The sequence below is a fragment of the Oryctolagus cuniculus genome, chromosome 4 (assembly GCF_051225735.1).
Source record: "Oryctolagus cuniculus isolate XC-2025 breed Fujian yellow rabbit chromosome 4, ASM5122573v1, whole genome shotgun sequence".
Taxonomy (NCBI): domain Eukaryota; kingdom Metazoa; phylum Chordata; class Mammalia; order Lagomorpha; family Leporidae; genus Oryctolagus; species Oryctolagus cuniculus.
The window spans coordinates 114634326-114778504 of NC_142870.1; the positions used below are offsets into that span (position 1 = coordinate 114634326).

At 37.0% G+C, this 144179-nt stretch overlaps 1 protein-coding gene across 1 annotated transcript; it reads left to right on the top strand.

The window, feature by feature from the left end:
- Positions 1-15879: 15879 nt before the first annotated feature.
- BCHE (butyrylcholinesterase) lies at positions 15880-98213 on the top strand. The gene is made up of 4 exons (XM_002716368.6): positions 15880-16185; positions 22679-24200; positions 89699-89865; positions 96703-98213. Exons 2-4 carry the CDS (start codon positions 22687-22689, stop codon positions 96825-96827), a joined length of 1806 nt encoding a protein of 601 aa, XP_002716414.1. The 5' UTR covers positions 15880-16185; positions 22679-22686; the 3' UTR covers positions 96828-98213.
- Positions 98214-144179: the final 45966 nt, after the last annotated feature.

Consider the following 144179-nt stretch of genomic DNA (forward strand, 5'->3'; position numbering starts at 1 on the left):
TCACATCAAGGGGGAAGGAGAGGAAAGAATAGAATAATAGAGTCCATTGTCTGGGATGCTCCAGTCACCACGGAGGCAGATCTCAAGTTAATTGTGGTTGTGGTCTCTCTGAATTGGCTTGCACAATCACTTGGGAAGAGTGCTTTGAGGCAAACACCAGTTGTTAAAGGTGGGTACTGTACTGCTGCAGGGCCCTGGTACACAGAGCCAAAGTACTTGCTCTTCTTTTAGAGGCCATTTTGGGTGAAATTGTCTCCTTATTTTTAAATCAATGAGTCTTTGTGTTATGTGATATGTCTCTTAGGTCACTCTTGGCTCTGTGTCCTGGCTCTGTGTCTGCTCAATTGATAAGTCCATCGGTGATGTTATTTGTCTTAACAAGAGCTATTCAATTTCATATTTCAAGATGGAGTCACTTTGGTCAACCTGGTTTATGCTCCATACACTCTGCTACCTCTTCCTCAACTGCTGACAAAAGTGAAACTGATTTGTGAAGAGGCTGGGAAAGTGAGTTCAGAAGCAAGCCTTGGAGCCCCAAGCCAGACCTACCTGAGCCACAGCCAGTACCTGAAAAAGCCCAAAGGCTTCTACCCTTCCTACAAGTTCTCACAGACTGAGTGTCTAGACGTGTCTGGCATCTGCAATCTGGCAAGGCAGATTCATTTTTGGCTTTTGTCTCTGCTGGCCTTGGGTGCATTAGCATATACTCCAAGACTTTGCAGGAACCCAAGATGGTGAAACCTAGGTCTGAGCAACATGGGGCCAGACTAGGAGGCTGGAGGTCTGCTTTTATTACCGTTCTCTTAAGTTTAAACAGGTAACAAGTGGTCACAGGACCATTTCTTGGGACTCAGTGCGGTGCTGGTAAGCTCAATACTGAGCACATTCTAATTATTTCTGCCCTTAGCTCAGGGAGTTTGACAGAATTTCTAGACTTTCATTTTGCAGGCTGGTTGTGCAAACTCAGGACTGCACAGGACCTGGTGACGTAAGACACAGGTGTGACCTACCTAAGTAACTGAGAACTACCTATATCACCCATTTTACAATCTTTAACAGACAACAGGGAGTCACAGAATGTTTTGTGATTCACTGTCAGGCTGATAAAACCCAGCATCCAGCACATCCAAATAGCTCCTTTCCCCAGGCCAGTGCAGAGCCATTAACATTCTTCACTGGCCTGACAGAGTTCTTTAGTCCTGGTGGAATAGTCTTGTACCCCCTATAACATCACCAGTAACTGACGGGCACATCAGAGAGTGCCGCAATCAGTAGTAGTCTGTATAGCAGAGTGAGCTGTCGTTCTATCCCCCCCTCCCCCCAACCCAGGCTGCACAGGTCCTGGTGAGCTGTGGATTCTGGATGTGATCTAGCATTACAGCATTTGTGATCACATGGCAAGAAGTCTAAGTTTATGACAGGCTCAATAAGAGGCTCGTGAGGTCAGACTACAGCTTTTTACGCAATTCTCAATTTCATACTGGACAGCATATCAACTACAGATTTTATTGAATGAATCAGCAAAAATATATCAACAATAAAACTAGGGCAAACATTGACATTGTAAGCTACCAATTTCTGAAATAACAAAAGCATGCATAGAAACAGATAAACAGACTGCTTAGGAATCAACCAAGCTACTCATAAAGCAATGACTGAATAAAGAAAATGTAGTATGTATACACTATGGTATACTCATCAGCCATGAAAAATAGTGAAATCCTTTATTTTGCAATAAAATGAATTCAACTTATAATCATTATACTTAGTGAAATAAGCCAATCCCCCCCCCAAAAAAAAAACAAATATCATGATTTCCCTCATCTATGGTAACTCATAGAGTACAAAAGCTCTAATGTATATGAGCAAAATTGACATTTTGAGATTTGATTATTGTTTACAGCCCTTGTCTCTACTGTTGAGGAACAGGGTTTTCTGTTTGTTTTGTTAAATTCTCTACTTAGTGGAGGGTTAAGTTTATGATTATAAAATAAAATGAAAGTATGTCAATGTAAAAACTAAAATAAAGAATAAGAAAAATAGGGGACTGGTGCTGTGGTGTAGCAGGTAAAGCCGCTGCCTGCAGTGCCAGCATCCCATATGGGCGCCAGTTTGCATCCAGGCTGCTCCACTTGCAATCCAGCTCTTTGTTATGGCCTGGGAAATCAGTGGAAGTTGGCCCAAGTCCCAGGGCCCCTGCACTCATGTAGGAAACTCGGAAGAAGCTCCTGGCCCCTGGCTTCAGATCATCTCAGCTCTGGCTGTTGTGGCCATCTGGGGAGTGAACTTTGGATGGAAGATCTCTCTCTCTCTCTCTCTCTCTCTCTTTCTCTCTCTCTGACTCTCTTTCTCTCTCTGTGTAACAGTGACTTTCAAATAAATAAATAAATCTTTTAAAAACAAGGAATAAGAAAAATAGAGTGGAGTGGATGGGAGAATCAACAGAAGGGAGGGTAGGGTGGTGAGTATCACTGTGTTCCTAAATTTGTATATATGAAATATGTGAAATTTGTTCACCTTATACAAAAAAAAATTTTTCAAAGAATATTTAAGGCGGTCACAAATGAAGCCAGATTACCTAAAGTAATCTTTCAATGCACAAATGATTGTATACATTAACAAGCATCAAGAACATCTAGGAGCCCTGATCTCACCTAAATAACAAACTAAAGTACCAGAAACCAACCATTAAGGAATTGAAACTTCCTGGATGAAGATTTCAAGATGGCTACTTTAAGAAAATGTAACAAAATTCAAAAGAACATAGAGAAATGATTAAATATTCTAACAGTAAGATTTTATAGTGATAAATGTTATTAAACAAAGCAAAAATTATTCAATTGAGAAGTTCACTAGTTCAAATCTAAAAGATGCTGGAAGTCATCAATAGCAGAATAGGTTAAACAGAAGAAAGAAACATTGAGATCAAAGTCTATCTGAAAATACACAAATAGGAGGTGGTATTGTGGCACAGCAGATTAAGTCACTACTCAGAAAGTTCTCATGCAGTATCAGGGTGCCTGCTCCTGTCTTGGCTACACTGTTTCTGATCCAGCTTACTGCTAAAGTATCCTGGGATGCAACAAATGATGGCTCAGATATTTGGGCCTTTGCCATCCAAGTAGGAGACCTGGATGGAGTTCTAGGCTCCTGGCCTCAGCCTGGAGAAGCCCTCACAATTGTGGACATTTCAGATGGGAACTAGTGATAAAAGAGGTCTCTCTCTCTCTCTTCCTCTCCTTCTTCCATTCCCTCTCCCTCTCCCTCCCCCTTTCCTTCTCTGTCACTTTATCTTTTAAGTAGATGAAAGTAAACAGTTAAAGAAAAAATGAAGTAAATAATTAGAGGATAAAAAGACTAAGGAGGAATGAAGAAAGCTTATAGGAAAAATGAGATAGCCCAAAAGAGCACATATTTTAATTTCTAGGATTCAAGATAGACCTGAGAATTTCAAAGGGGTAGAAAGCATATTCAGAAATAATGACAGAAACCTTTCAAATTCTACAGAAAGATAAAACAGTCCAGGCATAGGAATGGCCAAAGTTTGCAGTCAGCTTCAACTCAACCAAGGTTACCCCCAGGTATATTATAGTTGAATTCTCTAAGGTTAAAGATAAAGAGAATTCTCAAAACTACACAAGAAAAGAATCAAATAACACATAATGGTATCTCAATTTGCCTAACTGCACAAATACTCAGCAGAATCCTTACAGGCCAGGAGGTAGTGGGATGAGACTTTCACAGTACTAAAGAAAAAATAAATTACCAGTCAAGAATACTGCATCTGCAAAGGCTATTCTGCAGATATCATAGAGCGATAAAACATTCCCAAACAAAAGATGAAAGATTCTATCATCACCAGACCTGTGTTAAAAGGAATGCTAAAGGAGTTCTTCAAACTTAAATAAAAGGCACTAAGAAAATATAAAGAAATAAAGGGCGTACAAACTAAAAAGGAAGTAGTCATATTATCACTGTTTGTACCTGACAGGAATCTTATATGTAGAAAACTCCAAAGACATCACAAAAGGATTCTAGAGCTAATAAGCAAATTCAGCAAGTTGTAGGATTTAAAGTCAATGTATAAAAATCAGCAGTGTTGTTAGAGACCACTCATGAATAAACTGAAAAAAGAAATCAAGAGGCCGGCCTCGGCTCATTAGGCCAATCCTCCGCCTGTAGCACCGGCACCCCAGGTTCTAGTCTCCTCTTCCAGTCCAGCTCTCTGCTGTGGCTCTGGAAGGCAGTGGAGGATGGCCCAAGTGCTTGGGCCCTGCACCCTCATGGGAGACCAGGAGTAAAAACTTGGCTCCTGGCTTCAGATCAGAGCAGTGCGCTGGCCACAGCACATGGGCCGTAGCGGCCATGTTGGGGTGGGTGAACCAATGGAAAAGGAAGACCTTTCTCTCTGTCTCTGTCTCTCTCTCTCACTATCTAACTCTGCCTGTCAAAAAAAAAAAAAAAAAAGAAAGAAAGAAATCAAGAAAGCAACACAATTTCTAATAGCTACCTGGCTGTCACTGTGGCTCAGCAGGTTAATCCTGCTGGGCTGGCATCACCTCCCCACACCCCTCCATGGGTGCTGGTTCTAGTCCTGGCTGCATCTTCCAATCCAGCTGTCTGCTATGGCCTGGGAAACAGTGAAAGATGGCCCAGATGCATGGGCCCCCGCATCTGGAAGACCTGGAATTAGCTCCTGACTTCAGAACTGCTGCTATGGGGGTTGCAGCCATTTGGAGAGTGAACTAGCAGATGGAAGACCTTTCTCTCTGTCTCCCTCTCATTGTCTGTAACTCTTATCTCTCAAATAAGTAAAGAAAATCTTAAAAAAAAAGTTCCAATACCTACCAAAAACAAATAAAAAAACAAAACACAACAAGAACTAGAAGAAAATACCCTGATAATAAATTTAACCAAAGAGGTGAAACTTGTCTAAAATGATAAACAAAAGTCAATGATAAATGCAATGGAAGAGGACATAAAGAAATGCCAAGATAAACATGCTGATGGTTTGGAAGAATCAATTTTGTTCAAATGTGTGTGCAAACCAAAATGATTTATTGATTCAATCCAACAACCCATATTAAAATACCAATAACATTTTTATATGACTAAATGAATCACTACTATAATTTGTGTGAAACCATGGAAGATCTCAAATGACCAAAATGATATTGAGTAAAGAAAACAAAATCTCACTGAAAGATTAAATTAAAAAATAAGATAATTGTGGTGAAATAATTTTTTGAATTCTTGTATGGATTTTCACAAACTTTTTGAAGATCCTTTGTATGCAACTAAAGCACTGTAAAATATGACAAAATTATAATTTCCAATGAGCATTTCCATCATTACTTCATATGATTTTTTCCCAAAACGTGATGAAATGGGCAAGTCTGAATTTTATATATTCTCTTAGATGCCTGTATTACTCAGCATTTGCCAGAAAAACAGAGCTAATAGCATATAATAAATAAGAGGAAATTTATTGTAGGTATTGGTTTACAGAGTTATGGAGGCTAAGAAGTCCTGTAATATACCAACTGCTGTCTGAGGAACCAGGGAAACCTGTTGTATAATTCAATGAGTGAAGGCCTGTGATGGAGGATCTCATTGGCACTGTAATTCTCAGTCTAAGGTCAAAGGTTTGAGAACTGGGCAGAGAATGATGCAATCCCAGAATCGAAAATCAGGATCTTCAGTCTCCAAAGGCAGAAGATGAATGTCCCTGCTCAAGAAGAGACAAATGTGCTCTTCCTCTGCCCTCTTCCTCTCTATGCAGAGTGGGGTGGAGTTTCTGGAGGAATGAGATGCTGCCTCCCTATGCTGGTTGGGTCAGGCCTTCTTTAATTAGTCTAATTCAAGCACTGGTCTCTTCTGGAAATATCTTCACAGACTCACCCAGAAACAATGCTTTTCCAGCTGTTGGCACATCACTTAAATCAGTCAAATTCACAAATAAAATTAACCACCATATTACAGATCTCTTAGAATGTTTTCTGTGTCCACTAATGTAGATTTACAATGCTCATACTACTCCGGTTCTGATAATTTCTATAAAAAATTAGTTATGTACATCTATTTGTAGAAGAATATTTTGTATGGCCTATGGAAAGGTTGCCTTTTCAAGAACTGTTTCTTGGAGTTTGTAATAGTGAATGGTATGTTTTGCATCATGTTGATAATTAAACAGAGCCAAAAGTATAGCTTTACTCAGGAGAGTGATGATGGAGACAAAGTTATAAAGTATCCTATGATGGGCTGAAGGAGGATATCAGATGTGAAATCATTGCTTGGAGTCAGGCTGATATCATGATGTTTTCTCATGGCTGGCAAAGTTAAGGTCTTTGTATTTAAGAATACCTTCCGAAAAAAACCTCCCTTGCATGATCAAATCATGCTGTGATTATAATCACCAAATATGAACAGACTGAAAAACATTGTTAAGATACAGATTGTACTAAGACAGAAAGATTAATTATTATTGGACTGATTATATTTAGTAACTGCTGTAACACACCAGCAATCCAATGCTTAGCTAAATGTCAGGCTATTTGGCAGTGCTTTGCTAATCGAGCTCCAAAACAGAGGTGAATTTCAACAGTTCACGATTTTTGCACTGTGGATCTTGACTCTATGTCTCTACTCCCCCCACAACATAGATTGAAATTTTGGCATTTGAAAAATCATTCTGAAGTGGATAAAATAACAGTTCTTAGGCACAGCAGATAGACAAATATTTGAAATTATTGCAAAGCAGATAAAGAAACAAGATATAGAAGGTAAATATTGGTTAGAGGCCAAAAGTCTCTGAAGAAAGAGGCAGATTGTAGAGATCTTCAAGGTGAGAACCTACCATGCAAAGTATTCTTTACTCGTAGTTTGGAAGCCATTGCGTAACTCCAAATGGTGCTCTTATGATGATCAAGCTTATTTTAGGAGAAACTTATTTTTACTTACACATTTTTTGTGTAAATAAGGAAATTTTTCAAATTATAGTGATGGAGAAAGAATGCCAAGGGCCCCAATGTCCTACCTCACTAACAGCACAACCGCTTTATTCAATATAAATAAAACTGACCTGTTCCCCCTTCCTTAAGCCCTGCTCTGCATATTTGTGCAGCCTGTGTCTCTCCAAAACATGCCCCTCACACACACATGCACTCACACACTTGCACACACACACACACACACACATAGAAGGGAGAGGAAAAAAAAAAAAACAAACAGAAACACATGACTACTCCAGAATCATTGAAAAACGTTTGCATCTACTAACAGATTTAAGGATTCTCAGGAGAGCGTTACACCTCACCACAAATATCTTTCTAGAAGTCTTTATTTTGGGTCTGTCTCTTCAGCACTCGTGGTCTGTATGGTGTATCCTAAAAGCACTGTCTTTTCTTTAATTTGTATTTGATTTTCACTTTTTTGCCTTGCCGCATCTTAGAATGTTTGAGCTCCAGATTCTTCCTTCTTTTCATTGTCCTCAAGTTATTTTTCCTGTGAAGGTTATATCATCTCTGTAATGTGTAATGTGCGTTGAGCAAATTTGTCTCTTCCTGATTCTTTAAATCATTAAAGAAAAAGCTGCCTCACAATTTTGGGTAAAAAATCTCCTGCTAGATATTTTTATTTATTTAATAGGGAGAGAAGAAGGAAGGGGAGAAAGAGAGAGAGAGAGAGACTATAAGCTCCCATCCACTGATTCAAAGGAGTTGGGATGGGCTAAAGCATTCACATGGGGTCTGCCATGTGAATGTCAGAAACTCAATTAATTGAGCCATTCCTTCTGCTTCGAAGATCTGAATTGGTAGGAATGTCGCTCCCCCTCTTCATGGAGGAACGACACTAAACCCTGCCTAGGCTTCATATCCGAGTCACGGCACCATTATGTCGCTCCCCCTCTTCGTGGAGGAACGACACAGGACCCTGCGCTGTTCTTTCGTCTGCTCGGCCTTCCCCGGGTTTGCTGCTGGTTCTTCCCGGGTTGGCTACTATCCCTTCCACCTCCGTGGAAGGGCAGTTCCCCCTGGCCACATTCCCCACTTCCGCAGGGGAGCGGCACACCGCCGGCCGGCTCTCTGGGGGGCTGCACAGGTGTTCCTTCAGATGTTCCCCTTAGATGTTCCTGGTGCATGCCGTCTCTCTCCTCCTTTATAGTCCTCCTCCGCCAATCCTAACTCGGCTGCCCACACGCCGAGTACGCTGCTCTCCAATCAGGAGCAAGTCCTACAGTTTATTGGTTGAACTGGAGGCAGCTGGGTAGAAGCTGTTTTCTCCTCTCCCAGCGCCATATTGTAGGAGAGCAGATGCATAGAATAAGTCTTAATTCCAGTAACAGTCTAGTCCGAGCTGCTCCCCACAGAGGAGAGCAGATGCATAGAATAAGTCTTAATTCCAGTAACTTAGTCTAGTCCGAGCTGCTCCCCACAAGGAAACTAGAGTTGAGAGCCTGTGGCAGGCTACCCAAAACACTCATACTTGTGAGGTCATTTTGAGCATGAATTGCTGAATGAAATGTTTTACTATCCTTCATTGAAATGCAACTTTCTATTCATATGCATAATAATTTCAGGAACAGTGCATTTGCATTACAAAAATTTGAAAACAAATATTTTGAAGACATTTGATATGCTCACTTAATGCATAGGCTTCCAATTGTGTATGTGTGGGGGGGTGTGGGTGTATGTATGTACCACAAGGAGATCATATTTATCCTAACATTCTGCAACTTGCTACTTTTACTCTAGAATTTTCACCTCAGGACAGGCATGTAATGTAGTGATTATGATGCATTTGAGATGTCCGTATTGCATATCACAGGACCTTGGTTTTGGGGTCGTGATTTGAGTACCATTTCCACTTCCAATTCTGGCTTCTTGCAAATGTGCACCTTGAGAGGTAGCAGGTGATGGCTTAAGTACTGAAGTCCCTGCCCCTTCATGGGATGTCGTGACTGAGTTCTGAGCTCCTGATTTCAGTCTGGCCCAGCTATGGATTTTGCAGGCAGCAGGGAGTAAACCAGTGGGTGGAGGATCTACATCTAATTGCCTGTCCCTGACTCTCATGATGTCTGTCTTTCAAATAAATAAAAACAAATACATAAAAATACAGGGAAAAAAGGAATGCTCACAACACCATAATTGACTCTTGGTTTGAGTTTTGAAAATTTGAATGTAAACTGCATGGTTTAGCAGCAACCTTAAATATCCAGGTCCATATCAAGCACACACCACATCTAATACCTTTAATATTGATTGTCAATTCTTGCTTGAATCAATATTTCATCAAAGTCTGCAAAATATTTGTTTCCTGCATCATGTTCCTTTACATTTATGTGTTGTCATCTTGATGTTAAATATTTCCTTCAGTAACAGAGCTGTTTAATTTTATATGATTACCATACTACTGGTTAAATTGATTCACTGTATTTACAAGTGGATAGCAGGTAGATTTCCACAGATATTAATGGAGGGTTTAGGGATAGAACATGATAGTACAAATAACACTGAAATATTCAGACAAATAATTTCCAAGTGCATATAAAGATATACAACAATTCCACATGAAGATACATATGTATGGAGATAAATATAAATATAGATCTAGATATATAAAAATAGTTATCCCTCCATATCTGCAGGTTCTGCATCTGCTGATTTGACCAACCACAGTTCAAAAAATAAAATAACTGCATCTGTACTGCATGGGTACAGACATTTTTCCCTGTCGGCATAATACAATGCAGTATGAAGGCTATCTACGTAACATTCACATTACATTATGTATTATAAGTAATCTAAACATGGCCTAAAGTATGAGGGAGAATGTTCATATGTCCACTTATTTATTTAAGAGATTTTTATAATATCTGCAGGTTTTGGTATTCTTAAGGGTCCTGAAACCAAACCAATCTCTTGTGAAAAATAGCAATAATTGTGTGTATATGAGTGTGTATGTATGTGTGTGTATAAAGATGATAAAGAAAAACAGGGTCCAAATATTAACATGTCATAAATCAAGGTAAGAGTTTTTGTTCTTGCCATTAACTTGAAGGTTAATATAAACTTGAAATTACATCATAAAACAATTTATATTTTAGAAAATTAACACAATGGTTCATCACAATGATAAGCAAATGAATTAAACACAAGTATAGTCATAATTTTAAATGAAGTGGGAAAAAATGAAAAAAATACAAGATAATACTCTATTTTGAGAGGAAAGGATGCTCTTATTTTCCTAGATTGTTGGTGAGAATGTAAATTGCTAATATGTTGTACAGATAGTTGGGGATACATTTTTTATTTAAAGATTAATTTATTTGAAAGACAGAGTTACAGAGAGACAGAGGAAGATAGAGAGAGAGGACTTCCATCTGCTGGTTCATTCCTCAAATGGCCACCATGGCCGGAGCTGCTCTTATCTGAAGCCAGGAGCCAGGAGCTTCCTCCAGGTCTTTCACACCAGTGCAGGGGCCCAAGGACTTGGACCATATTCTGCTTTCCCAAGCCATAGCCGAGAGCTGGATCAGAGATGGAGCAGCTGGGACCTGGACAGGACCCATATAGTATTCTGGCACCGCAGGTGGTGGCTTTACACTTTAGGCCACAGTGCTGGCCCCAGCTGATACACTTCTAATCAAAAATCTCTATATACCTTTGGACAACTCTTTTTTTTTATGTAATTTCCTAATGAAAAGTAAGAAATATTCAAAAAATGTTACAATTATAATGCCCATTTATATAGTTATTTATTGGAAAAATTGGCTTTCCAAAACAGGAGATTAGATAAATTATAATACATCCATATAAAAGATAAGTGTGCTTGCCCGGCGCTGTGGCACAGCGGGTTAACGCCCTGGCCTGAAGCACCAGCATCCCACGTGGGAGCCAGTTGGAGACTGGCTGCTCCACTTCCAATCCAGCTCTCTGCTGTGGCCTGGGAAAGCATAGAAAATAGTCCAAGTCCTTGGGCCCCTACACCCGTGTAGGTCTCTATGTGGGAGACACAGAAGAAGCTCCTGGCTCCTGGCTTCAGATCAGCACAGCTCCGGCCGTTGCAGCAAATTGGGGAGTGAATCAGCGGATGGAAGACCTCTCTCTCTCTCTCTCTCTCTCTGCCTCTCCCCTCTCTGTGTAACTTTGACTTTCAAATAAATAAATAAATCTTTAAAAAAAGATAAATGTGCTGTTAACAAAAATAACTTGAAGAAGTATATTTGATACCACTATTTGTATTTTTTTTTAAATTCTTATTTCACGGAATTGGAATTTTGGTATAGCGAGTTAGTCTGCCTCTTGCAATACTGACATCCCACTTGGGTACTGGTTCATGACCTAGCTACTCCACTTCTGATCCAGTTCCCTTCTAACAGTCTTGGAAAAGCAACAAAAGGCCCAAGTACTGGGCCACTGCTACCCACGTTGGAGACTGGGCTGAATCTCCTGGCTCCTGGCTTCCATCTGACCCAACCCTGCCTGTTGTAGCCATCTGGGGAGTGCACCATCAGAGGTAAGGTCTCTCTCCCTCCTTCTCTTTCTCTCCCTCTTTCCCTTTCAAATAGCACTCACTTTCAAATAAATAGATTTTTTAAAAATTCTTATTTCAGAATAGTTTTAATTCTACAAAACAAAAAATTGTGAAGTAGTACAAAGAATTCCTATATACCCTATAACCAATGTTCTCTATTTTAATTTCTTATGTTAGTATAATATATTTGTCAAAATTAATGAACCATACCCAACTTCACCTATGGAAAAACAAAAACTTAAAATGGGCTAAATGAAAGAAGCTTCAAGGATCCATATGCCTCATTTCTAAATTAGCTTAAAATGTAATTATACAGGAGTAAAAGAAAGAAAACAGATAAAACGTACACACAGTGGGACAACCATTTCCTCAGGAGCAAGGCTTCAGGAATTCGTCTCTTTGCTGTGGTGTCTAAACTTATCCCAATCAGGTTCATAGATGAGGCCAAATTAAAAATCTACCCCCAAGATCTGCTGTGGTCCAAGCCAAGGATTGTGGTCTTGGAATCTGGATTTTTAAAACAGCACTCCGACTGACATGTTAATGCACAATTTTTCCAAAAGCATAATTCATGGTCATTGAAGTACTTGGCAAGAGTATGTTTAAGTCACTTTAACAAATTAGATTATAATAAAAGAGCTTGCAGCTTTTCCCTCTCTTTTTTCTTGCGTTAAAAAAAAAAAAGTGATTTCTCTTTTAAAACTCTTTGTGATCCAGTTTCAGAGTTTGCTTCCATATTCTGATTTTTCTGACTCCACCACTTCTATGAAAATCTGGTTGGTATATTGTTCCGTAAGAACAATGACATGTTGTTGATTTCTACTTACATTTTATTTTATTTATTTTTATTTTTTAAAGATTTATTTATTTTACTTGAGAGTCAGAGGTACACAGAGAGAGGAGAGATTGAGAGACAAAGACGGGATGGGGGGTAGGGTCTTCCATCTGATGGTTCACTTCCCAATTGGTCACAACAGGCAGAACTGCACCAATCCGAAGCCAGGAGCCAGGAGCTTCTTCTGGGTCTCCCACGCTGGTGCAGTTGGGCCATCTTCTGCTGCTATCCCAGGCCATAGCAGAGCGCTGGATCAGAAGAAAAGCAGCAGGGACTAGAACCAGCGCCCATAGCACTGACCCCTCTATTTACATTTTAGGAGCTAGTGTTCTAGGTTGATGCCCATAAATCTCTTTCCACAACTCCTTCACTTGAACTACATATATATCTACATATACAAACCAGCAGCTCCCATTACTTCCTGTCCCTTAACTTCAGAAGACCTATGTGCTGTTCCTTATTGATGACACTGCCTGAGTCACTTTCCTCATAGCTGCCCCCAGATCCTCACAGAATTTTATAACTGGCACATCTGGGCCTGCTTCCAATGTCTGCTGAGAAATACACCTTCAAACACGTAACATGTAATTGAGGATGATTGTCTAGTCCTTTGCTTCAGGGATTGTTTAGATTCATTCTGATTAACATGTGTACCATTTATGCCAGAACTGTTGGAAACATTTCTATTCAATAGCCTGTAAAGGATTTCAGAAGGTTGAAAATCAACTTCGCACATACCAAGGAAAAGAAATTAATCAAACAAACAAAATATGCATATCCATAGTAAAATATGCATTGTAGTTGGTGTTAACATGAATATTGGAAAATATTAAAAGTATTATGATGGAAGGAAAATTACTTAGCCCCTTTGTAACTAAATTTCTTCAACTGTGAAACTGGAGTAAGATAGCACTTACATTAAAGTGATAATTACTTTTAAGTGAATTATTGTATTTACAGAGCTTCAAAAAGTGTTTTCAAATAATTTTTATAGCTTAATATTATTACCATTATAAAAGCAACAAAAAGTGCAATAAGTTTACACCATACCTATATAATAGTTTGTCAGTCATTAAAATAATAATGGAAAATTAGTATCATTAAAGAAAAACAAGAAAGGCTATTAAAAGCCATTTAATTGCTAATAAACTGTGTAAGTATAGGTACATAGATTTTTTAAAACAATAAACAGAACACAGAATGATCTTTTCCATATTGATGATATGTAAAATATTGAAATAATCTTCCTTATCACTCCTAGTTTTTCAGAGAATATATTGTTCTTGTATAAAACGAATGTATTAATAAAAGAAAATATCAAGACACTTGTGTGGCATCGATAAGCCTAAGGAAGATTAACTCTAAATAAGATTAATGCAGTGCATTGACTCAACTATCCTTTAGTGCAGCTATTGAGAAAACAGCCAGCTGGGTGGGAACTGAGTTATAATGAAACCTTAAAAGCAAAAAGCCACCAACACTGGCTAACTGAAAGAGATCCCAGAGCCAAGACTGTAATGGCTGCCCTGCCCAAACTTGAGCATATATGGTTGCAAAATCCGTGCAGTGTTAATGTGGTGTCAAGTGGCTTGTGATTCATCAGTGTCGCTTATAAGGCCTACTCAACGTTGAGCAGCAGGATCATTAACCATCAAGGCTGTGAGGCAATGAAGTAGCGCTTGCCTACTGACCCCAAACCAAGCTCACTGTAGGTGACCTACATCCTCTCGCTGGATGTGTGTGAGAAAATGATGACACCTCAGAAGCAAAGCAGCTGCTGTTTGTTGAGCCTCAAAGGAAGAGACTCTGAAGAAAGACAGGAAGAAGAAATGCTTTAAGGGCACACAGAAATAAAGCAATAAACTATGTGGCATAGCTGAGGAAGCGTGAGTGAAAAGGAATTAAAGGGACAGTAGCTGAAGGTGGTTTACTGAAATCAAACACTGAGCAGAAGTAGAATTGCCAGGTTGTGTATTGGTTGATGTTGCTAGTGAGCCAGTTTAAACAGGAGTTAAAAATAAAACTATGCTTGTGAATTTATTATTTGGTTATGCTTCATTTTTAAAGATGAAAACAAAACATGGGCATATTTGGAATCGTTTACATAGTAGTAAAGGGGTATTAGGAGCATGAAGGGAGCTCTACTGAGTTCATTAACATCAAAACACATCACTCAACAGTTGCAAGGCTTTATAACAAGGTCCTCATGCAAGCACAGAAAGCAATGCAGTGGATGTGCCTTGGAGAGAATCATTTCGATGTCTGCATGCAAAAAAACCACCTATACTGAATCATGAATTTTCATGTGGGCCACCAGAATCACTACATTTTAAACCAAAGTGCCATCACTTTATAAACCACTGCATAATTGTCACCATAGGCCCTTTAAAATTCATTTTCCTAATTTGAGATAGAGTGATGCATTCTGTAATGTTTGTGTAACTAAGTTATATATAAAATATATTCTAAGTACACCATAAATCATTTTGATTCTGAATTATAATATCTCATCAATAATTCCTAGGTAGCAACTTTCACAGAAAAGATAATTTTAAAAAGACCGAAATTGTTAGTATCTTGAATCAGACAATGTATAATGACATCAGACAAATGTAGGTTAAAATTCTGACTCAATAGCTACTACTAGTAGGATATACAAGTTTCTGACTTTTATATAGTTTTCTCATTTGAAACTGTGGATAATAACATTTAATTCATATATTTATTGTACCAATAACAAACTTTTCCATGTAAAGTGTCAAGGTAGAACCCCACAAATGTCAGTTTTCACAGGCTTGTTTTAAATTTGAATATGGCTAAAAACAAAAAAGCAGAATTACCTACAAATGCATACCTTCTGATTACTCCATAGTGAGCCCATTAGTGATTTAAATGAAAAGTTATGGCTTATAAGATATTAAAAATGTAACTCCACTGAAAATTCAAACATTAAAAAGTTTGTTCATGTTTTTTTCTTAATTTTTCTAAGAAGACATAAATATATCCTCTAGAGCACATTGACTGCTGGCTCACAAGTGCTTCAGAGTTCCATGGAAATCATACAATGCGTTTTTATTCTCTTGAGCAGAAAGTTAAGGCTTTTCTCACATGTTCTCCTGCAGGGTCCCCTAAATAAGAAATACCAACACAAATTTGTATAAGTTAAAGCAAGTGTAGGGGTGTAGGAGTTGAAAGGTGATACAAGTCAGTGACATACATTTAGTAAATACACCACTCTTGATTTGCATACTTTATACTACATTGTATTTATCTTATTTCATATTTTCTTCCCTATTAATCTTTACAACTGCACAGCTGACACACATTGCACCTGCAAAGGACTTCAATGACAGCATTTTTTTTTTTTTTTTTGGAAAAAAAATGGACATCTTTAAATTTTCAGTACGGGGGAAAAAGATACATTCTACTAAAATTTTAAAAAGTTCTGATAATGTTAAAAAATGCATCTTCTCCTTATGTTTAAAAAAAAAAAGAAAAATCCCGTACACTTTTTTTTTTTTTTTCTCTTAACTCTTAGAAGGGTATCGGCAATTGTAAAACATGAATCTGGCAATATTTTTGTAAATGAATCATTCATACCATTAGCCTCTGAACAGATGTCAGAAAGTAAAGATTGGCTGCCTCTCGATCAAGTTGCTGCTGCCAACTCTCGCGAGCTTTGTCAGTAACAGTTGATTGTAATGTCAGTGCAGTCCAATTTACAGGCTGGAGCAGCAGCTGCATCCTGCATTTCCCTGAAGTGTTTACATGATTTCCAGTCCTTAGAAACTTTATCATCTTTGCTGCAGAGTCGGGTAAGTTGCTCTGATTTTACACCTTCCTAGAGGGATGCAAGTTACTGAGAAACTCATTCCGTGCGAGAAGTGCGATCTCTTCACGTGTTTGCTCTGTCTCTTTAGTGCTCTGTGGAGAGCAGTTTAGTAAAGCCTGTAAATGGGACAGATGAAGCGGGCAGGCACATGCATCGAATCTATTATTCAGGGAACACAGACACAGTCCATTTAACTGCTGAAGAAATAATGAATTTGGTCAACACTGTATAAAGGACTTGTGGAATCGCTGTCATGGATGTTTCTAGTGGGCTCCCTAAGGAATTATATTTTATGCAGTTTTACCTTAAATGCATTCTGTATTCAATCTGTTCTTAAAAGACCAACAAAAGTAGTCTTTGCCTTATTTTCCTCCTTTTTAAAAAATGGCATTAAATTAATAGTTCTCATATTGTCTTGTTTAACAGAGTAGTTTTCTGAATCAACATTTTGGCATCAGAAACTTTAACACTGTCAATTGACAAATCAAAGATCTAAGTATCATTTATGTAAAGAGAAGACTAATTTTTTAATTTGATTCACAAACACACCCCCTTTGCTGTCTGTTCTCTTTTTATATGTGTATTTAAATTGTAACAAAATATCTGACAGTTGCTATTATTTTTATCTTTAAAGAAATTTAAGCAAATTAAAACTTTCTATTTGTGCTATAATCTCATAAACTATTCCTATAATTTATCCCTAACATTTTGATGTCTTCAGTTCCAGTATATCCAGGGGATTAAGCATTCAAAGTATAAAATGTATAAGTGATTAAAACTAAATTGAATTATAAAAGTAATTTCATTGTTTATGATTTCTATTAGTTGCGTGTATATTTTATTTTATTCTATGTCATATATTTATATGAATGTCTCATGATAAACTCAATTACACTATCCCTAGTCTGTGTAATGTCTTAATATAGAGCATCTCATAATTATGATAAATGCAATTATTATTTACTTTAATAACTACTTTTATGGGTATAATTATGAGATTTTAAAACATAGTTTTATAACTGAAAAATATCTTTAGACTTCTCAATGTTATACAATAATATGAATTTTCTGGTAGGATTTTCAAAGTTTGGTTTGGTTATTGCTGTTTGATATGTCCTCCTCCTATTATTAAAAAAAAAAAAAAACTTGAAATCTACTCTATTTTTCATTTATACAAAATTTAAGCTAATAATATCTTAAAAATCATGTCATGAAAATTTTGTTTGTTTTGATTGGTTTCTTGATATCAATTAGTAACACATATTTAAATTATGTTGAGTCTTTGTTTTGATGGTTTCATGACAAAGTCTGCTTCCTAGTAAAAACAATGGATTGTCTCAGATGTTAGAAATTTTATTTGAGTACATACAACCTAAGAGCGGATCCACTTTCAAAGACACAATAAATGTTGTAATTAAATATACATATTATCCATACAATGAAATGTTTGTGAGTGGTCTTTCTGATTGAGGACAAGAAGTTCCTAGTACTTCTACGTAATACAGTGTCTTTTATCAAAGATAGTGGTATACTCTATTTATAAACAGACTTCCTCAATTTTCCACTTCACTTAGTCTGCAACAAAACAAGCCTGTTAGGTTTGATATAAAGACTTAGTTGTTTTAATTTGACCAAATACTTTTTAGTGGTGCTTGTTCTAAAATATATTAATATATCTAGGTGGATATTTTCCCACCAATTAAACAAGTTTTATTTTCAAACAGAAATACATATTTGTCCATACATAACTTTTTAAAAGAAAAATTACTCTAAACTTTGGAAAATTACTGTGAATATCTGATCATTCTTTAATAAGTTTCTGGTTGGGCCATAACTTTGGAAAGTTGATGACTATCCAATTACGACAAATAGATGATAAACACAGAGCTCTTTTTATCAATCATTTTATCATATCCGTATGTTATGGAGCAGCATTCTGAATTCTTCTACTAGTAGGATATACAATTCTTCTTGAATTTGGCATGAGAATTCTGCAACTTCTTTCAAACTTGAATTCAAAACATAAAACAGAGAACTTTAAATTTTCTTTCTTATTTTGAAAGTCATATTTTAAATGTTCAGAGGTTTTCAAAAATCACCAGTACTTTTGAAAGTGAATTTTTTATTATATTAGATTATCAGGTTTATAGCAAATGCATGATAATTACCACAACACAATATTCAACAATTCTCATGTTAATATAATATTAATACAATAAGAACAGTTTCCATGTAGTTCAAAGATATATTTCTAAGAATATAATGATATTATTTATCCTCCCTCCTTCCTTCCCTTTTCCTTTCTCCTTCCTTCCTTGTTAACTTTTGAGATAACATCTTTTTAAATTGCATTATCATCAAAGGCTTCCACTACATAAGTTCAGCAAGTAAAAAATAAACATTTTCATATGTGAACATATTTGATAAACTTGTAATACTATAGCACTTATTTTTTATCAAGTATTTCTACTTTTTTTTGTCAGTTCCACACAAATTCTCACCTTTCAACTATTAAACACTATTTCAGGGACAAGCAATTGTTGTAATGGTTAAGATGCAGTTTGCTTTTTAGGACACCCACAATCCACCTCAGAGTCCCTGAGTTTGAATCCTGGGTGTGTTCCCAGTTCATCTTCCTGCTGATGCACATCCTGGGAGGCAATAGATGAAGGAAGGCTCAAATATCTGGGTCCCTGCCACCTGTATAAGAGATCCAGATTGAGTCCTGGCTCCTGGTTTCAGCCTGGTCAAACTACAGCTATTGCAAACATTTGGGAAGTGAACCAGTGGATGGAAGATCTCTCTCTCCCTCTCTAATACACACAGACACACACACAACACAAAATATACGTATATTAGAAATATCTAACATATGTATATATATGCTGTTCAAATACATAAAATAAAAATTAGAAGTATGTAAATAATTTCTATATAATTAATTTATTTTATTTCAATAAGTTGATTGATCTAAATTCAGGTACTCAGTTGTACTTGGTGTAAAAGTGTGCCCATACTTTGTAATACATATTCTAAGTGCTCTCAAAGTTTAATCATTTATTCAATGTGAAATACTCAGTTGCTGACAACTTATAAAAGGGAAAACAGTAAAGTTCTATTGAATATTTTAATACTTATTGAATATTTAGAGATATAGGTTATTAAGAACTTTTTAGTGTCCTTTAATTTCTTTCTTTTAATTGTTTAAAAATATATAGTAAACAAATATTAAAAAATTAAACCTGGGCTGATGTAGTATAGTGGGTAAGCTCCCATGTGTGATACCAGCATCCTATATTAGAGTATGGTTCAATGCTGGCCACTCCACTTCCTGCTAATGTGCCTGGGATGGCAACAACAAAACATGGCCGCGTCCTTGTTTTCCTGGCACTCACATGGCAGACCTGTGTGGAGTTCCGGCTTGCTGACTTTGGTTACTGTTCCCATCTGGGGACTGAATCAGAAGCTGGAAGATCTCTCTGTAATCCCCACTCCCTGTCTCTCTGCCTGTCGAGTGAATAAATAAAGCTTTAAAAAATAATACAAAATAATTGAAACCTATTTTCAATGGAAGAAATAAGAGCAGCATGCTGGAATATAGAAGATCAAATCATGAAAAAGTGATGCTTATTAAATAACAGACTGTGGCTAAATGTAAAAATATTAGGCTATGCCAAGATGTGAACATATTCATAATTTTATATTAAAGTACAGATTTAGTGATTTGGTATATGCTCTCTCCAACAAGTAGGATTTGATTTCTAATTATATTGTCATTTTGCAATAAATGCAAAACAACAATTGTTTTGAAAATTACTAGTTACATTATTTACATGTAACTACTCACAGATATTGTTGAAAAAGCAAGGATTCTGATTCATAAAATAGCTCTATATAAAATCAGGATCTTGTGAGCACAAAATATAAATGAAACAATTGAAGATAAGAAATATTTATGTAAGTCAAGCTAAGTGAATGGGAATAATATCCCAACCCTTTAGCTGTAATAGCAGTTATTTTAAAACATGAACAGTGAAAATTATCACATTTATTAGTTATACACAAAGCAAATATATTTTGGTAATAAGTATACTTGCTTTGAAATAAAATTAACAAGTTATTTAAAGAACAAAAGTTTGAAAATGAGACCAAAACTCATTAGGACCAGGTGTTTCATTTTTAAAGATCAAATAGCTTTTAAATAAAACCAAGGAAACAAAACAAAAACAACAGATGTACTTTGTGTTAGAAGAACATTGACTGAGCCAAGCTAGAGGAATGAGTAAAACCAGGGATGTTGCAATTTTGAAATGCACTCTAGAGTAAACTGGTTTTGTAGTTCATGTTTCCAATGAAAATTTTCAAAACAGAAAAAAATCATAAGGCAAAATAAGGTAATAACAGTGCCTCGCACTCCTATCAGAAATATAAAATTTCAGTAGCTAATAAAAAGTTACAAAAAGCTTTACATTACAGTATATCAGTTTGTTATTATTTATATTACAACGGATTACATTTATTGTGAGTACAATGATACATAAATACCATAACTATATAAAATGTTAAAATTTTATACATTTTAATAATATATTTTATGGATCTTAGGACACAATCCATTTTATCAAACTGTAAATTTTTTTAAAATTATAGTTTTCTGGCTTGGTTAAAAATTATAGCATTTTATTTAAAACACATGAATATAGATATGCATATTGATAGGATTAGATATAGATATAAGTATGGATATATTCATTATTGATCTTTGAATAAAATACTTTACAACATGCATTGATTTATTAAGCTAGTTTTGGGGATTAAAAAATGCTTATTCATCGGTAGCTCTCCCATTTTCAATGGTAAATTAAGTTGATTTAAATGGGTCTAGGCTGTGGGTTATAGGAGAATGCCTTATTGTCTGGCCTTCTAAGACAGTATAACAAATGAACAACAAATGAACAAAACAAAAGGCACAAATTTCCACTGCTCATAGGATTAAGCTTCTTGTTCATGTAGGTTGCATTTACAATTATAGCATCATAAAATATAATAAAGGAAATGTCTTGGACATTCATGAGCCTTTTTATTATTGTCTGGCAAGAGTCTGTTTGTAATTGACTATTTAAATCAGTTTCTTTCAGCTATATAAATATATTAGCTCTTTAAACAATACTTGTGCTACATTTTCTTTCCCTCTTTGTGGAGCTTCAAAATCTGAAATGTTTCTATTACTTAAAATACACTAAGATTTGCACTACGAATTTTTGATAAAATTTTATCTCCCCAAATAATCTCTTTATGGCATCAAATAAATATTACTGAATAAAACGCCAAAAACTAATCACTTTGTAGGTCACAAAGATTACTTTGGATCTCTTATTGTCCTGGAATTTTTTCTGCTTTAATCCTCTGACTTCAGTTATTTGATTCACCATCAAAATACAACTGTGACTATACTATCATGTTTAATTTCATTTGTTTTATATATTGTAATCAGTTAACAAATTAATTTATGTGCCACATGCAATCACTGAGTGTACCATATCTTTCAAATCAGTATCTTCTCCCACATATTGTAATACCAGCCACAAGTTGTCTATCTTCTACATATTGTAATACCAGCCATCAGCTCTCACCATTGGAATTGTAAGGTAGACAGAAAGGCCTATCATGATTTAAAAACTTCAAGTCACCTGATAAATATTCCAGCCCTAATTTTTCTGTTTTTCAGTGATAGCAAGCTTCCTGGTTTTCACAATTCGTAGGACAATTTCATTACTATAGTTCTGTCATTGTACAGTCTAAGTTGTCCGATTTTTCTTCTGACCATAGGCTGGATTGTACAGGGGGAGAAATCGCTGGCAAAAAGGTATCACAGAAGGGACTGTGAAACAGGAAATGACCATCGTAGTTTACAATTCCTTACAACTTGTTAAATTATTTCACAATTCTGTTAAGAATCAGACATCATGAAATTTCAGAAAACACGCTGGTTTGCATTGCCTCCTCTGCACAGGTAGAAATTTTACCTGATATAAGCAGAAAACTACTTAATGCCAGGTTTGCTGTGACTGTGTATGGTTTCCAGCCCAGGGTATCAAAACTTACAAAAATCCCTGATCATGTGTGTTGTGAAAAATTGTACACGGTTTTGAAAATTTTCTCGGCATCAAAATAGTTACCTTTAATTCTGTTTTCCCTGAACTTTTAAAATTCCCTTTGTATTATATATGCTAGGGACAAATTTCTTCTTTAAAATACTAAATCTCCTTTACAGATTAATGATAATGACTAGTCTTCAAATCAAATAAATTCTATTTCCTAATGTACTTACTTATCTTCCAAACTGAAAACTATTTGAATAGTTTTCGTATTTTATAGGACTCATAAAAGCTACTATATTTCAGGGGATTCGCATCAACACAGTGTAATTCTATATGCATAATACTGATAAAACTTCCTACTGCTCTCTCTTTCAGAAGTCAATATGCAGGACAAGGACACAATCATATCTATCCGATTTCTTTTCTGGTTTCTTTTACTCTGCATGGTTATCAGGAAGTCACACACCGAAGATGTGATAATTACAACCAAGAATGGAAGAATCAGAGGGATAAACTTGCCGGTTCTCGGAGGCACTGTAACAGCCTTTCTTGGCATTCCCTATGCACAGCCACCTCTAGGTAGACTTCGATTCAAAAAGCCACAATCTCTAACCAAATGGTCTGACATTTGGAATGCCACAAAATATGCAAATTCCTGCTATCAGAACATAGATCAAAGTTTCCCAGGCTTCCATGGATCAGAAATGTGGAACCCAAACACTGACCTCAGTGAAGATTGTTTATATCTGAATGTGTGGATTCCAACACCTAAACCAAAAAATGCCACTGTAATGATATGGATCTATGGTGGTGGTTTTCAGACTGGAACCTCTTCTTTGCAAGTTTATGATGGCAAGTTTCTGACTCGGGTTGAAAGAGTGATTGTGGTTTCAATGAACTATAGGGTGGGTGCTTTAGGATTCCTAGCTTTGCCGGGAAATCCCGAAGCCCCAGGGAATATGGGCTTATTTGATCAACAGTTGGCCCTTCAGTGGGTTCAAAAAAACATAGCAGCCTTTGGTGGAAATCCTAAAAGTGTAACTCTCTTTGGGGAAAGTGCAGGAGCAGCTTCTGTGAGCCTCCATTTGCTTTCTCCTAGAAGTCACCCGTTGTTCACCAGAGCCATTCTGCAGAGTGGATCATCTAATGCCCCTTGGGCAGTCATGTCTCTTCATGAAGCTAGGAACAGAACGTTGACATTAGCTAAGTTTGTTGGATGCTCTACAGAGAATGAGACTGAAATCATAAAATGCCTTCGAAACAAAGATGCCCAGGAGATTCTTCTGAATGAAGTATTTGTTGTTCCCTTTGATAGTCTCCTCTCAGTGAACTTTGGTCCAACAGTGGATGGTGACTTTCTCACTGACATGCCAGACACACTCCTTCAGCTTGGACAACTAAAAAAAACCCAGATCTTGGTGGGTGTGAATAAAGATGAAGGGACAGCCTTTCTTGTCTATGGTGCTCCTGGTTTCAGTAAAGATAACAATAGTATCATAACTAGAAAAGAATTTCAAGATGGTTTAAAAATATTTTTTCCGAGAGTGAGTGAATTTGGAAAGGAGTCAATCCTGTTCCACTATGCAGACTGGTTAGATGATGAGAGGCCTGAGAATTACCGCGAAGCACTGGATGATGTGGTTGGGGATTACAACATTATATGCCCTGCTTTAGAGTTTGCCAAGAAGTGCTCGGAAATGGGAAACAATGCCTATTTTTACTATTTTGAACACCGATCCTCCAAACTTCCTTGGCCAGAATGGATGGGAGTGATGCATGGCTATGAAATTGAATTTGTCTTTGGCTTACCACTTGAAAGAAGAGTTAATTATACAAAAGCTGAAGAAATTTTGAGTAGATCCATTATGAAACGTTGGGCAAATTTTGCAAAGTATGGGTAAGTGTGATTTTCATTCATTCTTTTTCTCTGGGTTTGTTTATTTTGTTTTGCGTGTCTTTGCTTGGTTTTTGATGCAGACTTCATTAACAACTTGCAGAAGTTTTAATTATTTATTCTCTGTGTACTTAAATTAGTTTCTCTTTATTATACAGTGAATTTTGTTCCATGTCAGAGCGCTTAAAAGTATTCATCATAGAAATTTTAAGGAAAATATTTTCTGATTTCATCACCAAAAATATCGTGAAATCCTTTAACTATGTTGGCAAAACTTTGTATGGAGATAGATATTTGTTTCAAGTACTGAAATTACTTGTTGCATTGATTTTGAACTTGAAACTTTATAATGCTCACAGGTTTAGGAAAGTGGGTGAATATATCTTGTATGTCAAGTTGGTATAGTGGCATCAGATACGTGAAGAATTACAACTCTGTTCAACAAAATCAAAGGGCAAAATAGTGGTAGGATTGCCCTCAGATTACACAGAACACATAGAATTGACTATTTCATCATTGTTTTTCTCTATGGAGTTCAGAGCTGTCAGATAATCTATGGTTGACAGGTACTATGGAAGGTCTTCATGTTTAGCCAAACTGTTCTCCATTTGAGGAATCTGATGACTGTAAGTGGATAGAGTCTTCACCGAAAAGCACATTTTCCCTGATATGCTACGCATATTATGATAGTATTTCCTTAAGACAGAATAAAATACAGACAATCCCAGTTTATGATGATTTGGCTTTCAATTTTTCATGTTTGTAATACCATTCAGTAGAAATATATTTGGAATCTTGCATTTTTGTTTTCTTCTGGGTGGCAACATGTGATAATAAATTCCTTGGTGAAACTTGACAGTAGCAGCAAACTGAAATTTTCAGTCAACCACATGCTTGCCTGTGTGAACAACTGGAACTCTCTCCTTTACTATGTTGCTAAACTATTATGTTTAAGAAGATAAATGTATCACATGCAATTTGGACTTATGATAATTCAAATTCACAATGAATTTATTGGGAAACAACTCCATTGTAAATCAAGAAACATCTGTAATCAGTCAGAGTACATTTTTAAGTCTACATATCCAAAGGTTATTCAAAATATTTTGTGGAAAAAATGAAATTAAAAATATTGGTTTGGTTTAAAATTTTTAGAAATCATACATATTTTCATAATATGCAATGCTATAAAAAAACATTTTGAAGGTCCACAGATATGCATAGACTTTTAAATTTTTCTTTTTCTAAAAAAGATTTATTTATTTGTTTGAGAAGTAGAGTAACAGACAGAGAGATTGAGAGGCAGAGAGAAAGGTCTTCCATCTGCTTTTTCACTCCCCAAATGTCCAGAATGCCCAGAGCTGAGCCGATCTGAAGCCCAGAGCCAGGAGCTTCTTCTGGGTCTCCCACATGAATTCTGGGCCCAAGCAGTTAGGCCATCCTCCACTGCCTTTCCAGGCCATAATTGGAGAGCTGGATAGGAAGAGGAGCAGCCAGGACATGAACTGGCATCCTTATGGGATGACAGCACTGAAGATGAAGGCTTAGTCCACTATGCCACAGTGCCAGCCCCAGACTAGATCAAAAATTTCAGTGAGCTTTATGAGAGACTCTTATATATTTATTGCAAATAATATTCATGTTCCCCCTGTAGTTGTAACCTCAAAGGAATATTAGATGATGGAATTGTTTGTATCAATGAGAATAATAGCAATATAAAAGAAGAAATGACTACTTGGGAATCTCATTTTAAAAGGAGAATTTATATCAAAACAAATTGATATATTAATATAATCTGAATATATTATTTTATAATGAAAATAATGCTGATAATGAAATTTTTTGTGGTTTTCTTTTTCACTCTCCATTCAAAATTCCTTATATTTCATGTTACTGTATATATATTCCTACAATAGGAGTTGCATATTATAATTATATCAAAGTTGTTTTTCAGTTGTCCCTTGTGTATAACGCTAAAATTGTTCAGTTAGTATTTAAATGGACTCTACAATTTTGCTGCAATGTACATTATCCTACACCTGGTGCTTGGTAAGCTAGGTATTAGAGGAATGCCAAAGACTCCAAACTTTACTGCACCTTAGAGTTTTGTTTTTGCTGTGTGCCCAGTTTTGAACACCTATAGCTCTCTTTAGTAAAACAAACTGTTCTTTTTTTAAGACCTTATTTTACACAGCTCATCCAATAATGATTTAATTTCTAAAGTTGCAGTTATTTTAGACCTCTTTCTATTCTCACAGAAATCATTATTAGGAATTTGTCATAACCAATCTTCTATTGCAAACTGCTCCTCCAAAATTACACTATGTTAGCTTCTTGAAACAAAAACTGATTTTGTTGTGTATTCATTGTAGTACAAAGATAGGTATGTATCATATTAGCAAATATTTTCTTGGCATTTGAATGAAAGCTGATAAAAACTAGTATGAATAATCAATGCAATGTTACTCTTCCAAGATATATAGATTATTAGATTAGCAATGAAATTTTTTTGATTTTTGAACAGCTCCCTAAATTTCCGTTCATAAAAAAGGGTTATCATATTTTTAAAGCTTTGTTAGAGTTACTTCTGTCTCATTCTGCTCTCTCCTGAAAGGTTACACCTATATTGAACCATTTGAATATGTATTTAATTCTTTCTTACAACTCCTGATACTATAAATAATTTAATAAGGAATATTTCTTTAAATTATCGATGACTGTAATTGATTTCATATTTTCTATGTTGAAATCATGGAGGAATTTATATTTTCTCACTTCACAATAGAATATACTGAATATCAGAAGTGATAAGTGTCTTATTTTATAACACATAAATAGCGGGAGGTCAAAAAGAGTCTATGACTATAATAATATGAATTATTTGATCTTTTAAAAATATTTACTTTATTTATTTGAGAGTTAGAGTTAAAGACAGCGAGATAGTGAGACAGAGAGAAAGGTCTTCCATCTGCTGGTTCACTCCCCAAATGGCCGCAATGTCCAGAGCCAGACCAATCTAAAGCCAGGAACCAGGAGCTTCTTCCAGGTCTCTCACATGAGTGCAGGGCCCAAGCACTTGAGCTATTTTCCACCGCTTTCCTAGGCCATTAGCAAAGAGCTGGATTGGAAGAGGAACAGCTGGGACACCGAAAGGGGCCCATATAGGATGCTGGCACTGCAGGTGGAGGCGTAGCCTACTATGCGGCACTTTGGCCCCAATTATTTAATCTTGTTAAAGTACTTCTGTTATTAGCATATTTCAATGCTAAATAAATGAGAGTTGGTCTTTTATTTACAATGACGAATAAATATAATAGAGCTTATCAACCTAAAGGGTCAAAGTAAACTTTATGAAATAGCATAGCCATAACAAAACACTATTTTAATAAGTAATTTTCTTTACTGTCTATGTATCTGTAGTTGACCAGAGAAAAAATAGTACATGATATGTCTTGAGAATTGCCTTAATGGAAAACACAGTTTTAATCCCTTGGTGTACATTATTTTCCCCAAAAATATATCCATAAATAAACATTGAAAGAGAGTGGTTAAATGAATTCCAATAGAAATGAAGTTGGTGTTAGGTTTTAAAACCATTCAATCTGTCTCACCACAGACATGATATTCCAATGCTGTGGTTCTTCCTTTCAGTTCTCTACCGCAGTGAGCCCATGGGGACATGTAACAATGTCTGGACCCTGATTTGAGTGTCAAAACTGGGAATAATGGTGGTAGCAGAGTGTGGGCCAGGGATGCATTAAACATTCTGTAATGCACAGGCAGTGCCTCACATTCCCTTCAAAATGTCTTTAATGCAAAGTTGAAAAACTTTCCTCATTTCTACTTCCCACAGAATCTCCAAATTGCAAGTTAAGAAAGTACAGAACAGGTGATGGAGTTCTAGTTATCTTTCAGGAGAATGGATTTTCAAGTTCACACTTCATATAATATCAATACTTTTATTTATTATATAGTAAATCTATGTGGTACTTATGAATTTCATGGGGATATAATACATACTAAGCAGACAGTTCAACAGGTTGGGACCAGTAGACACAGCCCAATACAGTATCATCCCATCATGACAATAATAACTCCATCATGTCAGAAGATACTCTCACCCTGCCACTTTGCAGTCTTTTTTCTGCTCGACTCTCCAGTCAACCACAGATTTCATGCTGATCATCATAGAGTGGCTTAACCTTTTCTAGATTTTCATATCATTGATGTCACATTCTATATTATCTTTCATCTGACTTATTTTGCTCAGTATTATTCATTTGCAGTTTACCTGAACTGTCTAAATCAGTATTCCATTTGTAGCATACTACTGGAGACCTTACAAGTATTTTTCTTGGGAGATCAATCCACAATTTATCAATTCACCCACAGACTATTTGCTATGTGGGAATACTAGGAATAAAGATTCTGAGAATATATTTATAGAAAACTTTTGTTGATATGTTTTTTTTTCTTCTGGGCAAAAACCAGGAGAGGGGTTTCTAGAGTAAATATAAATGCGTGCTTATCTTTTTAAGAAACTGTTTGACTCTTTTCCTTTATTGATGATGTTACACTCCCTGGAGCAAGGTACTGGAACCCCAGTGCTCCACATCCTTAGCAGCACTTGGAATTAGATTTTTTGTTTGTTTGTTTGTTTGTTTGTTTTTTACTCTTGCACTGTCTGCTTTCTTTGTAGCAACTTTTCATTGTGGTTTCACTTTTCTGCTTTTCTCTGAAAGCTCTTGAGCTTAGTGGTCATTGTGTATGTTGTATTTCAAAGTGTTTGTTTAAATCTATTTCAGACTATGTTTTCCAAATAAAGTTCAGAATATGCTTCTTGGTTTCCACAACGTCTGATAGGACCTAAAAGCATTATCTTTTTGAAGAGAAGGATCATTTTAGCATTGTTGTTTTTCAACTAATATTTCAAGGTTTCAAGTGAAGAGTTCTTGCATTTGTTTCATTAAATTTATTCCTAAGTTTTTTCTGTATTTCAAAATTTATTTTCCACTGCATATTTCTGGAAATACATAAAAATATACTGACTTTATGTTGACCTTAAGCTATGTAATTTTTCTAATTGTATTTAGTAATTATATTTTTGTGAATTGATTAAGAATTCTACTTTTGGGAAAATTGTTCTGTGAACTATAGAAGACAGCTGACTTCTTCCAATTCATCTTTACTTTTTTTTAATTGATTTTGTTATTCCATTCACTAGGATTTTAGGACAACTATAAATTAAATAGTATGTAAACTTGTTTCAAACCTTAGGAAAATGGTTATAATTTTACGATTGTCTATATTAATTGCAAAATGCCCTTCACCAAATTGAGAACATTCCCTTCTATTTCTATTTTATTTATTTATTTATTTTTGACAGGCAGAGTTAGACAGTAAGAGAGAGACAGAGAGAGAGAGGGAGACATAGGTCTTCATTTCTGTTGGTTCACCCCAAAAATGGTCACTATGGCCAGCGCACTGTGGCCTGTGCACTGCGCCTATCCAAAGCCAGCAGCCAGGTGCTTCCTCCTGGTCCCCCATGCGGGTGCAGGAACCAAGCACTTGGGCCATCCTCCACTGCACTCCCTGGCCACAGCAGAGAGCTGGACTGGAAGAGGAGCAAACTGGGACAGAATCCGGCGCCCCAACTGGGGCTAGAACCCGGTGTGCCTGCGCCGTAGGCAGAGGATTAGCCAAGTAAGCCACGGCACCGGCCTCTATTTCTATTTTCTTGAGACTTCATTATACTTGGTTACTAAATTAAGACAAGTGCTTTTTTTTTAAGAGGATCATACTGTTTGGTGATTGTTGTTTATTTTCTCATTAATTCTGTTAATGTGGTGAAACATGCTGAATCCTTTTTTTTGAGTATTGGAGCAATCTCATATTTAAGGGTTAAAGCCACTTTGCATTAACCCATCCTTCTACATTTCTGGATTGACTTGTTAATAGTAATGTAATTTATTGATGAATGTTCCTTTAATTCATTGGAAACATTGCTATATAATTTTCTTTCCTTGAATAACTTTCTAAGGTTTTAGTATCAGAATAATATTGTTTCTGTTTCAAATTATTGAATATGCCCACATTAGCATTATTGAATCCTTGAGTATTTAATATACTCTACTAGTGAAACCATTTGAATTTGGAATTTCTTTGTTAAAAAATAAAACCTATAGGCCAGCGCCGCGGCTCACTAGGCTAATCCTCTGCCTGCGGCCCCGGCACACGACGGGGTTCTAGTCCCGGTCGGGGCGCCGGATTCTGTCCCGGTTGCTCCTCTTCCAGTCCAGCTCTCTGCTATGGCCCGGGAAGGCAGTGGAGGATGGCCCAAGTGCTTGGGCCCTACACCCCATGGGAGACCAGGAGAAGCACCTGGCTCCTGGCTTCAGATCAGCACGATGCGCCCGCCGCAGCGGCCGTTGGGGGGGTGAACCAACGGCAAAGGAAGACCTTTCTCTCTGTCTATCTCTCTCACTGTCCACTCTGCCTGTCATAAAATAAATAAATAAAAAATAAATAAAACCTATACCTCACCAGATATAGAGCTACCTAAATATTATATTTATTCTAGACTTAATTTCAGTGGTTATGTTTTTCAATGATATATTTTTCAATAAATTAATTATTAAATTTATTTGAATAAAATTATTCAATAGTATTATTTTATTTTTGATTTTTATGGTGTTTGTGATATCTAATTTTAATTCTTAGTATTGGCCATTTAATTATCTCCTTTTTGCACTAGGTTGATTTTGCTTGACTTTTTTTAATTTTATTAACTTTTTAAAAATCATTATGATTTAGGCCGGCGCCGTGGCTCAATAGGTTAATCCTCCACCTTGCGGCGCCGGCACACCGGGTTCTAGTCCCGGTCGGGGCGCTGGATTCTGTCCCGGTTGCCCCTCTTCCAGGCCAGCTCTCTGCTATGGCCAGGGAGTGCAGTGGAGGATGGCCCAGGTGCTTGGGCCCTGCACCCCATGGGAGACCAGGAAAAGCACCTGGATCCTGGCTCCTGCCATCGGATCAGCGCGGTGCGCCGGCTGCAGCGGTGGTTGGAGGGTGAACCAACGGCAAAAGGAAGACCTTTCTCTCTCTGTCTCTCTCTCACTGTCCACTCTGCCTGTCAAAAATAAAAAAAAAAAAAAATCATTATGATTTGACTTTGCTAGTTTTCTCCATCTTTTTCTACTTTATTGCTTTGTAACATATCTTTTAAAAACTTTTATTCCTTCTGTGAATTAAGATTTATTTTACTGCTCTTTTTATAACTTATTAATCTTCTAAATAAATATCATTTCAGCCTTTTTCTTTTCTAATATAGACATCTAAATAACATGCCCTGCTTAACATTACTTTAACTTCTTTCTGTAAATTATTATTTTTCATTATATTAAGTTTAAAATAATTCTGACTTTTTAAATTTGTTGTTTGTTTATGGGTTATTAAGTAGTTTGTTATTTGATTTCTGATATTTGAAAGATTTTTGCAATTCCTTTTTTTTGCTATCTGTTTATATCAATATTTCTTTTTCTTTTTAAATATTTATTTATTTGAAAGGTAGAGTTAGAGAGAGAGAGGCGGAGACAATGATAAAGATCTTCCATCCACTTGGCCACTCTCCAAATGGCTAAAATGGCTAGGGCTGTGCCAGGCTGAAGCCACGAGCTTCTTTCAGGTCTCCCACATGGTGTTGGGGCCCAGGTATTTGGTCCATCTCGCACTGCTTTCTCAGGAACATTAGCAAGGAGCTGGAACAGAAGTGGAACAGCCAGGGCTCGAACCAGTGCCTACATGGAATGTCAGCATTGCAGATCACAACTTAATCCACTGTGCCACAGCACTGGCCCTGCAATTCTTTTTTGTTGTGGGATTCTAATTTATTTTAGCAGGATAAACTCTGTAATGTTTCTGCCTTTGAAATACATTGGGAATTATGACCCCGCACATAATCTATCTGCATGAATATTTAATGCACACTTGAAAGGAATATGTGTTCTTCAGTTATTTACAACAATAAATTCTTTAAATTAATTTATTCGTATTCAGATAGTCTAATATTCTAATGTCTTTATCTCCCTTTGTGAAATACAGAGAGCTATAAAAATCTCCACCTATAATTATGGTTTATCTATTTATATTTACTTTTACTAATTTCCTGTCCATACTTTAAGTTTAAGCTATTATGTCTGCTTAAGATTTTATATTAGTGTATAATTGACCATTTTATTATTATGAAATGTCTTCTTCTGTTCAGAAATCAGTTTTGGCTAATATTGGGATAGATAGGCCAAGTTTCACATGTTTATGTCTGCATAACATATTTTATTTCACCCTCTATTTTCAACTTATCCATACATTTTTAAAGATTGATTTTTTTATTTATTTGAAAGGAAGAGTTAGAGACAGAGAGAGACAGAAAGAGAGATCTTCCAAGCATTTACTCCCCGAATGGTAGCAATAGCCGAGGCTGGGCCAGGATGAAGCCAGAAGCCTCGAACTCCATCAGGGTCTTCCACGTGAGTGGTGAAGTCAAGCTCTTGGGCTACTTTCTGCAGCTTTCACAGTCATACTAGCAGAGAGCTGGATCAGAAGTGGAGCATCACGGACTCAAACTGACTCACCTTTGGGATGCTGGAGTCATAGGCAGCAGCTTAACTTGGTGCACTACAATGCTGGCTCTATTTTTTAAAAATATCTATCTGTCTATCTGTCCATCTATTTGAAAAGCAGAGTGACAAAGAGAGAGGGAGAGATAATCTTCTGTACACTGGTATACATCCCAAATGCCAACAACCAGGTATAGGGCAGACCTATGCCAGGAACTTCATCTTGGTGGTAGGGGCCCAAGCACTTGGACCATCATCCTCTCTCTACCCTGGCATACTGGAAGCGAATAATACAGGACTCAAACCAGCCCTGTGATACGGGGTACCTACCTTGCAAGCAACAACTTAAAGGGCTGCTCCACAACTCCTAGAACTCTATGTAGATGTATACTTTTGCTTTTTTTTAGTGATTTCCTCAGTTATAACGATTTCTTCTTGTGTTTATAACAACCCACCCAGAATTAGTATTTGAACAGTTCACAACTCTGAAAAATACTCTCAAAAGAATTAAAGGGATAACAATTTATTTGAATGGAGAATGATTCATGAGTCGGATGGCAACCTGAAACTATAAAAGGTTAGAGAGTTCTTCGCAGCAGTGCAGACAGTATAAATAGAGAGAAAAAGAAAGCAATGCATGGAAACATTATGATTTGTTAAAGCAACGTTTGCTTCACTCTGGTATGGAGAAATACAGCAGTTACCTTATATGGAAGTGGTTGAATGAGTTGATACCTGTTGCTGTTTGACTGAGATTCAGCTACATTTTTGAAGCATATACTCTTACCTCAGATTGTACTTTGTTTACAAACTAAAACTGGTTGCAGTTCGTTATGTAGGAATTGAAATTACAGAGGCCTGTTTTGGCCAAATTTAATTAAATCTACATGCTTCCCAACTGACAGTACTGACTTTACCGTTCATGTTTCTCACTTTCCTCTTCACTCTTTCTGTTTTCTATTTCATAACCATCACTTCACAAAACTAATAGACTTGCAATATAGTTTCACGTATCTCCCCTCTTGTTTTTTGTATTGCTTTCAGACGTTCAAAGTGATGTAGAATGAAGCCCCTCTTCAAACACTGCTTGCTCTAAGTAATCACATTTTAGGAAATTTATAAAATAAAACAAAAAATTGTATTACATATAATATTTCTTATTCTTTCTCATTGGTTTTAATTTTCCAATTTGGTATCATATGGTATGCAAAACAGTACCCTTTAGAATTTCACATTGCACAGACTGGGAAGTTACAATCTCTCTCTACTTTCTTTTATTTGAAAAATCTTTATTTGGGTTCATTTGAAATTTTGAAAGAATATAGAATTCTTAGTTGATTGAGTTTCTTCCATCAGTTTTAGGATGTGTACCTTTTATTTCTTGTCTGTTCACTTAAGGTTTCAAAGGAGCCTTTATTCATGCTCTCATCACGTGTATGCAACGTCCTTTGCAATTTTACTCTGGCTGCTTTCAGAATTTTCCCTTTATCTTTAGTTTTCAGTAGTTCATGTTTTTCAAGATATGATTTTTTTTAATTTGTGCTGCTTTTATTATGGCCTGAAGTTACCTGAGATTCTCGTAAGTTTAAATTTTATGTCTTATTTGAGAAATGCTAGATAGGTATTTCATCATGTATTTTTTGTCTTATTCTCACTCTTATCTGCTTTTAGAATTCCAGTTATACATTATCCAGGCTATCAAATATTGTTGGACAATCACTAAGGTTGTGTCCTCTTTTCTTTAATTTTGTTTCTGTTTTTCCAACTAGGTATTCTTTATTGATTTCTGTGTGAGCTCACTGAATCCTTTTTCTCCTGTTTAAATCTGTGTTGGAACTTACCAACTAATTTTCTTTCATTTCACTTACTTTAGTTTTGAATTTAGTATCTACACATCTTTTCAAAGTGCAATCACTGCATCCCCCTTATGCATGGTTCCACTTCCTGAGATTTAGTTACCCACAGTCAACAGCAGTACAAAAATATTAAATGGAAAATTCTTGCCATGATCTAACAATGAATTTAAATTATGTGCCCTCTGAGTTGTGTGATAAATTCTCCACCTCCTAGGATAGCAAATATTCCTTTTTCTACCCACTAGCTACCCATTAGTCATTTGGTACCTGTCCTGGTTGTCTAATCAATTGTGATGGTTTCCCAGGGTTTATGTTCAGGCAACAACACCCTCACCCTCTTTTTTTTTTTTTTGATGGCTTAATAATGGCCCAAATGAGTAAAATTAATGATGTCAACAGAGTCGTTAGGGCATAAAATATGGAAGGACATATTAACTGTTGTTCTATGTGGCAGTGCTGCAGGGATTGTAGGAATAACAAAATAATTGTGTGTGTGTGTGTGTGTGTGTGTGTGTGTGACTGAATACTATCCATAGTTGCAGGCATTAACAGTTGTTCTTGGGGATGTATCTCTTAGAGTTAAAGAAAAACGACTGTAGCTTTAATTCTTTGGCAAGAGTGTACACTTTCTTATTAATAAAGAAAATATATTAAGTGCTGGTGCTGTGGCGGCTATGGCATAGCTGGTTAAACCTCTACCTGCAGTGCTGGTTCCAGTCCCAGCTACTCCATTTCTGATCCAGCTCTCTGTTATGGTCTGGGAAAGCAGTGGAAGATGGACCAGGTACTTGGGGCCCTGATTCCATATGGGAGACCCAGAAGAAGCTCCTGGCTCCTGGCTGTGGATCAGGCCAGCTCTGGCCATTTCAAGCATTTGGGGAGTGAAATAGCAGATGGAAGTCTTCTCTCTCTGTCTCTCCTTTTGTCTCTCTGTAAATTTGCTGCTCAAATAAATAAATATTTTTTTAAAAAAAGGAACACATATTATTCTTTCAATTCTTGAACATATTTAAAATATCTAATTTAAGACATTTGTTCTTTCACCTAATATCTGAGTCATCAGATTCATCTTATGTTTTCCTATTTCACAATATCCTTAATAATTTTAAATTTTATATTAGACTTTATGGGTAAAACATGAGAAAATATTACACATTATTTTATCTTATTTGGAAGAATACATGTTTCCACTAAAGAACGTTTATTTTTATTTTATGATGAAGTTCAACCAAGGAATGTAAATAGACTTGATTTTGTACCACGTGTGTATCTTCTTCATTTAATGATTTGTTGGTGACTGCATGGCAAGGTCAAGATATTTTATAGATCTTCCAAATAGGCAGAAATTAAAGTCAAAAGTCTGCTCCATTTGGTTTGAGAATTTGTTAGGCTTGGATAGTCTAGTTCTTATGATATTCTTCATGTACAAGCTATGTCTTCAAGTCAACTGAATGCCAACTATTAAACACACTGATGTGACGTAAGCAGAGCTTTCCCAACAGTGTAACCTTCCTTTCTTCACCCTCCAAAATTTCCCAGCCCTTCTTGTCACTTATTTTCTTCTGTCAGTCCTGTGGTAGCTTCTCTCTGATCAGCTTCTCATAGCCTCACCCGGTATGTACTCAGCCCAACCTCAGTCAGTTGTTTTCAGGAGCTCCTGAAGAGAACTCGAGCCCATCTCTTTGCCAACTCCCGACTCTCTGAAGTCCTTCAGATTCCACCTTTTGCAGTAGTACAGAACTCTCTCTTCACTTTGCTGGAGGTAACTTACTTTAATTTGGGTAAAGTTTCCTGACCTGAGACAATAAATTAACTTCAAGTAGGGAATCACAGTAAACATGGACTCACCTCGGGGTTCTTCTCTCAGTTGTCATAGGATTGCAGTGCCTGTTATCTGGTTATTGAAATTCCCTGCCGTGTTTGCTTTGTCCAGTGATCTGACTGATTAGGTGGCCATTCTGGATTTAGCCATGCTGTCATGGAGGCAGGTTAATGCCTTACACTCTCTCCCCTGCTCTGTGCTTTACAGGTATCTCCTGTATCCAGTTCAGTTACACAAAGCTTCTTTTTCAGTTATTCTTAAAGACACATGAAACGCTTTTGATTTCTTAAGTCAAAACAATGAGGGAGTTATTCTGTGATAAAACTAAGCAACATTTACATTTGGTGCCTCTACAGACTGCATTTAATTATCTTTACTAAATAGAAGTGAGAATATTATTTAAACCTTTGTTAGTTGAAATTATAACCTAAGCACACTTTATTTCCTTCTGCTCTTCCTCCCACCCTTCTGTAAAAGAAGCTTGAAATCGTATCTAAATAGCACACAGGTATAAATGTACATTACACCCATTATACCATTGTACTCTAAGTTGGAATAGCAATGTAACATCCATCACTAATTATGCATTCAAGCAGTAACTGGATGGTGAAAGAATTAAATTAACCACTGAATGTCATGTTGTCAGCACTATTCTAGCAATAGATAAATTGATGGAATCTAATTTGTAACAGAGAGTAGAACACTAAGAAAGGAAAATAAACCAAAACATAGTTAAGATAACAGACAGTATAGAGGCCAGCACTGTAGCCTAGCGGGTTAAGCCGCTGGCTGCAGTGTCAGCATCCCATATGGGTGCCAATTCAGGTCCCAGCTGCTCCACTTCCAATCTAGCTCTCTGCTGTAGCCTGGGAAAGCAGTAGAGAATGGCCCAGGTCCTAGTACCCCTGCACCAACGTGGGAGACCCAGAGGAGGCTCCTGGCTCCTATCTCAGATGGGCATAGTTCCAGCTGTTGCAGCCAACTGGGGAGTGAGCCAAAAGATAGAAGATCTCTCTCTCCCTCTGCCTCTCCTTCTCTCTTTGTGTAACTCTTTCAAATAGATAAATAAATCTTAAAAACAAACAAACAAACAAACAAACAAAAAACACAGCATAGATTATTACCCCAGGACCTCTCAAGTTGCCTTCTACTCTTATAGAGAGCTGATGTGCACTATAACCTCTTTGAGTGCTATATTCAGTTTCTTCAGTGTACAACTCTGTGGGGAACCATTCACAGTGAAGTCACACAGTCTTCTGGATCATGTGTGACACGCCTCTGATGTCCCCAGTGGTAATCTTTCTACAAATCCTCTGTCTGTATAAACTTAGCTGGGTTACTTAAAATTCACTGCTGTTTTATCTTGTCTATACAATGGTAATATAAATATCCTACCCCATGCTTTGATATATTCTTATCTAAGATTAAATTCAGGTTCCTTGATATATTTTATCCTATTTTGATATGAAACTAAAGTTATTTAATAAAGTAACTTGCAGGGCCGGCATTGTGGTTTAGCAGGTTAAGCCTCTGCCTGCAACACTGGCATCCGATATGGGAACTGGTTAAAGACAAGACTGTTGCATTTCTGATCCAAAATCCCTGCTGATGCAGCTGAGAAACCACCAAAAGATGTTCCAAGTGTTTGAGTCCCTACACCCACCTGGAAGACCAGGAAGAAATTCGGGGCTCCTGGCATGAGCCTGCCCCATCCCTGGTGGTTGTAGCCATTTGGAGTGAACCAGTGGATGCAAGATATCTCTGTCTGTCTTTCTCTGCAACTCTGCTTTATAAATAAATACAGGATAAATCTTTAAAAAGTAAAAATTAAACATATAATTTGTAAGCATCATCACATAACTTCTGCTATTCTGATAAGATTGTATTTATTTATTCTCTTGCACATTAAAGAACTTTAGCACAGGAGGAATAATTTATTAAATAAAAAACAAATACTTTCACTAAAATTTATAGTTCCACTGCTAACTGATTTGGAAAAAATGCATATATTATATATATACACATATACAAATACAGAGTTATTAACTATTTCAATGGGAAGTAGATAAGATTAATTAAAATGACAAATTATATTTTATTAGCGCAGATTTTTAACTGACAATATAAAAAAGTAGTCATGTTTCCGTGTACTATATAGCAATCATCAGAAATTATAATTTGACATATTTATAAAGCCATAAACTTTAGTTGTAATTTGAAACACACACACACACACACACACACAAATGGGGCACACTCATACTTGTGCATTACAGTAATGGGAGTCTGCCCCACAGTGACGTGCTTTCTAATGCTCATACTGTGAATTTAATTTAATAATGTTAACATTTCTGTAGTGTGTTTCATTCTTGTTTACTCATAAAACACCCAAGAAACAAGGTAATAGAAATAACAGTATTTCAACCCCACATATTTTTCCAGATAGCTATATTTCTTGAAGTACTAATTTATTGTTGCTCTTTTTTTTCCTCCTGGTATTATTGTGTGTTTCCCAAAGGCAACAGAAACAATGAGGAAAATCCAAAGAATTATGAAAGGAGAATCAGTGTTACTTTATCCTAAATCACTGTATATGAATTTAGCATGTGTGGGTACCCATTACATAGCACTTGTGCAAATACCTACACCAATAAATTCATTTTGAAATTACACTTGAATTTAATTTTTATTTTATTTTCAACTTAACAAAGAACTTCACTATAATATGCTTTCCAAAAATAAGATGACTTTAATATGCCAATAGTATATCAGTCAAAGATTATTTTAATATGAATGGTACATTACACTGACAAGGTATGAGGCTTATCACTTCTATTATTAGATGGGAAAAAATGCTGAAGTAATGATACGATTGAACATATTTCAAATGAGAAAATTGTGGTTCATAGAAAAGTGAAATGTGGCTAATATGTGGCAGAACAAAAATTAACTATGACTCAAGTCTATTAACTTTAATTTCCGTGTATTATACATTCACCAGTCTGTCTTCATAATGAATTATTAAAAGCAGTCATTAACAATGCTTATGAAACTCATTTGATTGCAAACTGGTAATTTTAACATGCTAGCATGCTGATACCTGTCTGGTTAATGTTACAGAGATAAGGGGAAAAAAGAGACTAAAATTAGATATCCTGGGATATAAAGAAAAGTTCAAGTTTGTGAAAAACTGTCATCTGGCCATCTAGTCCAATTATTATCAGTCTTATAATTAGATTTTATGACAGATAACAGTTTATGTGGTTTCCAGAGTGAAGAGAAAATCCTTACCCTCTGATTCTATAATTATTTGTGGTACCTGATTGTAATTAACCCACTGGAACATTGTGATGACTTTGCAAAAGGGTCAGGTCTCAAATCCTGTGGGATTTATTTTATTAGTATCATGACAGCATCCATGTTCTATTACATCAAATCCTTTCCCCTCTTAACAATTAGATGGGAAATGACTAGGAAAGGAGTAATATAGTAAGTGCTCACTGCAGCATTCTTGTAACATCTTACCATTAACAGAATATAGATGTATATAACAAAAACATATATATTACTGTAACTGGTCAGAAAAAGAATTACATTAAAGTGTTCATAAGATAACTTGCAAAATCATTTCAGAGAGCAGCCCTATATTACCGTTAATGACAGGGAATGAGATGCACACAACACCTGCTCCTTAAAGGGAGAATCTGTGAAAAGAGCTTTGAAATAACACACTTGACTGAATATTTCAGAATGTTCTGTCACAGTGCAGTTAGGGTACTCTCACTTTAATGTGTCCTCACTTATTAAAAGTTGGAAAATGTATTCATTGATCCATTTTCTTAGAAATAATGTGATTTGTTTTCAACTTTCTCAAGTGTTTCTGCACTTGGAGATACTAGAGCAATCCATCCAAGTGTACTTCTTATGTTCAGTCTAATATTAAAATTAATAACACAGTTTATCATTTAAAAATCAATCATCATTTGATAAATATACACCCAAATGCCTGCTTTAATAGATCAGTGAGATAAGAGACTAGCTTCAAAAATTGCAAAGCTACAAATTCAGTAACCAAAATGTCAATTTTAATGTCATTATATAAAGTACTATGTGTTTCTGACTGTTCTGTAATCACATATGATTACATTATGTCTGGTCAGATTGATGTGCTTCAAAAAGTTATTCTTGCTCCAATTTTCTTTCACAGTCAGTTACAATCAAGATCAGAGTTCTAAGAAGCATTGTTCCACTCCCTTTGTTTTGCACATGTTCCTATTTTGTCTCAAGTTTTTTATATTAACGTTAGGTACTATTAATGTGACAGAATGATCTGGTTAATTATAAATGAAATGTTAATACTATCTAGTCCACGGACCTCAGTTATCTAAAAATAAATGAGCCTTAATTTTATAGAAATTACATTATTTTTGGATGCCAGTCTTTGAGAATTGGTAGCAAAGTCATATTTGTTTAATGACTAAAATCAAGTTATTATTTGGGAGATGTATTTTTCTTGTAAATCATTAAAAAGCAAAGTAACAACTCATTGAAGTCACAAGCTAGAATTTCAGATTTTGCTTAAGAACTATAATGCCAGTTATGCATTTGCTTTTTTGATAGGTTTTTAGAAATATAAAGAAGATATATTCCCTTAAACTTCTTGAAGTAAGAATCTATCTTTTCTAGTAGAGCTTTGCAGATCGTAAGTTAATACATTTGATGAGGCTCCATTTTATGATTATTTGTATATTTATTCTTCAATTTATTAATTCAGTAAATACCTTTGAAAATTTATATGGATCAAACATTATCAAGGTGAATGTAATACTGCAGTAAGGGTCCAGGATATAGTGTAGGATCTGTAATCTGATCTAAATGAGATGTTAAATTATGAAAGTTCTCATGCAGTTGAGTGGTATAATTTAAATTTTATAAAGAGGTCTCTGGTATGTACAAAAGGATGAAACAGACAGAAGGCCTAGGAGGCAATTATAGCCATAGCAGTGAGAAATGGTGTCTTAGCTTAGCTATAAATAGAAAAAACGGTCACATCCAGGATAGACTTTGAAGGAAGTTATGACAGAATTTACTGGTAGACTGAATGTGGAATATGAGAGAACAGTGGATACCAGGATACTCTGAGGTTGTTTATCTGAGCCACCAGAAAAGCAAAGGTGCCATTTTCTGAGCTAGCGACTCTGGGAAGATGTGTTTGGGACCTTGTAATTAAGGCATTTTGAGTTTAAAATCTCTCTTTTGAAGAGAAGACATTTAGAATATTAAAACTGCCATTCAAATACGTAAGTCTGGAATTGAAGGAAGAAGTAAGGGCTTGAGTTATCCAAAGTAAAGAAACAAAGGCTTTTGGTATCCAAAAATATGAAGATGATATTTTTAAAACCATGGAAAAAAATCATATCACCTGTGGAAATTGTAGGTGGAGCAGGTGTCTGTGCACTCCAGGTGAGCAGTCAGAGAACGAAAACATGAGAATGGAATACCCAAACAAACTAGTTAGAAGGATAAAACCAACTGAAGAAAGTGCTTCCAGGAAAGAATGAATTCCTATGTCAATTATAGATACAACTGTATATAATTGTGTGTTTGGAAATGTGGACATTATGAATGGCAAATCTGTGATGTTTTGATGGAGTGATGGGAACTGAAATGTCAGAGGAGATGCAATACACAGAAGAAAGGAATCACAGATTGCAATTAGAGGCAAATTTCCAGAGTTTTATCCTGAAGGACAGCAGGGAAGTTGAATCAGGGGACATTGGACAGAACAGGACAGGGTGTTGCTTTATCTTTCTTGTGGGAGGTATTGCTATATGTTGATTTGCTGATGGGATTGGGATAGTGATTAAGGTGACCAATTTGGCTTCCTCAAGTACCATAACTAAACACCTAATTTTATTTATGTATCGTTAGGAAACAATAATTGTAAATTCAATGGAAGTTAATTGGTTGGAACTTAGGCTGTCAGTAACTTGGACATTATGAGCACGAGTAAGGAAAAATCAAGAGATAAAAGCAAATGGAAAATAGATAAAACAACTAGTCACTTACTCTAAACATTAAAGAAACTGTCACAGAAATATTCCTTTGATATTTGTTCCACAGAAAAGGCTGTATTTGAACCTATTCATTGGTAATGTATCTTATATTCTAAGAGAATTACTCCTCTATGCTTTAAAATAAGTGACAAACCAGAAGTGGATTTCTAAGGATTAGGTAAGAGGCAAACAATTTTGCAACAGAACTGAGAGGACACAGATTAACATTAACACAAGTGTTGGGGATGGGAGGGATAACTTTTCTTGTGTTAACTAGGCTAAATAGTAAGAAAATATTGATGTTGAGATCACAAAGCACGTTATACAATGGCTGTACATGTTGTTGTTCACTCAGGGAAGTGTTATTTAATGTCTGTTAGAAAATAATTTGTTAGACTCTTAAAGAGTATGCTTTTCTTGTATCATGTATCGTATAAATAATTAACATAGACTATTGTGTCATAGGAATGCTTTTAAGGAAGTGCTTACTAAATAGTCTGGATTCAAAATCTTAAAACCATAGTATTGATGGTAGTAATAACAGCATCAGATAAATTTTACTAATTACAAGCAAATGCTTGCTCCTTTTCCAGAACGTCACTGTCATTATCACGCAGCATCTCATAGGAGCATGGATTCAAGTCCTGGATGCTCCCCTACTTACCCCTTTGTCAAGCAACAAAAGATGTCCTGAGTACTTGGGTCACTGCCAAAGTCCTTTTTCTTTCTTTCTTTTTTTGTTTGTTTTTAAAGACATATTTGTTTGAGAGGAAGAGTGCCAAAGAGAAAAAGGGAGACACTGCTTGAGAGAGATCCTCTATCTGCTGGTTCTTTCCCAAATTAATTGCAAAAGCCTTAGAGAAGCCAGGCTGAAGCCAGGATCCATTAACACCATACAGGTCTCCCACATAAGGGGTAGCAACTCGAGTTCTTGGATCCTCACCTGCTGCCTCCCTCTCATCACCTGCTGCCTCAATTCCCCGCACTTGAGGTGGGGGGAACTCGAGGCAATAACCCAGAAATAGGATGTGGGCTTCCTACGTGGTGGCTTAACCTGCTGTGCCGCAACACCTGCCCCAAAGCCCATTTGTTTCCAATTAACCACGTAGACACCTTGTCTATTTAGATTTTAATGATTAATATTATTTTTAATCTCCATTGAGTTCATTACATCACATTTCTGTGATTAGGCCAGAACTCCACACATTAGGATAACACTATGTTTATCCTTGGTACCTAACATCTTGCTGAAAAATACCACATTTGAATGATAATATTAAATTCTATTTATTTAATGCATTTAAATTAGAAATGTTTATACTGAAACAAAAAATCAAAAACATATTTTTGAAGAGCAAAGAAAATTGATTAGTTTATCAGTTTGATTTGGTGGATTTTGGTAAATACACAAATTAAGTTATTGGTAGAATGTTATTGATGAATGTTATTGCAAGCACTGTTTTACTTTTATTTTTCCATTTATTTCACATCCATGTATTTCTCACGTATGACTCTCTGTGAGGCACATTTGAGTTCAGATGTATGCATATTTTCACTTCTACTTCAAAACGGTGCCTTTTGATATTAAATGGAAATTTAGTTACAAAGCCTCTTCGACCTCCACCTGCATGTGCAGGATCATTTTTATTTTTACTAATCTATCAAGGTTAAATGCTAAATGGAGAAGTCTGTGTTCCTCAGCTTTATATACATCTGCAATTTGACCTTACACTTTGAATAAGACAGCTTCAATTCAAAGACTGTATTGCTCTACTTATTAAAATTACCATTACTGCTGCTTCAATGAATGATTTAAAAAATTAAAGATTTATTGTATTGTAAATATGAAGTGGACACTACAGTTTCTTTTTTATTAACTCTGAACAATGAATTTCAATCAATTTATCTCAAAAGATAAAGATTCTTCAGTCAGCTGTATGTGTTTGTCAGAGTTGTAATACATTAATCTTGCGCCAGATGATTCTGTTCCCCACAAAGTCCCTCCTTCTGCTGATCCAGCAGCAGAGCGCCCTTTGAGATGGGAGCACCACGTGAATTCTTCATTTCATGGAACACTAAAGAGAAAATATATTTAAAAGACAAAAATGGAATTATAGCACAGCCTCAAACAATGCTAAGGAAAGCACTCCAACAATTTACCATTAATTTCAAACACAGGAACATGAGGCTTGGCTTGCCTGTGATGTGAGAATGATGACCTCAAAGAATCTTCACTGCCCTTGGCATTTATCCTAGAGTGGATGACACAACTAAATCGAATTAAAAAAATACAGCAAGCAAATATTTAGCCTTGCCTCGATTTTACTTTTATAAAAATGCTTGCTTGTTTATTTGCATTTATTTCAAAAGAAGAGAGAGAGCTCTTCCATCTACTGGTTTACTTCCTTAATGCCTGTAGCAGCTGGGACTGAGCCAGGCAGAAATTAGGAGCATGGAATCCAATCCAAGTCTGCCTCATATGTGGCATGGATCCAAATAGTTGAGTCATCACCTGCTTCCTCCCAGGATGTGCATTAGCAGGAAGCTAGATTCAAGTACTTAGTAGCTGGAACTCAAACCAGGCATTCTGATATGGGGTATGACTTCTCCAAGAGGCTGCTTAATGACTCTACCAAAAACACTTACTTATTTTTTTTGTCTTTAAAATAACTCTTTTGCACTTGGTGTTTAAAAAAGAATGCATTTAAATCAGCTGAAAAGAGGCCAGAGCTTAGCCTAATAAGCCTCTGCCTGCAGCACTGGTTCCTGTCCCTGCTGCTCCTCTTCAAATCCAGGTCTCTGCTATGGCCTGGGAAGGCACTGGAGGATAGCACAAGTGCTTGGGTCCCTGCACCCACATGGGAGACCCAGAAGAAGCTCCCGGCTTCTGGATTCAGATAGGCCTAGCTCTGGCCATTGCATTCATTTGGGGAGTGAATCAGTGGATGAAAGACCTTTTTCTCATATCTCTTTTCTGTAATGATCTCTCAAATATGTAAATAACATCCTTAAAATAAATAAAGGAAATGTAACAACAGATACCACAGAAATAAAAAGAATAATCAGAAATTACTACAAGGACTTGTATGCCAGCAAACAGGGAAACCTATCAGAAATGGATAGATTTCTGGACACATAAACCTACTTAAATTGAACCATGAAGACATAGAAAACCTAAACAGACTCATAACTGAGACAGAAATTGAAACAGTAATAAAGGCCCTCCAAACAAGAAAAGCCCAGGACCAGATGGATTCAGTGCTGAATTCTACCAGACATTAAAAGAAGAACTAACTCCAATTCTCCTCAAACTATTCAGAACAATCGAAAAAGATGGAATCCTCCTAAATTCTTTCTGTGAAGCCAGCATCACCTTGATCCCTAAGCCAGAGAAAGATGCAGCACTGAAAGAAAATTACAGACCAATATCCCTGATGAACATAGACGCAAAAATCCTCAATAAAATACTCGCCAATAGAAAACAACAACACATCAGAAAAATCATCCACCCAGACCAAGTGGGATTTATCCCTGGTATGCAGGGGGTGGTTCAGTGTTCACAAAACAATCAATGTGATTCACCACATTAACAGATTTCAGAAGAAAAACCATATGATTATCTCAATAGATGCAGAGAAAGCATTTGATAAAATACAACACCCTTTCATGAGGAAAACTCTAAGCAAATTGGGTATAGAAGGAACATTCCTCAATACAATCAAAGCAATTTATGAAAAACCCATGGCCAGCATACTACTGAATGGGGAAAAGTTGGAAGCATTTCTACTGAGATCTGGTACCAGACAGGGATGCCCACTCTCACCACTGCTATTCAATATAGTTCTGGAAGTCTTAGCCAAAGCCATCAGGCAAGAAAAAGAAATTAAAGGAATACAAATTGGGAAGGAAGAAGTCAAACTATCCCTCTTTGCAGACGATATGATTCTTTATTTAGGGGATCCAAAGAACTCTACTAAGAGACTATTGGAACTCATAGAAGAGTTTGGCAAAGTGGCAGGATATAAAATCAATACACAAAAATCAACAGCCTTTGTATACACAGGCAATGCCATGGCTGAGAAAGAACTTCTAAGATCAATCCCATTCACAATGGCTACAAAAACAATCAAATACCTTGGAATAAACTTAACCAAGGACGTTAAAGATCTCTATGATGAGTATTACAAAATCTTAAAGAAAGAAATAGAAGTGGATACCAAAAAATGGAAAAATCTTCCATGCTCATGGATTGGAAGAATCAATATCATCAAAATGTCCATTCTCCCAAAAGCAATTTATAAATTCAATGCAATACCAATCAAGATACCAAAGACATTCTTCACCTATCTAGAAAAAATGATGCTGAAATTCATATGGAGAAGCAAGAGACCTCGAATAGCTAAAGCAATCTTGTACAACAAAAACAATCCGGGGCATCACAATACCAGATTTCAGGACATACTACAGGGCAGTTGTAATAAAAACAGCATGGTACTGGTACAGAAACAGATGGATAGACAAATGGAACAGAATAGAAACACCAGAAATCAACCCAAACATCTACAGCCAACTTATATTTGATCAAAGATCTAGACTGTCCTGGAGCAAGAACAGCCTATTCAATAAATGGTGCTGGGAAAACTGGATTTCCACGTGCAGAAGCATGAAGCAACACCCCTGCCTTACACCTTACACAAAAATCAACCCAAATGCCCATCAGCAGTAGACCGGATAAAGAAATTATGGAACATATACTCTATAGAATACTATACAGCAGTCAAAACAATGAAATCCAGTCATTTGCAATAAAATGGAGGAATCTGGAAAACATCATGCTGAGTGAATTAAGCCAGTCCCAAAGGGACAAATATCATATGTTCTCCCTGATCGGTGACAACTAACAAACCACAAAAAAGGAAACCTGTTGAATTGAAAGGGACACTATGAGAAACAGTGACTTGATCAGCCTTTGTCCTTACTGTTGATGTACAATTTAATACTTTATCACTTTTAGTATTTTTTTGTTCTAGTTAATACTATTGGTTGAACTCTGTAATCAACACATATTTATTCATAGGTGATGAAATTGAACTGAAAGGTGATCCCTGTTAAATATAAGAGTGGGAATAAGAGAGGGAGGAGATGTACGATTTGGAACATGTTCAGTCGGACTTGCCCCAAATGGTGGAGTTAGAAATGTGCCAGGGGATTCCAATACAATCCCATCAAGATTGCATGTACCAATGCCATCTAACTTGTCCAAGTGATCAATTTCAATTCACAATTAATCACACTGATAGGTCTAAGAGTCAAAGGGATCACATAAACAAGACTACTGTCTGTGAATACTAACTGATAGAATCAAAATGGGAGAGAACGATCCTACATGGGAAGTGGGATACACAGCAGACTTATAGAATGGCAGATGTCCTAAATAGCACTCTGGCCTCAGAATCAGCCCTTAAGGCACTCAGATCTGGCTGAAGAGCCCCTGAGAGTATTTTAGGCATGGAAAGCCAAGACACTCTGAAAAAAAAAAAAAAAAAAAAAAAAAAAGGACCTAAATGAAAGATCTCTGCGAGTGAGATCCCAGTAGAAAAAATAGGCCATCAAAGAAGGAGGTATCTTTCTCTGAAGGGAGGAGAGAATGAACTTCCACTTTGACTATGAGCTTGTCTAAATAAAATCGAAGTTAGTGACCTCAAGAGATTTCCATAGCCTTGGAAACTCATGACTAGAGCCTAGGGAGATTTCTGACGCCATAAACAAGAGTTTCAAATTGTTAAGTCAACAACAGGATTCACTGTGTATTTACTCCTTATGTGGGATCTCTGTCCTTAATGTGTTGTCCAATGTGAATTAATGCTGCAACTAGTACTCAAAAAGTATTTTACACTTTATGATCTGTTTGGGTGCAAACTGATGAAATCTTTACTTCATATATACTAAATTTATCTTCTGTATATAAAGATAGTTGAAAATGAATCTTGATGAAAATGGAATGGGAGAGGGAGCGGGAGATAGGAGGGGTGCAAGTGGGAGGGGAGTTATGGGGAGGAAAAGCCATTGTAATCCATAAACTGTACTTTGGAAAATTATATTTACTAAATAAAAGTTTAAAAAAATAATAAATAAATACATAAATAGATTTGCTGACAAAATGCAGCATAGGCATGACTAAGAATAGTAATTTTAATGATAATTAACAATCATATTGTTTAAATCTTGGGATATGTGAATTCTTATTTGCTAGAGAAATTGGGATTTTCAAATAAATTATAACATAATTCAACTTGATAACACATTTTTAGAATTTGATAATTAAAGAAATTTAAAGATAATGGTATACTGGACATGACTAACATCAACTTCTTTTACTATTGCAAGTTTAATCATTATAATCATGCCACTTCTCATAAAGAGCTTTTATGTATTATCATATTATGTACTTTTCCTTGAAAGCTACTGTAATATAGATTTTTTGTTAAGATTTATTTTATTTATTTAATAAGCACATTTACAGGGTGTGGCCTGGGGAGACTGAGAGAGAGAGAGAGAGAGAGAGATCTTGTAGACCAAAGCTAGGAGCCAAGAGCTTCCTCTGGATCTCCCACATAGGTGCAGGGATCCAAGGACACAGACTACCTCCCGCTGCTTTCCCAGGCACATTAGCAGGGAGCTGTATCAGAAGTGGAGCGGTCAGGACTCAAATCACCACCCATATGGAATGCCGGTGTTGCAGGCGGCAGCTTGTCATGCTATGCCACAATGCCCACTCCTCATTTCATTTTATAACTAAAAATAGTCTTTGACATTCTCAGTATTTACATTTAATATTACATATAGAGTCTAAAGGAATAAATAACTAAAATATATCACTACTCAATTAATAGTTTTCTCTTTAAATTTTGCTCTCTTAACTTATCAAGATATTAGGTTATATTCTATAATTTTCTAGAGTATATGCCTATTTTGCAGATATGAATGGTATTTTCGAGTTGCTATTCAAATCTGCCTTCTTAAGTTATAACAGAAATCTAGTAACCAAAATATAGCCATAGCCCTTAAAAGCAATTTTTACTATGTTTATTAAAAAAAGCCAAAATGGTGTTCAGTTAAAATAAAAAAAAAATCCTAAACAGTCTTATTACATGGTGGATTATGGAGCATTTTTTTCAGGAGGCAGTATTCACCAGAATATTTTTTGTAACTTTTATTTAATGAATATAAATTTCCAAAGTACAGCTTATGGATTACAATGGCTTCCCCCCCATAACGTCCCTCCCACCCACAACCCTCCCCTTTCCCTCTCTCTCCCCCCTTCCATTCACATCAAGATATATTTTCAATTCTCTTTATATAAAGAAGATCAGTTTAGCATATATTAAGTAAAGATTTCAGCAGTTTGTACCCACATAGAAACACAAAGTGAAAAATACTGTTTGAGTACTAATTATAGCATTAAATCACAATGTACAGCACATTAAGCACAGAGATCCTACATGAGGAGTAAGTGCACAGTGACTCCTGTTGTTGACTTAACAAATTGACACTCTTGTTTATGGCCTCAGTAATCACTCTATGCTCTTGTCTTGAGCTGCCAAGGCTATGGAAGCCTTTTGAGTTTACCAACTCTGATCATATTTAGACAAGGCCATGGTCAAAGTGGAAGTTCTCTCCTCCCTTCAGAGAAAGGTACCTCCTTGTTTGATGACCCGTTCTTTTCACTGGGATCTCACTCACGGAGATCTTTCATGTAGGGTTTTTGTTTGTTTGTTTGTTTGCCAGAGTATTTTGGCTTTCCATGCCTGTAATACTCTCATGAGATTTTCAGCCAGATCTGCGTGCCTTAAGGGCTGATTCTGAGGCCAGAGTGTTATTTAGGACATCTGCCATTCTATGGGTCTGCTGTGTATCTCGCTTCCTATGTTGGATCGTTCTCTCCCTTTTTTATTCTATCAGCTAGTATTTGCAGACACTAGTCTTGTTATGAGCACATAAACATGACTAGTATTCACCAGAATATTACAAATTAAGCATATAAAAATTACATGTGTAACATTTCTCATCGTGTTCTATGATATATGTTGCTCTAACACAAAGATTAGATATTTGTGTATCTGTGGCAACTTAAAGGAAATTTTTTAGATATATTTCTCATCAATCAGTAAATATGTATTCATAAAGAATATCTGTCATATCTACTAGCACTATTTTTAATGCCATCATTGAAATACTTAACATTATTTAGAATAGGTAAGATCAAACCAGGTTACCAGTTTATTGTCAAGAAATTCAACTCAACAAAATGTGAAGCATAAAAATTTCATTGAGTAAATAATTTTTGTTTCAGCTCTATTTTGATATATTTTATGTAAGTTATACAAGTTTCATATATTTTCTTTATGCAAATCTCCCTTTCACGCTCCAACATTTCCTCCTCCTCTCTCTCAGATTCCCACTCTTAATTTTTACAATGATCTTTTTTCAGTGCACTTAATGATCACATAATTAACCCTGCCCAAAGTAAAATATATCAACAAATAGTATGAAGAGAAAACAAAACAAAACACTGTTCCTCATTGAAAGCCCCTGAGTAAATAATTTTACTTTAGAATATTTAATAAATTTTCTCCTTTTTAATTTGTAAGAGGAATTCATATAGTAGTAAAAGGCTGATAACTACTTTTTTAAATGATGATAAGTCTCTCAAGTGTACTAAAATACCATTGTGTTATTGAGTAGGGTAAAATTCAGTCATATTTCCTAAAGACACTGATGGGATGCATGTTTCTAGAAAATATCACTTTCCTTTAAAAGTCATGAAAGGTTGCAGAAAAAAATGAATCTTTTATGATATCCAAAAGATAAACAAACATAACTATTATTTACTTCAATCTGCAGAGTTTTGTTCTGAACTTTAAAAAGGACTAGATGCTGCCAATTCTTAATAAATTAATATGAGGAACATATGACATATTTTTCTTTTGTCCTACAATCTTAGCTAAAAAATACATGAAAATTAAAAACTCCTGATATTTCCTTTTTCACTCCAATCAAAAACTAATGACTTCATAAGGAAATTATATCAAATAATAACCATTTTTAAAATTGACATTTCAATCCTATTTATTTAATATGTCCTCCAAAGACATGGCATAATTATCTATATTTGTTTCTTTACAATTATATTACATTTATTTATAATACAATTATGTCAAATGTATTCATATTTGTATCTATAAAATTACAGTCTGAGTCATAATGCTATTTTCCCTCTAATTTAACAACTGAACTTTGTATAATCCATCAATATTGCCATTGAAAAAAACCAATTCGGTCATTAAAACTATCAGAAAATGTTTCATCAATTTTTGAGTAATTCAGCCAAGTTAAGATAAACTACATAATGATAATCATAAAGATGCAATTCTGCCATTATTTGGGCATCTGGTTCTAGTCTCTTTTTGTCTTATCCAACTTTATGAACATAAATGATGATTATAAAAATCAAATATTTTGTATATATTTTATAAGTTCATTAATTTAACAAACAATTATGGAGTACCAATTATGATTCAAGCATTGGTTAAATGCTGTAGATTAAGTATGAATATAGTGCAAAGTAAAATTCAGTTACCAACACAGAGGTCTCCACCCACTGCTGGAACAGGGCAGAATATAAGAAATTGACCAAAAATGCAATGAGAACTGTACCATGGTCAGTGATACATAACAGGCTCTTAGTCCAGTCCTCGTAGCTTATAAAAACCTTTCTCAAGAAGATCAGAAAGTCCTCTGGGAAGATGGAAGAGGACGTGCAAAGACCCAGAAGTGATAGAAAGAGTGTGAGAAAGCAAAAGACGTCTTGGGGAGACATTCGGAGTTACGGAGAAACCTTCTGGAGAATTTAACAAATCAGGTTACAAACTTGTAAACAAGGCTAGTTTTGAACACATGCAGTGAGAGCCATGTGGTAATTTTGTTTTTAATGTCATAGGATAGTGTTCTCAAATTTGACTTTAAAAAGTTCATTTTGTATGCAGAGTGGAGAATGGTCTGGAAGGGAGCCAGAAAAATGACAGTGAGAACACTTTGAAGAACACTGCTAGGTCCAGCAAGGCAATAAAAATGTTGCAGATAGAAATGAAAACCCAAAGCAAAAGACAAATTTGAGAGGTTCCATGAATATGACCCGTAGGTATTGGTGATTATTTACCTAGAAGTGGAAGCTATCTAAAATGAAAGGTAAAATCAATGACATTGTACAGTACTATAAATCAGCCTAAGCCAAGACCTTTAATCGTGTTAAAAAATGTGTATTAAGAGGCAGGGACCATGGCAGAGGTTAATCCTCCCCTACAGCACTGGCATCCCATGTGGGAACCAGTTCTAGTCCTGGCTGCTCCAGTTTGGATCCAGCTCTATTATGGCCCCAAAAAGCAGTGGAAGATGGCCCGCGTGGGAGACCTGGAAGAAGCTCCTGGCTTCTGGCTACAGACAGCTCAGTTCCACCCCTTGGTGCCACTTAGGGAGTAGACCAATGGATGGAAGACCTTTCTCTCTGTTTGCCCTCTCACTGTCTGTAGCTTTGCCTCTCAAATAAATAAAATATATTTAAAAAGTGTATTCATAAAAAAGAAAATAAGGAAGAGTGAGGATAAAACTGTGGTATTTCTGTAGATGATTAAAGTAAATTTCTCAAAAAGAAAGGAAATAGAGTAAAAAAAAAATTGCAACCATCAACTGTTAGGGCAGTCAGCCTAGCTGTTACTATGTCAGTTGGGACAACTATGTTCCATACTGAAGTGACAGAGTTCAAGTCCTTGTTCTGTTCCTGATTCAAATTTCTTGCTGATACACACCCTGAGAGGCACCAGACAGTTAGATATGTCATGAGGTGGAAGACTTGAATTAAGTTCCTGGCTCTCAGCTTCAGCATCCCAGGCCACATCCCAGGCCAGTGCAATTGTCTGCAGAGTGAACCAGCAGATAGGAGCTTTCTGCCTCTCTGTTTCTATTGCTCTCAGCCTTTCATTTATTTAAAAAAGAAACAATGTCTTTATACTTAATGAGTTATGTTATTGCTGCCATCTCTGTGTGCTGTATGTTACATTATCCAGAATTACATGATGACAGGAATATCTTTCCATTTGCCTGTATTCTTAGGTGTAAGCAAACATTATGTTAAATGTTCAAAATAGGTGATAAAACATCTTATGTCATTGAGAAACAAAACAATGCCCTTTTCAAAATATATTTGTAATTTTGTAGTAAACTGTGCTGCAATCTACATTAATCAAATTTCTGTATATTCCAAACTTGCAAACCTTTCAATTATTCTTCCTGGGATTCCCATTCTGGCAGCAAAATTTACTGCAGTTTCAACTACTGAGTATTTATTTTACTCCTTGTAACGAAAGTCTGGCCCATCCTGAAGTTTTCATATCACCTTGAGCCCTCTCAAGTGATGGTTGTCTTTATTCCTGTAATCATTTACATAGGATCATATATATGTCTATCTGAATGCTCTTCATCATTTTCAAAAAGTTGTTCCTTGCTCCTCTCTCAGAATAAATTCTCTTGAAGCTGATTCTATCAGATTACATAATTCACTCTTCATTCTTTTATTAATCATCTGTGTAAACCCTGCTGAATCCTACTATTCATTGGATTTTTTTTAAACTTTTATTTAATGAATATAAATTTCCAAAGTACAGAATATGGATTACAATGGCTTCCCCCCCCATAACGTCCCTCCCACCCGCAACCCTCCCCTTTCCCACTCCCTCTCCCCTTCCATTCACATCAAGATTCATTTTTGTTTCTCTTTATATACAGAAGATCAGTTTAGCATACATTAAGTAAAGATTTCAACAGTTTGCTCCCACACAGAAACATAAAGTGAAAAATACTGTTTGAGTACTAGTTATAGCATTAAATCTCAATGTACAGCACACTAAGGACAAAGATCTTTTTTTAAGATTTATTTATTTACTTGAGAGGCGGAGTTACAGGTATATATAGAGAGAGGCAAAGAGAGTGATCATTCATCTGCTGGTTCACTCCCCAAATGGCTGCAATGGCTGACTCTGGGCTGATCTGAAGACAAGAGATTCTTCTGGATCTCCCACGTGGATGCAGGAGCCCAAGTACATGGGTCATCTTCCACTGCTTTCCCAGTCCATCAGCAGGGAGCTGGATCTGAGGAACAGCCAGGACTCTAACTGGTGCCCATATGGGATGCCCACACTGAAGGTCGATATTTAACCCACCATGCCACAACGCCAGTCTCATTGATTGGAGTTTTTAGCTTCTTTCCTTTTCTCAATCATAAATCAAGTAAACACTTTTAATTAATTCAAGGTTTAGGTCTTTCTCACCTTCAAGAATCACAATCTTTTTTATAATTTGTGGGGAGCAACTCGGACTAGACTAAGTTATGCGAATTAAGACTTATTCTATGCATCTGCTCTCCCACAATATGGCGCTGGGAGAGGAGGAAACAGCTTCTACACAGCTGCCTCCAGTTCAACCAATAAACTGTAGGACCTGCTCCTGATTGGAGGAGAGCAGCGTACTCGGCGTGTGGGTAGCAGAGTTGGGATTGGTGGAAGAGGACTATAAAGGAGGAGAGAGACAACATGCACCAAGAACACCTGAGGAACATCTGAGCAGCCCCCGAGAGAGCCAGCCGGTGGTGTGCCGCTCCCCCGCGGAAGTGGGGAAAGTGGCAGGGGGAACCGCCCTCCCACGGAGGTGGAAGGGATGGTAGCCAACCCGGGAAGAACCTGCAGCAAACCCGGGGAGGGCCGAGCAGACAAAAGAACAGCGCAGGGTCCTGTGTCGTTCCTCCACGAAGAGGGGGAGCGACAATAATTAAATACATGATCACTACCTAACAGTTTACTGTGCCTGAAAACACACACACACACGCACACACACAATACACGTACAATGTGCTAAGGAAGATAAGACTTTAAGTTCAAAAGAGTTGTTAATGTGGACTAACATTAAATGCCCTTAATCAACTGATTCCACCTTTACTAAAGACAATATGTACATTCTACCCTCTCCTCAAAGCTAAAAAATGTCCTTTTCCAGTCACATTACCTGTTATAAACTTTTTATTTACACCAAGAAATTAAAACACAACATAGTTTCAATCAGCTCACCAAATCAACCAATCTATCAAACCCATGCACAAATACTCATTGGAGTGTCTATGATGTTCTTGTTTCCCATCTCGACATGGAGGTGGGATTCTGTAAAGCCCATGTGTGGCTATGCAAGAACTGAGCTCCTAAAATTGTTTTTTTGTTTCTGAATTACCATTATTAATTTTTCTATCCACTGAATCATTCCTGTAGGTTTACTTAAGAATAACGTTTCTATTCTTTTTTTTAAAAAGGCCCCTTTCCTTGTCTAATAGTCCTATTCTCTTTGACAGCACAACTCACTCAATGATTTACCTCTACTAATTGCATTCCTTTCTCTTCTATTCTATATTTGAACTAGCCCTTTATTCCAGACAACTCACTGGTTTCTCTGCAGGAGGTTAGCAATTACTTCCACAATGCCAAGTATTGTGGTCATCTGTCAATCATCTTTGTTACCCTGTTGTCAGTGTTCAGTGCGTTGTTAAAGCATCTTCCCCAGCTGAATGACAGAAACCCAGAAATCACCAAGTTTTGTCTGACATTTCCTGGCCTGCCATTTTAGTCTCCTTTCTTCCTTCCTCCTCATCTATAAATGTTCTAGTGCTGCACATCTTATCCTTTGGTACCCATTTATTCCATGGATGTTATCATTCAGCTTCACTGCTTTAACTATGGTCTACACATTGCTAACACCCAAAGTTCTATATCTCCATGTACTGCTTGGCTTTATGTATATGTATACTTAAATATTTAATAAGTACCTAGAACACTATACATCTATAATTCATTTTAATATTCTCTTCGTATACTCCCTGATATACACTAAAAACATGACCATTTTTCCATTTGTTTGTGGCCAAATTATCTGTATCAATGTTACTGCCGGTCTTTTCATCACTGCCCATAGCCAATTTGTCAGTAAACTCTGTCAATGACTTTATCAGTAACTTAACCTTAAAAAAAAAACCAAGCTGGGATCATGTCCAAAACTATACCTTGGGGCCAGCACAATGGCCCAGTGGGTTAAGCCATTGATTCTAATGCCAGCATCCCATATTGGAGTGCCAGTTCCTGTCACAGATATTCTGCTTCTGATTTAGCTCCCTACTAATGTGCCTGGTTTAACAGCAGAAGATGAACCAAATATTTGGGCACCTGCCACCCATGTAAGAGTTTTCAACAAGGAGGGAGCTCCCAGCTTCAGCCTGGCCCAGAGCAAGGCTATGTGGCTATTTAAGGAATAAGCCAGAATGTGGAAAATTGATTCTCTCTCTCTCTCTCTTTCTCTGTATATATATATATATATATATACACATATATATATGTATATATATATATATATACATATACTTATTCTATGTCATTCTTCCAAATATTAAATGATACTTAAAATATATTTTTCTAATCATTCTCATGTCTATTTCATATTATAATGGTCATAAATATAGTCATAAATGTATCTTGTAATAGTCATAAATATAGTCATAAAATATAGTCTGTGCAACAGGTGAAGTGACCTATTCTTGTAAACACTGTTAGAACTGACAATGTTGTTTTGACTAACTATAAATTTGTCCTCTTTTGTTGAAAATGCATCTTGAATTGCTTCAAAAACAAGGTTGTGGTGTCTGTAGTATAGCATTAAAAGTTTAATGAATTAGAAACTTGCTGTAACTATCTGTATGGTTAATGTTGGCTTTATTTATTATTTGTGCTCTTAGCATCTATCATTTAACTGATTTGTTTTATTCATTTCTCCCACTTCCACCCAAAATATAAGCTTCAGAAGAATAGGGCTTTTGTTTGTTTTGTCTACAAGTATATTTCCAGAACCTACAACATTGTTGAGCATCTAATAGAGAGTTAATAAATAATTGTTGAATAAGTTAGTAAATAACTAATTGATGGGATTCTTCTCATTTTCTCCACCTCTAAATGTTCTCAAAGTTGTTTCTAGATATCTTCCCTAAGTACTTTTCCTTAACTAATCTCACCTATTTTGTTGACATTAAGTATCATGTATATGCTCATGAATTCTGTTAATATTTCTGTAAGTGTCCCCTTCTTTTACAAGTTGCTGAAAATGCAAACTTTTGCTAATTTTGAGTCCTTTCTCCATTCCATATCAGCAAATGCTATCAGCTCAATCCTAAATATATCTCAAGATAATTTAGATGTCACTGTCTCCATAGTCACCAACCTATTTTCAGTCAATGAGGTTTCTTTTCTAGTTCAAAAAATGGCTAGTCTCATTGGTAGGGTGACTGCAATTCAAAAGTCCCACAAAGAAGACAGGTAACATGTCACATGGCATTGTCTTTACCACTTGAGTTTTTTCTTATTCCTATCTCTCACTGCACTGTGAATCATTGAGTTACAGTGTTAAAAGACAAACTTTGGATAAGTTAAATTTAACAGTTTATTTAACCAAAGAATGATTCATGAATCAGGAAGCACTTAAAACCAGAGGAGAGCTAGAGAGCTCCACCCGGCAACATGAGCAACGAAACAAAATGAACCATAGTCCAAAAATGGAAGCAAAGTAGAGACACCACCTAACTGGCTAGGTGTCTGCCTCACTGAGACATTGAATAGGCAGACATCTATTTTATTTGAGCATGTTCTGATCAGTTGCTGCCTGTGATTGACTGAAACTCAATTGTTTGCCATTGGGCTAACCTGGCTATTTGTAGCAAAAATATACTTCCAAGTTAGGTTGTGGTGTATTACTTAGAAATGAAAAGTATAGGGCACTATGCTATGCCAAAGCAGGTTAAGCCACTGCCTGTGACTCTGGCATCCCATAGCAGAGTTCTGTTTCAAGTCCCTGCTGTTCTGCTTCTGATCCAGCTCCCTGATTGAGCATCTGGGAGGGCAGAGAAAGATAGATAATGTTCTAGGTCCCCTAGCACCCATGTGGGTGACCCAAATGGTGTTCCAGTTTCCTGGCTTCTGCCTGAAATATCTAGTTGTTGCAGCCATTTGGAGAGTGAACTAATAGATGGTTCACTCTTTCTTCCTTTGTCTATCACTTTCTCTCTCTGTGTTGCTCTACAGTTCAAAACAATAAATAAATAAATATATATATATCTTTTTTATTTTTTTTAACAGGCAGAGTTAGACAGTGAGAGAGAGAGACAGAGGGAAAGGTCTTCCTTCCGTTGGTTCACCCCCCCAGTTGGCCGCCATGGCTGTCCCTCAGCGCCAATCCAAAGCCAAGAGCCAGGTGCTTCCTCCTGGTCTCCCATGTGGGTGCAGGGCCCAAGCACTTGGGCCATCCTCCACTGCCCTCCTGGGCCACAGCAGAGAGCTGGACTGGAAGATTGGCAGCCGTGACTAGAACCCAGTGCCCATATGGAATGCCGGGGCTGCAGGTGGAGGATTAACCAAATGAGCCACGGTGCCGTCCCCAAAAATATACATCTTGAAAAAATAAACTACAGGGGATATACTGTGGCATAGCAGGCTAAACCTCTGCCTGTGGCACTGGTATCCCAAATGGGAACCGGTTCTAGTCTCAGCTGCTCCACTTCTAATCCAGCTTCCTGCTAATGGCCTGGGAAAGCAATGGAAGATGATCCAAGTGCTTGGGCCCCTGCACTAGAATAGGAGGCCAGGAAGAAGCCCCTGCTTCCTGGCTTTGGATTGGCCTAGTGCCAGCAGTTTAGCCCATTTGGGGAGTGAACCAGCAGATAGAAGACCTCTCTCTCTCTCTGTCTCTCTCTTGTTTGTAACTCTGTCACTCAAATAAGTAAACATTGAAAAATACATTAAAAATAAACTAGAAATACAGAAATAGCCATAGGTTAATGCCTTATAGTTTACATAAAAAGAGCATAAGCAAATAAACACCTAAAATATTTCTAATATTTATTGACTACATACACAAAAGTTTCATAGCATAAATGAAAATAACAGTAGCAACAAAAGAAATACAGCATAAAAAGAAATATTTCAATGAAGAATTGTCTTGTGGATAGCACTCTCATTATCATACCTATGTATGTATGATATTATATGTATTTTTATTATATGTATTATTACTCATTATTATTATATGTATATGTATTATCATACATATAATTAGAATTACTGATAAATGAATATCAGTAAGATTTTATTTCTAAAAAAAAGAATTGGATGAGGATTTTTTAAAATCGTACACATTTTTAAAAAGATGTAATGCTATTGCATTTTAATTACTTTTTAATCCTGAAAGTATTGCAATATTTCACATTAGAAGCACAAAATCTAAACACACACTTAAATATGGCTTTCTTGGATGTGCTTTCACATCCACGGAAAAAGCTTTGCTTTGACTTCCAACAAACTGTGATGTATCAGAAAGAGTTTTGCATTGGAGGGTGCAAATTAATTGACTCTGAAGCCCATGTTAATCTCACAGTTGCCAAGGTACTTCATCCCTGTGTGTCTCTATTCCCCTGATGAAAATTCCCTCACATGCTTAGTGTGAAAATGTACTCAGTAAGCAGTATATCCTACTGTGGATACATACAGATATGGTCTATGGTGGACAAATTTGCAAGCAGCAGCAAGCTTTGGTGGTTGGAGGAGGCTGATGCCTATTTTCCCCATTCTCATTTCTTTCCTGTTGCCTTCCTCTCACCATTATAATTTACACTGACTAAATATTTTATTTATTTTTAAAGAATTATTTTATTTATTTGAAAGACAGAGTTAAAGAGAGAGGTAGAGCCAGAGAGAGAAGTTTTCCATTCTGCTGGTTCACTCCCCAAATGACTGCAATGGCCTGAGGTGACCTGAGCTGATCTGAAGCCAAGAGCCAGGAGCTTCTTCTAGGTCTCCCACACAGATGCAGTGGCCCAAGGACTTGGGCCATCTTCTACTGCTTTCCCAGGCCATAGCAGAGAGCTGGATAGGAAGTGGAGCAGCCAAGACATGAACTGGCACCCATATGGAATGCCAGCACTGCAGGCTGGGGCTTTAACCCACTGCGCCACAGCGCCGGCCCCTAAATATTTTATTTATTAAGCTACACTCATAGCTCCAAATATCCTACATTGGTATTGCATGCATTTTTATGATCACTCTATGTAAAGATGTTAATATTTCTATATCACAAATGAAGCAACTGACGATGACAGAGCTTAGGTAAATTATTCAAAGATGCTCTACCAACAAAATTTTTAATAAATACTTTTTTAACCTCAATTCCTTAATTTTGAAAATCTTTTTACATTATGGTGATTAAAATAACAATTTGGGACTTTTGTCATAAATAAAATAAAACATAAGATTAACATACTATTGTATTGTTGGTAAGAATACTTCACAAAGTCTTTCTAAAGCTGCAATTCTCCAATGTAGTAAATCAACTTTTACCCGACTTTTAAGATTGAAGACATTTTTCATTCCTAATATTAAAATTATATTTATTTATTTTTATATTTTATAGTTCATAACTTATCCCATGTTTCATATTTCTACATTCTACTTTTTAACTTTTATTTAATGAATATAAATTTCCAAAGTACAGCTTATGGATTACAATGGCTTCCCCCCCATAACGTCCCTCCCACCCGCAACCCTCCCCTTTCCCACTCCCTCTCCCCTTCCATTCACATCAAGATTCATTTTCAATTCTCTTTATATACAGAAGATCAGTTTAGCATACATTAAGTAAAGATTTCAACAGTTTGCTCCCACACTGAAACATAAAGTGAAAAATAATAGATGATTTTTTAAATGATGATGAAATCAGATCAGACCTATTGTCATGTTTAATCCCAGTGAGAGTCAAGTTGGGAATTGATAATTTCTTCTTTTTTTTTTTTTTAACAGAAGATCAGTTTAGTATACATTAAGTAAAGATTTCAACAGTTTGCACCCCCATAGAAACACAAAGTGAAATATACTGTACTCGTTATAGCATTAAGTCTCAATGTACAGCACATTAAGGACAGAGATCCTACATGAGGAGTAAGTGCACAGTGACTCGTGTTGTTGACTTTACAAATTGACACTCCTGTTTATGGCATCAGTAATCTCCCTATGCACCAGTCATGAGTTTCCAAGGCTATGGAAGCCCCTTGAATTCTCCGACTCTTATCTTGTTTAGATAAGGTCATAGTCAAAGTGGAGGTTCTCTACTCCCTTCAGAGAAAGGTACCTCCTTCTTTGATGGCCCCGTTCTTTCCACTGGGATCTCACTCACAGAGATCTTTCATTTAAGTTTGTTTTTGTTTTTTTTGTTTGTTTGTTTGTTTGTTTGTTTGTTTTTTGCCAGAGTGTCTTGGCTTTCCATGCCTGATATACTCTCATGGGCTTTTCAGCCAGATTGGAATGCCTTTAGGGCTGATTCTGAGGCCAGAGTGCTGTTTAGGACATCCGCCATTCTATGAGTCTGCTGAGTATCTCGCTTCCCATGTTGGATCACTCTCCCCTTTATTCATTCTATCGGTTAGTATTAGCAGGTACTAGACTTGTTTATGTGCTCCCTTTGACTCTTAGTCCTTTCATTATGATCAATTGTGAACTGAAATTGATCACTTGGACTAGTGAGATGGCATTGGTACCTGCCACCTTGATGGGATTAAATTGGAGTCCCCTGGTATGTTTCTAACTCTACCATTTGGGGCAAGTCAGCTTGAGCATGTCCCGAATTGCACATATCTTCCCTCTCTTATTCCCACTCTTATGTTTAACAGGGATCACATTTCAGTTAAATTTCAACACTTAAGAATAACTGTGTATTAATTACAGAATTAAACCAGTCGTATTAAGTAGAACAGACAAAAAAAAACTACTAAGAGGGATAATGTATTAAGTTGTTCATTAACAGTCAGGGCTATGCTGATCAAGTCACCGTTTCTCATAGTGTCCATTTCACTTCAACAGGTTTCCTTTTTGGTGATCAGTCAGTTGTCACCGATCAGGGAGAACATATGGTATTTGTCCCTTTGGGACTGGCTTATTTCACTCAGCATGATGTGTTCCAGATTCCTCCATTTTGTTGCAAATGACTGGATTTCGTTGTTTCTTACTGCAGTATAGTATTCTAAAGAGTACATATCCCATAATTTCTTTATCCAGTCTACCGTTGATGGGCATTTAGGTTGGTTCCAGGTCTTGGCTAATGTGAATTGTGCTGCAATAAACATTAGGGTGCAGACCGCTTGTTTGTTTGTCAATTTAAATTCCTTTGGGTAAATTCCAAGGAGTGGGATGGCTGGGTCGAACGGTAGGTCTATATTCAGGTTTCTGAGAATCTCCAGACTGACTTCCATAGTGGCTTGACCAGTTTGCATTCCCACCAGCAGTGGGTTAGTGTCCCTTTTTCCCCACATCCTCGCCAGCATCTGTTGTTGGTAGATTTCTGTATGTGAGCCATTCTAACCGGGGTGAGGTGAAACCTCATTGTGGTTTTGCTTTGCATTTCCCTGATTGCTAGTGACCTTGAACATTTTTTCATGTGCCTGTTGGCCATTTGGATTTCCTCTTTTGAAAAATGTCTATTGAGGTCCTTGGCCCATCTCTTAAGTGGGTTGTTGGTTTTGTTTTTGTGGAGTTTCTTGATCTCTTTGTAGATTCTGGTTATTAACCTTTTATCTGTTGCATAGTTTGCAAATATTTTTTCCCATTCTGTCCGTTGTCTCTTCACTCTCCTGACTGTTTCTTTTGCAGTACAGAAACTTCTCAATTTGATGCAATCCCAATAGTTGATTTTGGCTTTGACTGCCTGTGCCTCCCGGGTCTTTTCCAGAAATTCTTTGCCTGTGCCAATATCTTGAAGGGTTTCTCCAATGTTCTCTAATAACTTGATGGTGTCCGGTCGTAGATTTAGGTCTTTAATCCATGTTGAGTGGATATTTGTGTAAGGTGTAAGGTAGGGGTCTTGCTTCATGCTTCTGCACGTGGAAATCCAGTTTTCGCAGCACCATTTATTGAATAGACTGTCCTTGCTCCAGGAATTGGTTTTAGATCCTTGATCAAATATAAGTTGGCTGTAGATGTTTGGGTTGATTTCTGGTGTTTCAATTCTGTTCCATTGGTCTATCCATCTGTTTCTGTACCAGTACCATGCTGTTTTGATTACAACTGCCCTGTAGTATGCCCTGAAATCTGGTATTGTGATGCCTCCGGCTTTGTTTTTGTTGTACAAGATTGCTTTAGCTATTCGAGGTCTCTTGTGCCTCCATATAAATTTCAGCACCATTTTTTCCAGATCTGAGAAGAAGGTCTTCGGTATCTTGATTGGTATTGCATTGAATCTATAAATTGCTTTTGGGAGAATGGACATTTTGGTGATATTGATTCTTCCAATCCATGAGCATGGAAGATTTTTCCATTTCTTGGTATCCACTTCTATTTCTTTCTTTAAGATTTTGTAATACTCATCATAGAGATCTTTAACGTCCTTGGTTAAGTTTCTTCCAAGGTATTTGATTGTTTTTGTAGCTATTGTGAATGGGATTGATCTTACAAGTTCTTCCTCAGCCATGGCATTGTCGGTGTATACAAAGGCTGTTGATTTTTGTGCATTGATTTTATACCCTGCTACTTTGCTAAACTCTTCTATGAGTTCCAATAATCTCTTAGTAGAGTTCTTTGGGTCCCCTAAATAAAGAATCATATCGTCTGCAAAGAGGGATAGTTTGAGTTCTTCCTTCCCAATTTGTATCCCTTTAATTTCTTTTTCTTGCCTAATAGCTCTGGCTAAAACTTCCAGAACTATATTGAATAGCAGTGGTGAGAGTGGGCATCCCTGTCTGGTCCCAGATTGTCGCTCCCCCTCTTCGTGGAGGAACGACACTAAGCCCTGCCTAGGCTTCATATCTGAGTCACGGCACCATTATGTCGCTCCCCCTCTTCATGGAGGAACGACACAGGACCCTGCGCTGTTCTTTCGTCTGCTCGGCCCTCCCCGGGTTTGCTGCTGGTTCTTCCCGGGTTGGCTACTATCCCTTCCACCTCCGTGGAAGGGCAGTTCCCCCTGGCCGCATTCCCCACTTCCGCAGGGGAGCGGCACACCGCCGGCCGGCTCTCTCGGGGGCTGCACGGGTTCCCTTAGATGTTCCCCATAGATGTTCCTCGTGCATGCCGTTTCTCTCCTCCTTTATAGTCCTCCTCCGCCAATCCCAACTCGGCTGCCCACACGCCGAGTACGCTGCTCTCCAATCAGGAGCAAGTCCTACAGTTAATTGGTTGAACTGGAGGCAGCTGTGCGGAAGCTGTTTACTTCTCTCCCAGCGCCATATTGTGGGAGAGCAGATGCATAGAATAAGTCTTAATTCCAGTAACAGTCTAGTCCGGTTTGCTCCCCACAGATCCCCCTTTCTTTTTATTTTTGGCGTTGATACGCGCCTGTCTTCGGTGTCCCGCGGCACACACTCTGCTCTACTTGCTAGAGTTGCCCACAGGCTCTTACAAGTCCTATCAGGCAAACCGAATCCGAGCCTTCTCATTGCCGTATTGTGGGGGAGACTTATTAGTGTTGGTTTGTGCCTATCTTCGGTGACCTGCAGCTCATACTCTGGTCGAGCTGCTTGCTGGCGCTTACCGCCTTAAATCAGGCAGACCGAATCCAAGCCTCCTAATGGTTGTATTGTGGGGAAGCCTTACTGATGTTAATTCGTGCCCGTCTTCGGTGACCTGCGGCGCACAAGCTGCTAGCCGCCCAGGTGCTCATCGCCTCACTTAATCAGGCAGACCGAATCCAAGCTTTCTCATTGGCATGTTGAGGGGAGGCCTTATTTTTCTCTATTTCTCTATCTCCGGGCATTTCTATTTCTCCCATTTTACTTCTGTCTGCCAACATTCCTATTTCTCTTTTACTTCTAAACTTCTGTTTCTCTTATCCCTGCGGCTTTCCGGCACCTCGCCCCGCCGGCGGGTTCCCGGCTCTGCGCCGCTTCAGCCCGCGCGCCTCTCTCATCTGCGCAGCTTCCCGACTTTGCGCGGCTCGGCTTCGCGCGCTCCGCGGTCTCCACGCTTAACCCTTTCGCGTCTGAACCACGGCCTACGCCAGCGTTCCCTATCTATTCACGCCCTGTGCTCTCTCTGCACGCGGCGGCTTCCGCGAATGTTTCCGCCACCACCGGCATTCAGTCCAAGTTCCCCGGACTAACCTGGCGAATTTCAACCTGGCGGCCCACGTCTCTGCCTCTGGTTCCAGATCTTCGCCTCTTGCTCCCCGGGGTGACTTGAAGAATTCCAAGGTGGCTTATATCTCCGCCTCGGCCTGCACTCGCGGCTTCATCCTCCCTAACATTTTTCTCTATCCGGTATGTTTCCTTAAGTTTTCTTCCAACAATATTCCTCTCATTTCTCCTGGCTACTCCCCACAGTCCGTATCCGAGTCCAAGCCTCCTCCAGGTTTCACTTTCGCTTTCAATCTCCTAGCTTCCCCGCCATAGTCCGCATCCGAGTCTATGAAAGCTTTCACTTTCGCTTTCAATCCTAACTTCTTTCCCACAGTCCATATCCGAGTCTATGCCTAGGCTTTCAATAGCTTCTTCCGGCACCTAGGCTCTTTGCTAGTCTCTCTCTCCGGTATTTTCCTGCTTCTTCCCGTTTCTTCCCTCCTAAGTTTGCTATCCGTCCTAGGTTTCCTATCCGAGTCACGGCACCAGTATGTCACTCCCCCTCTTCGTGGAGGAACGACACTAAGCCCTGCCTAGGCTTCATATCCGAGTCACGGCACCATTATGTCGCTCCCCCTCTTCATGGAGGAACGACACAGGACCCTGCGCTGTTCTTTCGTCTGCTCGGCCCTCCCCGGGTTTGCTGCTGGTTCTTCCCGGGTTGGCTACTATCCCTTCCACCTCCGTGGAAGGGCAGTTCCCCCTGGCCGCATTCCCCACTTCCGCAGGGGAGCGGCACACCGCCGGCCGGCTCTCTCGGGGGCTGCACGGGTTCCCTTAGATGTTCCCCATAGATGTTCCTCGTGCATGCCGTTTCTCTCCTCCTTTATAGTCCTCCTCCGCCAATCCCAACTCGGCTGCCCACACGCCGAGTACGCTGCTCTCCAATCAGGAGCAAGTCCTACAGTTAATTGGTTGAACTGGAGGCAGCTGTGCGGAAGCTGTTTACTTCTCTCCCAGCGCCATATTGTGGGAGAGCAGATGCATAGAATAAGTCTTAATTCCAGTAACAGTCTAGTCCGGTTTGCTCCCCACACCAGATCTCAGTGGAAATGCTTCCAACTTTTCCCCATTCAATAGGATGTTGGCTGTGGGTTTTTCATAGATTGCTTTGATTGTATTGAGGAATGTTCCTTCCAAACCCAGTTTGCTTAGAGTTTTCATCATGCACGGGTGTTGTATTTTATCAAATGCTTTCTCTGCATCTATTGAGATAATCATATGGTTTTTCTTCTGCAGTCTGTTAATGTGGTGTATCACATTGATTGTCAGGCGCACATTAAACCATCCCTGCATACCAGGGATAAATTCCACTTGGTCTGGGTGGATGATCTTTCTGATGTGTTGTTGCATTCTATTGGCGAGAATTTTATTGAGGATTTTTGCATCTATGTTCATCAGGGATATTGGTCTATAATTCTCTTTCAATGCTGCATCTTTTTCCGGCTTAGTAATTAAGGTGATGCTGGCTTCGTAGAAAGAATTGGGGAGGACTCCCTCTTTTTCGATTGTTCTGAATAGTTTGAGAAGAATTGGAGTTAGTTCTTCTTTAAATGTCTGGTAGAATTCAGCAGTGAATCCATCTGGTCCTGGGCTTTTCTTTGTTGGGAGGGCCTTTATTACTGTTTCAATTTCTGTCTCAGTTATGGGTCTGTTTAGGTTTTCTACGTCTTCCTGGTTCAATTTAGGTAGGTTGCATGTGTCCAGGAATCTATCCATTTCTGATGGGTTTCCCTGGTTGCTGGCATACAAGTCCTTGTAGTAATTTCTGATGATTCTTTTTATTTCTATGGTGTCTATTGTTACGTTTGGTTTTTCATCTCTGATTTAATTGATTTGGGTCTTTTCTCTTCTTTTTTTAGTTAGTTGGGCCAATGGGGTGTCAATTTTGTTTATTTTTTCAGAAAACCAGCTCCTCATTTGGCTGGTTTTTTGTAATGTTTTTTTGGATTCAATCCTGTTGATTTCTTCTCTGATTTTAATTATTTCTCTTCTCCTACTAGATTTGGGTCTGGTTTGCTGTAGGTTTTCTAGATCCTTGAGGTGAATTGAAAGCTCCTCTATTTGGTGCCTTTCCAATTTCTTGATGTAGGCACCTATTGATATAAACTTTCCTCTTAACACTGCTTTTGCTGCGTCCCATAAGTTTTGGTATGTTGTGCTGTTATCCTCATTTACTTCCAGAAAGTTTTTGATTTCTCTTTTAATTTATTCTATGACCCATTGTTCATTCAGGAGCATGTTGTTCAATCTCCATGTGTTTGTGTATGCTCTAGGGATTCCTGAGTTGCTAATTTCCAACTTCATTCCTTTATGGTCTGAGAAGCTTCATGGTATGATTCTCATTCTTTTGAATTTGCTGAGACTTGCTTTATGCCTAGTATGTGGTCATTCCTAGAGAAGGTTCCATGTAATGCTGAGAAGAATGTAAAATCTTTAGCTGTAGGATTGAAAGTTCTGTATATATCTGTTAGATCCATTTGGGCTATAGTGTCGTTTAAATCTACTGTATCCTTGTTGATCTTCTGTCATTTTGATCTGTCTATTTCTGAGAGTGGAGTATTGAAGTCCTCCAGTACTATTGTATTGGGGTCCAAGTCTCCCTTTAAGTCCCTTAATAAATCTTTTAGATAAACTGGTGCCCTGTAGTTAGGTGCACATACATTGATAATTGTAATATCTTCTTGTTGTATTGATCCCTTTATCATTATATAGTGTCCCTCTTTGTCTCTCTTAACAGTTTTTGTGGTAAAGTTTATGTTGTCCGATATTAAGATGGCTACGCCCGCTCTTTTTTCATTTCTGTTGGCATGGTATATCTTTTTCCAGCCTTTCACTTTCAGTCTGTATGGATCTTTGTTGGAAAGATGTGTTTCTTGTAAGCAGCAAATAGATGGGTTTTGTTCCTTAACCCAATCAGCCAATCGGTGTCTTTTAACTGGACAGTTCAGGCCATTCAAGTTCAATGTGACTAATGATAAGTGGTAACTTTGCCCTGCCATTTGCCAAAGATAAGTTCTAATATATGCTTTGAATTCCCTGTGATCTTTTGCTGTGAGGTTTCCTTCCTTTACCTTCTTTCATATTGATGACTGTGTTTCTGTGTTTCTGTGTGCAGCACATCTTTAAGCATTTTTTTCAGGGCTGGACGAGTGGCGACAATTTCTTTCAATTTCTGTTTGCTATGAAAGGTCTTTATTTCACCTTCATTCACAAATGATAGCTTTGCAGGATATAATATTCTGGGCTGGCAGTTGTTCTCTCTTAGTACCTGGACTATATCTCGCCATTCCCTCCTAGCTTGTAGGGTTTCTGATGAGAAGTCAGCTGTGAGTCTGATTGGAGATCCTCTGAGAGTAATCTGACGTTTCTCTCTTGCACATTTTAGAATCTTTTCTTTATGTTTCACTGTGGAGAGTTTAATTACAACATGTCGTGGTGAGGATCTCTTTTGGTCGTGTTTATTAGGGGTTCTATGAGCTTCCTGTACTAGGATTTCTCTGTCCTTCTCCAAACCTGGGAAATTTTCTGCTAATATCTCACTAAAAAGGCCTTCTAATCCTTTCTCCCTCTCCATGCCTTCAGGAACTCCTAGAACCCGAATGTTGGGTTTTTTTAATAGTATCCTGCAGATTCCTGACAATATGTTTTAGATTCCTTATTTCCTCTTCTTTTCTTTGGTCTGACTGTGTCATTTCCTGTTCTCTGTCTTCTAAGTCCGATATTCTCTCTTCTGCTTCACCCATTCTGTTTGTAAGGCTCTCTATTGTGTTTTTCATTTGATCTATTGAATTCTTCCCTTCATTATGATTTCTCGTCACTATCACAGTTTCCTGTTGTACTAGTTGTTTCATTTCATTTTGATTCCTCCTTAATATTTCATTTTCATGAGAGAGATTTTCTATCTTGTCCATTAAGGATTTCTGTAGTTCAAGAATTTGTTTTTGAGAACTTCTTAATGTTCTTATCAATTTTTTGAGATCTGCTTCTTGCATTTCTTCTATCTCATCATCTTTACAATCTTGAATTGGGGTGTCTTTTTCATTTGGGGGCGTCATGGTGACTTCTTTGTTTTTATTGCCTCGGTTTTTGCGTTTGTTATTTGGCATATTGGAGATATTCTTTGGTTTCTTCACTGTGGTGCTTTTTCTTGTTATACTATGACTCTAGATTAAGTGGACTGTCTGTTTTTGATGGAGCCTTACAGGCTTGAGATGGTTGTGGCCTGAGAGCTCTGTTTGGTGTGCCAAAGGTGACACTCCCAGGTTAGACGTGGTAGATCTCTCTCTCTCTCTTTCTTTCTTTTTTTTTAATTCAAAAGGGAAGTAATTCCACCCAGCTGAACAAAGTTGGAGGTAGTTAGCAGGCAAATGATATACCCACAGGAGCCAGAGATCGGAAGCTCTTTCCCAAGGACCACACAAGGAATCTGTTCTGCCCTCAGAGTGGGCTCAAATTCTCCTTCAGTCTCCCTTTGGGTTGCCAAAGTTACGGAATTGTAGCGTCTCTGGAGAGTACTCATGTGAATTCCGTGAGTTCTCTCCCCCACCGTCTCTTTTTTCACAGTCTCAGTTCAGTAGCACCACGAATTTACTAGGTCCTAATCTCCTGTTAATTCGCCCCGCTCAGAGTCAGCTTTTTCTGCTAGGTTCAGGGCTGGTGCAGACCTGAGGTCGCTCTGCTTATTACATATGTCCAAGATGGCGCCTGCTCTTTGTCTTGCTCACCCTTGAAAGGTGAGCGGAGAGAGAGAAACCCGTGTCTGTACCAGTCACCTATTTTTTTTTTTCTCTCTCTCTCTTCCAGTTAACCTGGTGAACTTTTCCCCTCTGGGGGTCTTTCCCTCTAGTCTCCTCTCTCCACTTGCCTGCCGGTATCTCGGGCTATTGAGGTTCGGCTCACCTTGCGTTCCAGCACTGGTGTGTTGAGTCTGCTGCTGGTGTCCCGAACTGTGGGCTCCCATGCTCTCCACGCAGGTCCACTGTGAATCACGCATTCTGGAAGAGTTTCTTCTGCTGTTTCCTCCCCTACTCTTCCTTGAACCTGCAGTATCTCCACTTTTATTAAACTGTCTCTCCCTGGACTATCAGTGTGCTCCCTTCCTATTCCGCATATTTCTACATTCTTAAAAGTGCTGAAAGCCTATCTGGTCATAAAATATGTATATTACTCTATCCTAAGACAAAATACAACTTAACAGAAAACATGTTGTTGCTTCTTCAACATTCCCTTAAATAGATTTTTGTGCATAAACCTCATAAAACAGTTTCTAAGATGCAGTGCCTTTAAACACACATGTTAATAAGTAGTATTTTTCTGTACAAAATAATTATTCTTGAAGTTTTTATTATGGCATATATGCCGTGGACCCAAGAAGCAAAATGCTGTTACTGACTTAGCTGCAATTAACAGTCATTTAGAAACCACATTCATCACTGTCACAACAGAAGAGTCTGGAAGGAATTACCAGATCTGTATTTAGCATCTATGAGAGCTACCAAGTCCAGTCCATTCATCCTTCTCACATTTCTCATTCTACATAAAAGCCAGAAAGCTGTAACCAAGGGCAGGAAGGAATATCTGCTTTAAATAAACTTCCTCAGTTCATCTCACTACTTCTTGCTATGACTCAGGAGCCAATTCCAAATTATATGCTCATTAAAGATATTTAGTTATCCCATTTGTCTTTTCTTAGTAAGATAACATTATTATATGTATTTATAATGTTCATTAATTTGCTTATTTATGTCTGTCTCTACTCATTAAGATCAAGAAACTTTTATATTTCTGTTTTCTATTATATCCATTGCTCACAGATGAATTTCTGGCACACGTAGGTAATAAAGTTCAATTATTTAAAAAATCACTTCAATCTTTTTTTTAACTTTTATTTAATGAATATAAATTTCCAAAGTACAGCTTATGGATTACAATGGCTTCCCCCCAATAATGTCCCTCCCACCCGCAACCCTCCCCTTTCCCACTCCCTCTCCCCTTCCATTCACATCAAGATTCATTTTTGTTTCTCTTTATATACAGAAGATCAGTTTAGCATTGTGAATTAAAACAACATTAACAAAATACTGGCCATCATTTGATATATTTCTGGATTAAAGAAACTTCATTTTCTCACAATACGAAATCTTCAATCTATATGACAGGAAGAGTGATGACTGGTGGAAGGGAGTGGGATTGATCTGGGAGTGAATAGATCTGGTTTCAAGTACAACAGCCATTATGTCATAAAAGAGAAATAGATATATTCTAGGTAGGCATAAAACAGAGAAACTTGGGTAAAATTTATAGAGAGAAAGTTTTTACTTTAGTATTATCAAAGATATATTTTTCTTTTCTTTTAAAAGAAAATTCTACAAAGCTTCAGTTCCTGGAATTCTAGTGGAGTCTGAATGCAGATATTTTGCCAACTAGATTTAGTATTGAATGAAGTTGTCAGAGATTGGAATGACCTTGTCTCCAATGTGACAAACACACTCTTTATGAAGAATGAACAAACAGAAGTTAAAATCTTTTGTAGATATTCTAGAGAGAATAAAACACTGAATGAGAAATTGGACAATGTTATTTAAAAATCACATTTATTGTATAGCAAAATCCCAACATTGCTTCAATAATAGGAAAATAAAGAAAAGTACATTGAAAATACTTAACTAAAATAATTTAATAATAAAAATGTAATTATAGAATACTGCATATTACATACTAGTAAAATAGGGGACTTCAATGAGAAATAACTGAAGGCTTACCTGGGATATCAAAAAATGTTTAAATAAGTGGAAATATAGATAATTCTTAGTGTACCAATTATTGATAAGATAGTTAAATAGTAGAAGTGTTCTTGTAAAATAATCTGATGTGTTCTATGTTGACACCAATCATTCTTTGATGAACACCTCAATGTTAACATAGATCTAATGTCATTTGGGTCAAAGATTTTTACCACTTAGTAGTCAAAATACCTCAGATTGATTATTAAAGTGAAAGAAGATTGTTTTTTAAAATTTATTTTTATTTTATTCTATAGGCAGAATTGAGGGGGGAGATAGAGATAGACATCTTCTATCAACTGGTTAGCTCCCCAAAATATCCACAACAGCTGAGCTGTACCAACCAGGGGCTTTCTCAGGGGTTCCCATGTGGATGCAAGAACCCAAGCACTTGGGTCAGCTTCTGTTGCTTCCTCTGGCAGCTGGATCAGAAGTGGAGCAACTGGGACTCGAACCAGTGCCTATATGGGATGCCAGCATCACAGGCAGCAGCTTTACAGACTATGCCACATCGTGCTGGCTCCAGAAGATTGCTTTTATTTTTTTCTAAGATTTTATTTATTTATTTGAGAGGTAGAATTACAGACAGAGAGAGGAAGAGACAAAGGTCTTCAATCCATTGGTTTACTCCTCAAATGGCCACAAAGGCCAGAACTGCACCGATCCAAAGCCAGAAGCCAGGAGCTTCCTATGGGTCCCCGACGTGAGCGCAAGGTCCCAAGCACTTTGGCCATCTTCTACTGCCTTCCCAGGCCAGAGTAGAGGCCTGGATGGGAAGATGAGCAGCTGGAATATGAACTGGCACCCATATGGGATGCCAGTGTCACAGGTGGGGGCTTTGCCTACTGCACTACAGCATTGGCCCCAAAGATTACTTTTTATGTGCCATCATTATACCAGTATAAATGTAATTTGCTTAGTTGCTCAGTTTGGGAAATTCATTAAGTAATGATTTTGGCTCCATTTTACACATATGTGTACTGCAACAAAAGTGACTTAAAACATCTGTGGTACACTAAGGTTCTTACAAGAGTGTAATAGCTCTCTGTACACCTTAATATGTCACACTGAGCTGCTTCTCATTACCTTCTATCTTATTTGTATAATAGTGAAAAATGGAATTACAAGATAATTCACATTTCCATGAATTTAGAACTCTCATGCACAATTAAAATTAAATGGATACAGATATGTTTGAAATTTAATTTTAATTTTCGTTTGTTTTATAAATCTTCCCTTTGTATTTAGATGGTATATATAGTATATATTAATGATATATTAATGTATTAATTGATATATTTATATAACATTGTGTATGTAATACTTAAGCATGTTAACCTCAATTCAATTTATGATTTATCAATACTGGGAGGAGAAAAAGCTTTAAAGAGGAAGTTCAACTGAAACAGAAAATGGATTTTCTAGAAACATAATATCTGGCACAATGTAATCTCAAAACTTCAAGATGAGGGGCTGATGCTATGGCTTTACAGGTAAAGCTGCAGCCTACAGTGCTGGCACTCCATATGGGCTCTGGTTTGGGTCCCGGCTGCTCCACCTCTGATCCGGCTCTCTGCTGTGGCCTGGGAAAGCTGTGGAAGATGGCCCAAGGGCTTGGACCCTTGCACCCCTGTGGGCGACACAGAGGAGGCTCCTGGCTCCTGGCTTCGGATTGGCTCAATTCCAGTTGTTGCAGCCATTTGGGGAGTGAATCAGTAGATGGAAGATCTCTCTCTCTCTCTCTCTCTCTCTGTCTCTGCCTCTACCTCTCTGTAATCTCTCCCTTTCAAGTTAATAAATAAGTCTTAAAAAAAAATTCAAGATGAGATCTATGTCATTGCAAAGATCACACATCACTAAATAAAGGAAACACATTTTAAAAATTAGATGGCATTATGTAAAGATGTCAAGTAAAATTGAGAGAAATACTGTATATTTTATCTTAAGGTTTGAAAAATATTTATCTATAAAAGTATATCAAATATTTTGAGAGATAATTTGAGTATGGCTTGTGTACATAGCAAAGAAGTAAAGACATAAGTAGTCACCCAGAGTCGCAGGTGTTATACAGAAAATTAGATAATTTCAGACTCCATATTGAAAATGGAATGTTTTCATAAGTCATTTGAATGCAACTTTGTAAGATTCTTTTCAGAAACTACATAACAATAAACTTTTATTGGTAAAGATTAATATAATTTTAATGTTCATATTGGTGTATTTAGTTGAAACCACTGAAATATCATGTTTCTGCTTTTGGTATTGTGGGTTTTTTTAATAGAAAAATTTTATTTAATACATATAAATTTCATAGGTATAACTTTTGGATTATAGCAGTTCTTTTTGTTGTTGTTGTTGTTGTTGTTTGACAGGCAGAGTGGACAGTGAAAGAGAGAGACAGAGAGAAAGGTCTTCCTTTTCCGTTGGTTCACCCTCCAATGGCCGCAGCGGCCGGCGCACCGCACTGATCTGAAGCCAGGAGCCAGGTGCTTCTCCTGGTCTCCCATGCGGGTACAGGGCCCAAGGACTTGGGCCATCCTCCACTGCACTCCCAGCCATAGCAGAGAGCTGGACTGGAAGAGGGGCAACTGGGACAGAATCCGGCGCCCCCACTGGGACTAGAACCCGGTGTGCCGGCACCGCAAGGTGGAGGATTAGCCTAGTGAGCTTCAGTGCTGGCCTATAGCAGTTCTTACCCCCATAACCATCCTCCCACCACAAACCATCCCATCTCCTACTCTCTTCCATCTCATTCTTCATTAAGAACCATTTTTAATTATCTTTATATACAGAAGATCAACTCTATACTACGTAAAGATTTTAACAGATTGCCCCCACACAGACACACAAGTATAAAGTACTGTTTGAGTACTAGTTTTACTGCTAATTCTCATGGTACAACACATTAAGGACAGAGGTCCTACTTGTGGAGCAAGTGCACAGTGGACTTTAAGGCACCCTTCCGAGTCTGAAGACTCACTCATTCATTCTAGTGCTTTGATCTTGGACATGTTGCTCTCTTTCCCTTAGCTTCTTCATCCATAAGATATGAACAATAACATCACATCCTTCAAAGAACTATTGTGATGGTTAAATGTTAGCACATAACACGTACTTAGACCAGTGTCTAAAAAGATTTTCACTAAATATTAGCTAAATGCATTGTTCTAGGAGTGAGCACTGGGCATAAGAGTTAAGCCACCACTTAAGATGCCTGCATGTCATATCAGAGTATCTGGGTTCAATTCTGGCTCCATTCTGCATTTCTGCTTCCTCCTAATATGCCTTGTAGGAAGCAATAGATTATGGCCAAACCTCTTGCATCCTTGACATCCATGTGAGGGCCCAGATTGAATTCCAAGCTCATGACTCTGCCCTGGCCCAGACCTGGTTGTTAAGTACACTTAGTAACTAAACCAGTGAATAAGAGATTTCTTCTGTCTCTGTCTGTCTCTCTCTCTCTGCCTTTCAAATAAGTAAAATAGACAAATTTTAAATTAAAATATTGTGTTTTATGTATTTAACTTCCTCTGAAACAGATCTCAAATAACCTCAAAATATCTTAGCCAGCATCCATGCCATTTGTTTAGGAAACTAAAATGAATTTGCTCTTTACCTTAGAAAGGCAGGTTGTGATTTATAGATGTAAGCAGTATAATTCAAATCACTTTAAAGATTTGTTAAAATCCAGATTTATATAATGGTTTACATATCCAAACAAATCTTCTAGTGGTGAAAACTTTACCAAGCAGATTTTATTGAGCTCTATTTCAGTGCTAGGCTGTAGGAGTAAAGACAACAGATATGTTTCTTTTTTTTTTTCTTTTTTTTTTTTTTTTTTTTTTTGCTGTGATTAGTCCAATATAAGGATCTGCCATGAACAGAAATATAAAGAAATAACTTTGAATTCAAGCATAATTATTTGATATGCCCAAGCTAACCATTAAAGGAAAAAATACAATAATTAGGATTTTATATAACATACTTAGAGTATTTTATTTCCCAGGTCCTACCTAATAATATTTCAATATTCCTTACAATTCAAGTCAAGCTATTTTAAGATTTGTACATGCTAATACAAAAACTAAGTTTCCAGGACTTTTTCTCAGCATTTCTCAGCTCATTCCTGTAACTTTGGGACTGCTGCCATCAACTTTATAGCACCAAGTGGAGCAAACAGACCTGAGTGAGAACAACATTGACAGAACTTGGAAGACTCAAAGGGAAACCAATTCATTTCAAGTTTAGAATATTTTCTTGCCCATAGTTTATGTAAAATTGTCTCCTTATTAAAATGAATGTATTTCTAACATGATATGAAAGGACATTTGAACTTCCTACAGACCATTATGCTGTAGCAGTTCCAGGATTGTATAATAGTATCAAATGGTAACAGTTGTTTTGTTTTCATTAGAGAAAAAAAGGTACAAATATAATGCATCTTTACATTTAGAAATTAGGCAAGACAGGTGAATGCAATCAAAACCTTTGAAACAGGAATGAAGGAAGGAAAGCAGGGAGGGTGGAAAACGTCTTACTTCTCTTTAAATTAATCTAGTATTCCATGCAGGTCTTTTTTGGGAGAGCTGAAGGAGGCTAACCAGGGCCTGGTATTCCTCGTTAACTTTACCGCTAATTAAGCAAGCTATTTTGTCCAAGTAATGCAGAGGAAGAAGAAAGAATAAACTTCCAGACCATGAAAGCTTTGTTCATCCATCATACAAACGGTACACTGAAGAGCTCAGAGATCTTTTGTCTGGCAACCCTTTGCCCTTCAGCTGATGAACGATGGAAGATGTGCAATGTGACTTAATTACTAAAGGAGAACTGTACACTAGGAATCAATTGGCTTTCATGTCTCTATCCAGTGACTTCAGGGAAATATTTAAGAGAGTGAATTAAGTAGGCAAATATGTTTTAAATACTAATTAAAATTTAGCTGTTCTCACAGAATATAGAAAAATGTGCCTTAACATGGGCACATTTATGACACATATTAAAAAAGTTACATCTCAACAAAGGTGAAAATATGCTGGAAATTTTTTATTTCGATTAAAAAACCATGTCTGTGTGTCATGAAGGTACTTTATGCTTTTATGAAAGTATAACTGAGTTGAATAAATCTCGGTCTCCATCTCTGTATCACTACCTCTCTCTATTACTCTGCCTTTCAAATAAGTAACTAAATGTTTAATAAGATATAATTACCTTCAATGAAACCCACTGATAACCTTTGTGCAATACATTCTATTAGGTGATACTAAAAATAATAATAACACAAATAATTAGAATAATATAAAATTCATGACACTAAGAACCACTCAGAAGTAATAGAAAATTCCTGACACCAGGAACCAGACAGGGCTTGAGCATATTTGCTTACCATCCTTGAGCGCTGTTGCGTCTTTCTTACTCGCGAGTTGTCCACTTTCATAGTACATGTACATCCATGTTAAATCATAACTGACCTTTGCTTGTTGACAGCACTGAAACTCCATCCGTTTTTCAGCACACTCAGTTACTACAGCTGCTAATTATTCTTAAAATTAGATTATATGCAGCTAAATATATCTCACCTTCCAAGTATTTAAACTGGAATGTAATTGCTCTTCTTTGTCAGTATTGAGCAAAATACATCTTCCTTTTCTATTTTTTTTTTCTTTCCTGGAAAGTTTAACATATTGATGTGCTTTGGCTTTAGGTCAGAGTTGGTAACAAGGTTGTACAGGTTATACATATCCCTTGACATCCCCCTCCCTTCCTCTCCTCTTCCTGTCTCTTTCCCAGAAAGTCAGTATTCCTATTTCTCCGTGAAATTGAGAACGTATTCTAATTCACTTTTCATGAATAATGAAACAGTAAAAATGTAATAACTGATTTGACCATGGCGGGCTTTTACTACAGCATTGCTGATTCAAGATGTCACTGATAGTGAATTTCTGATTTACTGCCAATTTCTAATGTATGCTATTATAATCCCATCCCTCTGGATATTTAGATTCCAGAGTAGAAACAAAAACACAAATCCTAATGTTTAACTAAGGAAGAAACTTAACACGCTAATGAATACCAGGAATTGTTTTTTAATCATTTTTTCTCTGATTTCTAGTTTGTAATAGAAATATCAGGAGATAAGTAGAAGCAAGTAACATATGTATACTAGATTTAGGTATTTGCATTGATATAGTTTTAACCAAAAATAATACAGTTATGCTATTTTCTACATTCATATGCATTATTTCACACTACATATTGCTACATTAAAGTAATACTTCTGACTTTATTACATCCAGAAGTTTAAAAAAAAAGCACAATCATTAAAAACCTTCCAAGGAGTCAGCATTGAAGCACAGCAGGTTAAGCTTCCACTTGCAATGTGTCAGAGTGCTGGCTGGCATTTCAGGTATTTCACTTCTGATTCAGCTCCCTACTCCTGAGAAACTGAGCCATCGCCACTCATGGAGGAGACAAGAATGGAATTCCTGACTCCTTCTTTCTGCAGCTGGAAGATATCTAACTGACTAAATAAGTAAATAAGTAAATAAATAAATGAAATGACTTTTTTTTTTTTTGACAGGCAGAGTGGACAGTGAGAGAGACAAAGAGAAAGGTCTTCCTTTGCCGTTGGTTCACCCTCCAATGGCCGCTGCGGCCGGCGCACCGCGCTGATCTGATGGCAGGAGCCAGGTGCTTCTCCTGGTCTCCCATGGGGTGCAGGGCCCAAGCACTTGGGCCATCCTCCGCTGCACTCCCTGGCCACAGCAGAGCTGGCCTGGAAGAGGGGCAACTGGGACAGAATCCGGCGCCCCGCCTGGGTCTAGAACCCGGTGTGCCGGCATCGCAAGGCGGAGGATTAGCCTAGTGAGCCACGGTGCCGGCTGAAATGACTTTCTAACAAGCTATACTGAATCAAGATGGAGAACAAATGTGGGTCTTGGGCAATCTGAGTTAAGTTTAAGTTTGGGAACAGGCTTATGGACATTATAATGGAGAGCATTGCTGTATTACTTGAAGCATCAATGAGATTTAAAAAAAAAAAGTTTTCAAATTATTTTAAAAGTGTAATTGACTTATTTGAAAAAGAGAGTGACAATGAGAGGGGGCAAGAGAGAGACAGAGGGAGAGACAGTGAGAGAGAGATCTTCTGATTCATGCCCTAAATGTCCCCAATGGCCTGTGCTGGGCCAGGTTGAACCCAGGAGCCTGGAACTTTGTTCTTTAATCACACATGGATTGTAGAGTCTCAAATGCCTGGGCCATCATCTGATGTTTACCAAGCATGTTAGCAGGGAACTGGATCAGAAGCAGAGCAGCCTGGACTTGAGCTGGCACTCTGATATAGTATGCAGGTATCATAAGAAGTCAATTAAGCGACAGTACTGCAATGCTGCCCCCTAATAAAATATGAAACAGGCAAACACCTAAAATATTTCTTAGTTACATTCACAAAGAAGAGGTTCATAATATGAGAGAAAATAATGGTAGTAGCAAAAGAAACACAAGATAAAAAGGAGGACTTTGTCTTCATCTTGATGAATGAGAATAAACTGGATTTCACTCTTCTAATATTGTGCAACTTTATACTTTATAATAGACACTGAACTTATTCAAAATATAGGCAACGTTTTGAAGCTGTACACTCATTCTTGTTTAGACAAGTATTTTTTGAGCTTAGGCTTATCGTAAGTGCTAGGCGTGCAAAAATAAATAACATTTAATTCTCTTTGAAGTAAATAAATTAATATTATTTGACACTATGGTATTAAGTTGCAAAATATGATATGCTATAAAATTGTTTTAATTAATTAATATTGAAAGTTGGAGTTACAGAGAGAGAAGGAGAGAAAGAGAGAGTGATATCTTATCTGCTGTTTAACACTCAGATGATGCAACAGCCAGCTCTGGACCAGGCTAAAGCCAAGAAGAGCTAGGAGCTTCTTCCAAGTCTCCCACGTAGGTGCAGGAGCCCAAACACTTGGGTCATCTTCTGCTACATTTCCCAGTTCATTAGCAGGGAACTGGACCAGAAGTACAGCAGCTGGGACTCAAATTAGTGCCCATATGGCATGCCGACATCACAGGCAGCAGCTTTACCTGATAGCCCACAATTCTGGCCCCCAAAATTAAGTTTTTATGTAAGTGATATACATTCAATTGTTTTTATATTCTTAATATTCAAATTGTAGACTATACACACATGTAAATGTATACATTTTTTTTGCATGTTCTAGGAACTGAGAATTTTTTTCCCCTAAAACTAGTATGCTGAAATCCTAACTGCTAATGTGATGTTATTAGGAGCTGGGGCCTTTGGAAAGTGATTAAGTCATGAGAATAGAACCCTCCAGAATGCGAGAATGGGGTTACTGTTCTTAAATCAGAGACTTCAAAGAATTCCCTTCCTTCCCTTTCCTACTTGAGAGGACACAGGAGAAGACTGCTGAGTGTGAAACAGGAAGTAGCCCTCACAAACAACATATCTGTCAGTGGTCTTGAACTTCTCCATCTCCAGAAGTGTGAACAATAAATGTCTATTTTTATAAGTGACTCAATTATGATGCTCCGTTACAGTAGTCCAGATAAACTAAGATAGTATGTGTATAGGTGTATTTATGCAGAAAAATATTTGAATTATTTCATTTGTCTTTATATAGACTCATCTTAAAGTCATACAGAAAATTATAAAATTCATTATGACATTAAAACTAATCAGTCATACTAGGTTATTGTGGTTGCGTTTTAAAATGTAGCCATTATGATTAAGTTCATGAGTTACTACAAGTTACTTTAGTGGAATTCAACAGACAATTAACTCATTTTATTTGGGAATATAATTATAAAAATTTTATAATTAATTTATTTAGTATAAGAAAGTCATCTTCATCCAATTTTAAAGACTGTACAGATGTCTTTCTCAACAAAATAGACACAGCTGGAGACTGAATGCTTAATGAAATAAGCCATTCCAAAAAGACAAATATCATGTTTTCTATGATTGTGGTTATTAATATATGGAGTACAAAAAATGTAATGTGTATGAGTACAAAAATATAATGTATATGAGTGAAATTGAGATTTGATTATGGTTTATAGCCCTTGTCTATGTTCCTAAGAAACAGGGCTTTTTTCTACTTACTCTGTGTTGAAATTTTTACTTAGTAGTGGATTAAGCTTGAGATCATAAAGTAAATTGAAAGTAAGTCTTTGCAAAAATTTAAAGAAAAATAAGGAAGGAAGTAGAAGGGTGGGAACAAGGGAGGGAAAATGGGTAGGGTGGGAAGATCCATAATGTTCTTAAAACCTTATATACAAAATACATGAATTTATAGCCTTTAGATATAAAATTTTAAAAAATGAAGTAAATTCAAAGTATGTCATTAAAAAATTAACAGGAAGTATAAGAAAGGAAGGGGGTGTATGGTGGGAAGTATTACGTTCTTAAAACTGTATATGTGAAATAATTGAAATATCTTCCCTTTATATAAATTATTTAATTAAACTAAAAATAAAAAAGAAAAAATAGAATACTTAATTAAATATAATAAATAATGGGACTTGATCAAATTTATAAATAAATATATTATAGTTATAGAACATTTCTCTAGAAAGAATAAAAACTATTTGAAATGAATCTCACACCCACATTTAGCCAGTTACTTTTACATAAAATGAAACTCAGAATATGATCTTGAGAAAAGTCACACTTTATATTTTTCTTTTTATTCAGTATCACTATGCCATCTATGTCTCTATACTTTCCTTAAACAGATCATATTATAAACTCATGTTTAACAGTGGTTAAATGTGAAGAGAAAACTTGTTTGTTCTCTCTATAAATGTCAAATAAATAAGAGAAGCAACTTGTGAATCTCTCCTTTGATCTCACAACTGCTGGTTATGATCTTAATTGAATGTTTTTAAAATTTCCTCTTTGCTCAATTGGCTCCTAATTTTTCCTTGGGATACTAAATATCATCATCTCATTTTTAAAATGTATATCTTTTAGATACAGGTTATGTGCTATGCTGCAAATTATTTGATTTGAATAATAAACAATCATACAAAAATAGTGTATATGTGACGCAAATGTTAAAACTGTCGAAGTTACTTGAAGTCGAATTTCTCATTAGTTAATTTAGAATATTGATTTTCCTCAAGTGAAGAAATTATCATCTATGAAATATAATTTTTCTGTAGAATTACTTTTTATTTTTATTTATTTAGTTTTAAATGTTTTATTTATTTATTTGAAATTCAGAGTTACACAGAGAGAGGAAAGTCAGAGAGAGAGAGAGAGGTCTTCCATCTGATGGTTCACTCTCCAATTGGCCTCAACTGCCGGAGCTGTGCTGATCAAAAGCCAGGAGCCAGGAGCTTCCTTTGGGTCTCCCATGTGGGTGCAGGGGCCCAAGGACTTGGGTCATCTTCCACTGCTTTCCCAGGCCATAGCAGAGAGCTGGATTGGAAGTGGAGCAGCCTTGTCTTGAACCGGCACCCGTATGGATGCTGGTGCTTCAGTCCACAGTGTTAACCCACTGTGCCACAGCGCCAGCCCAGAGCTGCTTTTTAAATATGAATATTTGTTATAGTCAAAGGAGAAAGAGTTAACTTAAAATATCAGTTACGATGCTTCTTGCTTATTCTAGTCTTCTTTCTTAACTTACACTATGATTTATGCACAATTTCAGTTTTCAACAAAGCAATCTACTTACATTCTAATGAGAAAAGAGGGAAAAATGGCTTGTACTTAAAGTAGATAAAACTATAGTAGGAGAAAAAGAATGCCTGCTCCAACTGGAATATTAAGGACAGCATCTAAAAAGGTAAGATAATAGGATGAGAATAGAACAAATACCTGGGAAGGAACAGGTACCCTACCTCATATGAATTAATATATTTAATACATTTAAATGTCATATCTGTATTGAAATTTGCAAATTGAATCACACACTTTTAGATCTCCAGGGAGAACATTGCATTAAAGAGTTTGTGAGTCCATCTAGAATGCAGAGATTCCATCAATAAAGTTTTTTTAAAAAATTATGTATTTTATTTATTTGAAAGAGTTACAGAGAGAGAGACAGAGAGAGAGAGAGCTCTTCCTTCTGCTGGTTCACTCCAGAAATGACTGCAACGACCAGGACTGGGCCAGGCTGAAGCCAGGAGCCAAGAGCTTCTTTCCGATCTCCCATCTGGGTGCAGGAGTCCAAGGGCTTGGGCCATTCTGCGCTGTTTTCCTGGCCGCATTAACAGAGATCTGGATAAGTAGAGCAACCAGGATTAGAGCTGGTGCCCATAAGGGATGCTGGTGCTCTTTACCGATACCATTTGTCTGTGAAATTGACGTGTGAGCATGTTTGTTTAAATGTTTGAACTGTTGATATTTCCCTCTGAGCATACTCTTCTTGCTGTCTTTCCTGGCTCAGTAATGACAACTCCATTTGGCCATAATTCTTAGAGTAATCATTGCACTCTTCCTTTTCATATTTAATCTATTAGTCATACTTAAGGTCTCTATGCTCAAAATATATGCAAGATTTGATCACTCATTTCAGTTTTTACTACCATCTTCCTAGTCCAATAAACCATCATCTCTCACCTTAATTATTCTAGTACCCTCCTCACTGGTCTCCCTGATTCTGACTTTGATCCCTCTGTAGTCTATTTCCAGCACAGCAGCCAGATGATCTTCTAAATAATTTAAAGGAGATCTTGATCTTTGTTCAAAAACCTTTCAAAATTCTACAGGACACTAAGGTGGCCTGTTAGCCCTCTAAGTTCATCTCATAATACTCCCTCCATGGCCGATTCCACAAGGACCACACTGTACTATCTGCTTTACTTGGACAACCACAGGCACATGGCAACTCATGGCTTTTATTTTATATTCCTTCTGCTGAAATACTCTTCTCTCATTCAACTGCATGGGTCACCCCTATTCTTCAAATATTTACCCCAAAATTCTTTTCCTCTAAATTATTAAAAATCAGCCTTATTCAGTTAGATAAAATCTGGTTCAAGTGTATAGTTCTCCAGACTGGCAAGTGAAACCAAGATTTCTGACAGCAGTCTCAAGTTCAGGGGTCCCATGGCTACCTCACTGCAGATTAGCAAACTAGAAATATGGATTCCCACTGGACTCCATCAAGTTTCCCAATTCACTAGAATTATTCACATAAATCAAGAAAGCTCTATATTCACAATCACAATTTTATTACAACAAAACATCAAAATCAGAACCAGTCAAGGAGACAGACATGGAATAGGATCTTGGCCTTCAAAGGTTCCAAATGCTTTGAATCCCTGTCCTCAGGGATGCAGTGTCCATAAGGCATCAATTGTGGCAATTCTTAGGTGGGGTCTTGCAACCCAAGCAGATAGCACAGTCTTTATGTATAGAGTTATAAGTGGAATTTTATTATGTAGGCATGATGGATTTAATTGTTGCTCACATATTTTAACTCAGTCTTCAGCTGTCCCCGTGCCTGGAAGGAAGGCAGATTGATACCACAATTCGAAATACCAGCCTTCCAATCATATGATGCCATTTCACTCAGGGTTAGTAGCTGTCCTAAGAATATCAGTGTGACCATTCCCAGTCTGAGTCACCTCATTGGCCTGAACTAACAGGAATGGCATCAGATTCATAGGTTTACATAACTGTGCATGAACTTGAGACAGATGCCAATGGAAGTATGTATTATTTACCCTCTCACCATGACCTCTCCACACACACAGTGATGCTCACTTTCATTCTTCTATTGTCCCCCAGCCTCATTTTTTGATTATCTCTAGCACTTACTGTCTAATGTAATATATATTTCTTTGTTGAAACACTTTATTGTCTATCTTCCCCATAGAATAAAATCTACAAAAAGCAAAAAAAAATTTATTCTGTCTGTTGAATCTCCTGTAGTTCAAATACATCTGACATAGTACATACTGGATAAATATTGATTCAATGAATAAATTTATTTTATAAAATCAAATTGTCTCATAGTCCCTCTACTCATTAAATTAAAATAGAATTTTATTTAAGTGTGACATGACATGGAATATGAAACTGAATGTTTCATATTTAAGAAATTGTCTAATATAAATAATCTCCTGTCAGACTTCTTATGATAATGACATAATTCAGCAGGGCATTCAATTTCTATCAATGGTTTCAATACTATGTTTTGATATATAGTCACTTGAAATATAGTCTGAAATATAGTCACTTGAAAATCACTATATTGCTTCTATAGAAATAATTTTCTGAATTCTCAATCAAGATTAATCTTGATATCTGTGTTAGGACCAGGCTAGGAAATATCAAGATTCCATAATCACAAGAAAATTTATACAAGAAATTAAATACATACTTACTCATAATAGAACATCTTGAGTCAATTATTGTCTTGGTTTTAACCTGCTCATCAAATGGATTATCAAATGTGTGACCAGTATCAATGACAGGCAGGTAATTTTCAGTAACACTAATGTTAGGAAGATATTCTCTGCCTTTTTGGTTAAATAAGCCTTCTCTTTCAAACCTGCCTGAAAGGAAAACCATATGGATAATCTTTCCATTTTGGTATTCTGTTAAGTAGAAAAATAGCCTGGCTGTAAAAATAGGACATATATTTCTCTATTTTGTCAAGAACTTTAGGTATTATGGCTTATTTTTGACAAGAACAGAAAGTGTTTTTGAGAAATATGAAAGTCAAGATGCTGAAACTTATCTTATAATCTTGAGATTAGAATAACATAGTGTTTCAGAATTGTGTGTCTGGGAAGTAAATTATATTTCACAAAGTTTTTAATTGATACAGAGAATCATAGCCTTGCTAAGTTTTGAAATATTTGGGGATTTTTTCAAATTATAGTCTAAAATGTTGTATCACCTCAATGGCTATTTCAATCATTTTTTGAATACCCTACCTATATCTATAATCAAAGGAATTTTATCATCTCTGGATTACAATTTGGAATGTCATGATTTATTTCATAGGACAAAGTTTCTTAAATGAACATTGGCAATGCCATTAACACTTTGCTCTTGAACTCAAGTACAAGTCAGCTCTGTTTAAGTCACCATTTACAGAAGCCAGAAATGGATGTGCAGTTAACATGGTGCTGTAAATTAATTAGAGTGAAAGTAGAAGGAAAGGAAGGTGGGCACTTTAGGAAAACAAGAATTTCTGTACCGAATCAGACCAATGGTCCTCCTGGTTTAATATCCAGGAGTCAGCTGCTGTGCATTCTAGTTTCTACAGGTTTAAAAGAAAGGAAAAAGTCTACATAATTCACCAAGACAAGTGTTCCACCTGTGATCTGGAGAAATTTTCTTCTTGACCTCTTTCAAATAATTCCCTAAAGCAGGAGGTTTCAATCCTGCTATAATATTGGTTTAGCTTGAATAGCTCTGGTTATTAATAATTCTTTAAATCAATCCCTACACAAATCAACTAGTCCATCAGAAAGCTATTTATCTCTAAAGCTCCTGAATTAATGGTTGAGTATTTCTGATTCTATGATGAAATATTAATTTATGGGTCTAATTCTATACAAGTTCTTGATGGCAAAATCTGCCTACATGTAACCATGCTGGATGAATATCTGCTTCTCTTTCCAAACTCTATTGGATTCTGAAGCTTTTGGAGGAAAAATAAAGTAAATATATGCTAACACTATTGCCAGATTTGTATGTATTCATATTCTACATATGCTGTTTGAATGATAAATAAGCTTGTGTGCTGAAGTTTTTATTTACTTAAATTTATTTGAGAGGCAGAGAGATTCACAGAAAGAAAGAGTGAGTGCCCATCCTCTGAATCATCCTCCACATGCTTGCAATGGCTAGGACTGGGCCAGGGCAAAGTCTGAAGCCAAGAATTCAATTCATGTTCTCCTTCTGAATAGCAGGATTCACATATTTGAGCTATCACCTAAAACCTCCCAGGATGTGAACTGGCAGAAAGCTGGAGTCAAGATTAGAGCCAGGAATAGAATCCAAGTGCTTTGATTTGGATTGTGGGTGTCTTAACTAACATATAAACATCCATTCCAAAGACCAATCTCTATGTGCTGAATTTCTTAAAACCTCACCTGAGGTTTTTCTTGTATGATTCTGTTAAAAGTAAAATGAATCTAAGAGAATGGGATAAAATGATTTAACCTTATCATTTTAATCTTCCATTTATGATCAAAGTACTTGTGACTGCTTTATGTTTCTTAATTATTCTAAAAACCACCTTAATATCGATATTTATAAAATACTGCATTGTTGGTGTAGCTATTTAGTCAAAAACTCTTCAAGAATACAAATGCCTGCAAGCTAAAATCTGAACCATTTTTCTAGGATGTGTCATCTGATAATGTGAAAATAAAAAAAAAAAACTAAATATATAACTCCCATAGTGTTGTTTCCTTAAGCCTAGAATCCAAGAAAATCTTTTTTTTCATAGATAGTTGCCTCAGAAGGAGATTTATCTTTTATGTGTATGCTAATTCTGTTCCCTTTCCCTAGTTTTTCCCACTTCCTTCTACGGTTTCGGTTTTGCATTTCCTCTCCTACATAATAATTTTCTTTCAAGTATATGGTGATTTTTGCCTCTTTAATAAGTTGTTCCTTTTTGTTTAGAATGATATTTTTTGTCCTTTATTTTCATGAATATAATGGTTATAAATCCCTTCGGGGAAATAAATTTACCATAATTATTTATTTTTATAGAGCCAAGATCATGTTATAACTCATAATAACAAAGATAAGTGCAAAGAAATCATAGAATCACCATTGACTAACTACTTAGAGTCATTTAAAAATGTTCTTTGAATTTCTGTTCATGCTATCTTGTTAATAATAACTCAGTACTACAAAAGTATGGATTAACTAAAACTGCAAGCATCAAAAAAATGTCAACTGATATTCATCAAAAAATCACACTTATACATACAGGATATATCAACAAAAACCACATGAATATTCTCAACGGACTTTGAACCTTTAGGCTAGGGAATACAAGAATTCCAAACAGAGATATTAGCTATAAAAAAGACAGGAAGTGAAATAGAGGAAGGAATTAATAGGGAATTGTTTCCAATTCCCACTGGCTTGTTTATAAAAAGAGTATCTGAAAAGAAGCTTGAAAATGTGAGTTCCATTATGTTCATTAACTTTACCTGAAGTCAGTGGGTAATGATTAAAAAGTTTTCAATAGGTGAGCAGATATATGAGAGAATAAGACAAAGTTAAAATTGAGACTTAAGATTGTTTCTCGAGTAATGAGGTTATTGTTTAGGGATGATGGGTAATCAGTCTCAAACTCAGGAAGTCCTGGTAAAAACAAAAGAATGAAAAACACAGATGCAAGAGATAATTTTGTATACACAATTTAATGTTCACTGTGAATTAGGACTGGGATATAGGAAGAAAATGAAACAAAAATAACGCTACACTTTTGAACATATTTAAATGTGAATGATGAAATATTTCATTGAAACAGAGTATTTTTCTTCCTTTATGTTAAACAGAATTGCATATGATAGTTGCTGGCATTGTGTCCCAATGGGTTACACTGCTGTTTGTGACACCAACATCCCATATCAGAATTCTGGTTAGAGTCCTGGCTGCTCTACTTCAAATCCACCTCCCCACTAAGTACTTGAGAAGGTATCCCAAGGTGGCACAGACCGTGGGCCCCTGACAAGCATGAGGGAGACCAGAAGGAAGTTCCTAGCTCCTGGCATCAGCTTGATGCAGCTCCAACCATTGTAGTCATCAGGAGAGTAAACCTGCAGATGGAAGAGTTCTTTCTATCATTGTCTTTCCTTCTCATTCTGCCTTTTTAATAAAAATAAGCCTTTTAAAAAAAGAAATGAATGTGATAAACTTGTCTTTAGATTTTAACTACTAGGATTTTTAACTGATACATGCTTGAATATCTTAAAAACTCTAAAACTGGTTCACCTATGTTTAATCTCATGAAAATATGGGCTACATTTTTCAGGTCTGATGAAATATTCTTGCGAAAAGTCAAAAAATTATTTTCTAACAAATATTTCAACTGAAGTGTAATATCTCTATTTAATTATGTAGTAATCCAAATGGGACCCAGAACAATAGCACAAGATGGCCAGTCTTCAAAAGCACTGAACAAAAATATCTGACCTTGAATACAGAGTCACCAAGGATATACACTAAACTACGTGCTCAACAATGCCGATTCTGGACACTATTTTTCCCCAAAGTCTTGGAAATGACAGGTGTGTGTTTTTTATTGCTTGCTTAATTAATATGGTATGGATTATGTAGAAGGAGAAACTGGCAGACTATCCGAGGCACAGAGATACTGTTAATAAACATATATGTTTGACAATCTGGTTACTTGATCTCAATGAATACATGTTATTAAGGAACTTTTATCAGATCAGTATTTTTGAGTGTTTACTATATGAGCATGTGAAGCACTTTAGTAATTAATATAGAGAGAACAAAAATGCAACAATGTGTATGTGGTTTGGTTATTGTTTGTAGCCCTTGTCTACTCCTGAGGAACAGCAGCCTTTCTATTTATTACTTACTGAATTCTTTATTTAGTGGATGATTAAGTTTGAGATTATAAAGTAAATTAAAAGTATGTCATCGCCTCATAGAATGACAGAAGTCCTAAACAGCACTCTAGCCTCAGAATCAGCCCTTAAGGCATTCGAACCGGGCTAAAAAGCCCATGAGAGTTTCACAGGCATGGAAAGCCTGTGAAAAAGGCTTTTTTCACACTGTGGCAAAAAAAAAAAAAAAAAAATGACCTAAATGAAAGATCTCTGTGAGTTAGATCCCAGCAGAAAGAACGGGCCATCAAAGAAGGAGGTACCTTTCTCTGAAGGGAGGAGAGAACTTCCACTTTGACTATGGCCTTGTCTAAATGAGATCAAAGTTGGTGAACTCAAGAGGCTTCCATAGCCCTGGCAGCTCATGACAAGAAACTCGGGTGATTACTGACGTCATAACTAAGAGTGTCAATTGTTAAATCAACAACGGGAGTCATGTGCACCTACTCCCCATGTAGGATCTCTGTCCTTAATGTGTTGTACTATGTGAATTAACGGTAAAACTCAAACAGTATTCTATACTTTGTGTTTCTGTGTGGGTGCAGTCTGTTGAAATCTTTACTTAGTATACACTATGTTGATCTTCTTTATATAAAGATAATTGAAAATGAATCTTGATGAAGAATGGGATGGGAGAAAGAGTGGGAGATGGGATGGTTTTGGGTAGGAGGGAGGTTATGGGGGGAAAAGCCATTATAATCCAAAAGTTGTACTTTGAAATTTATATTTATTCAATAAAAGTTGAAAAAAGTATGCAATCACAAAAATTAAGAGAAAAATAAGGAAAAAAGGATGAGTGAGGAGGAAAGCATAGGAAGAATCATTATGTTCTTAAAGCTGTATTTATGAAATACATAAAATCTATTCCTTTTATATAAGCAAATAAAAATAAATTACAAAAGAAAAATTAAATATAAATTTTCCCAAAGATAAAATGTAGTAGGGAAAATAAAATGTCATGCTACTTCTTATTCAGCCTATCTTTGTTCAACTAACTGGTAGTTAAATTAATATTATTTATATATTAATATTAAATATGGATTCATTTTCAGAGTAACAGAGCCATCCTTTTGTCCTCCTAGCGTGAATAATAATGATGTAACTGACTTAATTTCCCAAGAAGTTCAAAGAGATATAATTTAATGTACATTAGACTACATATATATAATCAATCATGACATGAAACACTAAAATATGAATATTATAGGTAAAAAAAATTTATTGGTTGGTTAGTAAGAATCCCTGATTCCTAGTAAGGGAAAAATTATAAAATTTACATGTTAAAACACATAATCTTAAATGTTCTGAATATATTGCACTCGTAAATATTTATTAAGGGCACAGACATATTACATATCACACACTCATAAGCAGGTTGTAATTTAGTTAACCAATCCATAGGAAGTTATTGCTTACGAGTAAGGAAACATTAATGAAATCAGTTCAGATTATCAAATACTTCCAATATCCATTATTAAGAAAATATTTTAGAGTGATTAAACATGTTTTATCTTCCTTTAATCTTCCCTGTGAAAAATGGCACATAGATCCAATTCACTACCTATTTTTAAAATGCCCAGCTGTTTAGAGCTGAAATAGTTCCTAATATCTATTTTCTGTTTTTATTTTTCAAGTAAAATAGTTGACTTTCAATGATGAGACATAATGCTGCCCAGTTCCTTCATAGCTTGGCAGTCTGCTCACAGCACCCTGTCACATTCAGGTTCTGTGCTGGACATCACAACACAATATATGCTTTTGGTTTATTGTTTGGAGACATTGGGGGATAGTTTCAAACAAATGTGAGAGTCTCAGAGCTTTATTTGATTGTTTAATATGACTTTGAATTCTAAAACATTACCACCAAAATTACAATTATCTTCTCCATCTGTTTGGGAGATGTTTCTCATATACCAGTGTTATATGCATTACCAAATGTTCTATGGCACAATCTATACCCAGAGATGAGCTTCTGCAGCCATTGGCAGAGCAACAAAGCTGCCCTGTGTCCTCTGAGAATGAATAGCAATGAGGTAATGGGTTTAATCTGCCAAGAGACCCAAACTGATAGCATTTAGCATATCATAAACTACATATTCTTAAGCTTTGTTTAAAATGTTCTTATATGAAACAGACTTAATTTGAGCAAAAATGAGTGGAGATAGTAGAGATGATTTTAAATGACTTAATTATGATAAACCACACTGAACTATTTTGGTTCAAGCTACTGTGACATATTGTAGCTGATATGCGTTTATGCCAATAGATAAAATTTCAATACTAATAATTTTTGAAGATGTGCTTCAAAAATATTTCTCCAAATACTTACGTTCCATAAACACATGGACTCTAAAGTTTTGGGGCGGCTGCTACTCCTTCCTAAAAATGTGGAACAACCTTTTAGCTTGAGCAACATTGAGCTTTATAGAAAACCATACCTTGCTCTGGTATGGCTAGTTCCCATGTGGCTGGAAAACAAGATTTTATATTTTATATTTTATCAATAGTTTTCAAGTAATTTACCTCTACAAAGGTTTTCATGTTTAATATGATTTTTATATTGTATCCTAAGTGCATAAAATGATGAAACATCAATAAAGTATCATTAATAATAAAAATATTACATTTAAATAAAATCAATGCATGTTTAGGCTTTGTAAATAATTAATGTAGAAGGATTACATAGATCAAGAACACAAGTCATGACTTAGCTGATATTTTTCGTGTTAATTTTTAAATTTTTAATGTTTTGAAAATTAGTGTTATTCAAATGATGTGGTTTGAAGTGTTCATGAATTTTTAAACGTTTATTTATTCATTTTTATTTACTTGAAAGATTTGAGAGAGAAATCAATCTTCCATACACTGATTCACTCCCCAGAAGAGAGCATCAGCCAGGTCTAGGACAGTCAGAAGCCAGGAGTCAGGAACTGCACTGGGGTCTCCACGTAGAAGACCGGGACTCATTACTTGAGCCATTATCTGCTGCCTCCAAGGTGCTTAAGTATGAAGCTTCATGAGAAGCAGAGGCGGGGCTTCATCCCAGTGGATCTGAGCTGGGACTGAATAGAAGTCTCCCAGGTCTGTGATAGGAACCCTTCAATGCTGCCTATCTCGGTCTGACTTAACAGGAAACCAGTCAGGAGCCACAACCAAGTATTGAATCAGGCAGTCTGATATGGAAGCAATTGTCTTAACAGGTATCAATTTTTATTAAAAACCCTACCTCTGACAATAACATTTTAAAAATATATGGACTGGGGCCAGCGCTGTGGCGCAGCAGGTTAACCTCCTGACCCTAAGCGTTGGCATCCCATATGGGCACTGGTTCGAGACCTGACTGCTCCACTTCCAATCTAGCTCTCTGGTATGGCCTGGGATAGCAGTAGAAGATGGCCAATGTCCTTGGGCCCTTGCACCGGCGTGGGAGATCCGGTAGAGGCTCCTGGTTCCTGGCTTCAGATGGGTGCAGCTCCAGCCCTTGAGGCCAGTTGAGGAGTGAACTATCAGATGGAAGACCTCTCTCTCTCTCTGCCTCTCCTCTCTCTGTATAACTCTGACTTTCAAATAAATAAATAAATATTTTAATAAAAAGTTACAGACTAATAAAAATATTCAAATTATTTATAAAATAAAAAACAAAATTTCCCAATATTAATTAGCATGAAAATATAACAAAAGGAGAAACACAAAATAATTCCTAAACAGCTAGACATTCACATTTATGGTTGTTTTAAGTCAATTATCTTTCCTTGGCAATTACCTCTCATTTCTGAACACATTTTTAGTACAGGTTACCACAAGCATAAGCAGAAATATGATCATTTTACTGTTTTCAGTTTTTCATCAGGTAGTTTAAGAAGCCTTACAAAGCCTACCCTGCAACTAGGAACAGCACTAGCAGCTGGAACTGCACAAATGAGAATGAAAAGACATGCTCATCTACAGTGAGAGGCTAGACTCAGGGTACAGGGCCAAGGAAAGCATCTAAGGCAAGAGGATATTTGCACTGAATTTCAATAGGAAGACAAAGTACAGAGAAGCCAGATAAGCATGGAGCAGGGATGAACTGTCTTATGCATAATGCTATGGAATTTGAATTTTATCTTAAGGAAAACTATTTAGTAACTTCAAATGAGAGACTGACATGTTCTGGTTATTGTTTCATAAATGCAATAGCTTTCACTGCATACATCTTTCAGAATTTGTAAGACTATCATATGGTATAAATGTAACAATTTTGTCCTAAGGTAGTACATTCATCTGAAGAGTTGCTTTTGTTTGCTGGAGTGTTTGTATCAGGATATACTGACATCTTTTCAATTTATTTGTTTTGATATTTTATACCTTACTTATGTTTTATTTATTCTTTGAAAAGTTATTCTGAAAGTATTGTTTTCTTTGAGTGTGAAAGCAGTTAAGAATAAATCATGTTTTTTTTTTTTCATTCAAGACATGATGCAGTAATAAAATACTTCACTAAATATATTATTATGATTTCTTATGTTTCAGTGTGATCCTCTTTAGGAAAAAAACACAGAATTTTAAGTTTTATGAATTTTGAAGAAGTTTCATCTTATTTGTGAACAATCAGTTATATTTACTTTTAGGCCTTGATTGTTACAGTGGCTGCAGTTCATATTGCCACGTTTTTAAAAATTTATATTAATGTTATATACTTGCCCCTGTTATTTTATTTTTAACTTTTCTGAATTATTTTAAATGTATTAATTTTTTACCAGATTTGTTTATTTATTTGAAAGGCAGAGTTACACACACACACACACACACACACACAGAGAGACAGAGTCAGAGAGAAAAAGACAGATGGAGAAAGATCCTCCTTCTACTGGTTCACTCCCCAGTTGGCCACAACAGCCAGGAAAAAGGCAGGAGCCTGAACTTCCATCCAGGTCTCCACCTGTGTAGCAGGAGTCCAAGTCCATGTGCCATCTTCTTCTGCTTTCCCAGGCACATTAGCAAGAAGCTGGATCAGAAGTGGAGCATCCAGACTGGAGCAGGTGCTAAATGGGATGCCCGTGAGGCAGACATCAATTTACATGCTATGCCACAATGCCGGCCCCAAAATGGCAAATTATTAGACATATTTGTTATATCCAAAATTTTGCTCTTTCTGAAATTTCAAATCCTTATTTTGTGCAAAAACATTTAAAGCAACATTTAATTATCATATATTGAGTGTAAAAGTGGATCCTTTGGGATTAGCATATTTCCTCTACATTTCCAGCTTTGTGATGCTTTAGAGGACCTCTATTATTCACAAAATGATTATAGTCATTGACCTTTTAAAATTATTTTTACATAAAAGTGGAACATTTTACATAAATCCTCAAATACTTGTCCAATGTCCATGCATTATGAACTTTTCGAGCCTAAATATATTCAAAATATATGAATATATTAAGATGCCTTAAATATTTTGACTTTTATATAAGTTTAAAATGAGTCACTACATTGTGTTTTCCAAATTAATATCTTATAAAGCTATAATTAATTTCAAAGATTTCTAACTAAAATGTGTATATTTTTAAAAATTGCTAGTCCCTATTTTTGGTTTATGTAAAATTAAAATTTTGTCTGCAGTTTAATGACTGTGGCTCTGCATCCTAAAATATTAATAGTAAAATAAACTGAAAGAGTATAAAATCATTTTAGATTTAAGTAATTTAAATTATTTTCTAGCCTCTTCAGATTTAGTTATTTCAAGTACATAAATATGTGGTTAAAGTAATAATTGGGGAATTTCTAATATTTAAATACTTTATTCTTATTTATTTCAAATGGATAAGTGTTAAAATTCTTTAATACAGAGACCTTTTTTATTTCACTGCTTCACATTATTTCTGAATATTGCAAACTATTTGAAAGTGGAAATTGCCTTAGTAATTTTTATATTGGACAAAGCAATTAATAAAGCACTTTCACTTAGTTGGTGGTTGGACAAATGTCTAACCATGGTTTGGAATTACAATATATTGTAATGAATGTAAAATCCAAATGGAATGACAATTACAAAAGTATCCCTGTGCATTAATAAATATTCATAAATAAATATTTTTATCAGAAATAATACTTTGCTGTGTAATGAGATGCATTAAGTGAGGTTTTTTTGTGTTAAGCAAAGTCAAGATGATGAATATCTATGTGTTTTTCTGGAAACTAAAGACAATATTTCTAATGTAATTTGACATAATGCAATATATAGACTTTTTTATTTATATATTTATGTGCTTCATATACATTATACAACTTACTTGTTATTTGTATTTTCACATAATACACATATGAAATGAAAGTATTTCTAGAAAAAAGCTAAAAAATAATTAAAGAAGATAAAAAATAATGAATAATAAAAAAATTGCTATGTAGTATATTAGGAGAAAATGGCATCTGTAATCAAAATTATTTTTCAAGTAATATAAACAGAGATTAAAATTTAGATTAATGTATTTTATATTCCATGTTTTACAGGAAATATTGATGAAGCAGAACAAGAGTGGAAAGCAGGATTCCATCGTTGGAACAATTACATGATGGACTGGAAAAATCAATTTAATGACTACACTAGCAAAAAAGAAAGCTGCGCAGGATTCTAATTAGTAGAATAGCCCTTTATGAAAAGTTCATAAAAGTAGATCAAAGCAAAACACTCTTACACATATACTAAGAAAGCTTTTATACAGCTGAAACAAAAATTCCGGAATTATATTGATTCCTCACATCTTTCACTTTGTATTTTACCTAGCATTTAAAATCCAAATGACTATAATATGTTTAATTAAAATTCACAGCATAGGCCGGCTCCACGGCTCACTAGGCTAATCCTCCACCTGCGGCACCGGCACCCCGGGTTCTGGTCCCGGTTGGGTTGCCAGATTCTGTCCCGGTTACTCCTCTTCCAGACCAGCTCTCTGCTGTGGCCCAGGAAGGCCATGGAGTTTGGCCTAAGTGTTTGGGTCCTGCACCCGCATGGGAGACCAGGAAGAAGCACCTGGCTCCTGGCTTCAGATCGGCACAGCATGCGGGTGGTAGCGGCCTTTTGGAGGGTGAACCAACAGAAGGAAGGAAGGAAGACCTTTCTCTCTGTCTCTCTCTTACTGCCTAACTCGTCCTGTCAAAAAAAAAAAAAAAATCCCAACATAAAATTCAACAATTAATTGTGCACACATGAAATTGAAGTGCTGCTTCAAATTCTCCTGAATAACTTTAAGACTGATTTCCTCTAAAGTAGCAGTGTTCGGTTTTTAGTCTCATTTATATTTTCACTACTATACATGAAGTATATCCTTTTAAAATGAATGACACCTTGAAGAACAGGCATTATAGTGAAGTGGAATATGCTATTGCTTGGAATGCCCACGTTCTACATTACAGTGTGGTTTGGAGTCCTGGTTCCTTTGCTTCCAATCCAGCTTCTGCCAATGCATCCTGGGAGACAACAGATGATGGCTGATGGTCTTGGGCCCCTGCCACTTAAGTGGAAATCCTGATTCCTGGCTTTGACTTCACCCAGCCCCTGCCGTTTTGGTGATTTAGAGAGTGAACCAGAGAATTGATGATCTCTCTCTGTCTCTTCCTCTATGTCTCTCTGCCTTTGAAGTACATGAAAATAAATAAGCAAACATTTTTAAATGAGCTAAACCTTGAAACACTGGATACTCAGTCATTTGGAAATATCGTATGATAGAAAGAAAATGTTGCTACCAAGAGACAAGATAAAAAGGAATATATTCCTGGAATCTATGTTTTAAAATATGTATGCCTATGATTCTCAAATTCTATTCATTTTAAGTCTTGCTCTTTCTCATCTCCATCTGCCAACTCTTCACAAACATTGTTTATATGTGAATTACCCTTCCTATGATTCAAAATAGATAGTGGGGAAAATTTTAAAGTTGGAAGTTTTTACATCTGGCTTGGGGTGACATTTCCTAGAACCCAAAATATTAGGGTTTTAATAAAGACAATTCTCAGCTCCTGAAGAGAAATGATTATACTCTTTGCTACAAACTGTATTATTTTTATAATTTAAAAAATTACATTGCTCATTTCCAAACCTGTCAAGGATACACGTAGTATTGAATAAATTCACTGAGTCGTTCCCTAAAGGGTAGCAGTAAAGGGGTTATTACTCAAGTGCTAAACAGGCTCCTGGATGGAATTGTAGGCTCCTGATTGGTCTGGCACAGCCCTGCTTATTGGAGATATTTTGGGATGAAGCAGTGGATGGGAGATCTCTTTATCTGACTCTCTCTGTTCGTCTCTCTGTTTTTCTGTCTTCAGATAACAACAATAACAACAACAACCAAAAATTAATTGTTATTTATCAATACAATCCTGGTGGAGTATTCAGTCTATGAAAGAATATACCAAAGATCACCAGATTTAAAATGAGATACACATGTGTATAAATGCAAATTTATCTACATTTATATATACACGATTCTATTGATGTCCAGCATGGGATTATAGTGAATTCACTAACTGGCACTGTGGTAAGAAAAAAGTGAAAATTTTTTAGTGCTAGAAAATAAGGGTGCATGATGGCCATAGATGGTCTTCAAATTAAGCATAAAAGCTAATATGATACAGTTTATAAACATCATATATATTATTATGTATATTTCTGTAGTTAGTTATAAAATAATACTAAAATATAAATTACATATATATTATATTGAAGGCACATGTAATAAACAAACAACAGCAACTGTTTTGATGCCATTGGCTAGTTCTGGTGTAATTGTAAAACACAATTTACAAATTAATTGAAGTGAGAAATATCACATCAATTATATTGTTAGAAGTTGAGTAAATAATAATGTTAACCCAAATACAAAGAAAGTATTGCAGGTATAAAAGCAACAAAAATGATAAAACCTCCATGTAGTCACATCACAAATCTAATAGTATATTCAGAAGTGAACACATCCAGTACAGACAATTTGTTGTACAAGTGTGGGGAAGGGAGAGACAAGGGGAAATTTTCTTCAACAATCAGCCCTTAGCTTTCATGAAGTCAATCTAAATCTCTCTTGTCCCTGTTCCAAAATCCCATCATTAGAGTAACCAGTTTTTGAAATTATAGGCAGCAGCAGTGGTCTGATGATTTTACAGGTGAGTTCCAACACAAATAGTCATGAGTGTACAACACACAGACGTACGTCTCACCAAAAGAAGACTGGTTTTCTTCCTCCAGACTTTGCTCATTTCCTCAGCTCAATTAAACACTTTATGATTACTGTAAAGATGAACAAACTTGAATTTCCAAGACATTTAGCTACCAATACCTTGACATTGTGAGATTATCCCTGTAACTCAGTTAACCACTTTCACAATGCTGTCACTGTGTTTTGTGACTGTTAAGTAGATGAATGGGGCTATATATAGCAGAGCTCAGTTGTACTATGTGGGAAGAAAGTCACATCGTAAATCTTTGGGGAAACTGGAGGAAGCATGAAAAAAAAAAGTAGAAATGAGGATGAGAAGAAACAGAAAGAGGAGGAGGGGCAACAAAGGAGGAGGAGGAGAGACATCATCTCAGTCATCTGGAACTGAATTCATCTAAATTGACCATCTAGTCACCTCAGGGTATCAGCATAGAAGAAGTGATGAGATAAAAAAATATATAAATAGATAGATCATAGATAGAGATAATTATATATATGGATATTTTCACAAGCTATACATGGGATATTTAATTCAGTGATTATCAATCTTCAGTCTTCACTACACATTAGAATCCCCAGGGACAACTGTCGCTTGCTACACCTGCAGCCAAATACATTAGGATAGCTGCACCTGAACACTAGGATGATTTCCCCAGGGTGAGGCTTATCCATTGCATTCCAGATGTGCTGACCCCTGTGATTTCCCCAATTTGTGGCAGTAGGGGACTGATTTCATGTTCTCCCCTGAAAAAAAAAAAAAAATCAAATCTCTGTGAGTCTACTCTGTGTTTCTAAATCCATTCTGATTTATTTGTCTATGACAAGTGTTAGGCATCTTGACAATTTAAGTGCAAGTTTTTCCCTAAATGAGAATTTATACATTCTAGATTAGTGGATCCCAAACTTTGTTACATTACAGAATTGACTAGGAAGTTATTAAAATTCCAAAATGCATGCCACATACAACATAGTAATCAAATCACCACATGAAAGTAGAAGCTAAATATTAATATTTCTTAATGGTATCTACTAGGTTCCAAAATGTAACAAATTTTGGAAACCAATGACCCATTCTAGATGGTTAATACAAAGAGTTGAGATAATATCCATATGGGTTTAATAACCATGAGCAAACAACTATAAAATCTGCAATTTTACATGAGAAAGAACTCTATTTACTTCTGATATTTAGAAACTAGTTACTTTTCCATAAAATGGTTTGTAACACAGATTACCAATCATTAAAGATAAATTTCTGACAAATGTTTTTTTTTTCTAAAATGTCTACATGAGAAAATTGCTATATCAAGATATCTTTTTTTAATTTTTACAATAAAAATGTGCTTTAAGGAGAGGTATGCTTGAAAATAAGATTTAGTGAAGTACATTTATAATATTATGTGATTATTTGTATAGCAGTAATTATTAGAGATGGTCATCGTTTTAATTGAGCTAATTGGGAATCAGATAAATAGACTATAATTAGTGGTGATAATGTATATACTAAATATAAGGAATTATAATTTTAATTCCTATTTTTGAGTATATTTATCCTGTAAATATACTGGCTGTCTGTGAACTCTCAAAAGTACAAGTAATCCTTTTGCCAGGCTTGTAAAGCAACATTGCTAATACCAATTACTTAACTATTATTAAACTATGGCAGTCAGTACTAGTGATTGCTTTTCATCTTAGAAGTACTAGCAGAAGGTTTTTGCTTGAGGCAATTATAGTATTACCTTGTTTTCCTGAAAAGAGACCTTCCATTCTCCTTTAATTGTTTTTATATCAATGGTTGAGAGAAAAGAAATAGAAAAAAAAAAAAAACTTCTCACAGATGTCTCTAAAGAGTAAAATGTAAACATGCATTAGAGAAAGTTAAACATTTTAAAATTATTGCAATAAATATTTAAAGAGCTCTGTCTACCTAGCATATCTATCTACTTACCTATCTATCCACCCACCTGTCTATTCAGGATATCCATTCCCAATTTTATCAATCAAGAGAAGAAAAAACAAAAACAAAAACACCAAAAACGGGAATTTGCTAGTCTAGTCTATTGAAGACAATCTGGATTGTAAAATCAGTTATTGGCATTGAGAAAAACGGCCTTAATATTCCATTCATTATGCTTTACACACACTTTTACCCAACTATAAGATTTTGAATTCTCTTTTCTTTGAGCAGTTTCTTTACGAAATTGTTTTTGTACAATATTTGCCTGACCTTTCAAAACACATGTAGATCTTCTTGTGTCATCTTGTAAATTTCACTGTCCAAAATCTGGGGCATTTCTCAAAGACTTGGGAGCTATCATTTTGAAACATAGTGTTGGTACAAGAGAGTGCACCTGCCTCCCCATGCCAGTGAGGAGATAGAAGCCTACCTAACTTCGGTAGGCATCAACTAACAGGCATGGATGGCCTCATCTAAGGGAAAAAAAAAGGAAATATTTCCAGTCACAGAAATATTGCCCCCATTGGTTAATGCTCCCAATAGTGTGTCACCTTACTTTTCCACCAGCTCACTCCAACACTTTTTTCTCCAGAAAATTGAATTCTTTCTCTCTTTTCCATTGTGATGGTATTGAATAAAGTCTGCCTAGCCTATTTAATGTTGTGAAATGCAATTTTTTATGTTGACACTAAGTGCAATCCAACACTTCTGCAAGTGCCTATCATACACTCCAATTTCCACCAACCTCCTGGAATCATATCAAGGAAATACAAATATTTATCTGCAGCAGATTTCCTTGAAAAATTGTGAGTCTCTTCATAACCCAAATAAAAGTAGTAGCAGAACTTGAAATTATAATAAGTGTTGAATACCTAATTTTTAGTGATTTTTTCTAATATTTTTCAAGTCCCAGGAATATAATAATCTTAATACATGTTAATCTCCAGCTGTCAACAATTTTATTTTTTAGTACTTTTTGATGTTTTCATTGTTTGTTTCTCTTTCCCTTTGACATCAAATTTATATCTTCACAATTCTGTTGGTTTCCTGACAGACTGAGTCTGAACAAGAAATAATTATTTTTGTAAAAAGAATTTCCTATATTTTCTTTTCTTCTCTACTTTTTCCCTATTATCTCTTTTCTTTTCCCATTAATGCAAAGGAATAATTGGGGATCCTTGTGATGTGATATTGGACTCACAGGGGATTATACCTGTATATTGATCATATATATAATGCAAATTTCCCTTATTATCTCTATTTCCTTTGAGAAGTCCAAGTAAATACCATTCTCTCAGAGAAAGATTTATCAAGAGGCTTATATAATTTAAACATCAGGGGTCCTCACTGCAAGGATCCTGTCAAAGGCAATATGTTATTTGGTATTGTTATTTTACTTTATTTTTCTTAAAGAGAGTTCTAAGTAGGATATGAGTTTCAGGATGTGTGAATTTTTGTTTAGCTGTTTTCCCAAACATTGGCATGAATGTGCCTTTAGTCTCTTGCTGAAATAACATTCTTGATCATAGAGGATGTTTCCTTTCCCATTGCTCTCAAAAACATTGCCACGATTTTTTTTTTCAGTTGAAATGCGTTATCTTCGTTTTCACCATTATAATATGATAATTCTGAAGTCACTAACTTTGTGTAAGGTAATAAGTGAGTGAAAATCTCAGATGTTAATATCTGCAGTGGCATTTCCATATTAAACCAAATGTGTGCATAATATTCTCTTTGGTAAGTAAATTTAACATTTTCTCATAACCATGAAGAATAAAATTTTAATAATCTCCCATGGAGTTGTCTCTTTGAAGTCATGTGCAAAATATTAAATGAAAATTCTATCAGAACGTTATTTCTCTTTTTCGATTTCAGAAGCTTTCAAAGATAGGAAGAGGGTATCATGCCTCATTCTTAGTTCAGTTGATATTATAGCCAGTGAGAGAGGCAGCCTTTTATTTATCTTACTGAGAATTGAAGGTTACCAAGGAAAGCCTCAAATCCTAAAGACTCAATGCTCTTCATTTTTTGTTGGCATTGCTGTAGGGAATTCCACTACTTCACATGCATTATCCAGTGCCTGAGATACATTTCAGTTTTTCCTAAGACTCTTTTTAACTGCCTTCACAAATTCTTCTTATATGTCACTATCTCACAAAAGAACAAATTTGTATGAGGAAGTCCTAAAGACCATTATTTAATTTATCACATCACTATCAATCTAATGCATAAAATGTCAATTGTTTAGTAATGTGCATCGAGTTTGGATCCCACCTAAAAAATGTCACCAGTGAAATCTTTTGTGACATATTCCTATTTAAGTTGCTTCATCTATACAGATCTTAGAGGCAATTGTTGAGGAGGATCCTTTTATTTTATTTTATTTTATTTTATTTTATTTTATTTTATTTTATTTTATTTTTGACAGGCAGAATTAGTGAGAGGGAGAGACAGAGAGGAAGGTCTTGCTTCCTTTGGTTCATCCCCCAAATGGCCACTACAGCCGGCCCGCTGCGCCAATCAGAAGCCAGGAGCTGGGTGCTTCTCCCTGGTCTCCCATGCAGGTGCAGGGTCCAAGCACTTGGGCCATCGAGGAGGATCCCTTTAAACAAGATAAGAAGATAGGTATTTTGGTGCTCTATGTTCAAAACAATTTGAGGAAATACATATGTGTGTGTTCGTGTACACATACACACACACAGACATTTTCAATTAATGTCTACTTTTTCTGCTTTATTTAGCTATAAATATTGCTAATAGTTCTACATTTAAAACTGTGGGGAGCAACCCGGACTGGACTGAGTTACTGGAATTAAGACTTATTCTATGCATCTGCTCTCCCACAATATGGCGCTGGGAGAGGAGAAAACAGCTTCTACGCAGCTGCCTCTTGCCAACTTGAGTGATGACCTCCAGGAGCTGATCCTGCTCCTGATTGGAGGAGAGCAGCGTACTCGGCGTGTGGGCAGCCAAGTTAGGATTGGCGGAGGAGGACTATAAAGGAGGAGAGAGACGGCATGAACCAGGAACATCTAACGGGAACATCTAAGGGGAACACCTGTGCAGCCCCCGAGAGAGCCGGCCGGCGGTGTGCCGCTCCCCTGCGGAAGTGGGGAAAGTGGCAGGGGGAACCGCCCTTCCACGGAGGTGGAAGGGTCAGTAGCCAACCCGGGAAGAACCAGCAGCAAACCCGGGGAGGGCCAAGCAGACAAAAGAACAGCGCAGGGTCCTGTGTCGTTCCTCCACGAAGAGGGGGAGCGACATAATGGTGCCGTGACTCGGATATGAAGCCTAGGCAGGGTTTAGTGTCGTTCCTCCATGAAGACGGGGAGCGACAAAAACTATATCTGATGAAAAATCTCTTACAACATGAAAAAATAAAAAAATATTATAATCTTACTGAGATGCTCTATTTTTTGTGTATGTCCATAAAAATGTTAGTGAATATTTTTACTTCACAAAATACATACATATATACTGTATATACATATATATACCCACATATTCCAAAATATGTCTTATGATATACTAGAACAATTTTTCCTTTTCCATTTAGCACATGTTGTTATTTTTTCATGTATAATTTTAGACACTAGGGATACAGCAGTGTTTAAAACAGAAAACAATTCTGCTCTCATGGAGCTCACATTCTGGCAGGATGGGATACGCAATGAATAAATAAACAACCATATCATTATATAAAATTTTGACCATGAATCAAATACAGAAAAATAAAGAAATGAAATTCACCTTGGGTCAGGCTTGTCTGGTGATTTAACAGATGTGTCAGCCCAACCAAAAGGTACTGAGAAAGTAAACCGTGCAAGTTCCCAAGGGATATCACAAATGAGAAGACTTCGGGCAGGCCTTCTTTGCATTTATAATATTAGGGAGCAGCAAGGTGGTCTTTGACTGTAATAGGAAACAAGAGAAGATGGGAGATGAGATTCAGGAGGAGAAAAATGGACAGATTGGAAACCATCATTGGGCTTCAAGCAAATGACTAACATGATTATGATCACACAATGTTTTAGAAAGATCAGTCTGGCTCCCTGCAGGCTGAAATAGAGTGGTGAGGAGGGGAAACATGAGAGTGCAGAAAGCTGCTTAACTATTTTAGGCAAGTAGTCTGAGGTAGGTAATAGCCTGGAATGACAGATATATTTCTGGTATTTTGAAAACAACAGCTAACAAAATTTATCATAAATAGAAAAGTAGGTAATGAATATTAAGACTCTCTGATTAAATGATATGCTAGGTGGAGTTATCCACTTCTAAGAAAGGGAACACTATTGGTGCAGATCTAAATAAAGAAACACAAGATTGGTTCATGCTTGCTAACTTTCATGTGCTGATCAGATATCTAAGAAAGAGAGGATACTTTGCTAAATGAAAATATAGTTGAAAGGAGTCATCTATATTAGAGACACAAACTGTATTTTAGCATAAAGGTGGTGTATAAACTATAGGACTGACAGAGATTACCCAGCGATTGAATGTCAGCCTGGACTCAGCAGAGGCATCACTCAAGAGTCCAGATTCAATTTCATGCCTAAGCCTCTGTTAAGCTTTCAGTACTCCTTGCTAGACTTTTATGAAACATCTCAATGAAGTGTACTACTTTAACTCAACTCTTATCTTTAATTCAGATATTTCGTTCTTCAGGAAATGTAAGCTAAACCTTTTGATAGCTAAGAAAACCTTTTGGTTGGTTTCCTTCACAGGTAAACAAACAAACAAAAAAACACTACTAATTGAATGTATTTTTAATATTCATTTATTTGAAAGGCAGAGTGACAAAGAGAGGGAAAGACAGAGAGAAAGAGATCTTCAATTCCTGGTTTACTCTACAAATGACCATTAACAGCCAGGTCTGGTACTGGCCGTAGACAGGAGCCAGAAGTTTATGTGGGGTCCAGGCACTCAGGCCACTTTCACTTATTTCCTAGGTGCATTACTAAGGAGTTGGATCAAAAGCAGAGCAGCAAGAACTCAAACCAGAGTTCTGATATGGCACACAGCATTGTAGGCAACAGCTTAAACCACTACTCCACAATGTCTGCCCATGAATTTATTTTTAAAATATCCCCTCAACTCCATAGACTTCTGAACAGAATAAAAACCTGAATGTAACAATATTGCTATTCTTATGCACATAATTAACATATTTTGTTTGTATGCTTACTGTAATTGCTGCATACATACATTTATCATGTACCTTGAGTAGTAGTCTCCCAAAAGATATCTTGTTCCTAGTCCCTGGAACTTGTGAATGTTGTACTGTAAAAGAAAAATATAATGAGGATTAAATTAAATATCTTCATAGGAATAACAAATACTATAGTAGCCATATGTGTACCAGATACAATCACATGTATCTAGATACATTTTCTAGATACAATCATGTGTATCCTTCTATGAAGAAAAGGGCAATTTGACCCAATGAGGAGAAAGCAGTGTGACCACAGAGGCTGGGATTGGAATGGTTCCACCGAAAGGCAAATTTTCCAGTAGCCATTTTTAAAACCAACAAAGGCAAAGGATTTATTCTTCCCTTGAGCCCATGGAGAGAAGATGCTGTGTCAACACCATGCTTTTAACCCAGTGAAACTCATTTGAAACTCCTGTTCTCCTGGACTAAGATAGAATAAACTTCTATTATTTAATTGTAAAGTTTGTGTTATTTTGTTACAGCAGCCATAGGAATAAACACAAATAAGAAAATTTCCAAAAAAAATCTAATTATTATTTGTCTAATATAATTTTGCCTTGGTTTTCAAAGTTTACTTCCAATAGGCAAATTCAGATAAATCTTCATTTGGTGAAAGTTTACAGATGTATGTCTGCTATTTTTGCTCAATCTGCTTGTTTTCTCCTACCATAATCCTATTATAAATGGATCAGATTACCCAAATCTGTCTCACTTTAGCATTACTTTAATTTTTGCTTATTCCTTTCCTCAGAAATAACCTAAAGTAGAAAAATTACCCTCAAATGTTTCCTTTTCCCTCCAGTTTGGCTTCCTATATCTAATATATTTTTATTATTATTACCACCATTATTTTCCTTTAATTTTGTTACTTTAATTATGTATTCCATACAGGTTTTCTTATTTAACTTATTCTCCATGGTTCATTGCTAAAATTTCAAAAAATGCAAAATTTTCATTTAATTATTTGAAAATAATTATCATTACTAATAAATATTCTTTTACTAAGTAATTTTTCAAATTTATTTCAGAGTTAGACAGTGAGAGAGAGAGAGAGAGACAGAAAGAAAGGTCTTCCTTCTATTGGTTCGCCCCCAAATGGCCACCATGACTGGAACTGTGCTGACCCAAAGCCAGGAGCTAGATGCTTCCTCCTGGTCTCCTATATGGGTGCAGGGGCCCAAGAACTTGGACCATCCTCCACTGCCTTCCTGGGCCACAGCAGAGAGCTGGACTGGAAGAGGAGCAACTGGGACTAGAACCAGCAGCCAAATGGGATGCTGGCGCTGCAGGCGGAGGATTAACCAAGTGAGCCACAGCGCCGGCCCAAATAGATACTCTAAAAATAATCTATTGTATCTATATTAAAAGAATTTCAGAAGTAGGTTATCTTTGGACACAGCCATTCCTTTTAAATGAATTATTTCTCCATATGCCTAGGCTAACAGAGGGTTATTATTGTTATAAATCTTGAGAAATTCTGGCATAAATTTTTGGGGATTCCAAGTCAAATCCTCCAGACAAATATAAATGGTGAAGAGATAGATTATATTTACTCTGACTGTAACTTAACAATATGGATTCTCAACACTTTTTAGGTTCTAGGAAGAACTTCTAAGGGATAATTATTGAGTTCCAAACAATTTCCTTCCCAAAATAGTTGCGATGGCAAATTGCCTTAGCAATCCTTCAGTTCATTTTGCTTTCCATTGTGCTCAATTTTTAGTTTGTTTCACAGTGGCATGGCTGTGGTCACCAGGACTCAACTTCAAAAATTTGTTCTTGGCTGGCACCATGGCTCACTAGGCTAATCCTCTGCCTGCGGCACTGGCACACGCGGTTCTAGTCCCAGTTGGGGCGCCAGATTCTGTCCCGGTTGCTTCTCTTCCAGTCCAGCTCTCTGCTGTGGCCTGGGTAGGCAGTGGAGGATGGCCCAAGTGCATGGGCCCTGCTCCTGCATGGGAGACCAGGAGGAAGCACCTGCTCCTGGCTTCGGATTGGCTCAGTGAGCCGGCTGTAGCGAGCCGGCTGTACCGGCCATTTGGGGGGTGAACCAACGGAAAAGGAAGACCTTTCTCTCTGTCTCTCTCTCTCTCACTGTCTAACTCTGCCTGTCAAAAAAAAAAAAAAAAATCTGTTCTTTGCATGTATCAGTTTTCAGTGCCAAGAATGTGATCAGTTTAAATGGTGAATTCAAAATTTTTAGAAAAATTAGGAAACAACCAAAATGTCCACCAATAGAAGGACATTGATTTAATTTGGTTGATTTATAAAATGGACTATCATGTAGCAGTGACATAAGGTAACCTTTATGTGATAAAATGGACAAATCTGCAAGATATTTTTAATTATAGGAAATCAGTGTGGTTAGTGTATTTGTATTATTATCTCTATTTTAACAAACAGTATACATGCTTTCTGTTCATCAGTATGTATAGATTATCTCTGGAGGAACACATTTATAAAGGAATAACAGTGAATGATGGAACAAAGACATAAGCCTCAGCCATTCTGGCTCATTGTCAGAAAGATATATAAACATTGGAATTTATTCCTTGCCCTTGAATCTCAATTGGGTCTCACACCATATTGCCTTCATACTCCACCCCCCACAGCCACCTGAAAGACCAGTTGCTTGAATACTTGAAAGACCAGTTCCAGGAATTCCCTTCTGCATGCTGCCCCCTGTCCCTCCCCACATTCCTAGCCCTCCTAAAATATAAAAAGCCTGGGCTCCTGCGGGTAAGGGCCTTCTGCAAGGTGTTCCATCATATGCATGTTGGCAGTTGGTCACCTATCACTATGAATTGATTTCTCGGAATAAAGTTGGTCTGGCTATAAATTCGTACACTGCCCCTCTCTATTCTGTGCCTCTTTTCCTAACATGTATGGTGCCCCATGTAAGAATGCATTGATCTACAACTCTTTTCCTAACAGTGAATGCCTCCAGGGAGGGGAATGAAAGGCTGTGATACAGGGACTGAGAGTGATATCTGCTGTTCTATCTTGGAGTGCATTTTCTACTCAGTATTCTGCATATTACCTGCTCAAAACAAATAATAAAATTTAATTTTAAAAAAGAAAGACAAACCTGTTGTTTAATTATTCTATGGAGGGGAAATGCAACAAAAGTAAATCCATATTTTTTGGTGGAGTGGGTATTGTTCAGAATTGTAATGGATAATGATAAATAACCCAACCAGTATGTTAACATCTTCAACTTCTTGGAGCAGCATTTTGTTGCTAACTAATCCTGGAGGACCCTAATGCAGAACTACTCAAAATTGCACATTTGGCAAGAGCTCTATTGAAATTCTTCATTAACTGCTAACACCTGCCCTTAACATTTTCAGGCCAAAAATGGCTCTTCTTTGCTTTGTAGTGCAGAATTCTGGGATCACAACCAAGATGTCAATTCTCTTACATAAAAGAAAAAACAGCCAATAGGACTTCTTAACTGGAAATACAATTATGCTCTTTAATTTCCATTATGGAATCTTAAAATGGTTGCTTATAATTTGCTTCAGTCAATATCTGAATGTTTCTCTATCTTAGGCTGTTGGAACATAAAATGTACATGTGGATCTGCATAATACCTGTGTCGTTTACCTCTTTCTTAAGATAAAAGAAAAGAAGAACTAGAATATTGGCATCATAGTCACATCCAGCGGGAATACTTTAATGTTCATATTACCCATATATATTCCCTTCTTTCTCCCATTGATGAGAATTAGGAGAAAGTAACAAAGGACAAAAAGTGAAAATCACATTCAAGTATATTCTTTATGACATGATCATATTAATCTACCTCTCTGTATAATTTGCACTACAGTGACTTCTAAAGTTTTTGTATAAGCATAGCTGATACACCTAAGATATTACAGTTGACATTTTTGTAACACAGTAAGAATTCTCAGTAAGTAAAATAAGGTTATTGGCCACCATGCCACCATTGCTTGAAGCCAGGTAAGCACATGGCCCAAAAACAGGTGTCAGCTCCATCCCACCCTAATGGGATTCACTGCTCCGACTTCCCCGCCCACCTCCCAGCAAGGATTTAGCAAGGAGCTGTTCCTGAACACATGCTCTCTCTCTTATGCTCTCATATTCTCTCACCCTTCCTCCCCAGCCCATTGGGCTTCTCCCACCCATCAATAAATCTTTCCTCTAACTCTGGTGTTTGGTGTGTTTTGTGGTGGCCTTACATTGGTGCTGTGACTCAGATCCAGGCTTCCCCATTGATCTTGCTCTCTTTGGGAATCTCAAATGCTTTGGAGTCCTGGATTTCTGCCAGTCACAACACATACTCCCAGACCTCCTTTCATGACACTGAGTGCTCTGTTATCTCCATCCACAATTAGCCTTTCAAATCCTGTGGTAAGACATGGAATAGGGAACACTCTCATGGCGAACTTTACCACACGTGATGGTTCCACTCATTCTTCTTTGTCTTGAAATCCTGATACCAGGCACCACAACCTTCCACAGGCCTTTTGCTGTCCACGGGTAGTATGCCTTACCATGGACTCTATGACTCCCTTGATCTCTAGGCCTTGGGCTCCAGTGAGTGCATGGATGATGACCTCCACTTCCTGTTCCCATACGCTCCTAATCAGATGGCCATCACCTTAGGGACACCCTCTATCCACCAATCTGACTCCACAGGTGGTCATGGGAACTTCTCTGTCCTGCATTCCACCCAACCATCTACTCTGATGGATGCTTTCCCCCATTAAACCTAACATAATGGTGAATAATCTCCAATGGACTTCTTGCCCCTGGCATATCAGCCCCTGGTGCACAGTCACCTTAGGGACCTGCCTGGCAGCTGCCTAAAATTTTGTTTCAGAGGCAGTCCCAAATGGCTGATTGTTGACCCGGGCATCATTGAACTAAAGTGTTTTTAGGGTAAAAAGCAAGTGTAACATTAGGTTTGAAGAAATTTCTCTCTTCAAATCTAAGATCACTGCTTTTAAAAATATTGCTTTATAACTTACCAAACTTATTTTGTGATTTGTTTTAGCAGGTTTCCGATGATATAGCATTGGGAAATCTGTAATTGTTATAGCCCCTAAGGTGGATGTTGCAGTCTCTGTTTTAATGTCACTGATTTATAGAGTTTTATGAAAGGAGTAGACTTCCATAAGAATGTAATTTTGACCTTAATTCAGATAGAGGTATGGCATAATACCACCATCTTCATTCACCCAGGTGGTATTACTAAATGCAAATTGGGTAAAGGCAAATGAGATAAACGTGTCTAAATGTAACCTTTGGTACTCTTAACACCTTATATTCTATAGAAAAACTACTTGAGTTTGCTAGCATGTTTTCATAAATTGTCCATATGAAAATAGCTCAGCACTGCTCGAAAGTTATGAACGTTGAAATTTGATGTTATCTTATTTAGAAAATGTTGTCTTAATTTGGATATTTCTAAAGGATTATTTCAAAATGTAAGTTAGGGAAATCAGCAGATGGAAAGCAAAAGCTATTAGTCTATTTTACAAAGAATTAGAATCTGATCATTGTTAAAACAATGAGTTAAATTAATCTATTACATTCTTTTAATGTCTCTGTTAGGTTTTAATTGCTTAAAAACAACTGAGTTTTAAAGGAGTTATGATTTGTCTGAATATATACTCATTCTAAAACATTTGAGTAATCACCTTGTAACAACGATCAGATCTGGTCTATATTATGTCATGATATTAAGGGATCTTATTTCAACCAGATATTGAAAGCCTTTTGGTCATCCTTGACAGGCATTCAAAAAATCAAAGCTGCCCTAAATTTGGACTTTGATATTTCTAGTTGGGCCCCAGAAATATCAAAGGATATATGTTGGGGCCAGCACTGTGGCATAGTGGGTAAAGCTGCCACCTACAGTGCCAGCATCCCATATGGGCACTGGTTTGACTCCAGCTGTTCCACATCCTATCCAGCTCTCTGCTATGGCCTGGGAAAGCAGTAGAAGATGGCCCAAGTCCTTGGGCCCCTGCATCCACGTGGGAGACCTGGAAGAAGCTCTTGCCTCCTGGCTTCAGATTGGCGCAGCTCCAGCCATTGTGGCCAATTGGGGAATGAACCAGCGGATGGCAGACCTCTCTTTCTGCCTCTCCTTCTCTCTCTGTGTATCTCTGGCTTTCAAGTAAAATAAATCTTTAAAAAACAGCCATATGTGGCCAATGGCTACCATGTTGGAAAAAAAAAAAAAAAAGAATATACGTCATCTTATAGACACCAATTGATCAAACTATTTGGATTTTATTACTGATACTGTCAAGATGTGAAGTGGTGTTAAATTTTAAGTTTTGATAATATAAAATGCTATTGACATAAATGTCTGAAAATTAAAAATTTAAAGCTTTTGTGTTACTAGATATGATGGTTAGCTTAATGAGAATGGCCCAGAGACCTAAATTAGAAAATTTTTTGTAAAATCCTACAGGTGCTTTTGAAAATATTGTGTGGAGCAAGCAAGTGCCTCTTGTTAGTTAATGAGTTTATAATTGTAAATGTGGCTATTTAAAGCCTTTTGTCATTCACAGTTTTTATATCAGACTTTCTGCTCATAAAACTAAAACATTGTTTGTTCTGTGTTTAGCTGTCCTCATATAGGTTACGATGGACTTTTTCCAGCCACTTCTACTGCATTCAGTACTTTGGGAGGGCTCTGTAAACAGAAGAAGCCAATAATGTACTACAGGTTCCAACTGTGAGAAAGTATGGTTAATCAAGGTTACTAAGAACAGAAAGTAATTTGGTAATTTATGAAAAAAAAAAGATTTTAAGAAGCTATTACTGAAACTGTTTTATTGTTATATCTTGTATATTATACGTGTATACATATTGTATGTCTACATGGGAAAATTTCTTAAGAACTCTATTTTAATTAGCTTATAGATAAAAGATTAAATAAACTGCTAAAATTAATTGAAGATACATTTTGATTCATGTGGCCTGGATCTTTGTATCAGATGTTTTAAATTTGTTGGTAGAAAGAAACTAAACATATTTTTACATGTTTGTGCTTGACTTTGCTGGTCAAACAAGTTATGCTGTGTTAGATATTTAAGTGATGTTTCCAAATACACATATTTTTAAAATTTATAGAAGACATTGGACCTTCTAGTAAATGTTTGCGTAAGTTGTTATTTAACAATTGACATTGCTTGCTAAGTTTTTATTTTATATTGCTATTGTCAGTAAGTGATCTGGGAAGCCTGACTTGTTCCCTCATTTCTTTATTTTCTTCAAGATGGGAAATTGACTCTATACTGAAGTACTCTCCAGGATGTACAGTTTGATTTTTAGATCTTATAAAAGGAATGGCTAACATTTTCTGTAATAATAGCATAGCCAAAATGAGAGCTTAAATTATAACTTCACAGCTAGATTTACTTCGTCATAGGCACAGTAAACAGGAAAAGCCTCCCTTTCAGACCAAACAAAGGGAGAGAAAGCTTTAAAGTGAGGACACAGCTTTCCTCATGGGAATTGTCTACCTCACAGAAAAACCAATATCAGAACATGCGTGTAACTATAGACTTCTAATTTAGACCACCAAAGATTAGATATGGGACTGAGCACCCCCTTAACTTACATCCTCTGGTCTGCTTCAACAAAAGCCAGGAAGAAAAGAAAGCTAGGCACCAGAAGCAGTGTAAAGAAAGGTGGCAGCCCAATTAAGGCTGCCCTGTACAGCGATCTGCCATCAAGGAGACCTGACAGACAAGTCCAGTGCAGTGGCTTTCATTGTGGAAAGCCAGGGCTTCAGCAGAAGTCAGCTTATGACGAGCCCTGGCAGCTCTGCCAGCCAAGAGTTGGGTCACTAGAAATAGAACTTCCTTGGAGTCGAAGGACTTCAGGTCAGAGCCACAGACCTTGCTGGCTCTAAGCTGAAAAGCCCTTCACTCTGCCCAGCTCCCAAAATAACCACCACTGCGGAGGGGACAGCCAAGTAGGGTGAGTAACATTGAAGAACTGTAAATTTCCTGTTAGAGATGTCACATGCTTTTACCTGGCCAGCTCTCCTCCCAGGCCAGCTGGGCAATAGAAGTCAACAGAATGTATTCCCCAAGGAGGTTCACACCTTCCTTAGGATGTACCCCATGAAGAGATAGCTAGGTCTAGGCCTCATAACTAATAAGGCCTTAAAGCCCACCTGATTATTATCAGGCCCCCTCTGTCAGTTTCTATTTGCCTCTCAAACATAAAACTTATTCATGGCTTAGACAGCAGCTTTCTTAGGTCCTCCAATAATGACTCTGTCCTTTGTTCTAGACCCTGTCTAGCCCACTTGGAGCCTCATTCCTTTGTAATCATAGCCTCTACTCTAACATCAATGGCTCTACTCCCAACCCGTGTGTATTGATGGTCCTCTACCCCACTTAACATTGTATGATTGTTCAGAATTTTCTCTGCAGACAAACCCCTCTAACTGCAACAGACAAGTGGCCTTTCTCCCAGGCTTGGTTGGGACCAGCTTCAAACCACATCCATCAAACAATCTTCACAGGAGCCCAGAGACCTCCCTCATTTTCTCTCCTCTGTGAAATCCTCTCATTACTTGGTTAATGCCATTCTTGGGATCATTGGCTGCTATTCTAACCCTGTCTTTTATACTATCTTGTCTGTTTAAGTGTTTACAGGAGGTGATAATGGAACAAACCAAAGACTTCACCAACTAGGCGCTCAATCAAATGCTGCTATAGGGATATACTTGCTTCCCCACCGAGGAGACAGTGGCTTGAAACATTGCCCCATGCCAGCAGATAGTAACTTGTTGCCCCATGTCGGCAGAAAGTAGCTCTAAAGACAGATCATTGTCCCTTCACCCCTCTTGGACATTTGGGGCTGATGTAATCCCATTCAACTCTTGCTTTATTAAAAAAAAAAAAAAAAGGAGGGTGTTAGTAAAATGGTGTAGTCTTCTCTGTGGTGAGATCTATGCCCTGAGCACCATCCTAGGCTCTAGCTTCCGCTCATCCCCACTGCCATTGCTGGAAGCCAGTTGACTACATGACCCAACCACAGGTATCAGCTCCATCTCACCCTAATGGGATTCGCTGCTCCTACCTTCCTGCTCACCCCCCAGCAAGGGGTTAACAGGAGCTGTTCCTCAACAAACGCTCTCTCTCTTATACTCTTACTCTCCCCCCACAGCCTGTTGGGCTTTCTCCACCTGACAATAAACCTTTCCTCTAACTCTGGTGTTCGGTGTGATTTGTGGCAGCCTTCCAGCTATGATTTACATTCTGGCTCATGTTACTTATTTCCATTTGAAAAACACTGTGATACTGTGTGCCTGAAGGATGACTTAGATTGAGGGGACATAAAAGGTCTAACAAGTCAACAATAGTTAAGTTTGAGATGAAAATGGCAAGAATAAGTTTTCCATGCAAAGATCTGAAGAACATTCTAGGAAGTACAAAAATCTGAAGACAAAAATAAACTCATAACCTTTGAGAACAAGGTTGAAATGTAGAAAGAATATGGAGAGCCACAGGAGATGAAACTTAATCATAGGATATTATAAGAGTAGTAGACATTGACACTTTTTCTGAAGTTCGTTGAAAAACTATTAGAAGAATGATACAAATAGGGATGGCATGATCTGGTTTCGGTTTCACAAGATCACTTTGACTGCCATGGGGCGAATTGATTGCAGGAAAAGATAGACCCAGTGAAAGCAGGGAGATCAATATGGAGGTTGTAGGTTCCAGTCAGTACTGGAAATTATTTCAACTTGAATGATTGTGGTTTGAAAAAGAAAGGTTCAGATAAGAAAATGGAATATATTTTGGAGGTGAATTCATTATAATATTTTAATTTGTTGAATATGGGATATGAAGAATATGAGCACTTGAAAGTGACTAAGGTATAAGGTTTGAATAATTTAACATGCGGAAATACACTGAAATGAGATGGGGAAGCTCAGGAATTGGAATAAATTCATTAGCTGAGGGTGTCAGTCAAGTGTTCTGCTCTGGGAACGCCAGTAATTAACATTACTTATTTATTTATTAAAATAAACCCCATATTCCTTAGGAAAAAATTATCAGAGCTCTAATTCTCATTTTAGAGTATCTTTCCAATTATATCCCTTCTTTTTTAATTTCTTAATTTTTTAAAGGTTTATTTTATTTTATTTGAAAGAGTTAGAGAGAGAGGTAGAGACAGAGAGAAAGCTCTTTCATCCTCTGGTTTACTCCCCAAATTGTTGCAATGGCCAGAGCTGAGCTGATCTGAAGCCAGGAGCCAGGAGCTTCCTCCCAGTCTCCCACATGGGTGCAGGGGCCCAAGGACTTGGGCCATGCTCTGCTGCATCTTCAGGTGCGTTAGCAGGGAACTGGATTGGAAGTGGAACAGTCTGGACATGAACCAGCCCCCATATGGGATCCCGGTGCACAACATCTCTTCCTAATCTTAAAAAGCATACGTGAACTTAACTTTTCAAAATAAACTACCTGTTTGCTGGCATGCAGCTTTTTGTAGTAATTTCTGATGATTCTTTTTATTTCTGTGGTGTCTGTTGTTACATTCCCTTTTTCATCTCTGATTTTATTGATTTGGGTCTTTTCTTTTTTTAGTTAGTTCGGCCAATGGTGTGTCAAAAAACCAGCTCTTCCTTTGGCTGATCTTTTGTAATTTTTTGATTCAATTCTGCTGATTTCTTCTCTGATTTTAATTATTTCTCTTCTCCTACTAGTTTTGGGTCTTGTTTGCTGCAGTTTTTCTAGATCCTTGAGAAGCATTGAAAGCTCATTTATTTGGTGCGGATCCAATTTCTTGATGTAGGCACCTATTGCTATAAACTTTCCTCTTAGCACTGCTTTTGCTGTATCCCGTAAGTTTTGATATGTTGTGTTATCCTCATTTACTTCCAAAAATTTTTTGATTTCTCTTTTGATTTTTTTTTTTTTTACAGGTAGCATTAGACAGTGAGAAAGGTCTTCCTTCCGTTGGTTCACTCCCCAAATGGCCGCCACGGCCGGCGTGCTGCACTGATCTGAAGCCAAGAGCCAAGTGCTTCCTCCTGGTCTCCCATGCGGGTACAGGACCAAGCCCTTGGGACATCCTCCACTGCCTTCCCAGGCCACAGCAGAGAGGTGGACTGATAGAGGAGCAACTGGGACAGAATCCGGTGCCCCAACCAGGACTAGAACCCAGAGTGCTGGTGCCGCAGGTGGAGGATTTAGCCTAGTGAGCCGTGGCGCCAGCCTCTTTTGATTTCTTCTGTGACCCAGTGTTCATTCAGTAGCATGTTGTTCAGTCTCCATGTGTTTGCATATACTCCAGGGATTCCTGAGTTGCTATATTCCAGTTTCATTCCACTGTGGTCTGATAAGCTGCATGGTATAATTCTAATTCTTTTGAATTTGCTGAGACTTGCTTTATGGCCTAGTATGTGGTCAGTCCTAGAGTAGGTTCCCTGTACTGCTGAGCAGAATGTAAATTCTTTAAGTGTAGGATGAAAAGTTGTGTAAGTTGTGCAGATATCTGTTGGATCCATTTGGTCTATAGCGTTGATAATCACTGTCTCTAGATATATCTTGAAAGAGGAAAGATGAAGGTAGTTGAACAACCAATAGTATGAGTTGAAAGCTAATAGCAAAAACATGTGTCTTTTGGCTTTAATTAAAGTAAATTTCTTTTAAATTGTATTTTATTTTGTTGCAGAAACATTTAATAACAGATAGAAAAGTACTGTCTTCACATTTTCTCAGTTCTCATTCACTGTTGGTAGTTAACACTGTATGAAGGAATACATTATTTCCATACTGAATTTATATGTTTGTAATTAACCAAAAAATGGCTTCCTTCCAACTTGCAAATATGGGTCAGAATCTGACAGTGATTCAGGAATCAAGAGGACATGATAGCAGTGGGTCTGGCTCAACTATAAGACTCAATGCGGAGAAAGATGATTGCCAGCTGAATGAGTATGTGCCCTCACTCTGTGGTTTTTTTTTTTTTTTTTCCGCTTTTTTTTTTTTTTTTTTTTTTTTTTTTGACAACTATGGGGATCTGCCAACATTCTGTAAATTGCTGGCAGGCAAGCAAAGCCCATCCAAGCACCTGTGTTGCACAACTCAGCAGTTGTGTGTTTGTCATTACTTATCCATCTGTGAGGTTGTTACTTGCCACACGTCAGTTGACTCACATAAACTAGATTGGAAGGGAAATTCCATTCAATGAGGTGGACAGCAAATCTAATGTTTTGTTAGTTCTCATGGTTGAAGATACACTGCAAACATAGCTGAGTTCTGAAGATTTTACAAATAACTAGAACAGGTTAGTAAAACTACTACATGACAAAAGGGAAATTTTAATTTAAAAAGAAAATAGTAAATTATTTTATGTAATTTAAGGAACCAAACCTTCAATTTCCTTAATAATTCACCACACACAATTAGGATACTAGAGTCACTAGTCTGGTTCGGAGAAAAGATAATGTTTTCTTTTAAAAAGAATCCACAAAATTAGGTGTAACTCATTGTCTCAGATATTCTAATAACAAAATCACATTTGGATGTCAGAACTTGTCAAAGCAGAAGATTCAGCTGCATTAACAATGAAAGCAGGCTTAAACATATAAATAATCTAAAATATTTATGAAAACAGTGAAACTTCTTTTCATAATTTTGTAATTTTATTCTATCAATATACTAAAATATGTAAAACAAAAATAATATACTAATAGCAAGTAATGCTTGTACACATGGAGCAGATCCCATGAACTGGATGGAGTGTTGCAAGTATTATATTGAATCCTACTGAAGTGTTTGGAATACTGGGGCACAGAGAATTGAGCTATCTTAACCCTTTGAAAAAATGAACCAGTTCATATTTCTTCAGAGAAGTTTGTTTCCTTTATATAATCTTTGTGGCACAATTGATAGTGGTAACTATTAGGCAGTACTTGATAAACATCACAGTCCCTAAGCTATTGAGGCAGTACAATCCAATAATATTATATTATAAAGTACATGCACAATACTGAACTGGCTGAGAAAATCAATAAGCATAAACTACCAATGGAACAGGTCAATGAAAAATCTGGAGGATAAAAACAAATGTTTGTTGTGACATGTTCAGGTGGGAAATGATAAATTTTATTTTTAAAAAGCAGGATTTCTAGCCAGATCAATAAAATGACAAAGGCAATACATGCTTTCCATTTATTAGGCTTAGTCTCTTCAACGTTTAAAAGGGCACTTATGAAAACAAATTTTGGAAGAATGTACACCAAAAATCTTGGAATAGTAAGTTTACAAATAATTTATATTTTAAAATTTCACATTTATTTGTTTCTAAATAAATTTCTATTCATTGTGGAATAAGAAACCTGAAAAGGGGTGGGCTTTTTGGCCTAGCAGCTGAGAGACTGGTTAAGAAGCCAGCACACCTTATCAGAATGACTGGGCTCATGTTCCCAATTCCATCTTCCTGCAAGTGTTGATACTGGTAGGAAGCAGGGGATGGAAGAAGTAGTTGGGTCCTGTCACCAACTTGAGAGACCTGGATTGAGTTCCCAGTTCCCAGTTTTATCCTAGCCCAGTTCTGAATGTTGTGGGTATTTGGGGAGCAACCTAATAAATGAGATCTCTGATTCATCTCATCTGGATGTACCAGATGACTGAATAGGGAAAAGACATGCTGACTTTGAACATGGGAAGATAACAGAAGAAAAGGTGAGAAACTTATTCCTGGGAGACAGTTGTAGAGAAGTTTGTGGTGGAAATTCTACAGAATGAAGAGAGATACCATGAAGCAGTGTGGACAGAACAATCACACAGCAGCTAGAGAGACAACATAGTAACTCCCACAACAACCAGTGGCTGGAAGAGATGCCATCTTCCAGAGTGAGGTGAGGGGAGCCTACAGCTGCCCTTGTCACTGGTGATACTGCCTGAGGGAGAACCTCGTGAGACACACTGACTTCTGTTATGGCCTGGAGGGCTAACCTGGGGTAGGATGGGAGTGGGGACAGAGTGCCCACCTAACCCTGTGAAGGGAGACCATGCTGCTTTCTTCCCATCTGCCCACAAGGGCACCTGATAACTAACAGGGAGGAAGTATCCTCTTAATAAGGAGAGTAGAGGCTTCAACATTCCGTGTGCAAGACTAGGCACATAGTTGTAGTTCAGTGTCAGCATACTATATTAAGAGTGCTGGTTTGAGCTGCTGGTCCACTTCCCATTTGGCTCCATGCTAATGCACCTGGGAAAGAATAAATGATGGCTTTATTTGATCCCCTGTTACTCATTTGAGAGACTCAGCTGGAGTCTGAGTCTCCATCTTCTGGATTCAGCCTTGCCCAGCCCATTTGTTGTGGCCATTTGGGGAGTGAACCAGGGGATGGGATATCTGTCTCCGTTTCTCTGTCTCTGCCTCTCTCTCCATCTCTTTGCCTTTCAAATAAATAAATAAATGTTAAAATAATTAAAATGAGACATTAATGAATTGCATTTTATGAGTACTTCCTCAATTTATATTTCAGTCCTAAGCTGCAAACAACAGAAACCAAACCAGCTAGAGCTAAGTCTTTCTTGACTAAGCAGAAATATATATATTATAAATATATAAATATATTGTATAAATATAACTGTATAAAAATATATATATTATATTATAAATATATATTTATATATATTGTATAAATATATTTATATATTATAAATATTCATATATATGAATATTTCAAATATATTTATATATTTATAGACAGAGAGAAATTGAAATTGTTCCAATGGAAGAGTATAAAAAAATAAGAATAAGCATGAAAAATCCAAGTTTTATAATGAGTGGAATCAGTTTGATGTAAGAACTAGTTTTCCTAAACCTGGATAGAAAAGACACACTGTGGTAGACTGAATACTGCCCAGGGCACCATCGCCTCCACCAACACGCATGAGATCAAGCTGATATCACCATCAGAGATGCCAGCATCCACTATCCAAATGAGTATACTCTGTGCATGGTAATTTTATATTGTGATGAACAGTCCCTGATGAATGAATGTTATTGTCCTATCTATGCCACATGTTCATGCATGATACACTAGGGAGACTCGGAATGTTAAGAATCTAGCTTTATTCCTAGCTTCTGGAGTGTGTGTGTTTCCCAGGAAGAACCACATATCATTGACATCAGTGTCTTCAGTGCATACAAACTTGGTATCCAATAATTCAATTCTAACATTATCTACTTGGAGATTGTGTCAGATTTCACAGGTTGTAGCCTCAGTTCCTTAAGACATCCCCCTCTTCAGACACCAATCACCTGTACCTTTGAATGACAAGACTGAGGTCTCCATAACCACTTACTCTGACTTAGTAAATTTTCTAGGATAGCCCACAGAAGTAGCTCAGAGAAATGCCTACTCATTGTGCTATTAATAGTAAGTGAGAAAATAAGAGATACAGATGAATATTCTGATGAAGAGATACATGGACTCAAGGTCCAGAAGGGGCCCATGCAGAGTAACATATGCATGACCCTGTAAAGTTAGGATACACCACTCTTCTGGCACACTGGTATTTTTGTCAACCAGAAATTCTCCAAACCTTATCATCCAGGAATTTTTATTGGGTTTTGATTATGTGCTCATGACCAATTATTAACTTTATTTGTAGCTCCTCTACCTTCTCCAGCAAATGCAAGACTCTAATTTTAAAATCATGGCTTAGTCTTTCTGGTGAGCAGTGCAAACTGACAAGCCCAATAAGAGTCACCCTATTAGAGCAAATGTGCCCCATCACCCAGGAAATTCCATGGGATTTAGGATCTTTGTGTTAGGAATATGGGTCAAATGCCAAATATTTGAACAAGCAATTCTCCTAATACTCCTATCTCAAGGGGCACTAAGATTTTCATTACAATAACTCAGGAGGAGATTAAGCATTACATCAAAATATTCCCCTAGCATCATTATTGCCAAGAAATTACAAGGGTTTGAGGAGTTCTGTTTCAGGGACAGAGTCACAGTGTGTATATTCTTTGATATTCCATAGAAAACAAGGCAAACATTCCTGTTTTATGGATGAAGGAAGTGTTTTTTTTAGACAAATGTTACTTTGATAAATTGGCACATTTTTCAGCTTGACTTGCGAGTTCCTCTCAGACCAGACCTGTGAAATCTCCCCCTGTGGACCTGGTGGCAGGAATTTAGGACCTGTTGTGGTCAACTAGGGATGGAGCACAACTGGCACAAATCAGGCCACATAGTTCCTTAGCAAGGATTCTGTATGTTGAACCCCTGTCATGTCACTCTTTTGTAATAAGAGTGTAAACTTGAAAGGTAATGGCTGCCCTTTTCTCCTGTGAGAAGGAATTGACCAATAAGTCTGAGCAAGGAAGTAGGTCAAAGTGATATTAAGAAGGAAGCCCTGATGACAGCCATGTAGGGGTCCGTTATTTTCTTAAGACCTGAACTTGTGAGGCTCTTGTGAACTGTGAAGTATCTTTATAGTCCTTTTAAGCAACAACTTTTCCATTTTGATTAAGTAATCCTCAATGTGTTTTGTATTTGGCAGTAAGAGTTATAGTCATTGTATTAATTATAGCTAGATGATCCTGATCTTCAACCTTTTACCCTACATGGCAGAGATGTATTATAATTTATTAAGTGTGTGGACCTAAACATTTTCTAATTATAATCTTTCACATAATTAATATCAAATCAATTTTCTCCTTAATAAATAACACCCTAGAATAAGAAGCTTCTCTTAAAATGAGGAAATCTTCCTTGTATGCTGACAAGTAGATGGGCAGACCGAAGGGGATCAAAAATATGGGGGAACAACTCGCCTTCATTTAAGTCATCAGCCATTTTGTCTTCTCCACCCCGTTCCTATAAAACATTAATAAGGCTGTAACTCTAAGCTCTTATGTCATTGTAACTGTTCACAGCTTTTGGACTCTTTAAGAGATTGACTCCAAATATGGCATTTTCTTGCTACAAGTAATGTGCATATGAGAGGCAATAACTCATCTCAGCAAGCTCTAATTCCATAGTAATTTATTCCAGGGCCTTGGCAGCTAATGCTTCAAGCACTATTAATAGAAAACTATGTAAGTGGTGTAGGTGGTACTTCAGATTAGTGATGCTGTAGTTAATTCCTTAATTTATAAAGTATTTATAAATCTATCCTTTCTGCTTAAACTGTGTAGGCAGAAACTAGTTATCTCTTTATCTCACAGTTTTCCAAATTGTTTCCACTCTTATAACCCACATAATCATTTAGAATAATCTTACTCATTCTGTTATGTGACCTCCATCTGTTACTCTGTATCTTATGAAACAGGTGATAATTGGCATAGATCATGATTAGGAATTATTTTGATTTCACAATCACTCCTTACAATTTTGATACACAGGGCTTGATTGAAGTCTTGATGCTGCCTGGTGTTCTAAAACATTAATGGAATTTTTGGAGTTGGAATATTATGGCTTTTCACCTGCTATGCATAATTTTTTCTTCTTTTGATTTTATCCTAATTATTTAAATGTAAGCACCATTCCCTGCTTGTAGGTCATACAAAAACATTCAGTGGGCTAAATTTAATCTGTTGCCAGTATTATACCAACTTCCATTATTCACATAAAATAAAATTAATCATAGTTAAAGTTTTAAATTCCTTATACATAGTTTATTTTATTAGATATTTATTAATTAGTTCAATTCAGTGAGACACTGAAAATTTGCAAAGTAAAAAGGGAGATATTTTGCAGAATACAGGGCAGTAACTTGAGATATTGTTGAGATAGAACTTCTATGGACTTTTAAAAGGCATAAAGTAAAATGTATAGTAAAGTGAATTTAACAAATGTGCACACTTATGAAAACAGCATCTCATTAACTACAAAAATATTTTCATTACCCTGAGAAAATATTATTTGTCCCTTTAGAGTTAAACCTTTATGAAGCATAACTTCTACTAAGATTTCCTTGGAATGGATTAGCATTTCATGTTTTAGAAATTTATGTAAATAAAATCATACAATATGTTCCTTCAACAATTACAGATTTTTTAAACTTCCTTTAGTTCTGTAAGTTATTGCTTCATGTTCAGAAAACGTGCCATCATTGGGTATACACAAATTTGAAATTTTTCAATTCTCCGTGAAATTGATTCAATAAGAATGCTTCTGGGGGCCTGCATTGTGGCATAGTAAGATTAACTTCCACCTGCAACCCTGGCATCTCATATAAGCACTGGTTCAACTCCTAGCTGCTCTAATTCCAATCTACCTCACTTCTCATGCACTTGACAAAGCAGTGAAAGATTGTCCAGGCGGCATTGTGGGATAGCTGGTAAAGCTGCTGCCTGCAATGCCAGCATCCCTCATGGGCACCGGTTTGAGTCCCATCTGCTCCATTTACCACCCAGCTCTCTGCTATGGCCTGGGAAAGCAGTGGAAGATGGCCCAAGTCCTTGGGCTCCTACACCTATGTAAGAGACTCAGAAGAAGCTCCTGGCTCCTGGCTTCAGGTTGGCATAGCTCCAGCCATTGGTGACCAATTGAGGAGTTAATAAGCAGATGGGAGACCTCTCTCTCTCTCTGCCTCTGCCTCTCTGTAACTTTGCCTTTCAAATAAATACATAAATCTAAAAAAAAAGAAAGAAAAAAAGATATCCCAAGTACTTGGGTCTCAGTACCGATGTGGGAGATGTGGATAAAGCTCTTGACTTCTGGCTTTGGCCTGGCCAATGCAGCCCTTTGGGGACTGAACCAGTGGATGGAAGTGGTCTCTCTGTTTCTCCCCCTCTCTTTCTAGAACTCTGCCTTTCAAATAAATAAATAATTTTTAAAAATATTTTAAAAAATAATGATTATAACTAATTCTATCCCAGTCTTGATATATATTTTTACCTTATAATCTGCATATACATGCATGTATATAATATACACACACATATATAAGGGTTTATAGTATACTTTCAGATATCTATATACACATGTACGTATGTATATATTATTTTATGTAATATAAACCTAATTGTATCTGATTTATTGTGTTCCATGTTTATATAATTTTTCTCATATTTTACTTTGAGTGTTTTCACACTTAAAAATGCATCTTAGACTTTACATGGATGAATTGATCTTATCCAACTTGACAGTCTCTGATTCTTAATTGAAACAAGTCCATTTGCACTTAATGTAATCAGTTGTATGTTTGAAATTAATAAGATCTTCTTGTTGTCTTCCATTTTTCATCTCTATTTATGGTCTCAGTGTTCTTCCTTCATTGCCTTCCTTTAAAATAATATAAAACTTTAGCATTCCAGGTACTCTCCTTATTTAGGACTGCATTAGCATTCAACTAATTTTATAGTGCTTATTTAAGAAATTACAATACGCTTTCCCAACTTTTCATCTTGCTTGAAATAATGTGAAACCACTTCATATAAAATAGAATAGAATAGGATTATGTCTGTGGGGAGCAACCCGGACTGGACTGAGTTACTGGAATTAAGACTTATTCTATGCATCTGCTCTCCCACAATATGGCGCTGGGAGAGGAGGCAACAGCTTCTACCCAGCTGCCTCTCACCAACTTGACAAGCTGCAGGACCTGCTCCTGATTGGAGGAGAGCAGCGTACTCGGCATGTGGGCAGCCGAGTTAGGATTGGCGGAGGAGGACTATAAAGGAGGAGAGAGATGGCATGCACCAGGAACATCTAAGGGGAACACCTGTGCAGCCCCCGAGAGAGCCGGCCGGCGGTGTGCAGCTCCCCCACGGAAGTGGGGAATGTGGCAGGGGGAACTGCCCTTCCACGGAGGTGGAAGGGACGGTGGCCAACCCGGGAAGAACCAGCAGCAAACCCGGGGAGGGCCGAGCAGACGAAAGAACGACGCAGGGTCCTGTGTCGTTCCTCCACGAAGACGGGGAGCGACATAATGGTGCTGTGACTCGGATATGAAGCCTAGGCAGGGTTTAGTGTCGTTCCTCCACGAAGAGGGGGAGTGACATAACGGTGCCGTGACTCGGATAGAAAACTTAGGAGGGAAGAAACGGGAAGAAATGGGAAAATACCGGAGAGAGAGACTATCAAAGAGCCTAGGGAAAAGCCGGACAGAAAAGGTGCTGGAAGAAGCTATCGAAAGCCTAGGCATAGACTGGGATACGGACTGTGGGAAAGAAGTTAGGATTTAAAGTGAAAGCAAGAAGAAACTTAGACTCAGATACGGACTGCAGGTTGAAAGTGAAAGTGAAACCTATAAGAAACTTAGACTTGGATACGGACTGTGGGGAGAGGCCAGGAGAAACGAGGGAGGAATATTGTTGGAAGAAAACTTAGGGAAACATACCGGGTAGAAAAATATGTTAGGGAGGATGAAGCTGCGAGTGCAGGCCGAGGCGGAGACGTAAGCCAGCTTGGAATTCTTCAAGTCACCCCGGGGAGCAAGAGGTGAAGATCTGGAATCAGAGGCAGAGACGTGGGCCGCCAGGTTGGAATTCACCAGGTTAGTCCGGGGAACTTGGATTAAATGCTAGTGGCGGAGACGTAAGCTATGCTGTGTGACTCGCGGAAGCCGCGGTGTGCAGAGAGAGCACGGGGCGTGAATAGATAGGGAACACGGGGCTGGCGCAAGGCTGTGGTGTGGACGCGAAGGGCGTGGAGACCGCAGAGCGCGCGAAGCCAAGCCGCGCAAAGCCGGGAAGCCGCACAGATGGGAGAAGTGCGGGCTGAAGCGGCTCAGAGCCGGGAAGCCGCCGAGAAGCAGCCTTGGGGCGGGCGCCGGGAAGCCGCAGGGATAAGAGAAACAGAAGTTTAGAAGTAAAATGAGAGAAATAGGAATGCTGGTAGATAGAAGTAAAATAGGAGAAATAGGAATGCCCGGAGATAGGGAAATAGAGAAAAATAAGGCCTCCCCACAACATGGCAATGAGAGAGCTTGGATTCGGTCTGCCTGATTAGGGAGGTGGTGAGAACCTGCGGGCGGCTAGCAGCTTATGCGCCGCAGGTCACCGAAGATAGGCACGAATTAACATCAATAAGTCTCCCCACAATACCACAATGAGAAGGCTTGGATTCGGTCTGCCTGATTAGTAAGGCGGTAAGCACCAGCAGGCAGCTTGACCAGAGTATGAGCTGCAGGTCACCGAAGATAGGCATGAATCAACACCAATAAGTCTCCCCACAATACGGCAATGAGAAGGCTTGGATTCAGTTTGCCTGATTGCTAGGACTTGTAAGCACCTGCAGGCAGTTCTAGCAGAGTAGAGCATGCGCTGCAGGGCACTGAACTCAGGCACGCATCAGCGCCTAAAAACCTCCTCACAACATGGCGAAGAGAGGACCTGGATTCGGTTTGCCTGATTGATAGGACTTGTAAGCACCTGTGGGCAACTCTAGCAAGCAGAGCAGAGTGTGTGCCGCGGGACACCGAAGACAGGCGCTTATCAACGCCAAAAAATAAAAAGAAAGGGGGATCTGTGGGGAGCAACCCGGATTGGACTGAGTTACTGGAATTAAGACTTATTCTATGCATCTGCTCTCCCACAATATGGCGCTGGGAGAGGAGGCAACAGCTTCTACCCAGCTGCCTCTCACCAACTTGACAAGCTGCAGGACCTGCTCCTGATTGGAGGAGAGCAGCGTACTCGGCATGTGGGCAGCCGAGTTAGGATTGGCGGAGGAGGACTATAAAGGAGGAGAGAGACAACATGCACCAGGAACATCTAAGGGGAACATCTAAGGGGAACACCTGTGCAGCCCCCGAGAGAGCCAGCCGGCGGTGTGCCGCTCCCCCGCGGAACTGGGGAATGTGGCAGGGGGAACCGCCCTTCCACGGAGGTGGAAGGGTCAGTAGCCAACCCGGGAAGAACCAGCAGCAAACCCGGGGAGGGCCGAGCAGACGAAAGAACGACGCAGGGTCCTGTGTCGTTCCTCCACGAAGACGGGGAGCGACATAATGGTGCTGTGACTCGGATATGAAGCCTACGTAGGGCTTAGTGTCGCTCCTCCATGAAGACGGGGAGCGACATAATGGTGCTGTGACTCGGATATGAAGCCTAGGCGGGGTTTAGTGTCGTTCCTCCACGAAGAGGGGGAGCGACAATGTCTAGTCTCATTTTTTCACCCTGATTCTCTTCATGTATTGCCTGCCTTAGTCCTGATCAGTTCATGAACAATTCTCTTGGTATATATTTTTATATGAAAGCTTTTTTTTTGTCTTCACTTTTGAAGGATATTTTCATTGTATAAAAAGTTTAGATAAGTTGGTCATATAATTCTATTAATTTCTTTTCAATCTTTTTTCTCTATTTGTTTGTATTAGTGAAGGTTCTCCAAACAGATGGAGTCCATAAGGAAAATGATAAGTAAATAGGAAGTAAATACACATAATGATATAGATAGATAGATAGATAGATAGATAAGTCAATATGTATTAACAGCACTTCTTACTAGTAGGATTACAATTATAGAGTGTTTGCAAATTGATAATATTCTAATTTGATGGTTCCTTCTATATTTTATGTGTGCTTTTTTCTTTAAAGGAGAACTTTGCTTTCACTTCATAATTTTCTCAGTAATTATAGTCTAAAGGATTATTTTTCTTTCCAATACAGTATATTAAGGCAATATATTATAAATTTAATCCTCCTTATTTTTGATACTCAAATTGTCCAAATATTATCTAAATGAGCTGTGAAGATGGCTTTATTATTTTGTTATACAGTCATCAAATTTCAAGTAATGTTAAGCTTTCTTCTGTTACAAGAATTTCCATGTTAATTTTGAGCTATAGCTCATTCCTCAAAAGGGTACTGGTTCATTGTTAGTGGTTAATGTTTTAAATGAAGATCTGGGTGCTGGACATTATGATGCCTGTGATATGTCATTATACCTGGACCCATTCCATGGGAAGGTATTAAAAAATAACATTTTAAAATGAGTTCAAGAATATTTCCAACTCTGCTCATTACATAGTTCAGTGAGAATGGCCCTACTTCATCAAGGAACTAGAAAATCAGAAAAAAATAAAAAATTGATTTCACATGGTGCTTTGAGGCCAAGAGAAGGGAACAAATGAAACTAATGATTGACAAAGCTACTTTTTGAAGGCACCTTCCAGCTGTAGTACAGAGAAAGAACAATGAGTGAAGACATGTAATCTCACCATGTTGAAGAGCCAGAGGTCTGAGTTGAGGGAGATGGAGAAGTTCTGAAGTTTGTGGGAAGAATTCTGGGATGTAATGAACAGCACAGAGAGGACGAGAGCTCCAGACAACCATAGAGAGATCATTCTGAATCTTTAGTTTATTATTGATCTGCACTTAAAGGGGTAAAATTCCATGAGGTCTTGGTGTCATACCAGTCTGAACAAATTCTGGAACACAAGAAGTGCCAGGGCATCAGGGATAGTCAACACAAGGGCATCAGTTTGGTCATGGAGTCAAATAAGCTGTGGGCTCATGGCTTCTCTGGAGCAACATTCACAATATCTAATAAATTGATGCAAAATAACTTACAACCAGAGCAAATTCTAAAACTCTTAAAAGAAATAAGATCCAAAACCTAACAATATACAGTTCATAGTATTAGGATACAGTAAAATTCTATTAGCATGCAATGAAGCAAGAAAAGTGGTTAATAATCAGCAAGAAAAGTACCCAAATGAAAGAGATGTGGATGACACAGAGCAGGGACAGTTCAGAGAAGCAACTTAAAATGACTCCATGGAAAGAAATTCATGAAAAAATGGAATGTGAACATTTTGCAGCTGCCTCATCTATGCCTCAAATGACCCAAAAAATACAAACACACTCTCATACACACATGCACATATACACATATATACATATATATGCATCTAGAATATCTATATATATACATATATATAGATATAGATATATATATATACAAAGAGAGAGAGAGAGACTGCCTTTGTACCATAATATATAAAAAAGCTATGAGTGCAATGCACAGAGGATTAAATATGACAAAGAGGCAAAAATAGAAGAAATAGAAAAAAAAATTGAAATAAATACTATACTATTGGGGCCGGCACTGAGGCTTAGTTGGCTAAGCCTCTGCCTGCTGTGCTGGCATCCCTTATGGGTGCCAATTACAGTCCCAGCTGAGCCTTTCTACTTATGTCCTAGAAAAGCAGTGGAAAATCACCTGAGTACTTGAGTTCCTGCATCCAAGTGGGAGATCCAGAGAAAGCTCCTGGCTCTTGACTTTGGATCAGCCGAGCTCCAGTAGCTTGGGGCTGTGAATCAACGAATGGAAGATCTCTTTCTCTGTCGTTCCCTCTCTGTCTGTAGTTCCACCTCCTAAATAAAAAAAAAAAAGAAAAACTATATTGCCAGTAATAAATTAAAGTAAGAAAATAAAGAGAAAATAAAAAGAGGGTATGGGGAAGAAAAATATTTGAAGAAATTATGACCAAAGAATATATTGATTTGATAAAAATTATGAATGTGCTATCAAATATGTCCAAGAGTAAACAAAGAAAAGCACATCAAAGTAAAATATGGTCAATATTTTGAAAACCACTGAAAAAGGGAAAAAATGTTGAGCAGATAAAGATAAAAGACATTTACATAAGGGGAAACAATCAATGTGATAACAAAGCCCTCATTGGAACATATTCAATTAGAATACAAACAGAAAAAAGAGTAAAAGGAAAATATAACTTTTAACTCAGAAATATATATTCCAAAAAAATCTTAATAATGAAGCCAAACAAAGATATTAGTTACTGTACATATTCTATTTGAATGTCTATATCAGAACTGCTTTATAAGAATGTTAAGGAACTTCTTCGACCAAAAACAGATAGCATACGAAAATTTGAATCTTAGGGCTGGCACTGTGATGTAGTGGGTAAAGCTGCCACTTGCAGTGCTGGCATCCCATATGGGTGTTGGTTCAAGTCCTGGCTGCTACACTTCCGATCCAGCTCTCTGCCATCGCCTGGGAAAGCAGTAGAAGATGGCCCAAGTCCTTGGGCCCCTGCATTTGCCTGGGAGACCCAGAGGAAGCTCCTGGCTCTTGAATTCAGATTGGTGCACCTCCGGAGGTTGCCAACTGGGGAGTGAACCAGCAGATGGAAGACATCTTTCTCTCTTTCTGCCTCTCCTTCTCTCTGTGTGTAACTCTGCCTTTCAAATATAAATTAAAAAATCTTAAAAAAAAAAAGAAAGAAAATTTGAAGTTCCTGGATGGAATGGAGTTGATGCAAAAATGGAAACACTGAAAAATATGAAAATGGTCATGGACAAATGAAAGAGAGAATGAAGTTGACAAATGGATATAATGTGAATGAAAAGCAGATAGTGATACTTGAACTCTGAGCAACTGCTAGTGAATACAACAAAGATATACAGCAAACAAGTCAATATTGAAGAAGAACCAAATTTACAAAAAAAAGAAAATTACTCCAAAATTAGTTCGAAATATGGAGAAAAAAATGAGCAAATAAATGATCACACACACACACAAACAGGCACAAACACAAACAAAATCAAATAGTAATAGGGCATATTTAAATCTAAATATATATGGGACTGATGCTGTGGCACAGCGGGTTAAAGCCCTGACCTGCAGCATCGGCATCCCAGATGGGCACCACCTGCCTGCTCCACTTCCAATCCAGGTCTCTGCTATGGCCTGGGAAGCTCCTGGCTCCTGGCTTCAGATCAGCTCAGCTCTGGCCGTTGTGGTCATTTGGGGAGTGAACCAGCAGATGGAAGACCCCTCTCTCTCTCTATGGCTCTACCTCTCTCTGTAACTCTGACCTTCAACTATATAAAATAAATATTTTTTAAAAATCTAAATATATAAATAATCACATTAATAGAAACAATCTACTTCTGTGAACAGGCAGCCACTGTTAAAACGGGAGGTAGGAGTGGCTATTTGAAACAGAGGTTAAGATGCCCTGTGGAACTCCTTCATCCCATATTAGAGTGTGAATGTTTGAAAGCTTCAGCTTTGCTTCTGAAGCTAATGTCTTGCTAAGTCCCACTCTGTTAGATGGCAGATGATGGATCAAGTAATTGGTTCGCTGCTACTCATATGTGAGAACAAGTCTGAGTTCTAGGCTCCTAGTTTTGGTCTGGCCCAGCCCAGACCTGGCTGCTGTTGTTTACAGAGGGAACACACAAAAGAAAGATCTCTCTCTCTCTCTCTCTCTCCCCCCTACTCTGCCTTACAGATAAAGTGAAAACAAATTTTAAAAATCAATTTAAAAAGTAAATGATGACATAAAATATCTATGAGAATTTTCTTTTGATATAAACACTAATATAATGATAAAAAGAGTTAAAATGAAAAATATAGTGAAAATTATTCAAAAAATTAGTATATCCATATTATTACCAGAAAAATAAGACATCAGAAGAAAGAACTCTTCACAGGTAGAGTGACACTTCATACTGATAAAGAACTGAGTTCAACAACAACAACAAAAAAAAAAACATGAAAATCTTAAATACATACATATCTACTAAGAGAGGTGTGAATACATGAAAAATTATAATAAAAATCTGCAATTATAACTGAAAATTTGAAACTCTTTTTAGTAATTGTTAAAATAACTGGACAGAAAATAAACAATGATATAGAAGGTTTAACTATCATAATTAATCAACTTAATATTTAGGCAACATTCAACAACAATAAAATACACATTTTTTCAGGAAAACACAAGCCAGTTTATTATAATATATATGGGCATAAATTAAATCTAAATACATTTAATAATTTAAATTTAAATTTAAATCAAAACCTGGTGTTTACAATGACAATAAGTTAAAAATAAAAAAACATAAATATCTATAAAAACCTCAAGTCCTGAAATTGATTTGTGGATCACAGAATAAATCATGAGAAAACTTTGAAATTCTTTCAAATTGAAAGAAATACACAATCATGCAGAAATTTATGACAGTACTAATTCTTAAAGAAAAATTCAGGGCATCTTTCAGATAAAAACAAAAGTCTAAAATTAAAAATTTAAGTCTCCACCTTATAAGACAAGCAAATTAAATGGAAATTATAATCAAAGACTAGAAGAAGAAAAGGTACAATACAGATAACATAAACCAACTGAGTAGAAATTGGCAAAAATCCAAAAAACATGACACTTGGAAAAGAACAATATAATTGATGAATGTAATTGGTAAACCTCCCATAGTACTGATGAATGGGAAACTAATGAGAGGGAGAGAGACAGAGACAGAGACAGAGACAGAGAGGAAGGAGACATAAATTACCAAGGACAGTGAGGGGATATTGCTATAGCTTCCACAGACATTATAAGAATAATAAATGCATTGTAGAAAAATTATATGTAAATATATAGAAAAATAGAAAATTCTTTGAAAGATGAAACTACTCAAATCACTCAAGAAGAAATATATAAGGGAAATTAGTTTATATATAATTTTGATTACAAACTTTGAAGATAGAAAACTCTAGGCCAAAACCCATGAGAGGTGATCAGTTTCAGTTCACAGTTGGTCATGGTGGAGTGACTGGGAGTCAAAGGGAGCACATAGACAAGTCTAGTACCTGCTAACGCTAACCGATGGAGTAAATAAAGGGGAGAGTGATCCAACATGGGAAGTGAGATACTCAGCAGACTCATAGAATGGCAGATGTCCTAAATAGCACTCTGGCCTCAGAATCAGCCCTAAAGGCATTCGGAGCTGGCTGAAAAGCTCATGAGAGTATTTCAGGCATGGAAAGCCAAGACACTCTGGCAAAAGATCTCTGCGAGTGAGATCCCAGTGGAAAGAACAGGTCATCAAAGAAGGAGGTACCTTTTTCTGAAGGGAGGAGAGAACCTCCACTTTGACTATGACCTTGTCGAAACAAGATAAGAATCGGAGAACTCAGAGGGCTTCCATAGCCTTGGAAACTCATGACTGGAGCATAGGGAGATTACTGATGCCATAGACAGGAGTGTCAGTTGGTAAAGTCAACAACAGGAGTCACTGTGCACCTACTCCTCATGTAGGATCTCTATCCTTAATGTGCTGTACATTGAGATTTAATGCTATAACGAGTACTCAAACAATATATTTCACTTTGTGTTTCTATGGGGGTGCAAACTGTTGAAATCCTTACTTAATGCATACTAAACTGATCCTCTGTAAAAAAAAAAAAAAAGAAATTATCAATTCCCAACTTGACTCTCACTGGGATTAAACATGACAGTAGGTCTGCTCTGATTTCATCATCATTTAAAAAAAAATCATCTATTATTTTTCACTTTATGTTTCTGTGTGGGAGCAAACTGTTGAAATCCATACTTGATGTATATACTAAGCTGATCTTCTGTATATTAAGATAATCGAAAATGAATCTTGATGTGAATGGAAGGGGAGAGGGAGTGGGAAAGGGGAGGGTTGTGGGTGGGAGGGACGGTATGGGGGGAAGCCATTGTAATCCATAAGTCGTACTTTGGAAATTTATATTCATTAAATAAAAGTTAAAAAAAAAAAAAAGCCCATGAGAGTATTTCAGGCATGGAAAGCCAAGACACTCTGGAAAAAAAAAAAAAAAAAAAAAAAAAAAAAAAAAAAAAAAAAACACAAAAACACAAAAAACTAAACCTAAATGAAAGATCTCTGTGAGTGAGACCCCAGTGGAAAGAACAGGTCTTCAAAGAAGGAGGTACCTTTCTCTGAAGGGAGGAGAGAACCTCCACTTTGACTATGACCTTGTCTAAACAAGATAAGTCGGAGAACTCAAGGGGCTTCCATAGCCTTGGAAACTCATGACTGGTGCATAGGGAGATTACTGATGCCATAAACAGGAGTGTCAATTTGTAAAGTCAACAACAGGAGTCACTGTGCACCTACTCCTCATGTAGGATCTCTGTCCTTAATGTGCTGTACATTGAGACTTAATGCTATAACGAGTACTCAAACAGTATATTTCACTTTGTGTTTCTATGGTGGTGCAAACTGTTGAAATCTTTACTTAATGTATACTAAACTGATCTTCTGTAAAAGAAAAAAAAAAGAAAGAAAGAAAGAAAGAAAGAAAGAAAGAAAGAAAGAAATTATCAATTCCCAACTTGACTCTCACTGGGATTAAACATGACAATAGGTCTGATCTGATTTCATCATCATTTAAAAAATCATCTATTATTCATCTATTATTTTTCACTTTATGTTTCTGTGTGGGAGCAAACTGTTGAAATCTTTTAATGTATGCTAAACTGATCTTCTGTAGATAAAGAGAATCGAAAATGAATCCTCATGTGAATGGAAGGGGAGAGGGAGTGGGAGAGGGGAGGGTTGCGGGTGGGAGGGACGTAATGGGGGGGAAGCCATTGTAATCCATAAGCCGTACTTTGGAAATTTATATTCATTAAATAAAAGTAAAAAAAAAAAAAAAAGAAAAAGAAAACTCTAGGCCTATGTGGCTTTAATTGCAAATTCTATCAAATATTTTAAAGGAAAACACCTATTGATTTTACACAAAAGCTTCTAGGAAAATAAGAGCTAAAAACCCTTTCAAAATCATTCTGCAATGCCAGCATCACCATGACACCAAAATATTACTAGAAACGTAACCACTGGCAGTACTTTTAATGAACCTGGTTAAAAACATTCTAACCATAGTTTTAGTAGGCCAAATTTAGTACCACATCAAAATAATAATATATCAAGAATAAGTGGAGTTTTTTCCAGAAATGCAAGAGTGGTTTCCATTTGAAACTGTATCACTGAATTAACACTTTAAAATATTTAAATTTAAATTATTCCTTGACATAGTTTTTTAAAAAAAAATTTATTGATTGATTCATTTATTTGAAAATGTGTGTTTGTGTGTGTGAGAGAGAGAGAGAGAGAGCAAGAACATCTGCTAGTTCACTCCCAAAGTGGTTACAATGACCAGGACTAGATCAGGCCAAAGCCAGGAAGCTGAAGCTTCTTCCATGTCTCCCATATGGGTTGCAGGGACTCAAATACTTTAGCCATTCCACTACCTTCCCAGCCTGTTATCAGAGAACTGGATGGGAAGTGGAGCAAACGGAACTTAAACCAGTGCCCATAAGTGCTGTAGGCAGCAGCTTTACCCACTATACCATCACACTGTACCTAAAGTCAATTTTCAAGTGGGTTTATACTTACACCTCTAATTCAAATCCTACATCATAGAATTTTCCTTTTACTATTTCTTATTTGTATTTTATCACAATGAAATACAAACAACATAAATAATAGTTACCTATTTGCTCAATAGACACAAGATTATAACAAGATCACTCTTTGAAACTGACTGAGGAAAGTCTCAAAATTTCTTAGTGGAATTTTTGACTTCCTAAAATACATTTAATGTGTAGAATCATGGTACTAACTATAATTTTATCACTTTTTACAGAACAGAATGTCATTTTGGGGGTAATTTATCACCTAATATATGATCAATTTTTGTGAACATTTAAAGTGTACTTGAGGAAAATGTTCTTTTCTTTGGAAGTTTAAATTTGTATTTAATTCTATCTCTTGTCCTTTCTGTATATGCTTATCTGATCTAACTTATTAGTTAGGTTTATTAGGAATATAGATGCTAATATTAGGAATACATATCTTATGTGTTTATTTTGTCCACTTGACCTGTCTTGACCTACCTTGGACCGAGGCTTGTATGTTAGATTCATGTATTAGCATAGTTCTTTTCCCTTCACGTCTTTGCTGTTTGTAATTTTGATAACTCCTACCAAATCTCCTATAAGGATTAAATCAGTAAACATTTTCAGTCACATTATCAGAAAAAGATCTCAGAAATTTCAAAAGATGTGTCTCTCATCCTGAATTGACAATAGGCATGTAAGCTAATTTGGATTTTTTTTAGTTTCTTTTTAAAAGTTTTGATTTAATGAATGCATTTCTTATAGGTATAACTTTTGAAATACAGCAGTTCTTTCCCCCATACCCACCCTTCCACCCCGACTCCCATCCTACCTTCTACTCCCTCTCCCAACTTCTTCTTCATTATGGTTCATTTTTAGTTTAATTTTATATACAGAGGACCAACTCTATGTTAAGCACATATTTCAACAGTTTGCACCACACACACACAACATATAGAGTACAGTTTGAGAACAAGTTTTGCAGTTAATTCTCATAGTACAACTCATTAAGGATGGAGGTCTTACATGGGGAGCAAGTGCACAGTGACTTGTTGTTCCTTTAACAATTAGCACTCTTATTTATAATGTCAGTGATCACCCGAGGCCCTTTTGTGACCATCAGTATTTGGACACAAGCATAAGCAAAGTGGAAGTTCTCTCCTCCCCTCAGAGAAAAGTACATCCTTCTTTGATGGTCTCTTCTTTCCACTGAGGTCTCACAGAGATCCTTTGTGTAGGATTTTTTTTTTTTTTTTTTTTTTTTTTTTGCCTTAGAGTCTTGGCTTTCCATGCTCAAAATGACAAGGGCTGTTCAAGTCATTGTTTCTAAAAGTATCAATTTGACTTCCATAGCTTTCATTTTAGGAGTGCACTATTAATTCTCACAGATCAGAGGGAACATATGGTGTTTGTCTCTTTGGGACTGGGTTATTTCACTCAATATGAAGTTTTCCAGCTTGATCCATTTTGTTGCAAATGACCAGATTTCATGTTTTTTACTGCTGTATAGTATTCTATAGAGTACATATCCCATAATTTCTTTACCCAGTCTTCATTTGATGGGCATTCAGATTGATTGAATGTCTTAGCTATTGTGATTTGAGCTGCAATAAACATTGAGGTGCAGACAGCTGTTTATTTATTTCATTTCCATTGGGTAAATGCTAATTTGGATTATATCAACTACATTGTCAGGTCATAAAATGGTGTAAAACTTCAAATTTTGTTTATATTGTTATATTATTGATATCATATAAGTATTTTAAAATTATATAACTTATATAGAGATCTGATGTTACTAGTGAGTTATTATCAAGCATAATTGTAAATTTAATGGGAAAAAATCTAGGGGCATTTTAAAATCTTTAAAACTACCCCTCACTGACAATTTTGCTTATGTATCTAAGGGAATCACCACTCTTAGAAGTGGGTTACAGGGCCAACCCTTCTGCATGGCCTTACTTGGTTTTTCCAGGTCACTGTATGAATTAAAAGCAGTAGCAAAGGTGCATGGAAAGATTTAGAGATGACTGAGGTGGGATTATGTGGTAAGAACTAGTTGGTTATATAAACCCAGAAAATATCTGATCCATTGCTAGACCAGTTCTTGTTCAATTAGGAGATCAGAGGTGCCTTTATTTCTTGGAAAATGAGCATGGATGTCTGATCCATTACACTCATTTCTCTTCTATTCTCTTCCAGATGAGAAACTGATCCACTGTCCTGAAAAACTCTCCACTATGATGCATTCTCCAAAGTGGGTCACTATATGATCCCCAGACCTTAAAGAGGAGATGACTAATATTTTCTGTAACAGTCCCTGGACATAATATAAATTAGAGGATCAAGAATCATAGAAAATGGGAGCCTAAATTTTAATACCATTTGACAGCTAAATCTACTCTGTCACAGACAAAATAAATGGGCAAAATTCCCTTATGTATACACCTTTGCGGCAATAAGGGAAAATCATAAACTCTATAAGGGGTGCCAGCTGGACACTGCCACACTAGCTTTACTTTAACAACCATTGAGACCCCACTGTAAATCAGAGTCAAAATATGTGCCATCACACTGAAATGCCCCCACAAAAACTAAAGACCCCCAGGATTCTGATAACAAAATCCCTCTGTATCCTCCCCTTCCTGATGTGGGGCTGCCTCTGCCTTACTTGGGGACATAATCCATAGCCTAGATTATAGATATCATCGGGATGTTCCCCCAATGCGGCAGTGAGACCAACTGGGTTCATCAAAATACAAGTCCCCTTTCAATTCAGATTTAAACCAAATTAAAGAAAAAATGAGAAGTTTCACTGATGATCCAACAAAAAAATAATTAGATATATCATATAAAGTAATCCCCATGGCCCTACCTGGAAGGACATAATCTTCCCATGGACAGCATCTTATCCCACAGGGAAAGAAAAACAGTGGCAGAATACACCCATGATTATGTGAATGCTCTGCATTTATAAAATAAAAGTGAATAATTTTGAATGAAGCTTGCCAATGGATAGCCCTAATGGGACTGTAGTACTCCTGCCAGACAAAGTTGTAGGGATCATATGTTAGCTTATCTGCTATCAAGATTTGTATGCCGGCAAGAAATGGCAGATAAACTTCAACAAACTAGTAACCATGTAACTGTAGTCCAAGAAAAATCCAACACCTTTGTAGAGAGTCTTAAAGATGTAGATTCTCACTCTCATATAGTATTAAAGGATTATTTCTACTTTGCACCACCGATGATAATAGACGGAAGCTTAAAATATTATGGATGGTACTATGTACCCCCTTGGCTGACATTCAGAAGGTTGCCTGCACAGTCTACTTTAATCAAGACCAAACAGGGGCCAATGCAGTGGTGTAGTGGTTAAAGCCGTGACCTGCAGTGCTGGCTTCCCATATGGATGCCAGTTAGAGTCCTAGCTGCTCTACTTCCATTACAATTCTCTGCTATGGCCTGAGAAATCCATAGACAATGGCCCAAGTCCTTTGGGCCCCTTGCACCCGTGTGGGAGACCCGGAAAAACACTGGCTGCTAGTTTCGGACTGGTGCAGTTCTGGCCATTGTGGCCATCTGGGGAGTGAGCCAGCCCTCTCTCCCTCTCTCTCTCTCTCTGCCTCTTTTCTCTCTGTGTGTAACTCTTTCAAATAAATAAATACATAAATAAATCTTAAAAAAAGACCAAATAGAAGAAGAAAGGATAGGCAGTAGGTGTAACATAAGGATAGTTGGGAGGCAAAGCTGACAGCTATTATATGTGGTGATCTGCCGTAAGAGAAACTTAGCAAGGGCTGTCCATGCTCAAATAAAACAGTGTATCAATTCAGCATGCCAGACCATTGGGCAAGCAGCCATCTTAACAAAAGTCAGCCCCGCAAAAGACTTGTGCACTCTGGTGAAAAGTGAGTCACTGGAAAAAGGGCTGATCTGGGATCTGAAGGACCCCTGGATTAGAAAAACAGATGCTGTTGGTCATAAATTGAAGAAATCCTTCACTCCAACTGACTCTCAAATCAATTACTACTGTTGAAGAGATGAAGATTATGGTAACTCTTGACATAGCAGGTAGGACCATAACTTTTTTTTTCTTTTTTTTAGATTCAGAAATTATCAACTCTTTTTAACTTCCTATTTGGGTCAACTTTCCCCTCTTCTCATCCAGGCAGATAATGGGAGTTAATGGGATGTCTTCCTTCAGTAGGTTCATGTATAATGAGGGTACATGGTCTTGGAGCAGACCATATTATCCCACCAGTTCTTGAAAATGACTGAATGGCCCATGGCCCTTATGGGAAGGATGTTCTAAGCAAGTTAGGAAGCCAGATAAATTTGCCCACATATGAGGAAGTCAGATTTCACACCATAACCATAAACCATCCCAAATTTTCCAGTACTCCATATGAAGAAATGGATCTGTAAGCCTCGGATATACATGTCTGGGCCTTTAAAGGCTGCAAATTATTATGAATCTTAAATGTTAATTTATATTTGCTTTTAAATGGATTAGCAAACAGAACTTAAAGCAACAGCTACCAAGAACAGCACTGCCATAAGAACTTAGTGGCACCCTCCATCCGTTTGGACAGGGCTTTGTGGGGAATCTGAAGGATCTATCTCTTGAGTGTGGATGTGTAGATAATTCATTATGTAGACAATTTGTTCGTCTGTTTCCTTACTTGAGAGTCCAACTTAGAGCACTAACTAGCACCCTTTGCTTCCTGACAGAACATGGCCACCAGGTATCTAAGGAAAAAGTACAACTAGTCTGATAAAAGTTAACAACTTAGGGCTCATCTTCATGCCAGAGGCATGGAGACTGCCTCAGAGAAGATACAGGTCATACAGGCAATTTCTATTCCTACAACTTTAGGACAGCTCTTGACATGGACTACCAGGATTTTGCAGACTACGAATCCCTGGGTACGGAGAGATAGTGAGTCCACCCTCTCACAGAGGTAGGGCTTGCACATTCTAAACATTGCCCAAGGTGTTATCTGTGCCATGTTCCGAGAAGAATTCTGTTTTGGGGTCTATCAGACCAGACAGGTATAACACCATAGGCAACATTTCCTGACAAAGATAGATAACTCCAAGGCCAAGCCAAACAGGGTTAGAATCTGGGGCCTAACATCTGCTTGTGAAAATCCTGTCTATTGCCCCATTATTAGACTTATAAATTCCATGCTCTTATTACTTCTGTCTTGAGTATGTGTCTTTAACATCTTCATTCATTTTGTTTCTAACAGGAAACAATTCCAGGTGGTCATCAGCATGGCTTACAGCCTATAACATTGGACAATATGACCAATCTTATATACCACAAAAGGCAATCTTTTCCCAGTTCATCTTCAAACAGTGTAGGATAGACAGCAAGAGAAGAATATCCTTAAATTGCTTTATGCCCCTATGCCAGTAGGAAGAAGATACAGAAGACAGACCCCTACCCATGCTATTCACATAAGATTTATGGGTTATTTCCCTTAAGTGGGAATATTAGTCAGAAAGACAGACATTAACCTATGAGTATGAGAAGAGAAAGTGTGTTTTTAGAACAAAGGTCCTGACTGATAACATTGTACAATAGGTCTTAGATCTGGTGCCCAGGAACATTTATGCTTGGTAACACAGCACATAGGAGGGATCTTACACATGGGAAGTTTTCCAGCTCAGTAACATTCTGGAGAGGGAAGCAGAAATAACAACAGGAGGAAATTTGCTCCATGCCCATAAAAAACCCATTCTGACGCAGGTGGGGCCTCTGGGTTTATGCCAACCTGTCTACCTTTGCCTTGTCTTGTGGATTCTTTCATTAAATGTCACTGGCTTGCTTACCAGTCTATGTCTCTCTTCTGAATTGTATTCTTATAGTGAGACAAGGACCTCTGTTGCCGCCTAAGTAGTAATGCTCTCAGCAGTTGACAAGCCTACCAGGGAGTAATTAGGCATAATCGCAGAGGCTCCTGAGGCCTATTTGTTCTAGGAAAATTCCCATTTAGCCTTCCTTGGTGATGTAGCCACAGCTTTCTTTGTTTTTAGGGAATAGAAGTGAATTTTACAAGTTCCAAGTTTTACTTCCACCTGTATCAATAATGGTACTGTTTTCTCAAATTGTTTCTTTCCATGCCTCAATTATAAGGTAGTGACTTTGAGGTGTGGATAATATTGTTTCTAACTTTTGCACGTATTTGTTGGTCACGGCCCATTTCCTGTAGTTTTTACTCCCACATTGTTTCTAGAATTGTCTCTACTAGACAAAGCCAGCAAGGTCATAACTCACAACTCTCAGTCCTTAGCATTAGCATGTGTGCATCATATAGTTACTACTCAAGATTTTATGAATAAAAATGAAATGTACACATACATATGTATGAATAATGAGATGTGTGTATGTGTACATGTATACACAAGTGGGAGAAAGTAGTGGTAGTTCAGATAATTTTGAGGAAAGGAACCTCAGTTAAGACAGCTTTCCAAGTTTACCATCTCTTTAACCTTTCAGTCTATCTTCTAATTCTCTAAATTTCCTTATTAAATTGAGGATGACAATTTTCATGTAATTTTTGAAATCATTATAGAGGGATTAATCATACCAACAAGGTGAAGTTTTTAGAATGCTACTTCAAAGACTAAGCACTCTGCAAGCGTTAGCCATTATCATTGTTGTTATTATTATTAAAGTAAGGAATGTCAAAATTAACTGAAGGATTTTGTGAAAATACTAAAGTGTAGATTGATTGGGTAGAGTCTTTACTAGGTTAATTTGCTTGCCAGAAAATAACAAAAGCATCCAGGACTTAAAAGGAGAATTACTAGATCAAAGGATAAGAGAAGCAAAGTGCTAAAAATAAAGTGGTGATAACATAGACAGTTAATAAGGAGTTATTGACTAATAATTGTACTGCCTAAGGCAGTATCTGTTTTGTTTACTCTATTATTTATATTAATGAGTTTCTTAATGCTTTCATGTTTTTCTTGTGCGTTTAAACTTGTGAATTCCTAGGCCTTAGCAAATTCTGTATATGACTATGAGTTAATCACATACTATATTTTAACATCTCCTGGAGATGTTGCTTAATTAATAATAATACCACATATATGACATAAAGAGCCTTGACACTTTGCTTTGTTGCTTGAGAGACTCTGATTTTAAGAAGCATATGAATTACACAGTGGTTTTAAATGACTTGAGATAGAATTCACATTGATATTAACCCTGTAATGGCATTTGTACAAAAATAAATTTTAAATGCATTTTGAACTTTGTGCAGCAAACAATTCTTTTTATAAAGGCATAAACATATTTACTTTAACTGTCAATCCATCATCTATCCATTGATCCATTTGCCTTTTTGAGAAATCTATGATTAAATATGAAATGTAATTATTTTAATAATGCAAGATATTTTAAATTCACAAAGTCTTGTGACTTGTTAGTACAAGTTTAATACTGATCATATTTACATTGTTTTACACTT

What these genes read in the sequence shown, in the direction of transcription:
- BCHE (XM_002716368.6), top strand. Translation starts at nt 22,687, where the DNA reads ATGCAGGACAAGGACACAATCATATCTATCCGATTTCTTTTCTGGTTT. An exon ending in GCAAATTTTGCAAAGTATGG is followed by an intron (nt 24,201 to 89,698) that starts GTAAGTGTGATT and finishes TTAATTATGTAG; the next exon opens with TAATCCAAATGGGACCCAGA. An exon ending in CAAAGTCTTGGAAATGACAG is followed by an intron (nt 89,866 to 96,702) that starts GTGTGTGTTTTT and finishes CATGTTTTACAG; the next exon opens with GAAATATTGATGAAGCAGAA.